The following is a 144,179-nucleotide window of genomic DNA, read 5'->3' as shown; positions in this document are numbered from 1 at the left end:
GGATTCCAGAACTAGCCATGAAAACAATTCGCTAAATTCTTTAAATGGCTCAGGACCTGGGTTTTGCATTTCATGAGAAATACCGTGATCATGCAACATAGCCCTAATGCGATCTGAGAACACTAAGCATGGAAAATTGCTGTCTTTCTGAGTCTCCAGGACAATAATGTCTGAGTGATTCTTCACAAAACACTGATCCAACCCATTACCCCTTTGTCAGAGTCTGTAGGGACTCATAAGCAGGTTGCACGGCAAGCCTGTTTCAAGTCTACTGCTGAAACGTGCAAAACCCATTACAAGGTATCAGCCCTCTGAGTCCTCCGAGGAGGCAAATGAGTATGTCCAATAATGATTTGATTGTCGATTGAGTACTTTGAGAGATGGGCATAGAGTTTTCTAGGTCACCACACATTCTCCGTGCCAATCTCAAATACGCAGCTGTCTCTGCCTCCTTCACATGCATCCACATTTCTCTAGTGCTTCAGACTAATGTGTGTCTATTTTCGTCAACTTCCCCGAGGAATTTGTGAAACGTCAGAGGTATCCTGTCTATCCTATTGAGTTATATGGAGCTCGTTATTTGGTCATGAAAGTACTCTGCATTCTTTAATACATGTGTATTCACGATCTCCTTGTGTAGTAGGGCAGTGCTCTTGCCTCTATTTCACAGCTGAGGAGCTAAGAGGAGGTCGAAGAGGTGGGATTACATTCCGACCCCAAATCAGAGACAGATGGAGGGCAAAAAAGAACTGGGGTCTTTCATAGAGACTAAATATCTGGAGATACAGCATGAGAGAGAGGCCTCTCTTATGAGAATTATTCAGAGATACGACCAGAGAGAGGTCTGGCTTCGGGGCCTGACCCCACTACAGCCCCACGTGGAGGGAGAGCTCTCCCTGCTGCCTGGATCCTGGTCTCTCAGAGGCTGGGACGTAAGCAATGTCAGCCCCGTCCCTCTCCTTTTCATTTCCAACTGTTCAGCTCCGGCGGATGCAGTTCCTAGGCGCCGAGCTCTCTTCATGCCCTGCACAGGGATCCTGGGAGCCTAGCACTGGGATCTGAGTTCAGCTGGGCAGCAGGACTGCATTATGGGTTCGGCACGAATGCTCCCAGCATCGCAACCCCTTGGCCTTCTCAGTGAATTGAGCATCAAATTGACATGAAAAGTTGGTGGTGGAGCAGAGGGCCGAATGTAGCTCTTCGGGGTCCAAGGCTTTATTCTCTGGTTAAGGATCCCATCTTGCTGTCCACATCGAGCAAAGGAGAATTAAAATTGCTGTTTAGGACAGGCACTGTCCAGCACAGGCCAGTGGAGGAGGTGATGTACTTGTCAGTCCCTCCAACTCTCCAAGAAACCTCATAAATCACAGGGAAGATGGTTGTGAATGCAAAGGAAACTTCCTAAATACATCACCTCCTTGCAGCTTTCTTAACGGCCCCGTGACAGAGATGAAGAGAGGTTTGAGGGCAGAGGTGACCTCCCGTGAACTAGCCCGATCTGTGGAGCTCAGCTGGCGACCCCTGCTCTTAACTTAGATCACCGGCTGTGAAGAAGCATCCCTTCTTTCCCCAGACACATCAATACCGCCTGTCCCCATGTGATCGCTCGATTTCTTTTTATAAGTCTTCCTTTCAAAGGCCTATGCTGTTTAATGACATTTTTTTTTGGATATAGTAGTAGCAGGAAGGAAGTGTCTTCACTTAACAGGTTTAATCTCTTAAGCAGTTCAGTTGCCTTTTGCATTTGACCTTCTGCTCTTTGAGGTGTTTAGATATTTTGTACCACGATCAGATCTTCATTGCTTAAGGACGCATCTGAAGTGCCACAGATTTAATCTATTTTCCATCTGCCAGATTAAGAAAAAAAAAAAAGTACCCTGTCAACCAACTTATCTGCTTAACCCTTAGGTTAGCTGTCATCAAAGATTTATCGATGACCCCAAAGTGTTTTTAAAAGGAGAGTCTCTCTATCATCTCCATCTTGGTGAGGGGAACAAGGAGGTATTGAAAAGTTAAAATGACTTGGCTGAAGCCACCAAAGGAAAGAAATAGTGGAGCTGGGAGGACTCCGGCTTCCTGATGCTGAATCCAGGCATGGTTCTTTGGGTAGATGTGATATCTTGTATTAGACCAGCTAAATAGTTGGAAAAAATGGTGCTTTGCAAGCTTTCCGGCACAAACACCTGATGCCGAATCTGTCTGCGGGCTTGTAGTCCCATTAGCTGTGCTGTGAAAAGGCTGTTCCCTACCTCCTTATGGAAATAATGACATTGGACCCTACATCATGCTTGCTTGACCTTGCCAAGTAGCACTCTATGTTGTGAGTGCTTGGAAGAGAGCGAAGCAAGCACTGGTGCTCTCAGGCTGAGCTCTGCCAGGCAGCTACCCAGGGGCCAGGCACCTAGGAGCAAAGGGACCTGTGCCCTCCTTGAGAGGTGTCCATCTGCTTGTGTGAAAACCCCCTTCAGCTCTCACACTAAGCTGCCAGGGGCCTGGAGGGAATATCTGAGCCCAGTAAATAGCACCAGGGCAGAGGCATAAAGAAGCATAAATGAGCTATTCATGAATCAGGGGGGAATAGGAAATGTAAGGGAGGTAATTTCTGGTTAAATCTACAGTGCTGTTCTGTTCCTTTCTCTGCTTTTCTTCTTATGACTATATCCGTTCCTTTATTATTATTCCCTTTCCTCTCCATGACCTAGGACCCTATGGGGGCAACATCATTTTTTAAGCTGAGTCTAAGTTTAGACTAAAACAGCAGCTAGTGTACAATAGTCTTCCTCCGTACCGTAGAGGTGCCCATCGCTATTGCTTTGGGAACGACCCTGTCGTAAGGGTCGATAGCTAATTTATGCAGTGCCGCTGTGATGACTCCATCACGAGATCTCAAAGCATCCCAAGTAATGAATGTTGTGCTGATACTTTTAATATCCCAGTAGGTCTTCATTTCTTCTATACTTTCCTCGCACGCTCAATTAAACATTCTCGTCCAATGGAAAAATGCATCACGGAGGACTGTGTTTTCTTTGTTTACAAATGCATACTCTGACCTGCTTTTCCAGCATACAGTTTGTGAACAGTAAGGGCTGAAAAAACACTTACAATTTGCTACCTTCTAAAGTTTTCCTAAAAGATGCTCTTTTTTCTCCCATCTGTTTCTGCCTATATATCTCCTGTTGTCTGCCTCATGACTTACTCTTGATAGGAGTATATTCTTCATTTGCTTCAGGAACTTCATCCAAGCTCCAGTCAGTCTGTCTTCTTTCTCTCAATAATTTGCTATCATTAAACCCTTGTGTTCCAAGATATCCTCAATTGCTCTCAACCCTTTTCCTGCCTCTTTCTGTGAAAGCCTGCCCACACCTGAGTTCATGTCCACTGCATTATACAGTGCTGGCTTCCTCCTAGCTGTTCTCTCCCACTCCCTTAAATATATAGTTTTATTTATTCATCCAGGAATATGGTACTCTGCTACACCAATGAACAGGACAGAGATCTCAGTGTACAGATATATTCTTCCCCTCTATTCAGCAGTGGGGAGGCCACATCTGGAGTCCTGTGTCCAGCTGTGCGGCCCCCACTACAGAAAGGATGTGGACACATTGGAGAGAGTCCAGCGGAGAGCAACAAAAATGGTTGGGGGTCTGAGGGACAGGACTGGTGAAAAGAGGCTGAGGGAACTGGGCTGATTTAGCCTAGAGAAGAGAAGACCGAGGGGGATTGAATAGCAGCCTTCACCTCCCTGCAGGGGGTTGCAAAGAGGATGGAGCTGGACTGTTCTCAGTGGGGGCAGATGACAGGACAAGGAGCAATGGGCTCAAGGTGTAGCAAGCAAAGCTTAGGTTAGATATTAGGAAAAAACTCTCTCACGAGGAGGGTAGTAAAGCACTGGAACAGAGAGGTGGTGGACTGTCCATCCTTGGAGGTTTTGAAGACTTGGGTAGACAAAGCCCTGGGTGGATGATCTAGTTGGGACTGGTCCTGCTTTGAGCAGGAGTTTGGACTAGAGGAGACCGCCTAAGGTCTCTTCCAGCCTTAGTTTTCTATGATGTTAGAGTATGTGTGTGTGTGTGTGAATTTATTTATTGCTTTACCTGTCTTTTGCAGAGTGTTATTAAGCTCCAAAAGTAATCTTTCTTCAGTTCTTTTCCTTCCTTTCTTTATCACAGACCTTTTTCTTCTGTAGATTTAACGTCCAATACTATTGATATGTTCTTTTATCACATATCTTTTTCTATCCCCTGGAACATTTGTTCAAGTCCTTTTCAGTATCTGAAGAGATGCACACTTGTTTAACTCAAATGCCATTCTTATATCCTTTGGAAAATAATTTACAGTTTTAACCAGTGGATTGATTAATCTCAGTCTTATTCTGACCACATAGTTTCAGGTTGTTCTTGTAAAACAAATGTAAAAGAAGACTCCTTTCTTTAACCCTTAAGCAGCCATTCTTTGCATATCTCTGCACTGCAAATAATGAACAATGGTTACAAGGAGTCACCTGGGAAGATCACAGCCTCTACTTTTCTCTTGTCTAATATTTTACAGCTGCATCTGAGATATAGCTTTGAGTTCAGAAGATAATAGCACTGCTTGTCTGAGTCACCACGCCCAAGATGAACGAGGAAAAAACAGCATACACTCACATTGCTGAGAGCATCTTATGCAGCTGGGTTTCCTATGCAATGCAGAGAGAGCCAAGTCTTCACTGGCTGACTGTGGAAAAATCAAGAGAAGATATAGGGAAAAGGAACAAGGGATGGCAGAACAAGGAGCAATGGGCTCAAGTTGCAGCAAGGGAAGTTGAGGTTAGATATTAGGAATAATTTTCTCAGTAGGAGGGTAGTGAAATGCTGGAGCAAGTTACCCAGAGAGGTGGTGGAAGCTCCATCCCTGGAGGTTTTTAAAGCCTTGCCTGGGATGATGTAGTTGGGGCTGGTCCAGCTTGGAGCAGGGGGTTGAACTAGATGTGACCTCCTGAATGCCCTTCCACACCTCACGTTCTATGATTCTATGATGATTGCATCAAACTGGGCACTTCTACATGTTTTATATGAGGTTAGAGCTAATTACTGTGCAGCAAGTCTCCTTGTCTACACGTGCAGATGCTTACCATGCAGTGATTTGCTCAAATCCTGAGTAAATTTGCTACTTGTTAATACAAGGAGCAAATATACTAGGGAGTAATTACTGCACAGTATGGCACATGTAGACAGCTGACTGGGAGCAAATGTGCTCCTGGTCAGCCAGGCAGCAGGCAGTGAGAGATTGCTCCCTGCCCAAGGGAGCTGTCTCCTGCTGGGGCAGGGAGCAATGTTCCCTTGCCCTGGCAGCAGGGAGCATCCAGGCCTTGCTCCATAGTTGTGGAGTAGGGGCTGGAAGATTCTTATCTCCCAGCCCCAGATCCGCAGCCTCAGTGCAGGCTGGGAGATTTTTATCTCCCAGCCTTGGCTCTACAGATGTGAGCACAGAGCAGGGCCTGGGAGCTTCCTGCTGCTGGAGCTGCCCCTTGCTGCTGCAGGGCACCCTTGCAGGGGTGGCAGGTGTGGGAGCAAACTGCTGCTATGAGCAGCAAATCTGCTCCTCTTTCCCCATATGTATAGATGCCTCTCCCGGGGTGGGTTTACTCTAGAGTAAATTACTCTGGAGCATTTGCACATGTAGACACACCCACTGATCACATACTATTTCTTATCTAGAAGAGGTGCTGAGTGTACATAAAGAGAGTTCATGAGTTGGCCAAGGAAAGTGAATTGTTGCAAATTTTTTCTGGGCATCAGCTGACTGAACAAGTTAAGCTCTTAGTAAAGATGGGATATCTCTCACACATATAATGTGATCATTTTGAAAGAATGATGTAATGAGAGGGGATGGCTGAAGAGATCATGCAGGTGCACAGCCCTGGCAGTATCAGGAGATAATGGTTTCCTCCTAAAAGCATCTTTGGCTCACCTGGCCTCTTAAACAACAGGAGCAAAGGAATGAAAGCAATAGAGGTGAAACAAGAAAGAAAATGTAGGTGTGTTCTCATCAAATTAGCATTCTGCGCCAGTGTGGTATATGGATAAGAAACAGTTCACCCAAGTCACTGACTATTAATAAATTCTTGGGAGTAATCAAAGTCAACACAAGTTTACAGAGTTGTAGCAAGATGCAACATTGGTAGAAATGGGAATCGGTGGGAGAGAGGGAAATAAACCTTTGCCACAGACAAGGCATCGCTTGGAAACCTGAAGGAGTCTGGGAGTCCAGTGGTTAAGATAAAGGGTGAGCTTGATGGATGAGATGAAGAAGGTGAAATGGAGAAGCAGATCAATAACAATGGAATTGCAGGATATATTCTGAAGCTCCTATCATAACCCTGAAGAAGTTAGAAAGGAATTGAAGCAGGAGTTGTCAGTACAGTCAGAAAAATTAACGAAATATAGAGAGAAGCAAAACTATTACCAGCAAAGCAAGCGGTATGAAAATGACCAGAGGAAATGTTTCAGAGATGTGGAGCAGAGGGATGAGAAGAAGATGATGATAAATGAATAAAATATGATTGATTTTTAAGGGGAAAAAAACTATGGAAAAGGAAGGCATCATATAATTCTCCAGTAAAGTGGATTGAAAAGATAAAGTATGAATGGAGTGGTGCAATTTATCAAATGCAGAGCAGATTACAGATGAGGGTATACAAGAAGACGGAGACATTTATCTAATTGGCAAGCACTAGGCATGATGGACTCCTCTGAACAGTTTAACAAATGCACATCTTCAGCATCAACTTCACCTACAAGGAGCAGAGGGAAAAGGTGTGCCGTCCTGGGTGGTAGAGGGAAAGACTGTGGTCATTAAGCGGAAGATAGAAATGGAAACGGCTGATGCTACAGGCTTAACCTATTGCTTGCTTGCCTACCGTCTGGGATCACTGGTGAAAAATCATTTGAGCGAGTTTGAAACCAATGCGACGTTTTCCAAGAACAGAAAGGATTTGGGCGTGCAATAGAGGCCAGCCGTCTTCTGACTGTAGAAAAGTCTCTAGGAATCAGTGCCAGAAGAAAGCACAGGAATCTTTTGCTTGGGTAGATTATGTGAATGCATATGCTAGTGTGTGGCGTGAGATTAATTATTGACTGTATTTTTCTTATTAGCACTATTAATAACAAGGACCCTCATTGAGAGATTGTTGGATCAGAGTTTTATGGCCAAAATATCTCCCATGGACAGTTTAATATCACAAATGGACATGAGTAGCACCAGACAATGCTGAGACCATTACACTTTGCACAATAAGCAGTGGTTACAGCCCAACTCGGTGCCTAACCACGTACATTTGGGGTAGGCATCATGGCAAAGGGGAGTATTAAGAGTAATTTGGTGCAAAAAAAATGCAGGCTTTTGGAAGGTTTTCTCCCAGGGATGAAGGGCACTATAGGAGACAAAGCCAAGGGGCTTGCGGTGTTATAGGCAACTCAGGCTAACATCTCTGGGGGACAGGTGAGTGATGGCTCAATAATATGTGATAGATAAGACCTGTGACTTGCATTATTGATCAGGGCAAAGATTGGAGGGGAAAAAAGTCTGACTGGATTTGGCTTACTGCTTTAATAATAGTGGAGAAATAGAAAGATAAATCAAGAAAAGAGAGTGTCAGGAGCTGTGTCTGAGCAGATACCACACAGGTCGCAGCCAAAGCCGCAAAGGGCTCAAAAGGCTTAGTGGGCAGAGAAAGAGCCTGAACGGCACTTCTTCGTTCATTTTATTGCAACAGCAGAGTGAGAGGTTTTTTATTGTCATATCAGATTTACATGGTAAAATTTAATGTACTGCTTGTCAGCTTTAAATACTGGAAGCATCAATAAAATGTCAAATTATACTTGACTTCAAACCTAAGCAGTTATAAAAATGCAATACAAATTTACAATCATTTAGTTTTCCTTTTTTTCCACACTATAATCCCATTATATATTTTATGGGGGGAGCTAAACTTCCTCCAACCCCCCTGACTTTTCTCTTTCCTTAGAATCCAGTGATTTATTAACATTTACATCATAATTGAAATGCGTTTCCCTGAGAAATCAATAGCGCAGGACTAGACCTGGGAACAAACTTTTTAATTATGGCTCTGAAGTAAGGTAATTGTGGTTTTTAATGGCTCATACATCTGCTTGAAAGATCATCTGAGTTTGTTCAAAGTTTTGAGAGCAATAAAATCAATTTTTTGGACAGTCAGCTAGCACAAAGGGATGGCATTGATGCTAATTGGAGTGTAGGGCATAATATCTCCTGATGCATTTGTGAACCATTTTACGCGTTGAGGTTTCAGGTCGGGAATCAGTCAGGGGTGCATCAAAGGAGATGTCTATGGAGCCTTCCATTCAATTGTAATGGTAAAATATATAAAATTTCAAAGGTGCTTGAATGAGAGCGTGGGTGGTCCTTCTGGGGCATTGCATGAACCTTTTCCTGTCTGGAAATTTGATTTCTGATGCCTACTCCACTTCTTACAGACTTCCCCCTCTGCAACATCTGGACGTCAAAACACGGTTACTGTGAATGAAGCAGACTGTTTCTGAGCAGAATCGGTTTTCTCTCTGAAAACATGACATTTCCAAGTGCTCCGGAAAATGATCGATTTGCCAAAAAATGAGAAATTTCAAGATACACCAAAGCTAGTGGGATGCAATTGTGAAAGAATGTCACAAATACACTCCTCGGAGAAAAAGAAAACCTTGCAGCTCCAACTAGAACTGTCAGGGGAAATTCAGCTATACTGTGATAGCACAGGTGGAGGGAGAAAAAAGTATTGGGGGGGGGGTTGAGCACGCGTACATGCATGCACACATGCACCTGCCCCCTCAAGCAGGTAAGTCTGTGGGGGAAGGGATGGGAGGAGAGAGAAGGCCCATAGTGGGGCAGATCGAGGCCCCTGCAGTAAGGGAGGGAGTGGGGCAGGGCAGGGGCTGGGGTGAATGAGGCCCCAGGGATGGGGTGAGTTGTGGGAGGGTCAGAACCTGGATGGCTTGTCCAGGGGCGTGGGGGGCCTCCCGCTGCTGTGTGCACCCCAGGGAAGGCCTGGGGGGCATGTGCCTCCCCCAATCTGTGCACAGGGTGGGGGCAGGCTGCCACTGGGCTCTGTGTCCTGCTGCCGCTGCCACTGCCACTGCCTCCAGAGCCGTGCAATGCCATGCGCGTTCCACAGCTGGGCAGGCAGGGGACATGGCACAGCCGAGCAGCAACAGGCACACGGTGTTGTGCAGATCTGGAGGCAGCAGCAGCAGGGCGTAGAACCCAATGCACAGCGGCAACCCACCTCCATCCTGCACACAGTTTGGAGGCATGTGCCCACAAGGCCTCTCTGGGGTGCGCACAGTAGTAGGAGCACCCCTGTACCCCTGGATGAGCCTCCTGGGCTCTGAGTGTCCTATGACCTGGCCTGGCGGGGGCCCCATTCACCCCAGCTGCTGCCTCTTCTTCTGCCCCAGTCCCTCCCTCACTGTGGGGGCCTCAATCTGCCTCCGCCAAAGTCTCTTCCCCTTCTCAGAGTAGACTGATACTTGCCTGCCAGTGCTGGGCAGTGATCCACATGCAGGGTTGTGATCCTGGCTGCATGTGTGTCCCTCCCCACTTCTGCTGCAGCCACCCACAGCCCACAGCCAGGCTGCCCTGTGGCCCTAGTCACTGCCCAGTGTTTGGGTGGGTTAAGCCCCACTAGCCTCAGCCTTCACCACCTATGTGTGATACCTAGCACTTTTGGAAGCTTCTAATGTTACTTGTTCACTGATTATTAATCAAAGGCATCCAGTGTTTAAATTTATGCTTCAGTGGGCATGTCTACACAAGATGCTAACTGTGCAGTAGCTGAATTCTACTGTGCATTAGTGTGCAGGGCAAAAACCATGCTAATACGCTAATGTGCAGTAATATTAGGCTATTGCACAGTTGGTGTCACTGAAGAGCCATGCACTGGCACTACTGCGCAGTAGCACCAGTTACTGCACATTGATTTAGTACGTGGTTTTACAAGTGCTCGGTAACTGCGGTGCATTCATGAACATGTAGATGTGCCCAGTAGCTTTGAATGGCTCCAACATCAAGATGCCATTGTGCCAAACACATGGTAGGAGGCAATGCCTGCCCTTATGGGCTGACTGTCTAAAATACGGATGCTAGGAAGTCATACGGCTTGCTTATGGCCACACAAAACACACACCAGTGATAGAGAAGGGCACAGAACTTGACTCTCTTGAACCTTATCTCCTGGACTTCCCTGCCTCACCGAGCTGTGCTTTGCTGTCTCCTTGTTCTCTCTGGACATGAGAATTATTTATGATGAAACTACACTCCTCAGCTTGCACAACCCACATGAGCCAGCGGCACTTTATAACCCTGATCCCGTATTAGTGGCCTGGGGATCTCAGATGAATGCTGAGAGAATAATTTTGAGTGAGAGCTTAACTGGGGCAACTCTCCAGTATCCCTGTTTTACCAGCAGATCTACCACCTTAAAAGGATTAAATAATGTTTACCATAGGCAATTCCAACTTTCCTTTAGAGCTACTTCTTATGCAAGGAATTTCTTACAGCAGAAATTGCATGAAACCTTAAAAAAATACTCTTGCTCCTCAAGCATTTATCTCTTAATATTTATGGAGTCTTGTATATATCCCAGTTGGAAAATTGGCTTTAGTTGTGCCAAAGAAATCCCCTTGTAGGTTCAGCTGGATAAGGATCTTAACTGTCTGGTCTTATGTTCTTAGCCATAGCCTGGCTGTGAATTGCTTAAATGCTGACCCCAAGGGCCATGTTTCAGCCGTGCTGCAACAATTAGATGTATATAATCACTCCACCCAGCACCGCATGTACACATGCATCGGTATATATGTCACTGTCTGAGCAATATCTTCATATAACCCATATCAGGAAGGCCTTTGTTTCCATGAATGACTGGTCCACACAAGAAATGGATGAGTCCTTATTCTTCTGATTCTTCGACTCAGGCAGTGTTTCAGTGTTTCAGGCTTTCAGTGTGGAAGGTTTCAAATGCCAACCCTGTTGTCAGTGCAAGTGCCTTCAGAGACGGAAAGGATAATGTGATGATGGCTAGCCGCAGTTTATCTTCCATCAGCACAGGCATTTGTACTTCAGGTGCCCATCATTCCTGGGTAAATCCTTTCCACCATATGGACAGAGTGGATTATGAGGTTGATTGGCAGCTAATATCCACTTGTGGAGAGGATATACAAAGCCACCAGGAAGGGAGCACAATATAAAAGGCTCTTTATCTCCAAGAGCTGGCTTGGTCAAATAGATCCCTGCCTGAGACAAACCCCATGATGGATTTTTGGGGGGATAAAAGAACAGGAAAACTATTACATTTTACTTTTTTCCTTAATATGATACGGCATGAGCGGCTTTTTATTTTCCATTTCACTGGCGTTTGTAGAGTCTTTTCTTCCACAACCACCACCCTGACAAACCTGTCACCAGAATTTGCAAAGTGACAACTATTGGTACAAGTTGCAGAAGCAACTAAAGCAGAAGCAAGTAAAGCCCAGTGGGTTAGGAGCACCTTCAGAGACTGAGGAACGATTTCTACCAGCCCAGTGCAATCAGTCTTAGTTCCTGGCAATAGTCTATTGGGAGAAAATAAAACCCCAAACTCTGCAATAAGTGGCCACTTCATCACTTAAATCCAGATAGCTGCCCCCAAAGTTCCTTCGCCCTTTGGGAACATTTTGGATGCTGCTCTGCTGTGTCATCTAACTTGAATCTCAAGAAGAGCATCCCCTGAGACAAGTGATATATACTGTTACAAAATGAGGTCCCTAACCTGACAACCCAGTGAAAGCTGCTCCTGACAGTAAATGCTTCAGAAAGACATGAGGGAATACCCTTTGCCTCTGAGAACTACTGTCTGGGGAGAAACAGCTAATCTTAAAACAGAAGAATGGTCACAACCCTGTTGGATAGTCAAACAGTTTGAGCTTCTCCAGAGAAAGCAACTTGAAAAGGCCTCTCACGCATATCAAGATGGAGCAGCGGTTTGAAGAGTTGGAGTTGGTCTCCTGGGTTCTGTGTTAGTTTTCTCCTGGACATATTGATGGTATGGGTGATCTTGGACAAGTCACTCAGGCTAAGACTTTCCAAAGTTCCCATTCATTTTTGGTGCCCAGTGTGAAATTACACCCAACTCCATCTACAAACAGCAGGGAGCTCGGGGTCTCCAAAGTGATTTGCTCACTTTGTGCTGAAGTATGAATTATTTTGGAGTTGCAGCTTGGCCACATTTGGGGTCAAGTGAGCTACAGCTCCTGGATACAGGATAAATAGTCTGGGAATCAAGAGGTGGGTCGTTGCATTTGAATTGGAGACCTATGTCATTGCAAATGAGATTTTCATGCCACGTGGCTAGAAACAGAATGGAGGTCATGGTATCTATCTTACTCATTTAACCCCTGACTGGAATACATATGGCAAAGTTCCTTATATCTTGCATTACCTGGGCATACACTGAATGCAAGATGGATTTGTACTTCTGCAAGGGCAGCATTACTGTTTATGGGTGCATCTATATGTGTGCTTGCTTAACTGCGGAGTTGACTCATTAGCTCTGCAATAAATCATCAGAGTCTACATGTGCACCATTTTAATTTGCAGTAAACTAATTAAATCTGCTGTAGGATAGTACTATCTGGGACAAGTACTATCCTACAACAGCAGAGTAATTATGAATGATCAAATGCATGTGTAGACTATGACTGGGGCTGGCAGGGGCCTAAAGGTGCTACAGTGTGGGGGCTGCCCTTCACTTAGCCCTAACCTAGCACCCGTGTGACCCAGCCAGCTACTCCGCCACCCTCCACCACCACCCAGAGCCCAGGGCTGACCTCCAAGCCCTCTCTGTAACATGAACTGAACTAATGTAGCTGATGTTAACATAGAGTATAATAATAGTGACATGTAACCATGTTAGTCTTGTCCTGTAAGCAACTTGAAAACTCCATTTTGTATCCTTCTGCTTGACATAAGTGAATGAACTTTGCATAGCCTTTATGTATGAGTGTGTGTAAAAGGCCGAACAGCGAGAGAATGGCATAGAAACAGGAGAAGAAGATTTAACTGTTTAGTCGGTATACTAATTAATGAATGGCTGAAGAATCCCTTTTAGGCCTAGGGCACAAAGGAGATAACAAGAAGAAAGAATGCACCCATCCTGCCAGATGGGCAGCAAGAACACTCCAAGGCTGAGATAAGCTGAAGACAAAAGAAGAACGACTGTAAAAACAGAAGTTGGGTATGGAAAAACCCCAAAGCACTGAAACAAAGGATGCCAAGCCCTATAAAAGAACACTTTAAAAGTGCCAAGTTGGGTGAGTCTCTTTTATCAGAGCACAGATGCATCAGTTCACCCTGCTCCAGCTGTTATTTTCAAATCTGCTATCTTTACATCAACATCATCTACTCAATAAGCCCGGGTTGGCCACCCTGAGCAACTATTGCTGGTAACTATATCTGGTGTACGTGTGGATGAAAGTGTTGTTTTGTGTATGTGTATGCCTGTGTGTAATGTTGTGTATGATGATTTGTGTGTGTGTCTATGAATAGTGTGTCCGAACCTCTATGTCTAACTCATGTAATCAATTAACGCGGCACCTTGCCTTATCCTCCTTTATAAAGTCTCGCTCATGATTTGAGCAATTGGCAATTTGAGTAACACCTGCGCTCCACCCCAGCTCAAATTGCTGCAGCCCCAGGTGCGTGTGGAGACACTAAGCCCGGGAAGCAGCTGAATCTGGCACTAACTGCTGCAGAATTTATTCCGGCTCATTAGTAGCACGTGTAAATGCACCTATAGTGTCCGATTCCACAGGACAGCTTGAAAACCTCAGGAGAGGGGCAGATTTTCTCTCTCCCTCAGCCTGAGCAGTGGTTTGAGAAAGCAGCTGGGCATAATTGTGGAGGTAGGCAAAAATGATAAAGGAGCTGGGATGCAAGAGGTACAAAGAAAAGCTTAAGGAACGGGGTGTGTTTCGTATGGAGAAAAGAAGATGATTAAGGCAGGGGGGAGGCACGATAGCAATTTTCCAATAGTTGAAAGGCTGCCATAAAGAAGATGGAGGGCAAGACAGAGGGCAGGACAGGAGGCGATGGGCTTGAAATACACACATCTGGTCATATAGTCTAGTAAATTATAGTTTCTTGCCTTTATCTTGTATTCAAGAATACAGAGCCTAGCATTAAGTAGCAGCAAGCTGCTCTTGCACTGCTGTAAGGGGAAGCATGAGAGAGATTCTGGGAAGGAGATGGCATCACGTTGTAACGGGAATCGCAGAGTTAATGTTTATTGCAGCTCCTGAGCATGCTTGCGGGAGTGACATGGTTGCAGAAGCCTGAGCAGCCCCCGGTTGAGCTGAGTGCCTGTGTAGTTAAGGCTAAATTGCTGTGCTTCCTTTCCTGGAAATTGTGACTCCTGATTGCTTACTAAACACTATGCCTGTTACCCCCCTCAGTCCAACAGCAGAAGATGGATTAGACAAAAGAACGACAGGAAGATTCATTTATCGCACCCAGTATTAATTAGGAGGGACTAAGGAGGTTCTTCACAAAGAAACAACCAACTCTCCCTGTGCCTGGAGAAGGGTGTTTGTACCGGAAAGCTTGCAAAGAACAATTTCCCCAACTATTTAGTTGATCTAATAAAAGATAGCACATTTACCAAACAAACCTTGTCTGCCTAGGGTGTAAGGAGTGATTCAGAGGTGGGTGCTGGGGTAGCAATAGCAAGTAGTCTATCGCTGCAGCTGAGCTATGGTGCTGTAGGTAGGTAAGCTGCCCAACCAGATCCACAAAGCCCCTGAAAAATCCTTCTTAATGGATTAAATGTTTCCTATCACAGGGTCTGTCACTATAGCTGTGGAGAACCATCTTGAAAGGTTTCAAAATCCTTCCAAAAGCTTATTAGCCCTGATATCAAAGCAGAAAGTTCAAGGTTGTTGAGCTTGAATGCAGTGTCAGTTTAGAAGAGCATCTTTTCAAAAAGCATAGTAGTAGTAGTAATAATAATAATAGTATGTATAATTGTAATAGAGAAGTAGGGCTAGAAAGGACAGCTAGAGGTCATGTAGTTTGACCCCCCATACAAATCAGGACCATCCTATACAAATTCATTGTCTACTGCTAGACAAACTACACAGTCAATCCAGACACAAAACAAGATATAACACCCTAATCTGTCACAGGTAAAGCAGGGGGGCCATAGCAGCCAACATCCTGTAAAGGTTGTTAAAATGCATTTGAGAGATCCCAGGAAGAGCGAGGCAAAACCCCTCACAGTCACACCCATTGGACCATGGAGTAACATTTTTTCCTGACCCCAAATGTCAGGTGATTGGTCTGACACTGAAAAAGAGGGGCAAGGTTTAGCCAGGGACCTCCAGGTTTAAGTCCCGTAAGGAGCATTGGCACCTGCAAGTCAAAATGCCCAACCTTGGTTGCAGCCAAAACCCTATGATTGTAGAGAAATCAGCCGGGGGGGGAGGGGGGAATCTCCTATGCATCCATCTGTAAAGCCCACAAGCATGGGAAATACCAGAATTAGGATATAGGCATAGCTATGCCTAGGTCCGACCAACCTCTTCTTGAGCACCTCCACTGATGGAGGTTCAATAGCTTCCCGAGGCATCTAGCCCGCTGCCTCGCTGTTCTAACCATGAGTTTTTTTCCCTGATATCCAATCTATACCTACTTCGATGCAAATTTAAGCCATTGGCCCATGTCCTTCTTTTTGCAGCAAGAGAAAAAAGGTGTTGTCCCTCTTCTTTATGACAGCCCTTCAGGTATTTGAAGGCTGCTATCATGTCCCTTCTTAAGTGCCTTTTCCTCACACTGAACATGCCTATTTTCTTCAACTTCTTGTATGACTTGCCTCCTAAGTCCTCCTCAGCCTGCTTCTGGGCCTGCTTTAATTTCTCCATGTCCTTTTGAAAAATGTGGAGCCGCAAACTGTACGCAATACACTAGATAAAGCCTAACCAGAGCCACAATCACCTCCCGTGCCTTGCATATAATGCTTTTATTGATGCATCCCAAAACTGCATTTGCCTCTTGTACTCCTGCTTCAGCCTGCAGACTCATATATAGCCTGTGATCTACCAAGACTCCCAGATTCTTCTCCAGAGTGCTGCCATCTGGCCAGCTGTCACCTCTTTTGTATTTGTGTTTTGGATTATTCCTCCCAACATGTAGTGTGTGTCAGCATTGAACTCCATTTTGGTAGCTCCATGCAACTTTCCATTCTGTCAAGCCTTTTCTGAACGGCACTCCCATCCCTCAGCATGTGTATAGTCCTTTCTAGTTTTGTGTCATCTGCAAACTTGTTCAAGAAGTTTTCTACGCCAGCGTCCAAATCATGAATAAACACATTGAACAGCAATGCATCCAGGACACATCCCCGTGGGACTCCGTTTGAGACGTCCTGCCATCCTGACATGGATCCATTTATAATTACCCTTTGCCTGTGGCTTTGGAGCCAGTTGTCAAGCCACCTTCTAGCAGTTTTGTCTAGCCCCAGTTTCTCCAACTTGTTTATGAGATGATCATATATTGGATCTTGTCAAAAGCCTTGCTGAAGTCCAGATACACTATATCCACAGCATTTTCTCCATCCACCTAAGTAGTTACTTTGTCAAAGGAGGAGATCAAAGTTTGTTTGGCACGATCTGTTCTTAGTAAATCCATGCTGGCTGCTCGTGATCAGTACTTCCTCCTCCAGATGTTTGCAAATGGACTTCCTTAGGATATGCTCCAGTGGTTTCCCAGGCATTGAGGTAAGACTAAAAAAAGCAAATAGGAGGACCCGTGGAACTACAAACCCGTTAAAGAGGGGCATTATGTTGGCCCCTTTCTAGTCCTGTGGTACATTGCCCATCTCCAACAACTTCATACATATTATTGCCAAGGGCTCTGAGATCTGCTCTGCCAATTCCTTCAGCACCTTGGGATGAAGTTCCTCTGGCCCTGCACACTTGAATTCAGACCCACCAAAAGCTCACCACCTCTTTTGTTATCTTATTCCCCAGCTTTCCCCCTTTCTTATCCAAATACTCTTTATTAAGTGTCTGCAGCTTAATTTTAGGAAATATAATGAATAGCAATAATAATCGAACAATGAAAACAGGTCACAACATAAATGTCAGGAGGAAGAAAGAGGAACCCTCTGAAATTTAATTCCTCTGAGGGGTAAAGGTGAATTGACACCGATGAGCCTGTATCTAATTGCTCCTTGTAGTTAGCATTTTTATCTGACAGCCAAACTCCTTTTTCCTTTTTTTTCCAAGACCAATTAAGTAGAAACACTTCTTCTTTGGCAAACTAAAACATCACCCAGCAATTCTCGTAAGAGAGAGATTTACCAGATGGAATATGTTATATTTGTCCAAGGGCTTTTAAAAATCAATGACTCCAGCCACAAGTGTGGGAAAGAGTGCTGCCAGACTGGCAGGCACTCAATATATTATAATGTAAAGTAAAGCTGTGCATGCATTGCCATTAGCAGATTCAACAGAAAATAACTTTAGATTTGCGCATGCACATTCATGTATTTGTGCATGCACATTCACGTATTCATCCAAATGCAGCAGACCTGACCATGAACTTTAGTCAAATACCTGTCTGTAAGCAGGACTCCAACTTTCCTCATACTGATAACAGAGCAGGGTAAATTTGAGCCTTTGAAAGTAGACTCTTGATGCTGACAGGCCAAGCCAAATTTCCAAGAAGATGTGTGTGAGATATGTGTATACCCGCTGCACGTGCAGTGACACGTAGAAGCAAGATGGCCATTGACTCCATGCAGCTTTCCAAGGGTCAGCAATATTTTTTCTAACAGAGGGCCAAATTAAAATAGGTCAGCCCTGCCACCACGGGCTGCAGATTTCCCCTGCCGCTGAATGCCTCTGCAGGCTCGATGGATTTGTGGTGGGTTGGATTGAATCTCTTCACAGTCTGGATCCAGCCTGCAGGGTTGGACTGAACCTGGATTCAGCCTGCAGGGTGTTGGTTGCCAATATCTGATCTATGCATCCAAATGCTTTTTGAATGCAAGCAAAGGTTTTCTGGTTGGGTTTTTTCTGAAAATGTCCTGGACTGAGAGTCAGTTGGAGGCATAACAAGGCAGTTGGGTGTCTAGGGGAGCATAATGCACAGAGCGGCTGGTGAATTTTGGATGCCGTGGCACCACTAGCATGGCTGTTATTTTTCTTTCCCTCTCCAAGTTGGCACATGGGGCCAATTTACATTAGCTCAGGGTTACGCTCAGGGTGATGTTACTGGTCAGAATTCCTGGTCTTTACCGAGCAATTATGTGTTCTTGGCCAAGTCATTTCATGTCTCTGTTTATCTTCTGAACTATTTTCTGTTTGCAGTGTAAGTTTGATAGGGACTTTGTCTTATGATGTGTTGTTATAATTAGGGACTTAATTTATGGTTTTGTGGATTTTGTGAAAAATGCAAAATCTGGAATTGTTTGCAAAATCCATGAAATCAGGAAAAAAAACCCACCTTAATAAAAGTAAAACGTTGGCTCCACAGTTGGAGCCACTAGTCCTCACTGCCAGGAGGGGAAGGTGTTAGGCCTGTGCAAAGCGGCTAGTATTTGCTTCAGATTTGGATTTGACTAATTCAGGGGATAGTGATTTGATTTGGTAATTCGAATCACTGTCCCAAATCGATTCGGCTGAATCTGATACGGAGATTTGGCTGCTGCTATGAAATGTCCATGAAATTGGTTCATTGTGCCACAAGCAGGCTGTAAAAACCTTTTGTCTTGTCATGATTTAGGTAGGTTCCTACTTATAACACTTAGCCAAAGGGCAGGTATTGTATTCCTACCCTTGACTGCAGCCCCCAAGTGCTATTGTAATACAGACAACCATGATAACAGGGAAGCATGCTTTTGCAGGTGCATGGCGCAACTTCTATTGAGCTACTTTTCTCCAAACTATCGATCTTTCAGTACGAGAGCTAACAGATTAGCAATACCTTCCACACACTCCTATTGCAAGATGTAGCAATTAAATTCCATTCAGCTAGTGCGTTCAAATAACCTTCTAATGGAAAACATACTGGGCTGCTTTGTACAGGAAAGCTTCCTGACATGGGGGAAAGAAGCAGGCTTCAGTTGTATCATCCCAGAACTACATAATGGGTATTGTTACATAAAATGATTCAGGTAAGGCCCAGAAAATTATATACTGATTAGAGGGCAGGCATTGTACTGTGTTATTGTAGTTTAGGTGTAAAGCAAAAATATCTGAATATGGCATTCAGCAGTTTGGATGAAGGAGTGTAGCAAGAGTGCTTATTAGCTGGAAGAATGGGAGATGCAGATATTTTATCTCTACAGCTACATTGCTGTACCATATTCAAAGAGCCAGCCCCTGAAATGCATACAGGGGGATGAGAAAAAAAAGAGGACAAATGTATTGTAAGGAAATGTAGCAGGAAGTCATCCAGGAATGTGCTTCATGGGCAAAGATGTTCCTCTCTTTGTCACTGTACTGCATGCAACGAGCCGTATATAATATGGAAAAGCATGAACCTATGTGGGAATGTATCAGGCACTGCTAAATACCACATGCCTATTTTATGACACTATTTTCTTGAATACCACATGCCTTATTTGTGGGCAGGTAGGATGAAGAAAAAAAAAGTTTTTTTCCAGGTATTAGTGCATACAGTATGGACAGAGCCTTATCTTTAGCTCCCTCACCTTCCTTTTCCTACTCAGGCTAAAGCTACAGTTTGAACCCTTTCACAGCTGAATTGTCAGCAGCCACTACTCTGCCAAAAGCTGAAGCTGTTATTGCTGTTGAAGTCTGGAATCTGTGGGCAGATCCAGGATTTTGAGAAAAGCTTAACACAGGCTGCAAGGCTATGAAATAGGAGAAAAGAGGCTAGAGATGATAACAGAGAGCAACATTTCTAAACAAAAGATGGAATTATTAGTGAAACATCACGATCGTTGAAAAGGGCATAGGGTAATTAATACCTATGGAGTGTACATCAATTAGCAGGAAGCAGGTAGATTATAATGAACCATGCCTATGAAACAGAGGAGAGAGACCAGGAATAGTTAAACTGTAAATTCTGCAGCAAAATTGCCAAAGAAAGGATTGCATAATTAGTGGAACATCAAGACCATTAAAAATGATAGTGGGTAGTTAACACCTGTTGAGTAAAGAGCAATTAGCTGGTATCAAATAGATTCTAATGAGCCATTAAGTCAATTAACTTCCTTGAGTCCAGGGTTCAAAATATGGGGGGGGGGGGAGCAGGGCTCATGGAGGCTGAGCCCCCCTATAAGAGACAAGAACCATCAATTAGTGGAACAACAAGACCATTAAAAGTGATAGCGGGTAGTTAACACCTGTTGAGTGAAGAGTAATTAGCTGGCATCAAATAGATTCTAATGAGCCATTAAGTCAATTAACTTCTCAAGTCCATGGTTTGAAATACGGGGAGGAGGGCTTGGGGGGGCTGAGCCCCCGCATAAGAGACAAGAGCCGCCCCATAAACCCCCCAGAAGAGACGAGAGCTCCTCCATAAGAGACAAGAGCCCCTGGCTCGCCCCATGCCTTTTTAAGCAGTTCAAGCAGCAGAGGCGGCAGTGGTGGCTCCGTCCGGCTGCCGCTGCCACAGACCTCACCCAAGAGTCAGAGTGTAATTTGAACCCTGCTCAAGTCTGAGTGAATAGAAATGCCACTACTGCTATTCTGGGCAGAAAAAAAATCAGCTTCCCTACTTAAGACACATACTCCAATTTTGGAATGCTAATTTTTTTGGGGGAAAGGCGCATGTGGTATGTGAATAAATATGGAAATTAATAAAATGCTTGGGAACAGGGGTGGAGGGACAGATCGGTGGAATGCATTCCTATGTTCATGAGAGAAGGGGTGCAGCTGAATGGATAGAGCATTAGGGTAAGATTTTGGGAGACCTGGGTCCTTCTTTCTAGCTCTGCAGCTCAAGGGAGGGAGTGGCTCAAACTACAAACTTGTGTGTAATCCTTGCCTTTTCTGCAGAGGCTCCTAACACATTGCTGATGAGTGCCAATGAAGTTGGCACATGGAAAGCTCAGTGATAAGCAATTCATAACATTAATAGGCAGATAGATTTAAGAACGGTTTTGTGATAAAGACGAGGAACCAACAACTCATCCCTCATACAGACAATTAATGAAGAGGCATTAAAATGTAGGCCTTAAGTCAGGAAAGCTGTTAAGCAAGATTCAGAGTGCTTTATTGAATTGAGAACATCATCATTTTTGGTCAGCTAGAGGCAAATCTGAATTCTTTGCATAGATGTGAGACTCTGCCAGTAATAGAAAAGCATTTATATCCTAGCTGAATTTGGCTCTCAGTTCTATATGGAGCCTGAGACAGCTGTAGTTCTTGAACAAATTTGCTAGGGGGTTGTCGAGCATGTGTGGGTGAACTGCTGGGGTTGGACACTGAACTGGAACAAACCAACCAAATTTGAGTCTTGTACAACCAAATCATTCCAAGTCCAGCTTGGCAGCTGGCTTTTTTGCTGTTTCTGACACCCTGAGGTGATGGAAAGAGTCCATGTTCTCATCTAGAATTGTTCCATTTCAGGAATATGGCTGATGTTTTCATGAAAACCAGCATTCCTGTTTTTATTCTTATTCTAAGAGCCATGTAGGCTTTTGACTGAGATCAAATACATTTTGTCAAGTCTATTTGCTTTTGTCAAGTCTATTCCAATACAAATTACTAAAAGAGCCTCACCCTCATCCTCTTGAAGCAAAATCATGAAGATAGTGGCCCAAATACTCTACTGTTAGATGGGTAACTGGCCCTGTAGAGCGCATCCAGAACAGTGCGGAGCATGATATAGCACACAGTCCAGTGTTCTCCATGCTGCAAGGGCACACTGCCCGAGAATGTATTGCACCTTTTTTTTCCCATGGATTTTTTGACCCCTGGATAACCAGGGGTTAAAAAAAACTGTGGAAAAGAAAACTGGCGCAGTGCACACTCAGGCAGCGCACGTTGCTGAAAAGTGGAGCCAGGTCACTTGGAGCCACGCTCTGCTGCCAGCCAGGCTCCACATGGCAAAGTTGCCATGGATGCAGCCCTGGGAGGCCCACAGGACCCCAGGTGAGGCTGCCGGGGCCAGCCCAATGCTGGCTCCAGTGTCCCCTACCCCACCTGGGGCAACTTGCCATGTGCCAAAGTGCCTGTGGCACAGGCGTTCCCTAGGGACAAGTAGCTGCAGTGCAAAGTGCACCACTGCTAGTTGTCCCCAGGGAACCAAATGTCCATGCATGTCTGGACGCACCCATAAAGGGCATTTCAGGCCACTCACATAGATTGTGGATCTCGCTCTCTGCTGAGGAAACTGTAATTGTGAAAGCCACAAGAAACAGAGGAGAAGAGACCTCTCCTTCTCCATTCATTTTGTTGAAGCTGGTCCTTTGGGCAGCCAAGAGGGAAAGATATATGAGGCCAGGAGAGAAAGGTCAAAGGAGGGTCACTCCAAGAGAAGTCATTGGCATGGGTTCCGGTCCCTGCTCTCACTTGCAATAGTGTTTTTGCCTTTTGCATATAAGAGTCTGTGGATAGAAAGCTGTGGGATGGTTTGTCTTCCAATGGACTTGGGGGCTAGGACCCAAGCTTCTCTTTCTTCCAGGACAGTGTCCATCTCACAGAGCCATACTCCTCTGCCTTGCTTTCTTGGCTCCAGATACCTACTTTTCTTGGCCACCAGTTTCAACAAAAGGGTGGAGGATGTTTATGCATCTACGTAGCATATGGCCTTGCCCAGAGCAAATTTGAACCTATATCTCTACTTCCCAGAAGAGCTGAGAAACTGGGTCTTCTATTCCTTAGACTAGTGCCCTAACCACTAGGCTTTTGGGCTAAAAGGAGGAAAGACCCATCTCCCCTTCCTTCTCCTCTAGAAAAAAAATCAGTAGTAGCATTTTTCTGGTGACTATCATTTTTGGAGCCTACACAAGCTTACGTGTCTTCCCATGAAGGATAGAATCACAACGGAGCAAATCTCACTGGAGTAGTATTGTTTTAGATTATTTTGCAAAGTCAGGTGAGGTAAACAGGAGAGAGTAGGATGTAGCATCAGTGGAAGTGGTTTGAAATGGAGCTAAAGCTATCCATATGTGATGCTTATGCACCTAAAGGACAGTTGGATTTGGGTCAATGCCTTGCTTTAGAAATCCTTCCAAATGTTCTCTTTCCACTCTTTGACCTCAAAAGTCTAAAAATGCTAAAGTCAAAGCAAACTAAATGCAGCTAAAAATTGCTTGACTGCCTATTTACATACCATTTTTTAACTAACCACATGTGCTTTCCATGGGCATTTCAAGTATGCAGCTGTACCTCTGGCCCACTCATACTCATCCATCTCTTTTTAGTGCTTAAAACAGCCTTTGGACAGAGTGGCTTCCAGGCCAAGGCTGAGTGTGGCTCAGTGCACTTGTATTAAAAATCGTCATGGTCCACCAGGCTAGCCAGCCTAGTGGGTAGAGCTAAGCACGGAGCTGGGGGGGGGGGCGTTGAAGGTAAGGATCAGAAGCCACAAGTCAGGAACCAAAATACCAAACCAGGATCAGGAGCCAGGATTCAGAAACCTAGTCACCAAATCCGAAGGATAATCCATAGAGCAAAGTCCAAGAGTGAACCAGGCCAGGGTCAGGAAACAGGTCTGCAGGGAGAATCCAAAGGCCAAAATCCAGGAGCAAACCAAAGGTGGGTCAGGAACCAGGGAAGCCAGGAATATTGCTAGGACAGGAGCCCCTCAGAGACTGAAGACCAGTGGGTTGTGCAACAAGGCTCAGGTCCTGGAGGCGTTCCTTAAATGCAGCTCCAGAACCAACCAGAGGAAAGGGGGTGGGATCAGCTGGCCTTGATTGGTAGCAATGGGGTCAGTGCACTTAACACGGGCTGTAGGGCAGGAACGTGCCTGAACCAGACAGAGCTGACCCAGGCTGCAGTGCAGGACCCTTGCAAAGATTAACTAAGAGCCAGTGACCTGGATCTGGCGTACATTTAGGCTAGGGTTCAGTTTCAAGACCAAACCTTGGGTTGGGTTTCAGCCACCTAACTCATTTCACAACCTGTTGCTACATTAATCTGGCCCAAATGAGCACTCTTAAATAATAAATGTCTGGCATAATCACCATCCCCCTGAGATTTTAGTCCTCTTCCAGCTGTGGGTTCAGCCATAGAAACAAAACAGAGACTAATATTAAGAATCTGCAATGGGCATGTAATTTTTTCTCCTCCTCACCCTAACCTCCGCTACACACAATTTTGAGTTGACTTTAGTTTTAAGCCTCTAGCATAGATTCCTCTCTAATATGTAGAGTTATAATGCTCTCCAAGGGCATGTAAGACCAACTCCTCAAATGTTATGTTATTATTTCCTTCTAGTTCTCCGACTTCCTGCCATCTGTCCCCAGGAGCACTACCTTTATGAAAATCCATGATGAAAAATAGTGGCAAGGACTACAATGAGCTTGATAGATAGATAGATATAGAGATATGTATTTTAATTAAAACCTTTAAACAAATCCCCCAGTGCTCTGAGCCATTCCTGTGTTTTCGACTAACATTTCTAATAAAGAATTTTATCCTTCAGTAAAGGGTGATTCACACTGGAGTTTATATTATCCTGTCAATCATTCTTCTGAGACAAAGCATAATGGCTAGCTTATTACATGATGTTTGGAAATGGGGAATAGACCACCATCAATTGTAGCAGAGCCAGCCTAAAAATCCACGGAGGCCTGTCTCACTGTAACATATTTATATCCAAATCCAGTACAAAAGAATTCATTACGAATAATGCTGCAATGAAAAGATCTAGCCGAAAATGGGCCCTTGTCCTGAGGCATCTGTTAAAGGTAAAAACAAGAAAACAAAAAACCCACCTCAAAAAAACAAAAAAAACCCGAAAAGGATGTTTTCTTCAAATTGAACTTCCTCAGATGCCATGGAATAAACCAATCTGATATTATTACCTAAAACAATAGAGAATTTATGTTCTTATCTAGGCAGGCAGTAGGCATTTGACTTGTTCAAGGAGCAACTAAACATACAAAGTGCTTCTAGCAAAAAAGCCATTAAGACATGTCAACCCTGACAGCTGTACAGATGCCTACGGGGCATTGCTGCATAACCAAACTTTAACAGAGCTGCTCACAATGTTACTGGAACGTTTGTTGGCAGGGGAGAAGAAAGGGAAATCTAGATTTCTAAAACCCCAAGGGTCTACACTGATGATCCTGGAGTTATAATCTGGGGAAAAAAACTTGCATATATCTCAGTTTAATGACCCTGACAGGTTAATAATGTAACAATCTTGGGTGAATTGGCAAACTTTTAACGAGGGAGAACAGAAACAAATGCACCCACGCTTGTGAATTGTTGGTATCACCTTCTTTCTACCGTGCCAGCACACATATAAAAAGCATCTGGTACCAGCACATACTTCTGGTTTTCTAGTGGTGAAGGAATCCCAAACCCAAACAGAATCATCAACGCTGTTTGCGTTGGGCCTTTATTTAAGGACCAAGGGCCATATTTGATGTCTGAGTGGACTTAAGTGCCAAACTATGATATTATTCCACCCTGCTCAAGTCCCCATATGTCCGTTAGTGCATCTACATATGTAACACCCCCATCTGACCCTTAAGACTGAGTGACAAAGAGGGAGTGAGGAGGAGGGTGACCCACTCACCTTTTGGGCTGCCTGGTTTTTAGGGACTAGAATAGGGTGGAAGCGGATTGCTTATAGGTGCCTAAATTCACTTGCGCATATAGCAGGTGAAAGAGCATCTGGTCTCAGGTGTCACTGTCTAATCATAGGTGGTCGTCTTCTTGTCTCCCTTGAGTTTGGTGTCACCCTCATTCACTTGTGAAGAGAATGCCACTATTTTCATTTTGGCCTACATTTTCCAAGGGTAATAGATGATCTTAAGTTCCCTCCATGTGTGGTTGCCCAGCATAAGACACCATTAGGAGGCCTGATTCTCAAAGAGGGAATCTTTTCCATTCATATTTCCAGATACATGCTAACGAATTCCTCTTGTAAACACAGCAGTCAGAGGTGTGATTGCAGCACATATATATGTACCTGAACAAGCTTTAATTTACTCAAGAAGGTAGCTAGGTAACCAATAAGTGTAACCATGGCAGCTCAGATGTCAGTGCTGGCTGGCCATTGGAATATATAACCAAGGCTTGTATCATCTCTGCTGAATCCTAAGATGTTAGTATGCAGTGGTCGTGTCTACATGTGCTTTTACACTCCCCTAAACTTCTTGTGCATTTGCCTAATGCTCATTAAGGTGATTTAGGTATGTGTCTACACATGCACGCATAAAGCAGGCATAACATTTATGCTTGAATAGCTAAATCATATTAGTGAACATGTAGATGCACTAATGCGCATTAACACAGCTATGCGGACTGGCTTGGGACTAAAGTTAGTCCCTAGCCAATGGATACATACCATGTTAATGTGCATTAATGCGTCTACATATTCGCTAATGTGATTTAGCTATTTGAGCGTAAGTTTGATACCTGCTTAATGAAGGTACCAAATTTAGGCTCCAATAGCCTTAAATCACCATTTTTAAGGTGCATTAAGGGTGCACACATGTAGACGTCTGCCCTTAATGCATCTTAAATCAGGCTAATGTGCATTAAATGCTCACGTGTATTCACACCCAGCTATTCAGAACCAAGCTAATGAGAGTCAAGCTAGGGTAGGTGTACATGCAAAATAACCTGATTTCATTGTAGATGGGGTTTCATTTATATTTTTAAATGTGAAGTTCTTAATGATTTTGGGAGTCATTTCAGCATTTTGGGAGCTGTAATGAAAGCTAGGCACTTTTGACTGGTTTGCTAGCTTTTCAGCCACACCTCCCATCCCGCTATCCTCCCTGCCACCCCTTTACATGCTTGGTGGATATCCATACTCTCTTTAAGACTCTGGCTATATATGATGAGACTCAATCTCCTTGTATTTTACTACTTGTCTAAATAGACCTAGCACTTTTTTTTCTTATCCATGGGTAATTTGAAGAAAAACTGCATTAAGGCAGCTGAAGACCAAACTCAGGAGTTATAGGCAAAGGTGGTATTTACTTGTGCTTCCATCAGCCCCAAAGGCGGAAATGTGTTCTCTGTATCTCTTTTGAATGAATCTTATCTCTTGCTGTCCATCCGTCTTGATTTTTACTTCCTTGAGAATGGCCGTTGTTTATCAAATTCTTGGCTGTGTCTCACTGTTCTAATTAAATCTGAGGTTTCTCTTCTTAGGAAACTAGAAGAGAATAGTTAAATGGGTCTTATATAGTGGCTGATGTAAAACAGCTGTATTCATAATGGGACACAATTAAAAATTCAATATATCTTATCTACTCCAGCCAGTGACTCTGTTGGAACAAGTCAATCTCAGTGGTTTTGTGTGTCCTTGTAAACAGGTATTCAGAAAAGTGCTTGTCTCTATTCATGGTTTCTGTTGCTCTTCTGGAGGAGAATTAAAAAAAAGTTGATTTTGTGCCCAAAACTTATATGGGTAGATCTTCCACCTGTGTGCAACCGCACAGCCACTTTGAAATCAATGGAAACAAGCTGATTTATAGTAGCAGAATCTCTGTTCTGTAGAAAGCTGGAGTTGTAATCAAACATTTATTTCCACATCAGGCAAAGGCTGTTGAGATATGCTAACTCATATGCAGTACAAGCTGAATTTAGAAGAAAAAAAATCAACACAAATCAAAACAGCTAAAAAAAAACCCCCTCACACCATGCTTTTCAATACTGCATGATATAACCCACCCCTTTCAGTGAACAAAAGGAAAGCCGTTGATTACAGAGGAAGAATTCATTGTAGCCATGAGAGCATATCTTTTTCTGTCTATAGTACCTGACAGTGACAAAATAGATTTCTAAGTCTTTACCAAAAAAGAACAAAAGTGTGAACAGCAATTCCTGAAAGGAACCAAAGAACAATGTAGGAAATGAATAAAATATGTTCCATTCCCCACTGAATTAATCCATTCACTTTCTCCCCATTTGTCTCCAGTTTGTTATTGGCTACCTTGAGGGAACTTTTGTTCTGGTGATTTGAACATAACAAAGGAAGTCTCTGTAAAATGAGGTGCTGGGTCCCTTTGTATAGATGTGCTGATGGGGGGGAGGAGGGGGTGGCAACAAATGTATAGAATGACTATAGTGCTCCCTTTAGGAAACAGCATACGGGAAGCCAAATAGATTGCCTTGAAGGCAATGTAGAAAAATTCCCTTTGCATGCCCACCACTCACAGCTCCTAAATGCTTGCTATTCCTTACTCATGACATGACATCACAAATCCAAAGTGAGATGGGCTAAGTGAAATTCAGATTTGAAACATTTCATATCTGTCGGTAGATATGGCTGCTCTAAAAGCGTTTGCTTGCATTCGTTTCCATTTGGATTTATTTTTTTTTAACGATGTCTATTGACAGTGCATTTTCACCAACAATTTGGCTTTTTTCACCAAAAAGGGGAAGAGAAAACATTTTGAGCCAAATCTTTTTTTGGATCTTACTTGATATCGTTGTTAGTTTTCCCAAGTTTTCAGTTATTTTTAATAGAAGATGAAATATGAACCAACAGTGTACTCTTGTTGCAAAGATGTCGAACAGCATACTGGGCTGCATTAGTAGGAGAGTTACCACCAGATTCTTCCCCTCTATTCAGCGCTCGTGAAGCCACATCTGGAGTACTGTGTCCAGTTTTGGGCCCCCCACTACAGAAAGGATGTAGACAAAATGGTTTTTGTAGTGGTATATAGTAGCTCACGTATGGGATGTTAGATAATTCTTCACACAAATGCCCCTGACTGTGCATTTGGTGAATTTAATTTGTGCTTTAGTAAGTACTAAATTACTTACTACTATGAGTACCTGCTGGTACTGTGCAGTCCCACTGGCACAGTTATTTTTAGATGCTATGGCAATGTAGTGTTGGCATGATGGTTTGTGCCTATCAACACTACATCGCTAGAGCATCTCATGTACATGCACACACAGTGTATTTTCTTCTATACATACAATTAGCCAACAGACCTAAGGACCTCTATTGAAAATTGACTTAGCATAAGCACCCCCAAACTTGCATGTAGCTCACTATAAGGAATACTGTGACCAGCTTTGGGTCTTCCACTATGGAAAGGATGTGGACAAATTGGAGAGAGTCCAGCGGAGGCCAACAAAAATGGTTCAGGAGCTGGGTCACATGACTTCTGAGGAGAAGCTGAGGGAACTGGGCTTATTTAGTCAAGAAAAGAGAAGACTGAGCAGGGAGGTTTTTAAGACGTGGGTAGCCAAAGCCTTGGCTGGGATGATATAGCTGGTCCTGCTTTGAGCAAGGGGTTGGACTAGATGTGACCTCCTGACATCCTTTCCAACCCTCATTTTCTATTATTCTATGATTCTATAAATGATGACAGTCAAATAACCTGAAAATATGTGGGATGAATATAGGCATACCAAAGAGGCTGACAAGTATGGGCCAATAACCACACTATGATTTGTGGATATTTTAGATCATCAGAAGCATATGTCTAATTGGACAGTGCAAAACAACAAAATGACCTAACTGCTAATGATTATTAAGCAAGATGGATAGCAATCCTATTAGAATGGAAGAACCTGGGGGAAGTGAGATGATGAAGTCTAAATGAGGCAAAGGTGGAAGTGCTCTTAATATAAATGTGCATAAATCAAAGGTGTCTTAGCAGAAATTATAAGACAAATTGTCCCTCCTGTGGTGTAAGTGGATGAGATATCACCAAGATGGTGATCATCTTGCTTATCTGCAAAGGACTTCATCTACTTCACTTGTCCCACAAAGAGATTGTGCAAGAAAAATGAGTATTAGTCGTTCTATGGGTTTTTTTCAGCCTGAAAAACCTACTCTCTTCCATAAAGGGAATAAAAAAGGGCTCTTGCTCTCAAGTTCTGACGTCCTGGTATAGATTCCATTATGTGGCAGAATGCTATTTTGGAATAGCCTAAAACTGTGGGAATTTGGTAGATAAGACTTTTCCCTCAGATGTTTCAAGAAAAACCCTGCTTTTGGGTCATATACGTGCGTAGGAAACTTGCAGCCTCCAAACAAACTCCCTTATGCTTTAGGGGCAATGAAGATAATGAACGGTTTTTCATCCATGTACTGAACATTGGTAGGAGCTTGGGCTTCTGTGCCTTCATGTAACCTGCTGGGATTAACAAGTGTGGCTCTAGGCTGATTTCAGTGGGAGTTGGATGCCTACCTGCTTTTGAAAATCCAGACCTAAAAATCCTGATGTATATGCTAGAGGGTAGCAAAGTGAACAGTGCATTGTGGTGCAGTATAAACTTGCAGACTTTTCCTAGCCAGCACATGTGGATACGTATGTTAATACATGTTGTAAAGTAGGGCATCATTCAGTCTTTCCTTTAGCTCATAATTCTGACCCTGATAAGAGGAACTGAATGGGTCATAGTCATCCATGGTGTCTTACCATTGCAATCAACAGACTTAAGGCAAGATGAAGAAGGGTTTTCTGTCCCCAGCACTGAGTCTAATTGTTATTTTTCCACCGAAACTGTGCATACAGACAGATTTGTGTGAGTTGGAGGGGTGGGAGTGGCATTTTGTATTTTCATAAGTATTTCCTTGAGAGAAACAGAGGGATAATTAGAAGGGGAGTGGGAGAGTGGAACGGATTGAAGGACAGTGGAGCGGGCGCCATCAGTAAGACTTGACAGGATGGACCTACTCTTGGATTCACCCGAATGTCTGCTTGGGATCACTCACAAGGGTAACACCTTGTCTCTTGCTATTATATTTAAGCAAAATTGCAGTTGGTGTCTGTTCTCGTTAACATTTCACCTAGCGTGAACCCAAAGAAGACTCCTGTGCAGCTCATTCTGGTCGCTGTTACATCTCTTTCCTTTAAATATGAATAATCCCAGGCCCTGAAAAATTACCAGATGCTCGGCCCACAGCTGGCAGCACCCTCCTTGTTCTGTGTTTCTATTACCACATCCCATCAACGGGGATTATAGCTCAGCCATAACATTTATTTGAATAGGCTTCCATTTGTTAATGTAGATCTCAGGTAAAGAGCACATACCATTAGCTATTTGCCTTGACAGACAGAAGCACCAGATCCAACCCTACATAAGTCTGATTGTGATTTGTCCACTAAACCCATTTACAGAGACAGACAGACAGACCTGAGTACACGGAGAGCACACTGATTGTAATGGTATTACATAAAGGATGAACCTGGATCATTCATTCAAAAAAATTGCTTTCGTTGCCTTGGAGATTTCCTCTTTTACCTTAAATCCTAATGTGTGACATTATACAACAAAAAATCTTCCTTTCTCCAGAGAATGTTCACGGTTTTGAAAAAATATGACAAGTTGAATGATACCACAAGACAGAGGGGTTACTGGGATAGTAAGGATATTTAATGAATTAAGTACAGGTGACGTTTTAGGTTATTCCATAGTATGAGAACAGCAATAGCCCTGCAAGGGTTTTTTGTATGCACTATCACCCAATTACAAATGTTGAATTTTAATTGAAGGGATATTTTCTAGGAGTGAAAGGTGCTTTGTTTTACATGATCCATTTGGTCATTGACCTTTCTGATCCTTGACCGGAAATGGTTTTCCCATCCTAAGAGATAAGGGGGAAATGGTTGGCTCTTTTTCTCCCACATAGGTTCCCTGCATTGTGGGTAGCAGCATGGGGCAGAGAACATCCCCCAGGGTTTTTTTTTAATACTTTTCCTGACAGTTGTATAAAGCATTGTCTCTTTGCTCTGCCACTCCACTGTATTCATCGACGTAAGTGAACCAGCATGAAAGAATTTGCAAACTGCAAGCAGGTAAACGAGCAGAGCAAATACTTTCCTTTTCCACATGTTGGAGCAAAAGATGAAGCCAGGATCTAGGCTGTGTTGCCCTGGATTGCCGTGTAGCCCCCCTCTGCTCTTTGGCATTGCAGTGATAGCTCAGGGCCACACCAAAATACTAACCAGCAAGAGTGAATGTGAGCGACCACAGCTTATTCTCTCAGCAAGCACAGTTGGTTACTGTGGGTGCGTCTACACGTTCATTAACATGCAGTCGTTACTGCACATTTAGTTTAGTACTTGCTTAATGAAGTACTAACTGTGTGTGCAGTAACTACTGCCAGCACATGGTTTTTTACTGCACAATAGCCTAATACTTTTGCGCAGTCGCATATTAGCATGGTTTTTGCCCAGCACGCTACTGCGCAGTGTTATTAGGCTACTTCACATTACCCATCTTTTGTAGACATGCCCTAGATCAACTACTCTCCACTGCTTTGATATCGATAGTGAATTATGACTTACTGCTAAAAGGGCAGAAGGTCTTCAAATGGCTGGAGTACTCTGTGGATACATTCAATGACTTTGCTGGCCACGTGGCATTGCCTATACCTGCAAAGGTACTAGATGATAGACTAGAGTTTGAAGCAAGCTTTTAAAAGTGTTCTTCATAAGATAATAAGTAACAAGAGTTCAAAAGAGCTCTCACTGTGGATAACAAGCTGGCGCTAAATTTGCTAATCTCTTTCTCAGCTATGCTTCACAGAACTTGATTCAGTTTATATCACCTCAGGGGCTTCAGGGGAGGCATTGATTGTTACAGAAGGTGATTGTAAGACCGAAGTCACAGAAAGCCACTGAGTTGTCTGTTTTGCCTAAGAAGGACCATAAACCAATGTGATGTGGTGCATACAGGCCCCCAAACACTAGGGATGACTGCATCCTTATAAGCTCCAAGGGTTAATATGGATAAGTCCTAAAATGTTTGGATGTGTTTTTAGATCCTCTTACAGTGGTTCTCAAGACACCTTCAGGAAAATGCCAGCTCATAGTTTTCATTTGTTTTTTTTTTAAGCTATGGAAAAAGAGCCGTTCTTCTATTGCAAAGTACCCAGAAAGACCACAACAGGTTGGAATGGCTTCCTCTTTGAAATCTCTTGGGTTATCTTTTGAATCATATGTAGGTGTTTGCACACCTAAGAGTGCTAATATTGGTTCTTTGGGTAAATCAGTTTGAGTTGGTCTAATAAAAGATATCGGATTTACCCAACAAACCTGGTCTGCCTATGTCCTTAGACCAACATGACTACAACCTACACTCCTAATACTGCATGCCACCCTTATCATGGCATCTTAGTTGAGAACCTTTTTCCTATTAGAACTATCCAAGCCTATAACCTGTTAAGAAGAGGAGCTTTCAAGAGATATCTAATACATCTTGGTTTTGGTCTGATTTGTTATACTATGGGAACAATCTGTTGTGCAAGATTTAGGTGCTTCCATTTCCAAATAAAGTGATTCTGAGGGATGAGTAGAGTTTAAAAAAAAAAGAGGAATGGTGTTTCCTTCAGGTTTCATAAGAGATTTTAGCAACAGATGTAGGCCTAGACAAGGATTTAGAACTTGAAACCCTCTCCTTACTCCGTCGTCACTTTGGGAGAACATTTAGATTTGAAGACGTATCTGAACTCTGGTTCAGGTATAAGCCAACTGAACCTGATATGTAGTAAGCCTGTGCGAGTAGGCAGCTATTTAATCCAGCTTTGGATCCAGCCACTTCAGATGACAGCAATCTGATCCAGAGCTTCAGACTGGGTTCCCGCTTCGATCCAGTCGAAGTGGCTCCAAAGCTTTAGAGCCACCTCAGAGATCCAGCCATAAGGCATAATGAGGAATCAATGAAATATCTATAACTTAGTTGTTTTTTCTCTGATTTAGATAAAACTTTCAGGGGTGGTAGTCTCTGCTGAGAGCATGAAGTCTGTCAAGTTTCAAGATTGGTGCAGGGGTTCAGGGGGAACTGCACTCCAAATTCTTGAAAGCAAAACTCATGTCACATATATGTTATACCCCGGGGGTGGGGGGGTGAAAACTGCAGGGGTGGTGGCCCTTGGTGAGGCCACAAAGCCTGATAAGGTTCAAGAAGATCGGTGCAGGGGTTTGGGGGGAACTGCACCTCAAGCTGTGGATAGGCAAAACTTGTGACATAGACGACCCTGTGTGTGTTAAGGCGCAGTAGGGTGAAAGCTGCAGGGATGGTGGCCCCTGCTGCGGCCACGATGCCTGCCAGCTGTCGAGGAGATCGGTGTAGGGGTTCTGGGTTCTGTGGCCCTGCACCTCTGGCTGCTGACAGATAAAATTCATGACATTCATGACACGGGTACAACTATGTCTGTCTTGGGGCATGGGGAGGGTTGGGGGGGGGGAACTACTGCAGGACTGGCTGCTAAGCTACTGTGTTACCAATCAATTATGATTCACTCAGGGACTGGCTCAATACACAGTAGCTAGCTACTAGTAGCTATTAGATAATTAGTTAATTAGCAATGATTAACCCCTACAAAACCACTGACAGACTAAGGAGAGGAAATAATCAATACAGACAATCAACTGTATTGTGGGTGGATGGGATATCCAACTGAGGAGGGGTGGATGTCGTATACTTAGACTTCAGGAAGGCCTTCAATACGGTATCCCACCCCATACTGGTGAACAAGTTAAGAGGCTGTGACTTGGATGACTACACAGTCCGGTGGGTGGCGAATTGGCTGGAGGGTCGCACCTAGAAAGTCGTGGTGGATGGGTTGGCTTCGACCTGGAAGGGTGTGGGCAGTGGGGCCCCGCAGGGCTCGGTCCTCGGACTGATACTCTTTAATGTCTTCATGAGGACTTGGACGAGGGAGTCAAATGTACTCTGTCCAAGTTTGCAGATGACACAAAGCTATGGGGAGAAGTGGACACGCCGGAGGGCAGGGAACAGCTGCAGGCAGACCTGGACAGGTTGGACAAGTGGGCAGAAAACAACAGAATACAATTCAACAAAGAGAAATGCAAAGTGCTGCACCTAGGGAGGAAAAATGTCCAGCACACCTACAGCCTAGGGAATGACCTGCTGGGTGGCACAGAGGTGGAAAGGGATCTTGGAGTCCTAGTGGACTCCAAGATGAACATGAGCCGGCAGTGTGACGAAGCCATCAGAAAAGCCAATGGCACTTTATCGTGCATCAGCAGATGCATGACGAATAGGTCCAAGGAGGTGATACTTCCCCTCTATCGGGCGCTGGTCAGACCGCAGTTGGAGTACTGCGTGCAATTCTGGGCGCCGCACTTCAAGAGGGATGCGGATAACCTGGAGAGGGTCCAAAGAAGGGCAACTCGTATGGTCAAGGGCCTGCAGGCCAAGCCCTATGAGGAAAGACTAGAGAAACTGGACCTTTTCAGCCTCCGCAAGAGAAGGTTGAGAGGTGACCTTGTGGCTGCCTATAAGTTCATCACGGGGGCGCAGAAGGGAATTGGTGAGGATTTATTCACCAAGGCGCCCCCAGAGGTTACAAGAAACAATGGCCACAAGCTAGCAGAGAGCAGATTTAGATTGGACATTAGGAAGAACTTCTTCACAGTTCGAGTGGCCAAAGTCTGGAACGGGCTCCCAAGGGAGGTGGTGCTCTCCCCTACCCTGGGGGTCTTCAAGAGGAGGTTAGATAGACATCTAGCTGGGGTCATCTGAACTCAGCACTCTTTCCTGCTTATGCAGGGGGTCGGACTTGATGATCTATTGAGGTCCCTTCTGACCCTAACATCTATGAACCTATGAATCTATGAACTGCCTCAAGACAGACAGAGTCAGTTGCACAAGCACCCATGGCACAAGTTCTGCCTGTCAGCAGCTAGGGGTGCAGGGCCCCAGAACCCCCCTGCACCCATCTCCTTGACAGCTGGCAGGCGTTGTGGCTGCAGCAGGGGCCACCATCCCTGCAGCTTTCACCCTGCTGCGCCTTAACATGTGCAGTGTCACCCATGTCACTAGTTTTGCTTGTCTGCAGCTTCAGGTGCAGTTTCCCCCAACCCCTTGCACCGATCTTGAAACTTGGCAGGCTTTGTGGCCTCACCAGGGGCCATCACTCCTGCAGTTTTGACTCCACTGTGGCTTAACACATACATATGACATGAGTTTTGCTTTCAAGGAATTGGGGTGCAGTTCTCTCCAAATGCCTGCATCAATCTTCTTAGAACTTGGCAGGCTTCATGCTCTCAGCAGAGGCTACCACTTCTGCAAGTTTCATCCAAATTGGAGAAAAAACAACAAAGTTGTAGATATTTCATTGATTCCCCATTATACCCTAGGGCTGGATCTCCAAGGCGGCTCCGAAGCTTTTCCGAAGTGCTTTGGAAGCTCTGAACCACTTCAGAAAGCCTAACAAAGCCAGTGCTTTGATCTGGACATGCTGCTTTGGATGCTGAAGCATCTGAAGCTTCTCCAGATCTGAAGCGTGGTCCAAAGCCTTGCACAACCCTCATATGTAGGTCTCCCCATGTGCACTTTAGCAAAGTTAGGAATTAGATCTGGGTGCAAATGTTCTGACTCCTTCATACCCCAACTGTATAGGTAATAAATGTGAGGTCATTTGGCTTATGCATTAAAGGAGGTGGTCACAGTTCATTTTACTGCTAGACAATGGAGAAAGTAATGCTAGTCCAATAATGGTATAGATCCACTTCACAGACAATTAAATAATACCATTGTACAGGTGGGGTTACTGGGATAGAAAGGAAATTTAATGGACTCAGCAGGGACAAAGTTGCAAGCATGTGCCTTATGAGGACAGATTTGGCACAGCAGAAAAAGACATTGAAGAGATTATATGCATTTTTGGCTAGGACAACAACTTAGGAACATGAGAACAGCAGGGCCATTGAACCAGGACCCTTCCTTCATAGTAAGGGTAACCCAAGGAATCCCAAAACTCATAACCCAAGAATTGCCCAAATCATCACTTTGGTGTTTTGGGTATTGTTCTTTATACCTGAGGTTGAAGGTTCAATGACATGCCCAAATGCTACAGGTAAAAGATGGAAACGAGGGCCTTGCCAATGTCCTGCCACTCCAACAACTTGTTATATGAACCTGGGAATCTACTTCTGCCCACTTGCATATTGTGTCCACATAGGGGGGAGGCACCATCTCTTACTAGTTGTTTGTACAGGAGCTGGCACTACAAGGCAATGATCTTGGTTGGTGCCTCTTGAAGCTAATAAATAACAATGCCTGGAAAGGCCAAACTCCACTCCAAAGTGAACCCTAATCTTCCTAGTTTATATCTGAACTTTCAATTTGATGGTTTGTGCAGCTCACAGACTTACATAAGTTAAATTCATTCTTTAACATTTTATTCAGGGAGGCTTTCGTGAATTCGAGCAGAAAAAAATGCAAATAAATGTAGATTTTTGTTATTATCGGCTTCATCGAAACCAACAAAAAGCATCCAGGGCATTATTAGAGTTTGGTAAAAGTGCATTTTGAATGATTTCCCAAAGGGACTGTGTAAAACTCATCTCATTCCATTTCCTTTTGTATAATAATATCAGTCGTTTTATACAGAAATACCTTCATGCACTGTTTCTCTGACCTCTTTATTTTTTATTTTCTTTAAGGTTGAAAAATACAGGATCTGTTCTCTTTCACTTCTATGTTGTAATTTCAAAATGTGGGAAAGAGACTTGAAATAAGGTATTCAGAAAGAAGATGGGGAAAGGACTGTGGCACCAACATAATAGTACATTAATAAAATAATGGCTCAGGAAAGGGAACATATTTTAGTGCCGGCGATAAAGAGAACACTGAAAAGGAAGAGACGCAAGCAAAAGAGAGGGCCTAAACTATGAATTCCTTTCTTGCGAGTCAATAAAATGAGGAAATTTGCTATGAAGAAATCACCTCCAGTACCCATATTATGCCAGCAGTGTTTGGCAACTAATCAAAGTTGATTCTCTTTTCACTCAGAGTCATCATCAGAATTGCTTAATATATGGGTATGTATATAAAAGTGCAGACATGTTTATAACCCTATTCCTCCGCTGAAATACTTGCCTTGAATAATATTGCACAAGGACACCTGTGTTTTTAAAAATATATATCCTTCCTGGCAATATTCATATCCCTTGACTGCCTGTAAAGGGCGTTGTGTGTGCTTAATGAGGAAACATTGTGTTTAGCAGGATGTCTGGAAATTGTCCTACTCAGATTCTGCCCTCAGACTGAGGAGTGTTTCAGTCTGTCCAATGGGCTTCTTAGGTAGCATGTAGCATGAGGGAGGCTGAAAGAATCTAGCCCTGTATCCTCCGACTCTTACCTAACCACTTATAGATGGTGGCCCATTTGGTTAGTGAACATGGTGATCAATCATGACCATTCCTGATGACTATTGCTCTTACATCCGTCTCCAATGGCACCTATAGTAGGCAGCATAGAGGTATTCCAGGTATTCTCCTCCTATAACTGCAGGACTGGGGCATTGAAATGATGCACATTTAAGTGTGTGGGGGACATCTCCCTTGGAGAGCATCTCTATGTATAATTAAGAGCCAGTTGACTCACAGATCATCATTTTACTGGTCTCCTTTTGTTCCTATTTTTTGACCCTATTTTGCACGGATGTATATTTATGAATGAGAAAAAGTAGTATAGGACTTAAGACCTAAACACAACTACAGTCATTTAATGCTGCAATTAGTTACTGCCTAACTATTGACCGTATTTCTCTAATGCATGTATCATCCTGAAAACTAACCAGTACTCAGCCAGAAAAGAATAAGAAACAAGTCACTTTTAATAAAGTAAACTAATGACCTTCTCTTACTATATTTTATGGGTCTTTCCTTGAAAATAATAAATTTACTTTTTTAAAGCACCCTCCCCTCCCACCAATTACCCTGTGACATTTTGTTTTAATGGTGAGTTAGGTTACCCTCTGGTTTTAATGACCTTCAGGAAGTAATTACAATGGGATTCAGTCTCACTGTTCTATCCATTTACAATAATTGTATTTAGGGACAGAGGAAGGGATTTTCTGGGTCACTGCGCACAGTCTTCTGATATAGCAGATAACCCTATCACACAGTCCACTTCATAAACTGATCATGCTCCATCTGAAAAGTAGTTAGGATTCTTTTCATCCCCACGGCTCCTATTAGAAGGCTGTTCCAGAACCTCTCTACTTTGATGGTTAAAACTTTTAATTTCCAGCCTAAATTTATTCATGGCCAGTTTATACCCATTTGTTCCTGTGCCAACACTGTCCTTTAGTTTAAGTAGCTCTTCTCTCTTTCTCCCTGAAGTATTTATAGAGAGCAATCATATCCTCCACTCAGCTTTCATTTTGCAAGGCTAGAGAAGCCAAGCTCACTTAGCCACCTCTTGTAAGACAGGCTCCACATTCCCCTGATCATCCTAATAACCCTTTCCAGCACCTACTCCCATTGAATATGGGCTGTGCCAGAATGGACAGGGTGATCCAGGACAGGGGAGGTCTCCCCATCTCCCCAGTGCCTCGTTTCATGGATGGCATTAATACTTTTCTATCGGTACTTCAAAGGCCTCACTTGATATATTCTTGAACGGCATTTTTCTTGTGCATAGCCACTTCCTGTGATTGATTAAAGCACCCAAATCTTTTCAGCTGATGAGCCACCCGCTTACATCAGAACATGTTACTCATCTCTATGTGCCAGGACCTTGCACTTGGTAATCTTAGAGTGCCCCCTTTCTTTATTTCAAGTCCTCAAGGTCACCTGTTTCTGTATATACATGCTCTAGTGTCTGGGAGGATTTGTGTCCATCTGTCCCCGTAATGATTTCTGATGCAAGCCAGGACACATTGCAAGTCCTAGAGGCCTGGCAGTAGGTGTGGGCAGTCACCAACCCACATGTCTGCAGTGGAGTTGGCCATGGCTGTGGCTTGGAGGGGGCTGGCTTGGGGTCTTGCTGCAGCAGCTGCCTTCAGTTGCATGGGAGAGGAGGTGGATGTGCCGGATCCTGAGCCCTTGCTCCATAGTCCTGTGCCTGCTCCAGGTGAGCTCAGAGCTGTAGGAAGAGCTGGGGATGCCTCTGGTGCATGCCTCCTGGGATGCACCGCCCACCTGTTTCTGGGTCAACTGCCCACCTTCCATCCTGCCATGCCTTGTTGTTAATTAATTAATGATCTTAATTAGGCAGGAGGCTGCCCATTTTCGTGCCCTGATGCCAGGGGGTTCTATCTGTGGCTCTGTACCTCCCCTACACCACATCCCATGCCTCACAGATGGCATCCATACTTCTTACAATCACCAGCCCCATGCTGGGCCCCAGACTTCTCTGATCAGGACCCCGCTAAGATCCCTCCATTCTGGCGGCCTACCCCACCTTCATTCAGGCTATCTAGTTCCCTGAAACTATTTTCCCCTCTCGGGTGTGGTCCCCCAGAACCTTTGGCCATACAGGCCCTTGCCTCACCTCCAAGGCCAGTTGGAAACCCCAGGCCCTTCTAGCTCTGGGCATTGCTCACAGTGGGCCCTTGGCCCTTTTGACCAGTCTGGTCCTGGCCCCAGCATTGACCAGTTGAGGGTACTTTCTCTACCAGGTCTCTGAGTCTCTAGCCCTACTCTACCACCTGGGGTCTGCCCTCTGGGCCCTACTAGCAGGTGACCCACCCGGTTGTAAGAGCTGGGGTTAAGGTGCCCTGACCCACCTTTCATCTGGGTGGTCACTGGTATGGCATTTCCTGGGGGTTCCTGTGCCACTGAGAGCCCTACCAGGCCACCCACTCCTGGCAGGATGCAGTTTTAGCTCATTCCCAGGATTAGGAGCCTCCTAGCCATCCCCTACAGCTCTTCCCTTACCTCCAAGCTGATACTAGCAGCCTTGTAGCCAGGTGATGTTGCTGCCTGCCCTGCCAGCAGGGAACCTATCTATTTATATAGGCAGACAGGGATCTAAAATGGCTGCCGCAATCAAACACCTGCTGGCTGCTTGGCTCTGATCTTAAAGTGGCAGGCACCAACAGTGCCATGCCACAGGCTGCCAGTTGGGTGATCTTGATTGAAGAGTACTGGGTCCATGATGCCTGCAGTCTCCATTTTGAGAGGCCCAGGCCCTTCCAGGACAAATATGCTGAGCATCAGCTCTGCATCTAGCTTGTGTGCCCTGGGGTAGGGCCCTGGCAACATGCTTCCTGCCATTTTTGGCTACAAAGGGATGCAATCCACTCTGCCTCAATGGCCTGCCATGACTGTCTCCTTCCAGCAATGGAAGATGGGGGGCTGCTCATGTCACTGCCACCTGGAATCTCCAGGATAAATCAGAGGTTTCATGCATTTAAAAGATTCTCCTTCAAATACGCTGTAATGAAGTGAGGTTAAATCCCGTGTGGAAAAAGAAAAATCTAAAGAGATATTGGGTCCCCAGGCTGAATCTCATGCAGCTTTACCAGTAACCCATTTCCAGCTGCGAGTTCCCCCATTAGACAACCAACTGTTGTTTCTGCTTCAGATAATTCTTTACCCACCTTACCCAGTTTGTACTGATCCCCATCTTCTACAGCTTCTTTTTTGGCTCTGTATTTAGTGCTTTTATGAAGTCCAACTAGATTAGATCTACCATGTTTCCTTTGTCTAAAGAAGAATGTAGCATGATTGAAATTGTTGTTGCTTGTTCCTGTGTTGGTCAAAGAACATCGGCAGACAAGTTCTTTGGGTAAATCTGATATCTTTTATTAGACCAAATAAAATAGTTGGAAAAATTCTTCCTTGCAAGCTTTCATGTACAAAAACCCTTCTTCAGGCAGAGGGAGTGTCTGAAGTTGTTTAATGCACAAAAGACTAGGAAATGTTTCTAACATTCCTCCGGTAGAAAATGACCTACAGCTGACTGATGTTAGTAGGATTTTTTTTTTCCTCATTGACTTCAGTGGACTTTTGAATGGGCTTTTAATTAGGCAAAGGGACCCTTGGCATATCCCATGCGATTTTTAGTCAGACAGCTATCAATTAAGAACTAGAGAGAAACAAAATTACTCATCACTGACCAGCAAATTGGATAGGGAGTCAGTAACATTTGCTTTCAGCAGAGCCTGAGTTGCTCCAAATTGGCTAGGGTTGAAGAGAGATCACGGTGAGCAGTGGAAGGCCAGGGTCAGTGCTGGGATGTGGTGACCAGACTGGGGATCAGGGTCAACAGATTGGAGGGCTGTAATATCAAACCCAAGCTGGAGCAGGTGAGCAGAGTCCAGGATCAGGCCAGGTCAAGAAGAACTTTGTTACCCAGAAACCTCCTGTGCTTCTCTCTGATCTTAAATAGGGGAAGTGGCTGGTGAGAGATTTTGAACCAGCCAACTAGGCCTCAGGGAGTGGGTGGAGTCTTGGACATTGATGAACCTTAGGTATCTACATCTAGGCTCTGGGAGCAAAGATAAAGGCAGGTTGGTGTAAGCTGCTGTGTTGGTCATACCCAAGGCACTGGGTTCAAGGCTGCAGGCCTAGGAAAAGGATAAGGGACCTTATGCCAAGCCAGGCATCCCTTACATACTCGTTCTTCTGAGATATCCCCTGCCACAGCAGTGTCTTCCCCATGCTTTATGATGCCAGAGGGTAGGTTACCTTCTACGACTCCCCTTCCACTTGCCAAAACATGCACAGGAACCTGCTACTGGAGCAGGTACTTGATTGAAAGATGCATTCAACTCATGGGGATGGAAAGTGGGGCTGGGGTTCCCTATACATCACATTACTGCTGCACGTGGTCACCTGTGATATACTAAAGCAGGGCTATATCCAGCAGCTGCTTTGCAATGCATGTTGGGAAGGGAATGAATAGGGGCTTCTATGAATGGCCGTGTATCATTTATAGTGCAGGAGCACATGGAGACTGAAATCAGGGTTGAGAGCACAATTGTGAAGTGAGCCCTCAGACAAATAAGAAAGAGACTTGCTCCCTGCCTCCAAGAGCTCTCATTCCAGAGTTGCTTAGACAAGTTATTTTAATCTCTCTGCCACTTAGTGGGAACTTTCTAAAATAACCCTGACCCTTTGGGCACCACTCACTAATAGTAGATGTGCCTTGTTTAGGGTTTTGCCCAGTTGAATTATAAATGATTCAATTGGCAGCTTCTACAATCAAGTGGATTTAATAATGAGATGAATTCTGAGTATACTGAGACTGTTCAGTGTCACCCCATTCATACCAGACACCAGAAAATCCTTGGCTTAGGTTCTATGGCAAGAGATACTGGAGAGAACCAGTATAAAACAAGTGATATGAAACCCTTGGACAACAGTAGAATTATCCCTTGGTGACACAACATATCACTGATTGTCAAAGCTTGTCAAGTGACTTGTGAGGAATTTATGGGAAGGGAAATTACAATGTTAGCTTATAACAGAACATGGTTTTACAGCATTTTCCTGATAATTCACTGAATGCTTCCACCCACACACAGATTACCTATATATCTCAGTGAGAGCTAAGTAAATGAGACCTTTTATTTATGCAATATTCTGAGAAACAGCCTTAAAAAGCAAATAATAAAACCCAATCCAACTGTTATAGGTGATTAACTAACTAATGGTGGTAGGACATTCTTTGTGGGCAAGTTATTTTGCATCTATGTACTGCAGAGTTTCTTGTCTTTGAATCTGGCTATATCTGCCCAATGTTGATAATAAGACACTTGGTCTTTAGGGCTGTGCGAAGCTTTGGTTCATGATTTGATTTGGAGAAGGTTCGGCCTGGTTCAGAGGCTGAATCTCTGAATCTGAATCGAATCGCTAGAAGCATAAAACTTTCCAAATCAATTTGGAAGCAATTCAGTGATTCAGAAGGCAGTCTTTGAGGGGAAACAGAAACTTAGAAGAGGGAGGGAGAATGGGGGGCGGGGGGGAGCGGGGGGAAAGGAGTGACATCTCTAGCTGGTCAGTGAATTTTATTTCTCCCTGATTGCCCTTCCAATCACAGTGTCTGAGGGAGGAACATAGAAACAGCATAAAAGCCTCTGTCTGCATATCTCCTTGATAGCTGGCAGGCTTCGTGGCCACAGCAGGGCCTAGGAGGCCTTCAGTTTTCACCCTCCTGTGCCTTAACACACAGACAGTGTCACCCATGTCAAGAGTTTTGCTTGTCAGTAGTTTGAGGTGCAGTTTCCCAGAAACCCCTGCCTTGTGACCAGACTCTGGAGTAGACTCCCCAAGGAGGTGGTACAGTCCCCAACCTTGGATGTTTTCAAGAGGAGACTGAACAGACGCCTCACTGGGATCATTTGATTTCAGCAATATTCCTGCCCAGAGCAGGGAGGTTGGACTTGATGATCTTTTGAGGTCGGTTACAGCCCTTAATTTCTATGATTTTATACTGTAATTTTATCCCATCACCATCCCTCTGTAAGGCAAGGAAATGCAATTATCCTTATTTTAGAGGCACAGAGAGTTGGGATGATTTTTCCAAAGTCAGGCCAGAAGCATGTGACAGGCCTGGGAATAGAAACCTAGTTTCCTAGATGGCTGGCTAGCATCCTAGTCACAGGGCCTGTGGTGGGCCAGTAGGGGGTGCTCCTATATTGAGCCATGCACCTCATTGTGCCCAACCACCTTCCAGGCTCCGAGTGCTTCCCTGGGGGTGCCTCACATCCAGATGACCCCCTTCCTGGAGCACACCCACAAGCCTGGGGGTAACACTGCCACAACTTAGGGTCTGGACTGATCTTGGCACTGTACCACCTGGGAAAAATAGACCTAGTAGTCCTTGAGGGTACTTGACCCCTCTGCAAGAACTTGGGGTGCTTCCCTCAGTCTGAAGCACAAATAGTGGTCTTCCTTAGTCAGCCGGACCAAGGGGAGCCCAAGGCATAATCTACACCCTCTCCTAATAAGTCTCCCATGCGAAGTACAAAGGAGAACTTTATTGGTTACAAAGAGCAGATGATCACAAGGACTAGGTTTGGAATAGGGTACAGGATAGAGCAATATCAGAGAAATCCCTTAGAGCAAACAGTGGCATGGTAGCCTTTGATTATGCATCTCTATTACTGGAAGCTATATAGCTAGTTAGATCTCAAGTAGCTTACTCACAAGTATCATCCAGAGGCAGGTGGAGATTTCCTCTAGAGGCAAGCAGTTCATTGACCACGAGTTTCAAGAGAGAGAGAGTGAGTTTTAGATGGTCCAGCTTCTCTGAGAGTTCTCATCATGGCTGCTGCACCTTCTCCTGGGCAACCTTTAACTTATTTAGATCTTATGACCTCATTTACCTGATCCAATGAAGGCCAGCAGTTGTTGGCTGCCAGCCAACCAATTTGAAATGCATTTCTGGTTGCTGGGTAGATTGCCAGGGTCTCTAGACCCCTCCCAGTCATGATTCCATTGCTTAGAACAGTAGAGAGTATAAGCCCCTGCCCCAGATGTGTGAAGCCAGTCACATAGGCAGAGGAAGCAGGTTTCCTCCTCCCTCAGGAATGTATCCAGCTCAGGTTACAACTCAGGGTTACCTGAAGCCGATGCCGCCAGGGGTGTCTGCTCTCTGCAGTGACCGTGGTAACCAAAATGTCAGGTTGGAGTTTGGGGAGAGACAGAGATGGCATTCTGCTACGGTGCCTTCCTTGCTGCCTTGATCGGTCCTTAATCAGACAATGGTAGACTTCATACCCTTGTGAGGTGGACTTCCTCTGATCAGAGAGAGAGAAAGGCAGCTGTTGTAAAGAGGAGGCTCCCAACTTGCAAGACTTCCTTACTGAGATGACTCCTACATGGGAAGGTTACACCCGTGATTCTCGACCAAGGTGCCACAGCACCCTGTGGTGCCTTGAGATCCTTTCAAGGGTACCGTGGGGGCGGGGGGCACACAATATTACCAGTGTTAGGTTTGCAAGCATGATTCATAAGATAATCCCAGATATTTCAACTAGGACTCCATAGTGTTACTGGGTTACACAGACCGCTACAGTGCAAACGAGCCACTTCAATACTCTCCCATGAAGATCAGCTTTTGTGACATTGCTAATGAAGCAGCACATTTAAGGACCGAGTGCTGGGTGAAGATACTCATTAACATCGGCAGCCAGAGCAGCCAGCCATAGATGTAGGTAGTTTGTTGGATTACTCATAGCTTGGGACAGGTGTGGCATAGAGGCCAATTAACTATATTAGATGATACGTATCTCTCAGGGATGTGAGATATCCTCGGAGGTGGGCACAGTGCCATACCTAGACTTCTGGCGGCCCCGGGCAAACTTTTACTATCAGGCCTCCCTGAACAAGAGATAATTACTTTTTTGTTGCAAAAGTCTTTATCACATCTGTGGTATTGATGTCATTAAATAGTTTGTTCTCAACTGATAACTTCGCCAGTCCCATATACGTGCAATATTAAAACTTTTTTTTGCAATTGTAATTTTTTTTGGGGGGGGATCCCTTTCTTCCCAGATCTCAGGCGGCCACCCAGTTCACCCATGCCTGTGTCTAGGTCTGGGTGGGGATGAAATAACTGCCTCTCCATCAGATAGACCAGCAGAAGTTTCCGATCTTAAAGACACACAAGTGAGACGAACACTTTTTATGCAAGTTCTCAAGGCTTTGTGGAACAAATTGCCTAAAAATATTCCCAGCAGCCTCCAAGGAGTTAGGCCTCAATAATTATTTATAAGGATCCCCCACAAACTGTTGTAACTAACAGTGTTTTAATTTAAAGCAGTTTGAGTTTTCATATTTATTGCTCTCAGCGAGGTTTTTATGGCCAAGGAGAAGGCGTGCTGGATCTATCTCGCTGATATTTAGCATGTTGGAAACTGGATGCTAGCCTCTCGAGGCTGGCCCCGCTGAGCACAAATACAAAATAAATACAAGTAAATTAAAGGCTTTGATAGCCCTCCAGAGTCGCCCAGCTGAGACATTAAAAACAACCCCCTTCCTCTGCATTCAAACAATACTTTAAACTGACTAGAGACAAATCTTCCTGCAAAATTGAGTTCCCTAGTTGCATTGTCTTCATCTAGTGTCAGACAAAGCAATGTCACCTGGCATGGAGGGGGAAGGTGACTCAACCTTACCTGTACTCCAAAGTACGTGCCTTGGAAGTATCTCTTTGCTTTAAGACATTCACAACAGTGCTTTTCTACCAGTGCTTAGGCAACCACGAGCTACTGGTTTAAGTGCAAGAGTAACTGGATGAAATTCCATGGAGAGTGTTATCCAGTCTAGATAATATAATGGCCCCTTCTGGCTGTAAAACCAGTGGTGACCAGATAATGTCTTCCAGAAATTGTTCTGGTCTGGAATGCAAAACGTCTTTATCCAATTTGCCTATCATTAGCTAATTTATTTGTTTCTCAAGCTTTCAATTAGTGATGGATCAAAACCAGAATCCCAAACGCCTTCAGATTTTTTTAGGCTAGGCTCAGATCCAAGATTTCTACAACAGCTGCAGTTCAGGGTTGGATCTAAAATGGAAAGAGGCTCCTTTTTTGGTTTGACGCTGTTAAAATCTCCCAAGTGTGGCTGATAGTGAAAGAGGCGCATCACCGAAAATGGCTAAAAGATGGAGAGGGATTTTACCTCCCTTTCTGAAGAGTTTGGGAGATGATAGAAGTGTGGATTTGAAACTTTAACCTATATGTGGCTTTAAGCCCTAGCTGGACAGGTTACTTGATGTGCCTTTGGATCTAGAATCAATGCTCCTGAGTCTGGGTTCTCCCCAGACCAGCATATGCTAGTGAGATCACTTGAAGCAAACAGCCCTTCTTTGGGAGGCGGCAAGATTTGCAAAAGTCCTTGATACCTAACAGCTCCCATGGTTCCTCATTACCGAGCACTTTGGAAAACTTTTTCTTAATGCATCTAATTACAAAAGTATGGTTTCTTGCAGCTGAAATGTGAAGCTCACCAGCAGTGCTTTTCCAGTTCACTTTCCCGTCCTGAACTCTCTGGTGGGAGGGACATCTGCTGCTAGCAATCAGCCAAAATGTTCCCCTCTTAGGGGCTGGGGAAGCGGCTTAAGCTGTATTAGCTGTATCTAGCGTCTCTCAAGAAACATTGCCTCAAGTGTCCCACGTCTGGGTTTGGGGGTTTAGATTGTAGCTGTGTAGATCTAAGTTTGTATTTGATGGAAAGTAACTTAACCCCAGACTGGATTTGCTGTTCACAAATTAAATATTTGATGAAAATGATACTGGATATAGACAGATGAAACTTTTATGCCAGTGCAATCGCTATTACAACAGCCAGATGACACAACTGGACTAACTTTGTCCAATCCAGGGGGGCACTACTCCTGAAAGATTCAAACGTAAAACTGTATCAGTGTTACACTGTTTTACCTCCTTCGTGGCATGACCATTTGCTCAAGCCAGGGAGGCTATGACCTATTCCCTGTCAAGGCATAGCATTAGGTGCTTGCTGTGTGAGCTACCCTGGGATAGATGAACATCTGTCCATTCTTGATCCCAGGGTCATTTATATCAGCATACTATGTACCCCAGGGTTAAGTGCTCATCTGTTCCTCCCGACCAGTTAGCAGCCAGAGACAATTTAGTTCTGCAAACAGTGGCTTGTTTCAAGAGAAGATCCATCAGGCAGTTATCACTTTTTTGTAGCAAGAAAGGCACTGAGCTCCTGCACCCTGGACAACCTTATAAAAACGGTGTCACTGTTTGTAACCACGAGCTTCAAGAAAGAGCGGAGAACTGCTGGACAGCAACTGTCTTCCTGAGAAAGGGATTTCTATGGAGCCATGATAGAGATATACTGCAAACTTCAGCAATGTAATTGGGCACTTGTTCAATGCAAGGCAAATGAAAAGGTCACCGCAAGTCCCAAGCAAGCTTCTGTGCCTATTGTCATCACCGGTGACAGATATTTAAATATAAGCAATTGCTCCTCTGGCAGACATTGTCAGCGGGTGCCAGACAACTGACAAATAACAGTGCATTTGTACCATAGCCCCCAGTACACTCAAGCTGTTAACAATTAGAAATTTGGCCAAATATAACATGGTCTTTGTGGTGCCTCCAGGTAGGTCTTGACAGCTTATTTTTGACAGTTTCGATGGGAAAAAAAAAGAAAGTGCTGAAAAGGTGCAGGAAGGAGGTGGCCATTTTGCAGAAGAGAGTTTGGCCTTTTAAAAGAAGCTTTTGTTTCTGCTTGGGACACAGCACAGAGCATAAAGGAAGGCAGGGACCCAGAGCCAGACATCCACATTTGATTGTTGCTACCTTTGTGGACCTGGGGCTGACTCCTCTGGATTTCAGTAGGAAACCCAATACCATTCAGCATTCATACCCATGTCTCTCTCTGCCTTAGTTACCCATCTGTAAAATGGGGATCGGAGGGTATCCTTTCTCTTGCCCGTTTTTGGTTCAGTGCCCCCCACATCCCTCTCAAGACCCTAGTCATGGGGTTGATCCAGATTGATGTTGCACAATGTTAGCTAGAACTAAAGTATGTAGAGGCACAAAAGCGAGTCTCATTGGCCCGTGTCTTCCCCCCTGACCATTGGCCAAAGAAGGAAGGATGGGCTTTGGCTTTCCCCCTGCCTCCCCTACCACCTATCCCCTCTAGCCCTTCTGTGCTCTCCGTTTGGAAATGTAGCCTCCTGGCCAGGTCACATTTGGTCCCTTAATTCACTCCAGTGGATCATTTACCTAAAAGAGCTTTAAGGAAGAGAAATGAAGTCTTATCCAATACTATGCTACACAACACTAAAAATGCCTCTAGGTATTTCTTCAGCAATTTTCTTTATTCAGAGTAATGAAGCTCAGGGCTTTTCCTGAGGCCCTATAATAGCAGTCTCTTAAAAAAAAAAAGACTCTGAAAAAACTCAGGTCTAAGTATCTTCTGCCCACCCATTTTTAATCCCTCCAGGAAGCATCTTCCAGTTTCTGGTTTCTTTGCAGGATGGCAACCGCGTAGTTCTGACTTTCTGCCCCCAAGATTTAGCTCGCCTTTATAACTAAGCTGCTGCTTCCTCATTCAAGCTGTTTCCCTTCCTGAGTTTGCCCTAACCCTTTTCAAAGGAAATCCAGCTCCTCTGCAGGTGTGCCTCATGATAAGCACCTCTAGATGTAGCTAGGAGAGCTAATTAAGCACACTAGCTCCCATTAACTCTTTCTTTGCTGGTGTGAGAGGTGTATGCCTCATCATGATAGGGCAGATTGCAGATTATAGAATCATTTTAGGCAGTTCCTGGAGCTCTTAATCCCTGGATTGTCCGTACATTAACACATGAACCTAGTTTTAACTGCACTTTAGGCATCTTAAAGTTATGCCACTCCAGGTCAGGTTTCTTTCTGCTCCATGTTACTAGCTCATGGTACATTAAAGTGTGGCCACTCCCCACAGATGAGTGGCACCAATTACAATCCTCCAGCATCCCAGGATGCTGTGTCCCATTCTCTCACCCACCCTCCTGTTCTGTGTGGACAAACTTTACACCCTGGACTCTACTGCCCACGAGGTTGTTCTAGCCCAGGGGTGGGCAATTATTTCGGGCGGAGGGCTGCTTGCTGAGTTTTGGCAAGCCATCAAGGGCTGCATGACAGGCAGCCAGGGGCAGACAAATATTAATTTTCTAAATTTTTTAGGGACCCCGTGGGCCAGATAGAATGGCCTGGTGGGCCACATCCGGCCTGCGGGCTGCATTTTGCCCACACCTGTTCTAGCACCAAGCTAATTTCCCCCACCGCCCACCCTGCCAAGGCACCCTGCAGAGTGCATGCCAGCTAGCCACATCACAGATAGGTCCAGAAGTAGGGTTTAAAGCAGGGGAAGGTAATTATTTTGGCCAGAGGGCTGCTTACTGAGTTTTGGCAAGCCATCAAGGGCCAAATGACAGGCAGCCCAGAGCAGATAAATATTAATTTTCTAAATTTTTTAGGGATCCCATGGGCTGGATAGAATGGCCTGGCAGGCCACATCCAGCCCCCAGGCCACATTTTGCCCACCCCTGGTTTAAAGGGTTGGGGGGGAAATAAGGTAGGGGACCAGATCAGCTCCCCATGATCTGGGGCTTTCTTCCCAGGGCAGGGGCAGTAGTTCCCCCAAAAGCACCTTCCCTCGCTGCATCCATCTCCAAGCCACCCTAAGAAACACAACCAGCACTTCCCACATCCCAATGTCAAATCCCAATTTATTAAAACATGATACCTTTTTATAATTTACTTCTTTCTTTCTTTTTTTTTAAACTTTTTTTATCTTATCCTTCAGTGCTGATTTCGTCCGTGTCTCCACCCTTCCCCCAACCCCATTTCCTTTCCACCTCCTATTTCATTATCCACTTCCATCCCATTTACTGTCTGCCTCCCAAATTCACATTCCTGCCTCCCCCCCCAACCGATCTGTCCCACCTCCCCAACAAGAGCAGGGATAGAAGCCTGTCCTGGCTCACCAGCCCTGTAGTGGCAACTCACATCTATGCAGGTTGGGGGCAGTCGGAGAAGGTTTTCAGCCTTAAGGAGTGACTGCTCCAAACTCATGCTAGTACTAACAGTGATTAACATTTGAGCAGCTCAAAGTGCCACGTGTACATAAGACCCGTAATTACACGCTGGCTTTCAGAGGTTCTAGATTTGAATCTGTCAGACTACATACAGTGTTGGCTTCATCACTGGAATTAATTTTCTCACCTTAGCAGGGGCTCAAATGTTGACCAAAACATGAATTCATGGCAGCCACCCTACGTTCCAGTATGGGGGCTACACACACTACCTGCTAGTTTGGCCACATGACTTTTCTGACATGGATAGACCACCTCTACCCGAAACGTGCTATTGCCATTTATGCAATGTGTTGCCTATGAGAACAAAATCAAGAGACCATATTGGGTCAATTTATATGCTACTACTGTTGAAGTGGCTTCTGTGGACAGAGCTTGGTCAATAATGGGCACATTTACTTTTAATGCTCAGTAACGGAAATTACTGTGCAGTAGGGGTACACATCTACACATGCACACCTGTACTGCACAGTAAATATGGTGTCTGAGGCTGATTTAAGCATCACGCAGGTATCACATTTATGCCTTATTATTTTCTGTGCAGTAATGCATGGGTAGACACCTTACGGGAAGGTAACACTCTGTGTGTTTGTACTAACTTGGGACTAACTTTAACGCTAATGTGCTTTAACGCCTGCGCATGTAGATGCTGTCCTATTCCTGTTTTATGTGCAGTAACTTGCTGCTTAGTAAATTTAAACTGGTGTAAATGCACGTGTAGACATGCCAAACGATCCTTTCAAAAATCCAACTTCTGATGTGCCTCTCACATCAGAAGAGCTCTGTGCAACCTATGTCATTTCCTGCAGCTATAGGATCCTCCAAGTTACACACCTGCCCACCAACCAGAGCCCTCAAAGTGTCCGTTCCAGAGGGGCTCTGGAAAGGTGACAGAGAGGAAGTTACAATTACAGGGAAGTAACTGCATGTTTAACGTTGCATAGGGGCCTTACCTAGCGCAGGACTAATTCTTGCAAAGTTTGGAATACTTGTGTCTCAGGCTTTGCGCGCCGCATGTGGCAGGAAAGATCTCCTTTAGTTACAACGCTGCCCAGTGGGAATTATGAAGTCAGTGTGGCTGGGTGTGTATGCTTGGGCTGAGATACCTCCTTTTCCTTATTTGCAAACTGATTGAAGCAGGATGCATATCCCATGTTCCTTGGGGAATACTTATCATAGAGTGCACTAATGGCAGGAGAGTGTTGGAATCACAGCTGCATACCGTGACAGCTGCTTTTATATGCTTAAGCGGCTTAACCTCCGCGTGATCTCTTAAGAAGCCAAACTAGTGGATTACTTTATGCCAAGTCTTACATCACTTCAGCATGCAAACATGCAAAGTAGACATGAGGAAGGTTTTTTGCTGCTGCAAATATTACCCGGGTCACCTTTATTTGTCAGACAAATGAATGTTCCCTTTTTCCTCCCAGTTCTCTGACTCGCACAAGTAATGGCCCTTCATTTATGATTTCAGATCCCTCTTTCCTTGTATCTGTATCACGGGATTAGATGTTGGAGTGTAAATGAACACTTGCGCGTGTGTTCTTCTGGGTAAATTTGGGGAGTAGACTGACCTGACATGATTTGTCTTTTTATGCTAATGAAAAAGTGAGAACCTAATTCACATTGACAGAAGTCTTGGTGTATGTCTGCATTGGTAAGCAGGGCTGATACAGAGGGCTGCCCTCAACCAGACCCCGTTATGGAAGCTGCTCCTCCCCTTACATGTCTTGCTTAGTGGCCCCTCCTAAAGCTGTTCACACTGTGCTTCCTTTTCCTGGCTATCCTTCTGGGATTGGCTCTAGTTACAGGGAGCTGAGATGCATAGAAGAGCCAGAAGTGCATAGAAGAGCCCTGAAACTATGAAAACGATGACAAGTCAGGAGCAGGAAATGGTGGGGTTGGGGCTAGGGGAATGTCCTATGCTGGCAGCTTGCAACCTCCAGGGAGTTCAAAACACACTGCAGGGAAAGGCAGGGCAGGTGCAATTTTAACCCCTGAAGTTCAGCAGAGCTGCAGGGGTCAGGACTGCTGCCAACAGCCGAGTTTTCAGTGTAGATCAGTGGTCACCAACCAGTGGATCTTGATCTACTGGTACATCTTGGAGCCTCTTGGAGTCGATCAGAGGCTGGGGTGCCCGGGTGCTTGCATTCGTGTGCCTCACCCCCAGCCCAGCAGGTCAGTCCATGGAGAAGGGAAGGGACGCAGGCGAGATCAAAGCCCCCACGGTGAGCCAAGAAGAGGGGCTAGGGCTGGGGCCTCAATCTGCTCTGCCCCTTCCCCTACAGACTAACCTGCTGTGGAGGTGCATCCCCAAATAATTTTTTCTCCCTCTGCCTCAATCTGGACCCCCACTTCCCTCCCCATAGACTTACCTGCCAGCGGGGCTGGGGAGGGGAGGGGTGGCAGCACACAGTAGATCTTGAGTTGCTTTTAAATGCCAGAGGTGATCTCCTACTTAAAAAGGTTGGAGACCACTGCTGTAGATTGTCATCAGGCAGGAGCTGAAAAGCAAATGTAAGGTTGACCTGACTTAGCTTTGATGTGCCTTTATTGTACTGTGTCTCTGACTAAAGCAAAATAAGATCCATAAAGTAAAATTAGGAGCTGCAAAGAATTTTCCCCTTGGTAAGTGCAGGGGACAGATAGAGGCAGAGGGAATTCATAGCCCTTAGGTATGTTTGGGAAGCGGGGAATGAGTTCATTTGGACTCATGATATTCTTTCAGGTGCAGTTTTAAGCGATTGTAAGCATGCACAACGAGTTTCAGTCCCTGAAGGATTTTGGCGCCTGGAAAGGCTATTCATCCATGTTGTACATACACTTCACAGGTGAACTGCTGGAAATGTTCCTACTTTAGGGAGGAATTGATCTTAATAGGAAATACAGCATTTCAGAAATAAGGTTTTTTTTCCTCCTCCCCGATCAAAGCCCAGCTACCGAGAGTCTTTGTAACTTGGTTCTGATCTTTAGCTTAGAGTCATTATTATCTAACATATTTTACTTCTAAGTTTCTGCAGAACACTGCATCTTTTTGCTCTTCTAATTGCTATGTATAGCCAGTGTCTGTGTCCTTGTCTTGTTATTGATATATTTGCCCATCCATTAAGATAGGCAGGACCATGTCTGGGAGGGGGTGAAGTGGGATGACTGCCCCAGGCCCCACGGAGCGGGGCAGAGCAGGGGCGGTGTGGAGCTGGACAGAGCGGTGGCTCCGCATCCAGCCACTTGTCACCCTTCCTCCACCGCCGGTGCCACTTCTTTGGGTTCAGAGCCTGTGGGATCAGAGCAGGGTAGGGCCCTGCATGGGCTGATTTGCCCCAGGCCCCGCACCCTGCTCAGGTCAGCTCTGAAGATAAGTATAGAAAGAGATCCCTATGCCTAGGAATATTAAGTGAGAAGAAATCATGCATACTCTGTCTTATAGGACATTGCAAGAAGAAAGGTTCTTTGGAGATAGGAACATCAGAGTAGCCATAGCAGATCTGGCAGTGGACCATCCAGACAGTGGCCAGGACAAGCTGGAAGGTATACTACTTCCCATGGGGAGCATTCATGGAAGGGGCTCAAAGGGCTGTGAAACTCATTCATATTTAACAATTAGAACATAACACCTTCTGCCCTTTTAAAATGTCCCCTCCTTTTGAAAAGGCTTGAAGTGTACATACGGCCATACCTTCATATGAACAGTATGCCAGGGACAAGTATGCTGGAAACGGCTGGGACTTCAAGCAAGTAAACCTCTGGGTTTGAAGAAAAAAAAAAAAGAGTGGTTTCCTTGGAGTCAGGTGTTTCGTGTGTTCCACACCCTGAGTTTGCAAAGACTGGGCGCTTCAGATCTTAGAGCCCAAAGCCCAAATAAAAATATGCTACATTGAGCTCATTAAAGACGGTGATAGAGGAAGGCACCAGGTGGTGCTGTTACTAGTTTTACAATTCCTTTTATCGGTTTTTTTAAATCATGCCAGCACTGTTCAATCTCGGAGAAACGCTGGTGCTTGTTTTTGTCAGGCCATTTTCTTTTTGGAGCGAGCTGTTATGAGCAACAAGGGGATTTTCTCTTTATATTCAGCTCTCTAAGTATTTTAAATTTGTGATGCAGAACTGCTAACTGGGAACCAGTTTTTCCTTTCCTTTCCTTTCCTTTTCTTTCCTTTCCTTTCTTTTTAATTTTTTTTTTTCAATCCAAGACTCCTGCAAGAAGCGATTGTCTGTATGCCATTTACAATGACTTCTGTTCAAGGACTGGTGCTATTAGTATATAAAAAAAGTCACACTAAGAGCACACCTAAAATCTGCATCTTGAATATTTCTTCTCCAACGGTCTGCTTATACATATGGTCCTACTCTTTGCCATTACTTCATGGGGCAACAAGATCCATCAAAGAATCCCAGAAGGGTTTGCAAATGATGAGATCATTGTTTCTCTGTGAAGCGGGCATTATTAGAATAGTTGCTTTGTCTATGGGCCCCTTTACACATGCAGCAGGTAAAGGTGCGAGTGGATCTAATGTGTGATCCACACCATCCTGCCTCCTGCCATGCCACACGTGCACGTTAGATCCCGTCACACTTTATTTCCCAGATTGGGCTCCCCTTGCACCTACAAGAAGCAAGTTCCCATGGCTTGGAGCCCCCTCAGATAATGGGACTCCCAGCTGCGGAGGCGCTCCACACCCCCCGACAGCTGGAAGGCCACGGCTACTATGATCTACCAGCCATGAGGAGGCGCACACGTTTCTGGGGCTAGGGGATTGTAGCCGTGCTCTTAGGTTGCTGGGACCCAGAGTCCTTAGCTGCCAGGTTTGAGAGTCCCCTCAGCTGCGGGCCTCCTAGCCCCACCTGGGCACGGTGCCCGCCTGCAGCTGGGAGCCTGGTCTGCTGCCAGGACTCTTATTCCACAGGGCCATACCCTGCAAATTAAAGCTGAATAGCCATCAGTGATGAAGTTAGTACACATTTTCTAGCAATAACTTTATAGCTGGTTATACCTTTATTATGGGACACCTGTGAATTTGCACGTGTAGCTGGTCTACAGTCACTGTGCAATTAACTCATTAATGGCATGATGCATGTCACATGTAGGGCATGGGGCAATGAGGTTTAACTATTAGAGGATTTACTGAAACGTACTTTGAGTCTGCAGGAAACCAAAAATAAAACCCAAGAGTTTGAGTTATCTGCTTTATCGCAAGACTTTGCTTCTTCTAAATTGGCTAATAATCAGCTAGGCTAGTCTCTTTTTATTAAAGTTTGTACAAGTATAGGAAAAAATAGTAAAATCGAAAGAGCGCATGCTCTCTAACTAACCGTTCTTGGAGATAATTTGTTATTCTATGTGCTTTAAACGTGATATCAAGTCCCAGAGATCAGTCTATTTATGAATTTGTGTCTTGTATTTTTTTTCTTTATTAAAACTATATATAACCTGTATCTTGGTGATTAAAAGAATGCAGCTCTGGCTTTCATTAGCTCCTTCTTTAAAAAAAAAAAACAACCCCAAAATCCCTCATCAAGAAATTATCAGTAATTAGTATTTCAGATGGTACAGCAATTTGAATGCATGTTTGTTAATCTCCAATATGCAAAAAAGGAGAAAGATAACGTGAAACAAGGTTGTCTTTAATTGGTTGTGAGAATTGCATTGCTTAGGAAGAACAGTACAATTACATGCTTTGATGGCAGCCTGTTAAGTTGGTGTGTTAACTAAAGAGCATGCCCCAAAATGCTTGTTGGAGCAATAATTATGGTGCTCGTTTTAGAGCAAACAGGATTAAGTTAAATATAGTCAGATTCACAGGATCAGGGTTGGCACATACAAGATTCAGAGAATATAGATTAATCTTTTAGATGTGGGAGGAAGGAAAATGAAGATGCTTTGGTCCTGCTTCTGCCCATAGCTACATCGAAGGAACGTAAAGCTGCTGACTTTAATGGACAGAGTTAAAACGAGTGGACTCTGAGGCAGATGTTGAATAAGCAGCAAAACTTTCACTGGCACAAATGCCAGAGTTCAAACTGTAGGTGTAAAGACGAGCTGTTATTCAGCTCATAACAACGGACATAATCATTATCATTCCTGGAGGCAGAAGAAACAAGTCATTCCTTTCAATTTGATCTTCATACATCAGAAAAAAGATTTAGTTCCCATGGCCATTGTTAGTGGTTTAAAGGAGAAAGCAGATGTTATGATGAGAAGGATAAATTTGATGATTAGTTGCTATTGGAGAAGGAGCACCAACATTAGCTTTTCACTAAATAGATTCACACATTCGTTGTCCCTAGCTGTTAACAACAAACTTTCTAAGAGGGTTGCTTTCCTTTGTGTGGGCACAAGTAAAAGCTGTGTCAATAATTGACTATTTCAGTTTTATGGACGCTCTAAAAAACTGGGAAAAAAGAATTTCCAGTTCATCTGAAACAACTATTTTTTTTAAATTTTGAGATGAAGCAAATACATCCCAAATTAACATTTTGGATTGAGCCAGAGTAGTTGGAGTGATAAAGAAATATTGCACTTAAATTTCAAAACAAAATGATGCTTCAAATTATTGCCTGGGGTTTGTTTTTTTTTAATTTTTTGAAGTCCGAAAAGTTATTTAAACCCACCCCCCCTTGTTTAGAAAATGTTGAAAAAATGTTTTGACTTTTTCAAAACTTTATTTTGGAGGGGACCTGACCTCTCCTCCCCCAAATAAAAAACTTTCGTCAAATTAACACAGTTTTGTGCAGGTTTTTTTTGCGTAGTCTTAACCCACAGTTTTTGGTGGACAATTTTCAGGAGGTGTGTGGGGGGAGGGTGGGGGGAATCACCCATTCTAATTCAGACCCAGGTCCTAAAATCAGGCCACATCTACACGTGTGCTTTAATGCATGTTAGTCTATTTTATTGCACAATAAAGCACCACAAAACATCTGTGTGCTTTCACTAATGTGCATTAAAATAGGCAAATGAGCCTGTTTCTAGTACTTCACTACGGAGGTACTAAATTTAATGCACATTAGCAAAAGCACATTGATGAACGTGTAGATGCACCCTCAGTCACTCAGCCTTTCCCATACCAGGACCGTGTGGTGATTCCTTTGTCTCTTAGTTTAACTGGAGATGGAGCAAGGAAAGGGTGACAGCTGGTGTAGGTGCCAAGGTCCAGGTGCAGAGCCATGCAGCTGGCCTTCACAGTGCTTGACACTAACTGTGAGTCTGGATAGGGGCATGCACGCACAGCACAAATGCAACAGCAGGTTTGACGGACACATGAAAAAAAAATGGTCACATAAAATCCTATTTTCCTGTTTGAGTAGCTTTATCTATCCAAATTCTATGCAGCACATATCCCTGTGGTCCTTTAAGTGCATTTATTTCTCTTCTGTGCTTTCACTGATCAATGAATGTCAAAATATATTCATAAGCCTGTAAAAATGATCCCCAGACTTGCCGTATAATGCATCATCCCCCTCCCTTTTTATGGGACTGGAGCTTTATCATCATTCTCACCCAGCTTCTTCCTCTAATGGAGAAAAACCCAAATCATTCTGCAGCCAAAACAGATGAAAGCTTTGCTCTGCATGCTATCGTCAGCAAAATGCACGCACAGACTTTTGGAGCGACGCGCTATTCCAGTAACCATTTTCCGCCTACAGTCGACAGTGCAAATTGCATTTTCCTGGGTTACGGCACTGAGCTGTCGTGGAGGCCAGAGGAGGAGATGGTAGAACAGATCTAGGATATCCTGTTCTCCAATGACATGGAACATAACCAACATCTTGTTACAGATGTGCCAAACCCTGCAGTTCGTATTGGAGCCTGGGCTAAGCAGGGATAATGTGACTGGGCCTCTGCATTGCTGCTTGACTAGACACTGCAGGCCAGATTTTGAGAGGTATTTAGGTGCCTAATGATGCAGATAGTTGCCTAGTGGGATTTTCAAAAGACTCTAAGCAGATTAGCTGCCTAAATCCCATTGACTACAGTAGGGCCAGGATCTCACTCAACATCCTCTAGGTCTAACCGTGCCAAATCGAGGACAGAGGTGGTGATATAAAGCACATTGAAAGGGGATAGATGTTTTAATCCTGCCAATGTTCCTTGAAGGTCATTACCAAGGTATTTTCTCTTTCCTGGATCTTGGAAATTCTCAAATGAAAGCGGTTTCTTTCTGTGTTTTCTTGCTGGAGGCATACCGATGGCAACTTTTTTGGTTTTCTGTTAATGAAAAATGGCAGAAGCTGACACAGATCTAATGAGCAGGTCACATCTTAACAAGAGCTGTCTGAATACCTGGGGTGGGGGTTCACTTGGACTTCTAAAAATATACGTAGAAAAAACCCCTGGGTTGAGCAGAAATGCATCTGTTTTTGTGTAAAGCAAAGAGACAAAGCAAGCAAAATATTTTGTTCAACTCTATTGGAGCATTTTCTTCTCTTATTTTGAAATAAAAAAATAGAATAGAAGGCTATTTAAGATACAGTATCAGTTTGAACTGAAACATTAAAAGGTTTCCTACTGAAAATGTCAAAAAAAATACTTTGACTTTTGCTGGAAAGTGGCAACAGAATTTTTTTTTGTTCAGTTCTTTCCAGCAAATAAACAATTTAGCAAAATTAAAATGAATGTATTCAATAGTTCCGTTGACCTTAATCTGCATTTTTCAATGATAAACGTTTATTCCCAAATTATTCACTCAGCTCTAACTTTAGGAACAGCAACCAGGTAGGGAAAACATAACTTGGAATAAAAACACATCTTATATTGAAAACATCATTATTATTAATATTTCTTTTCAATATCTTTTTGATAATAACATGCTACATTGGCATAAAAATACAGAATTTGCATTGCATGTTGTAATATACTTCCATTTATAAGGGTCTTTGACTTGAAATTATATAAAAGATTCTCATTCATCTTCATGGCAAATAGCTGCTGTACTCAATGGGCCAGGTTATATTCTACATTGTATGGGACATCTAAATGGACTTAGGTCCATCTTGCTTCTGTGGTAAGGTATACCTAACTCCAAGAAATATATGCTTCTGTGTTTGAATGTCCAATGGGAAAGTCGATCCAAGATGTACAGAATTTTCAGCAGTCAGCAATCTGCTTTTTCAAGAGAGATTTTTTTCCCCTTCTCTCTCTTTTTCTGTGCACTAAATACAACAAAAGCTAAACTTCATAGATTTGCAATGGCAAATGTACAAATGAAACTAGGAGATCCATATCGATGGGTGCGTTTACACATCGCCGTATGCTGATGTTGCTATGGCAATGTACCTTTTGGAAATAGTAAAGCACAGTGCCATATGGGATGGGCGATTACTGCACCGCGTGGGTTGTGCATGCTTAGATTTCCCCGCTGTAGTGGCATGCTATACCCAGGGAGTGCGCTGCTACAGCAATGTAGCTGGTGATCACATGTAGATCCGTGTGATCTCTGTGTTGCTGTAGCACAGTGTACTGTGATGTAGCGCATCACTATATCACTGTAGGGCGACGTGTAGATGCGCCCAGTGAGAATGAGACTGTATAAGTGGAGGCCTGGTATGTTTGAATGTTACTTTTGTTTTTTGCTCTCCTTAGTGTGGTATGCAAGATGCACTAATTGCATGCCTGCACTTGCTGCTTATATATTTCATGGATCACCCTGGCTACAACATCACTCTAAGATTTATTCTCAAATTCTGCGTCTTGTGGGGTGCATCTACACATGCATATTAATGCACTTGAAAAAACTCCAGAGCTTACTGCTCTGGAGTTTATTGCTCCCAGGCATGCCTCTTCACATACACCCAGGATCACTGCATGTTGAGCTGGGGTGGTACAGTCCTGGCTGGCAGCAGACCCCAGGGGTCAGCCTGCCAGCCTGAGGCTGCTCCCCACCCAGCTCAGCTTGCTGCAAAGGGGCTGATTGGGGCATGGGGGTGCTTCAGTGTAGGGCAGCCACACTAAAGCACCCTTGGGCCCCAGTCATCCCCGGTCACTATCTACACATGCACTGCTGTGGAGCAAAAAAACTCCATATTTACAAGTGCATTTACAAGCTGCAGAGTTAATTAGTTTACTCTGCCCCAATAGAGGTGCATGCATAGACACACAACATTTACTGTTCAGATAATTAGTCTACTGCAGATTAAATGTTTCGTATAGACATGGCTGGGGAGGTCCCTGTGCCTCCCAAGACCTTATTCTCAGGATCCAGCCTTCAGCTGGTATATCCAGCATTAAAGGTGATGGGAAAATAAAAATCTCTCTTCTAAAGATCTTGTGTGGCTTTGGGAAAGGTCATAGAAAACAGGACTTGTCTTTGAACATCCCTGTTCATGATGGCTCTGTCAGGTGGAATGGGCAAAGGACTGAAGAAATCTTCAGTGAGATGTGACTGTGTTCAAATCACTATAGTGTCTGTTGGATGCTTTTCAGGATACAAAGCCATGATCAGTTTATATTTAAATCCAAGTTTCTCTCCCTATCTCTCAGGCAAACACACACATGAAGCAGCCTGGGGAATGCCCTCCACAGCAGAGTGGCAGACGGTCACAGCCAGGACCGGAGCAGCTCGCAGCGAACTGGTACCAGCTTCTCCAGTCCGACTGGTGAACAGGTACGAGGCCCTGGCGACCCTGCAGGAGATGGAAGGGGAGAAGGAAACCCTTGGGCAAGAAGAAACACCACGTTCTTCACACTCCAAACAGATCAAGAGATCCACGAGGACCCAGAGGAGGAGGTGACGAGTGCTCGTCATAGGCGACTCCATCCTGAGAGGTACGGAAGGACCCATCTGTTGCCAGGACCCCTCGGCACGAGAGGTATACTGCCTGCCCGGAGCAAAGATTCGGGATGTGACGGAGGTAATCCAGGCCAGGATCAAGCCCACCGATTACTACCCCATGGTCCTAGTCCATGTGGGTACTAATGATGCGGCCAGGAGAACCCCCGATCACCTGATGGCGGACTACAGTGCTCTGGGCGGCGTGCTGAAGGAGTTCGGTGCACAGGTGGTTTTCTCTTCCATCCTACCAGTGACCGGACGAGGAAGACGGCAGGAGAACTGCATCCGAGAGACAAACTGGCGGCTTCGGCAGTGGTGTCTCGAGGCAGGCTTCGGCTTCCTGGACAATGACCCGCACATCACAACAGCTGGGATGGGCTTCACCTGTCCCCCAAAGGTAAGCGTGTGTTTTCTACTAGGTTGGCGGATCTCCTCTGGCGGGCTTTAAACTAGGCTCGTCGGGGGGAGGGGAGTACGAGGGCAGGGGAAGCTGTGGACCACCAAACCACGTGGCACCCACAAGGACAGACCAGCCTGAAGAAGGAGAACATTGAAATCCTGAAAGCCATGGGGAGACCAGCACTACAGAATAGGTAAGAAACAAGAAGGTAAGAAACATTGGGCCCCTTGGGACTGGGAGCGGGGGGGGGCAGCAAAGGCACCAGTCGCAGGGCTCAAGTGCCTATATACTAATGCTAGGAGCATGGCTAAGCCCTATGAGGCGAGACTGGGGCACCTGGACCTTTTCAGCCTCCGCAAGAGAAGGTTGAGAGGCGACCTTGTGGCTGCCTATAAGTTCATCACGGGGGCACAGAAGGGAATTGGTGAGTATTTATTCACCAAGGTGCCCCCGGGGGTTACAAGAAACAATGGCCACAAGCTAGCAGAGAGCAGATTTAGACTGGACATTAGGAAGAACTTCTTCCCAGTTCGAGTGGCCAAGGTCTGGAACGGGCTCCCAAGGGAGGTGGTGCTCTCCCCTACCCTGGGGGTCTTCAAGAGGAGGTTAGATGAGTATCTAGCTGGGGTCATCTAGACCCAGCACTCTTTCCTGCTTGTGCAGGGGGTCGGACTCGATGATCTATTGAGGTCCCTTCCGACCCTAACATCTATGAATCTATGAACATATCACAGCTTACAAAAAATCCTGAACATGGAATAAGCTCCAAAAGAAAAAAAAATTACTTGTTCATCTAGCCAAAAAAAAAAGAAGTTATTCTAGGTAACTGCTTTTAAATATGTATGATGGTTTCCCATATAAAGGGAGAGAAGAAAGGAAAGAAGGATAGATGAAGGATGGATGTGGGTGAATGTGTTAAGATATGATCACAGACCAGCTGAATGTTCTCCTCTTATTTCCAAGTGAAATTTTTCCAAGTTTCAGTATACTTCAATATACTGAAAAATTCAGTATACTTTTCTAAATGGTCAGGTGTCATGTGAGTCTTAGTTTTAACTAGGAACACTGAAAGAAAGCAAAAGAAAAGCTACAGCTGGGGATCTTGGAGAAGAAAGATGGCTTAGCGATTAGCCTGGGATTCAGGAGACCCCGTTATAACCTCCACCCCATTTTACCACATACTTCACATGTGACTTTGGGAAAGTTACTAAAGATAGTAGGTGGGTCTTAGTCTCTCAGAGCCTCAGTTCTGGCCTGTAAAATGGGAGAAATGGCATGAGTCTATTTGAATGGGGTACTGGAAGGATAACTACATTAAGACTGTGAGATCCTCTAGTGATGGGTCAAAGATATATAGGTATAACCAATGATATGTACCTTAGAGCCATAGAAATAACCAGATAGGTAGATACAATCAGGAAACACTGAGATCTCTTAAGGAAGCCCTTTTGTTTAAGACGGTGAACCCCAAGGCAACCGTGTGATTTTATTATTTTTTATCTAACTTTCTAAATGCACCTAAATATTATTTGCTGGTCTAATATTCATTTGCTTTTCTAATATTAATTTGCTTATCTAAATATTATTGCTGATCTAAACTGAAAAAAAATCTCAAGAGTCATCTTCTGTTAGTTACTACAGACCAGTCAAACCAGTGACCCAGCCATGATGGGTCACCATACCTCAGTACCAACGCCTCTGAGCTGCAAAACTAGTCAACACTTTTTTTTGCCAACCTTGTCTATCCAACCACTCCTGTTTCCAGTAGACTCTGAATCAAGACTTGTGGGAAGGGAAAAGACAGTTTTATGAACTATCCCCTGGAAAAAGTCATAGCTGAGTCACAAACTCTGAAGTTTTCATTTGCCTAAAAAAAATAAATAACAAAAAAGTTAGAATTATCGGCTGCGGTCATAAATGCACGCGATGTCTAAGTTCAGCAAGGGAGATGGTCACAGCCATCCGTCTGTTCATTTGCTGATAATGAGATCTGCAGCCAACAGACCTTGCAACACAGATGTGATGCTCAGTAGATAGAAGCCCTCTAGTACAATCATACTTTTTTATCAATAAATAATAAAAAATGTCCATTAGCTCTCAAGGAACCAGCCATGATAGTGTGATGAACTGAAGCAGAGTTTGTTTCTCTGCACTGAGGCGGATAAATGAAATGCTGGAGACCACTGGAGGAAAACTGAAGAGTCTCTCATGGGTATCTGCAACCACTATTTATTTAATGAAGGGCCTCATGAGTGCTTCTGGGTTTGACAGTGATTGGTCATGGGGGCTGGTAAGGAGATAGGCTTGCAGAAGGTATGATTCTGGATGACAGCCATGGTTTCATCGCAGGCAGGTCTTGCTTTACAAACCTTATCTCCTTCAGGTAACTCGCCACCTGGACACAAGAGAGCAGGTTGACATTGTATACCTTGACTTCCAAAAGGCCTTTGTCTCAGAGTTAAGCCCATAATCCTCCAATTTTCTTGTGAAGACATTGTGGGATACTAGATCAGTCAGGTGGGTGGGAAACTGGCTGTAGATTCATAGATTCATAGATGTTAGGGTCGGAAGGGACCTCAATAGATCATCAAGTCCGACCCCCTGCATAAGCAGGAAAGAGTGCTGGGTCTAGATGACCCCAGCTAGATACTCGTCTAACCTCCTCTTGAAGACCCCCAGGGTAGGGTAGGACCCAGAGAGTCGTAGTGAATGGATCCGTCTCATCCTGGTGAGAAGTGGTCAGCAGTGTCCTGCAGAGGTCAGTGGTTGGTACAGTACTTTTCAACATCTTTATTAATGATTTGAATGTGGGGGTGAAGAGCTCACTGGCCAAGTTCACAGATGACACCAAAGTTATGGAGGAGTGTGGTCACGCTTGAAGATAAGCTACAGATACAGGTGGACCTAGGCAGGCTGGCAAGATGGGTGGATCAGAATCTGATGAAGTTCAATGTCAAGAAATATAAAGTGCTCCACCTCAGGATGAGCAGCCCCCAACACACCTACAGGCTTGGCGGCACCAAACTGACCAACACCATGAATGAAAGGGACCTGGGGGTAATAACAGACCACAGGATGAATATGAGCCAGCAGTACGATGCTGTAGCCAGCAGGGCAAATAATATCCTGGCATGCATCAATTGATGCATCCCCAGCAAAACCAAGGAGGTGATTCTTCTGCTTTACTCAGCACTGGTGAGACCACAGCTGGATACTGCGTCCAGTTCTGGGCACCTCACTTTAACAAGGATGTGGACAAACGTGAGAGAGTCCAAAGAAGAGCCACCCGTATGATCAGAGTCTTACACGACAAGCCATACGAGGACAGGCTGAGGGATCTGGGACTCTTCAGCCAGAAGTAAAGAAGGCTGAGAAGGGATCTGGTAGCAGCTTACCACTACATCAGGGGAGTACATCAAGGGCTCAGTGAGCAACTGTTCACCAGGGCACCCGAGGTGAAAACTAGGAGTAATGTTCACAAACTCCTGGAAGACCAATTCAGGCTCAACATTAGGAAAACTTTTTCACAGGCAGGGTGTCCAGACTGTGGAATAAGCTCCCTCCAGAGGTGGTGCAATTGCCTACCCTGGAAATCTTCAAGAGAAGACTAGACAGTCACCTTGCTGGGGTCACCTGACCCCCAGTTATCTTTCTTGCTTGGTGCAGGCAGCTGCACCCGATGATCTTCTGAGGTCCCTTCCAGCCCCTGACAATCTATGAATCTATGAGAAGGCCTTATTCCTACCCTAGGGAAGAAGTTGGTATTCAGGAGTTGGTAGGTGGAAGATCCATTTTTGGGAGGAATATTTGACTGCGTGCATGTCTACATGTTCATTAATGCACTTTAGTTATTGCACATTTAGTTTAGTACCTGTAGCAAGAGGTACTACATGAATGTGCAGTAACTAGAGTTACTGCACTGTAGCACTGGTGCACAGTTCTTAGTGACGCTTACTGCACATTAGCCTAATAACACTGCGCAATAGGCTATTAGCACAGTTAACAACCACTACACTACTGCACAGTGTTATTATCCATAGATGCATAGATTCCTAGAAGTTAGGGGCTGGAAGGGACCTCACGAGATCATCAGGTCATTAGATCATCAGATCATTAGGGTAATGAGCAGCAAGTGTCTCATGGAGATGCACCCTATGGCAAACAAACTCAGCTGTCCTGTTCCCTGTCTCTCTGTCCATTTGTGCCAGCTCTTGTGCTCCTATTTTCCATGCTTTCTTTTCTCACAGTTTGGGAGTCTCAGACCAGTCAAGTGGAGACAAGCATAGAGATCAGCACTGAACTGGGAACAAAGCATCGTTCTTCTGCCTTCTCCTTGCCTGAAAGGACAAATTTAGTTTTACTACATGTACCAATGGTGAGATCTTCTGGGTAGCTCAGAGCTTACAATGCCGCCTCCTCTCAACGACGTAATGTGCTGTGGTTCTTTTACTTACCAGCTGGCTGTGTCTACATGAGATGCTTACTGCGCAGTAGCTCGTTACTACTGCGCAATAGCATTGCATGGCGTGAACCATGACATGACGCTACCGCTCAGTAGTAACGAGCTACTGCACAGTCAGCATCACAACGAAGCTGGATGGGGAAGCTACTGAGCAGTAACACCAGTTACTGTGCAGTTATTTAGTACTTGGGTATGCAGGTACTAAATGACCGTGCAGTAACAACTGCACAGTCAGCGCCTTGTGTAGAGGCGGCTACTGTCAGACGGATGCAAAGTGAGCGAGTGTCCATAACCCACTGCCTCCAGACTCATCTTAGGTGTGTGCAGTCATCAAGATAGCTGCTTTGACTTACGGGACTCTATCAACTCAGACCCAAATGTCCCGTCCAGGCAAAGTAATTAACAGCTTCAGCTCCCACTGAATTCCACGGGAAGTCAAATGAAGTCAACCCCCCGCAGAACTGAGCCCACCACCAAGATCTTCTTGAGAAATGCCATGAATAGAACACCTTTGGGTTTCTTGAGAAAGTCACTGGAAAAGTCTGCGGAAGGTCTCCCCTTGCCAAACTGCAGCAAGGAGCTGCAGACAGACGCAACAGGGCACCTGCACAAATACATTTGCTCTGACAACAAAATTCAGCAGCTATTTAATGACCGAAACAGTTAACGCATTTCTGGATTTCAGCCCAAGGCTGCCTGGCTGCAGATGGCTTCTGTCTATGAAAAATATAGAGGCTGTTGTCATATGTGTGCATTTTTTTTTATGCTACAGTCTCCATAAAGCAGTTTCAAAAGGTTTCAGCAATAATAGATACGAGCCATAACCAAAACAAACATTTTTTTGTTTTATTGAGGAAGGCCTTAATAGAAAGATGATGCTTCTTAGTGCTTTGAAATAAAGTGCACAAGAGAACAAAACCAAGAAAGCATTTGCCCTCTCTTGCTGTAGCTTAATAGCCACAGCAATAAGTGACTTAATCACGACGAGCTGTTGTTCTCCTTTTTATTTTCCTCGTAGGAAGCCGTTTCCCTTGTGTGGCTGCATCACACGTGGAATTAGCAACCCATTTCTCCTGTGCTCTGTGGGAATTAATGGATGACCTTGTACTGTTTGGCACCTCTTGTTGCCCCGCGTTTCGAAGAAAAAGAGGCCCGATTGCCAGCTCTCTGTGACAATGTCATCCTTTATTGGCTTATATAATGGCTTTTGCATGACTGTGAAAGTGCACACAGTTGTACGTTAGCTGGGCAGATTTTACATACCAGTAGGAAAGGGCTGGTAATGGGAGATGCAACTATTTTATTCAAAGGGACAATTTTTGTTCTCACGTTTACCAGTGTAATTCTGGTGTAAGTCCACTAAATCCTAGTCACAGCTTTGACTGAAAGTTGCTAATGAGCCACTGATGACTTCAGGAGAAAATGCAGTGGTACCTGTATGGCGTGTAGGCATTAATACTAGAGATAGTTGGGAAATTTCCATTGGAGGGTCTATGAAGCTGACATTTTCCACTGGAAAATAAGAAGGAAATAGCTGGGGCTTAATCCTAAATCCAAAGTTTAGGTTTGTTAAACCAAGATGAACTGTTCTTTGTAGTCAGTTAAGCATTTTTAGGTGTCTACCTGAGTTGTCACGGTGCCTTAGGGGACCCATAGTTCAGATGTGCCTTCATTGTCCTCTCCGGGCTGGGGTCCTTTGGTGGGGCTCCCACAATACACCTCACTCTCTCCTTGGCTTGATGCCTTCGTGGAAAATGTAATCAAGCCCAGATCACAGAGGCGGAAGAGGCCACGGGGCACCTGAGTGGCAACTCCCATGAGACACCGCAGGTGCTCAGGCAGATGCAGCTCAGTGTCAAATGCAGATGAAGTGTTGTGAAAATAATTTGATTTGGAAATGTCAGCCTTTTCTATGTCTGCGGAGGGAAAGAAAAGCGATAGTTTGACTTTTTTGTCATGAATTGGGAAGAAAGCAAATGTCAAAATACCAGAATTTCTCACAGGGCAGATAGTCCACTTGATCAGCTGTAACAAATACAGCGCACGCCTCCATAGCGGCTTTTAATCTGTGAGGATGGGGTTCTCTCTCTTTTTTGGCAAAAATGACTTTATGTAAATATAAGGCATTAATGCAGCACCTTGACTGGCAGGAAGCACTGTTCTATTTTCACACGGTCTCCCTTTCCTTCTGTCGCCGAGACAAAGCCCCCTTTGAGCATGTTGCCAGAGGATTCAATTCAAGTTATTGATTTGTTGTATCTGCATGTCTTATGATTGCCTTCGCCGTGGCATGAGCAGCACAGCACTCCAACACAATTGGTTTGACTTGGACTTGAAGGAGCCAATACTATGGGAGGAAGGGCTGATACTCTCCCTTTCAATCTTTGGCCCAGATGGTGGCTAAGAAGCAAAGCAGTTAGTGCCATTTCTACAGTAGACATATGTGAAATGGCTAGAGGCTGGCCTAGGATTTGGGAGATGCACATTCAGTTCTCATGGTCACTAACTTCTGATATGAACTTTGGCCAGTCACAGCCCATGAGCCTCAGTTCCCCATCTGTGGCAGGAGGTAATAATGCATCCTCACTTCACATGGGTAAATGCATAGTATGCTTCAGGAATAGGGGCCATTATATAGCATGCACAGATAGATGCGTAGAAATGGGTTATTTCATCAGCTGAGCAAAATGACTAACTAGTCAACACTGATCTTGGAAAAGAAAAATAAATTGTGTTTAAATTGAAATCTTTGCAAAAGTTCCTTGTGTGAACTATGAACCACTAGCGGGGGGGGGGGGGGGAATCATCTGCTCTTAATCTATAACTACCCTAAAACACAGTTCCATTATTGATGTCAATGTAGAAATTGGATGATGTGGCAATAAATAGGAAAACAGCTCTAATTTGTAACCGTTGCTTCTGTAATGGGGAGCAGTGAGGGGTCTTTTGCCCTGGAGATTAACATATCCTAAGCACAATTAAACATATCCCAAGCACAATTAAGAATAGGGTCCAAAGATTAGGTCATGGGATAAGGAGTAAGGATGCCAGCATGCTGATTTGCATTAACAGTCCACTGGGAGACCTTGGTCATATCACTGAACCTTTTTAGTGCCTTAATATTTTCATTTTGGAAATGAATACATCCATATAGGCCAACCAGAGGATATTGGTTCATAGAAACATAGCATGCAAAGCTGGAAGGGACCACCCGAGTCACTTGAGCCTAATCCCCTTGCTATCACAGTCAAGAGAGTTTCTTTTTCAGGAGTGAATCAAGCTGCTACTTGAATAAGTTAACACTGTCTTTGTCCCCATGATGCCTTTTGGAAGGCTGTTCCAGAATCTCAGTGCTCTGATGGTTAGAAACCTTCTAGTTTGTATCCTAAATATATTCCTGGATCGTTTGCATCCAGTTGTTTTTTGTGTCACCCTTGCAGAAAGGCCACGTTGCACTTGATAGACTAACTGCATCATCGTTGTTCATTAGCTTAAATGACTCTTTTCTCTCCCTTGTGTTTATTTCCCAGGGGGATTTGTAGAGAGCAGTCACATCTGCCCTCGCCCCCTGTTCTGCATGCCTAAACGAGTCGAGCTTTTCTAGCATTTCCCTGTAAGGCAGGCCCTCCCTTCACCTGATCATCCCAGCTGCCCTTGTTTCCAGTGGGAATTCATCTTTCTTGAAAACAGGAGACCTGAACTGTACTCAGGGGGTGCATCTACAAGAGGTGCTTACTGCGCAGTAGCCTAGTAATGCTGTGCAGTAGTGTCCTGGTCAAAAACCATGCTAATAAACTACTGCACGGTGTTATTCAGCTATTACACAATAAGCATAAATAAAACCCTGCGCACCGGCACTACTGTGCAGTAGTGCAAGTTACTGCACGTTGAATTGGTACTTGGTTAACCAAGTACTAAACTGAATGCACAATAACTAGGGTGCATTAGTGAATATGTAGATGTGCCCAGTGTTCACCATATGAAGTCCTACCACTGACTTCTGCAGTTACACAAATACTTTTCTACCTCTGCCAGTAATACTTTACCTGATACATCCTAATGACATTAATGGGAGTTCTGCATCTATTTTCACTATATGGTGTAAGCCAACATCTTCCTAGTAGGAGTTCAGAGGAATTTCTTGCTCCCTCATAGATTTCCTGGGTCCTGAGGACTATGTTTTGTGTTCTCTAGTGTCTGTCTCCCTAGAGCCTTTGTAGGGAGTAATCGTAGCTTTGTGTCAGCCTTTGTTTTTACTAGGATAAGCAGGACAAGTTGTTTTAGTCTTGGAAAGGACACTAAAGATTTCCTCCCATTCAAGTCCCTGCTTCGATTCATAGTCTGTGTTTAAACCTCAATTTCCCATCTGAGGCAAGTACTCTAGCCAACTCGCCTGGGTAGTCTCAAACTGTATGTCCATCTTGGACTTGAGAAGGGATTTCACTGAATATTTATCAGTGGTGTTGGATCCTCAGAGGAAGAGCACAAGATACCACTTAGTATATGAAATGCTTTAAGAAGAGAGAGATGGAGAAATTCTCTACAAGGCCCAATAATCATATGGTAGAGAACTGGGAGAAGCTTTTTTACTCAGGAACTCCTTACCATAGTTTGCAACCCTCCCTGAGGATCTGCTAATGAAGTGTTAGAGGTGAAAAGGACCTTTGATAGGCTTGAGACGGTGTTTGTTGGATGTCATGGAGGACCAAGCTTTCACTGGGTAATGGGAGCAAAGTCTAAGTGCACCGTGGTTTGGATGTTATGTACATGGCAGAGGAGGTGTTGAGATGGGGAAAAGGAGCTGATAGAAATGAAATAGGCCATAAGATTGCATTACTGGTGGAGTGAAGAGGGTCAGAGGAAGCCCAATAGGGAGTGAGATCGCAGCTACAAGCGAGGGGCTGAGTTGGGCGATGCTGCAAATGTGAGGACGGCAAACTGAATGTCTCAGACAGCTCAAGAGAAAATACCCTACTGTGGGCCCAGATGTCAAGCCCATAAATAATGTCTTCCTTGCTTCAGTAGGAATGCACTTGGCTGTTGACTGAAATGGGGGGAAAAAAAAATGGGCTGTATTCCAAGACAGGTGTGGGGTTTTATGGAACATAAAACAAAGATTATAAAGCCCGGAGGAAACTGGGATGGGTGATAAACTCTCTTGTGCGCTGCACCCCCAACCATTCTAGTTCAGCTAATAAACCCAGAGTTTAATTGGCATTAGAGCAAAATTCACTGCTGCCTGAGAGATTTCACGACGTTCAGAAGGTTTGCTTGCCTGTGTGGACTTTATAGCACTGATCTAATCCACTACTTCTTATCCCATTGGCTTTTAAAGATGAGCTGGAACTGCGTGACGTATACAAGGAAGCTGCAAAATATATCACCATCGGAAAATTAACCCCTGAACGCCTTATTGGTGGGATGGCCAGATGCATCCCAGGCCCAGGTTATTGCATGGGATGGAGGTTTTCTACACATTTTCTTCTTCATGATACGATGCCAAGGGAAGACACACAAGAATAAAAAATGCAGCCAAACAGAACCGTGACGCACCCCGTCCTCCAGCCCCATCCGGTTGCAATGATTCACGTGTGAAGCCTGGGACTGTATCCAAGCGGAGCAGACTTGATCTTTTTTTATGGCAGAATGTGGTTTTGGCTTTCAGGGGCAGGTATGATTTAGTGTTAAGAGTCCCTGCGCTATCACCTGCTGCTAACAAGGAAAAATGAAATCACCACCGCAGGACGCTCAAAAGGAAAAACAGCTTTCAAATGTAGATGTTTTCTTAGAAGTATTGAAATGCCAGAGGAACAAATGTGAAGGGTAGAGCTGAACTAGCTACTGTTAATGCATACTTGCATGCACATCTAGCACCTTGAGGGTGAGAGTTGCCAGGGCAAATGAAATGTATACTACAGCTAAAATGAAGAGGGTAATCTCTTTGCTATGATTGCTTTTCTTACCAGGTGTTACTGTTTGCTTCTGCATATCTGCCAATAAGCCAAGATGTAATGATACTCAAGGGGAGGTTTAACTTAACAGCAAATGAGCAGAAGGATGGGATCCCAGAGACTTATTTTTGATGGCATCCATTACAACCCCTCCTAACGGAGAACGGGGATCCAGTTGCTAACACATTGTGTCTGTCTATATTGCAGCACCAGGCTCATCAATAAGTCCCACCACCTACTCCCATTCTGCATGTGTCAACCTTGGAAGAGAGGTAGTGAAGAGGCCCCTTGGCACATCACTGACACCGTGCTCGAGACCTGGATTTCCTATATCCTCCGGAGCATAAATTTAAAGAGCCTCAGCTACCTCCTCACTACCTCCTGTTAGTGACATGTGATAGTTCCCATGATGGACACATGGCAGCTTGTCCATGTTCATGCCATAAGCAGAGCCTACAGAACCAAGATCTCCTGTATTCACCACCAGCCTACCCTTCCACTGCCACGTGGTGGGAGAACGGCACATGGGAGGTTAAAGTCCAGCAACCCTTCAAGATTTCCCAGTCCCAATCTTCAGCATCAGTGCCAATCTCCTACAACACAAACCAAACGTCTTGGTCATAATACACTAAAAATTCCAATTTAAGCTAAGTCTTCTCCTGATGTACTGCAAAAATCCTAATCCTGCAGTACCTCAAAGAAGTTACCCCTGGAACTGAACAGAAAGCTTTTTCCAATGCAAAGCAATTTTTTTTTTTTAAGTCTGATGTCTTTTAACAGACACTGTCTCAAATTAATGTATACAACAGTAAATTAATTTATGTGAAGTTGTCTAGTTTATGCCCGTGTCAATCCAGTATGTTTAAGGTATTTATAATTAGGGTAAAATTATGTCTACATCTATATTCACATAAATAGGAGATGTGAATTCACTCACACAGGGACATCTATACATCTTGACTAATTAGATCTGCAGTAAAGCATCACCATCTACATGTGCAGCACTATTAGACCAGCATAAACTAATTAAGTCTGCTATAGGACAGTACTGCCTAACACAAGTACTATAATACAACAAAGTTATTAGGTGCATTGCAATGCATGTGTAGACCGTGACCGGAGTTGGCTGGGGCACAAGGGTACTAGTGCAGGGGCTACCTGCTGGCCAGCCCAACACCACCACGCTTGTGCTCTAGCCAGCCCCCTCCACAGCATGGTGAGTCAGGGGGGAGCAGCCCCTGGCTGGCAGGCTCACCCCCAGACCCCCTGCCAGCTAGGGCTATGCTACCCCAGCTCAATGTGCTGCGATCCCAGGCACACATGTAAATGTTGTACCTAGGAGCAATAAAATCCAGCGCAAACTGTGCCAGAATGTATTCAGGAGCACTAATTGCACAGGTAGATGCACCCACAAGTCTTTTGCCACCCCCATCAGGCTCTGATCACTCCTGTGAAGCTCTGAGCTCCCTTAACTCCCACTGACTTCTGCAGCAGTAGAGGATATTCAGCACCTTACCCCCCAAAAGGCCAAAAATCAGTTCTGAAATCACTGTTCAGACTATAAGGAAACTCCAGACCCCAACAGCTTGCTGAAATCAAGCAGAATTGGTGATGTCAGCAGTCCACTTAACAGGACCCTCGATCCTAATTTGCAGGCAATTATCACTCCAGGCAATGAGGCAATGCAGTATTTGACCAACATAGCATAGGCTCTAATGAGGAAGGGTGGCTCAGTGGTTATGGTGCTCACTGGGATTCTGGAGTTCAGTGTCCTGATGAGAAAATTATTCTGTTTCTGACCTTGGCTAAGTCACTTAAACCCAGTTAAAAGAAGGATATTACACTTTCCTACGTCACAGTAATATATGAATGATCATGAGATACTTCAGATACTGCAGAAAAGGGAGCTATCTGAACATCTCACTGAGCTAGATCGTGGTCATGCTGAAGTCAGTGGGGATTTTCCCATACTGCCAATGGAGAGGCATATTGGGTCTTCCCTTGTTTCAGCATTTATTTTGAGCCCTTTTAATGAAGAGTTGAATATGCAAATCACTAATGGGCCTTTGCTGGACAGTAACATCTTGGCAGTTCCATGGGTCCATGGGGTCATGACCTTTCTATATGGAAATTAAGATTTTATTTCATGATATTGAAATGTCTTTTATGAACACTACTCCAAAACCCATACACTCCAAAATGCCACACGCCTGGTAACTATGAACTTACAACTCACTTTGAAAACTTACAGGTTGTAAGTTCAAATCTTAATCATTTTTTTAAACCTTCAATGGAAAGGAACCTCCCCAACAGATTATGTGTTTCCAGAATCAAAGTCTTAATGTATGTTGTTACGTATTCTGAATACCAGTTGCGGGGACCTGAAATTTCACAGGGCTTCCTGTAAGATATCTAAGAGTGTGTTTGGAAAGTCTGTAAGCACTATAGTCATGGGTAAAATATATCCTGCAATAGGACTCTAACTAAATGGTATATAATTACTACAAATTTAATCTGCCTACATTATTTACAAAGAGTATTTTTTAGTTAAATACTTGAAGAGTTGACAGGGTAATGTTCAACAGCTACTTGGAACAGAAATGATGGAGAGGCTATAAAATGAATCATCTGAATTTTAAGTGGCATTTTTGTGTTAGCTTTCATGCTCGTTTTTAAGTCAAAGACACAGGTCGAGGTCTTTTTAAAGTTTTCTGTCAGTGTTTCTGCATGAAAGTGTATGTGTGCCTGTCTGTGTGCATACACAACATATAGTCATGGTGCTCCTGATTTGTGGCACCTGAACCAACCCTGCCTTTCTGCCCTACAATTATGTGAGCCCGCATGCTTTTTAGCTGAAAGTGTATACTTCTAGGACACTTATAATGATTTTTTTCAGAAGTGCAAAATTGCATTTAGAAGGCAGCGGCCTGAACACACACACACACATACAGACTTATATATATGTACATATACATATTGCACAGGTCCACTTGTCAAACAGCTGCAGGTCCCATTGACTTCAGTAAGATTTGATGTGTTGGTATGTGTGTGAGATTAAGTGTGAACATGTGTATTCACACACATGCAAAGCAAAATGAATGCTGCCAATTGGAATGGCTGAAAGATCTCTTTTCCCCATGCCTTGATGTTTTTCAGCTAATAAACCCTGAGATTAACTGGCATTAGTACAAATTCCCATTCCCACTTCCATATGGGCTTTCTTCTCATGCATAAAATCCACCTTCTTTGCCTGCATATGCTTACTAGACAGCACGTATCCAACTGACTCTTTCTTTATAACCCTGTGAGATATGATGTGTAAAAGCAGCAAGCTTAGAGTCAAATTTGTGCCTTTTGTTATAAATTGATTGTGAAGTCACCATGGGAAGTCAGGCATGTTGAACCCAGGATTTATTACCTGTGGTCTGCAGTAGCAGGGAGCCTGACCTTGGAGACACTTTCACTAGCTGGAGATGAGCTCGGTCATTTGTGAGGCAGGAAAGGAGGTTGGAGACTGCCCTGACCACATGAAGCAGCATTCTGGTCACCCACTGCTGCCATAGGATTAACAGCAGATAACTATGAGGTGGGGGTTGCTGATCGTGGGGCTTGACTTTATTTTCAGATTCTTACTTTTCATGGTTCTTTTAGCAGCTTCAAGCCTGGATTCAGAAAAGCCCTTAAGCACAAGCTGAAGTCCTACTGAAGTGAGAAGAGTTCATTTGGAGACTAAGGGATTTCACAGCTGATTTGTATTAAGACATAGGCACTATAACCCTAGGTCTTGGAGTCAAGGGGGTCTACCAGAATCTCAGCTTACTGAATCGAGCAGTGGTCTCACTTTTGGGAGTCCTATTTCTAGGGGATGTGTTTTACAGGTCTTCTGATTGATCTTGGATGAGTCACTTCCTCTTTAAGCTGAAATCAAATCAATAGTTCTCAAGGGGTTGTAAAAAAAAAGCTTGAAAATCAGACCTAAATGTAAATAACTCAGTGACCTCTGCTAGAGTCTGCAGAGAGCCTGAAACAATATTTGCCTTATCTATCTCAATGAGACATCAATGCCAAGATCCAGTGCTATAGATGCTAATGGTTAGAAAATGATATTTAGAGATTCGCTTTTAGCAATTGGCTTGTAGGTAGAGTAGACATTGCATTAGAACAATAATCCAGGGGAATGGCAAGGGTTAATTGGTTTCTAAAAGCCTGTTTGTGACAAAGTTTCTTTTAAGGCCTGCAGCCTCTGAAGCCAGCAGACAAACAGACTGGGAAATTGAAGACATGTAATACATTGTTCCCTGAAAACCCGTAACAGAGATAAGGCATTGGCACCAGGTCACAGTGCCCTCCTGCAAAACCCCTGGGATTTCCAGTTTTGGTTAAATGACCAAATTAGGAGGCTGGGCATGCCCAAATTTAGACACTGGTAAATGATCAGACTAAGAAACAAAGGAGAGAATAGACAGAATAGAATGTGGACAGCATAACGACCACAGGGAAACCAATCAATGGTACCTGGAAATGAAGTCATGAGAGGAGAAAGAATACAAAAGGAAGGATTTCAGAGCAGCAAAAGGTCCCCAAGGGGGGAACCCGAGACCATGATGGATAGAGGGTGCACAACCAGTCCATCCCCCCTACTCTGTCCAGGGGTTGGGCCTTGGCCCTCGACCTCCAAGACTGCTGATATTCAAGAAAGAAGCACAGGTAAAGCCCATGCCCTGACCAAGCATACCTTTCTGCTGTGAACCCTAGGTTTGGTAGACAATAAGTAAAATGGAGGGGTGTCAACAGATGCCTCTACCAAACCCACTGTGCCAGTAGACTCCATGTGTAGCAGGAGAAGAAGATCACAGAAGGGGCAACCCCCCACTGAAGTGAATTTAACCCAGCCCTTTGGGGGAATGCACTGATAGGGCCATGCTAGATGGAGAAGCAGCCTCTGTGTGGTTAGTTCTTCTCCTACAAGGTACCCAGTTGTCACTTATGAGAGAAAAGAAACAAGCCCTATGTCAGTGCCCCATTTTTCCTTAGGGGGAGGTAGGGGATTCAGTTACTATTGGAGGAATAAAGCAGGTCTGGTGATGAGAGAAGCTCCATCCCTCCTAAATAGGAGTGACAGCAGGACGGCCCCCTAACTCATGCCTGCAACCCAAAGCTGGGAACAGGGCCACAGGAGAGATTGTGATATGTAGTTTGAGACCTGGGAGTGTGCCAGGAGTGCTGTCTGACTCCCCATCTCCAGCAAGCAGTCAAGTTGCACTTGAATGGTTTATTTATGTCTTGCCTAATCACAGTGGTGTAGCACTACTTGAGAGCACTACATGACTACAGAGAGAATTGGTCTGCAGTCTGAACAAGTCTGTGGACCAATCTCAGTTTTGAGAGGTATGGATTCTGACATGGAAATACATGTAAAATAAGCCAAATCCTGGGGCAAAGTCTTTTGTCTTAAAAGTGGCCTGACTGGAATGTCCAACACCCCCAACTTGCACAAAATCATGTTAACCCCAACATGAAACAACAGACATGTCCATTGCTGCAGTTGCTTTGAAGATCAAATGTAGCTTGCTAATATTGTTTCTGACTGCAATGTAGCGTAGGGATGTCTAGTTTAGTGGTAGCTAGTGATAGCTCAGGTACTGGTAGCAGGAAGGTAACAGTGGGCCTGTCTACATGTGCATTCATGCCAGCTTACAGCTACTGTGCTGTAAGTCACTGTGCAGCAGGATTACACTGGCATCTACACATGCTGGAGACCTGGAACTAAATTTCATCCCAGGTCAGAGCAGCCTGCCATGTGGCCTTGTGATCACTGGGGGGAGCTCCAGCCTCTGGCCACATGGCTGCCAGTACTTGGGACTAACTTCAGTCCCAAGCTGAAGTCAGGAGGGGCAGCCAGCCAGGAGCCCTGGGGCTGGGCTCAGGTTAGTCCCCTTCTGGCTAGGCAGACCCAGCAGAGAGGCCTCTTGGGTTACTGCACATTAAGGTGTCTACACGTGCGTTACTGCACAGTAACTAATTGGGTGTAAATTTGATACCTGTATGATACAGGTATCAAATTTACCCTCAAGTTGGTGTAAGTCCCCATATTTAGTGCGCAGTACAGGTGTGAATGTGTAGATGCATGCCCATACTGCACAGTAATTTTGGTTACTACACAGGGAATGTGCATGTGTAGATATGTCCACTGGGATCTAACTTTCTGAGTATGTACCCATCATTTTGGGTGGGTTTTCTAGGGTGCACTGAATGCTGTGTTGCTATTGAATGACTCGGAAAGTATCTGATCTGGATGCTTTAAATGTAGCTTGGGTATCTCTATGCTAAACCACTGTCAGAACTGATGGCAGGGGAAACATAGGCAAGATTAGTGGGTTGCATTTGATTTTTGCTCATGCAATAGGCAAACATATTGTTAGCAGAGTGGGCTTGTTTTTTTCTGGCCATGACAGCTCATTTTTCCCTGTTCCTGTAGCAGACAGGTTGCTTCCTGGCTCAATGCAATGCTCTTAGATGCAGCTGCTCCTGGTTTCCTGTGCTAAGGGGAGCTGAATAGTCCTCTTGTCTGATGAGAATTGCCTCTTTTCTCGAGTGTATATTTTTCTTGAGAAATTATGTGAGTCTACTACCTCTTTCAGTCAATGTGCTTGAAGGGAAGCCATATGCTACCAAGAGTATGATGAGAAGCCGAGCTCAAATCTGGGTTCAGAGTCCTAGGATTATGACCCATTTATTTTTCTTTTGGTATTAAGGTTAAGCAGAATATAAAGAAGCCAAGGACTCCTGACCAGGAAATCACCCTCTTGGCCACTTGAAATCTCCAGGAAGTTTTATAAATACTGGGGAAAAGTGGTTTCCAGCAGAGCCTGCACCTCCCCATTTCAGTTTAGGACTGGACTACAAAAAGGATGACATTTGAAGACATAATGAAACAATGGGGAAGAGGAGCTTGATGGGGAATACCAAAACAGCTGTGGAGAGAATATTTTCTGTCCTGACCATCTCAGCGAAGAGCATGCACAGCTTCCCACGTTAAAGATGTTATAATGATTAAATCTTCAGACTAGGAACAAAACAAACAGAGTTCAAATCCTGTCTTGACTACTACCACACTTAGTGGCCTTGAGTTGGCTTCTTATTTCATCTTGTGCCTCAATCCACCATCTATAAAAAGGGGAATAATCCTTTCCCATCTGACAGGCAGGTTATGAGCATAAATACATTAGTGACATAATGCATGAATGTGACGAAGGACGTATTGTACATCTACCTGCACAGGTCTTGTCAGAAAAGCAAAAGCGCCAAACCCTCAATACCATAAATCTGAGAAACTCTACTAACTCAGTAGTACATGAGAGCTGCTCAGCAAATGAAATTCCCATCCCCTGGGAGATTCTGCTATTTCAGCATTTGTCCTTGTATGGGAACAAAAAGCTGCAATGTTTAGAAAGTTCCTGTGGAACAAGCATTCTGACTATTTTTTTTAAAATTTGGAACAATGACTATATTACCTTTCAATAGGGCTGTGCAAAGCTTTGGTCCCTGATTCAGTTTGGTGGAGATTTGGCCAGATTCAGTGGCCGAATCTCCAAATCTGAATCAAATCAGAGGACCCTTTAATCTGTCCAAATCAAACCGGAACCCTCTGAATCGATTTGGAGAGATTCGGAGATTTGGACATAGAGACAGCTTTAAATGTTGTTTCTACATATCTCACGGTAGCAGGGGCTTGGGAGTGCTGCGATGCCGGTGCTCATGGAGTGTCCCAAAGAAGCATGGGGGCTCCCCAGTGTGCTTGACAGCAGACCCAGAAGTGGACCAGAAGCACTGGTCCACTTCCAGGTCTGCCAGGTCCCCCCTGTGCCCCCCAGCTTGGTGACTGGAGCCTCCTGGGTCGGAGGGGGGCACCCAGGGTCCCCCCATGGCTGATCGTGAAGCCTTGGGGGTGCGGAGGGCCCCCTTTCCCATGTGCTCCCTGGCAGATCCAGAAGTAGAAAGGAAGTACTTCCAGTCCACTTCCAGGTTCACTGCCAAGCACATGGAGGACCCTCCCTGCACTGCTGTGGATGCCCCACGTGCCCCAGCATTGCAGAGTTCACAAGCCATGCTGGTGCCTCGAGGTATGTAGAAAAAACATTTAAAGCTGTGTCTGTGTCCGAATCACTGATTCTCCAAATCAGCATCGAATCTTCAGATTTGGATTTGGTCAAATCAAATCAGGGACAGTGATCTGAATCAATGAATCATATCACTGTCCCCGATTGGCTTGACAGTTACCTAGCTGGAGTCATATGAGCCCAGTATTTTCTCCTGCCCAGGGCAGGGGGTCAAACTTGAAGACCTACTTAGGTCCCTTCCGACCCTAACATCTATGAATCTATGAATCAATTTGGGCTGAATCTGAATCAAATAGGGCCTGCTTCACACATCCCTACCTTTCAATAATGTTAAACCAGAATCTAAAACGTAATGGTTTCAATTATAATATTAAACATCTGGGTATGCTAGTATAATTAATATTTGAACGTGATAGAAAAGCCCAAATGAAATCTTACGTTGTTGCTGAAATGGGGTTTTTTTTCAGTGTAATTGAGCAAAAGGAAATTGAAATGATTTGTCTGGACATTTTGCTGTTGCAAATTGGGTTTAAAATCGCTGCAAATTGTCTCTGCTTTGATGAAACTGCCCTTCCCAGCAGAAAACTGGTCTCTGAAATACACCAGCTAAAAATCCAGTCCTATTCCTCTGCAAGGCAGCCAGAAGCAGTGTGCAAAGGATAGGGAAACAGCTTACACCTGTTCCTTGAGCATTCAGAGTTAGCATCCACAGTAACTGCAGACAGTCGGGGATTTGGCAAGATAGCAGGGGATCACACTGCCAACACAGGGCAGGATGCAGCAGTAGTTGTTGCTCTCAGGATCTCAGCAGCCCCACTATGATGGGCTGTCTTTAAAAGCTACAGTAGATTTTTAGTTATCATAATCTGCTACTGTGCACAACTCATAGGTGCAGTCTCCCATGACTAGAATGGGAGTTAAATGTACAAGAGTGAGTACAGATGTAAACTATATGATTTCAGCAGGCACTTTCTGCTTTCTTTTCACTCCCTTTAAAACCCCACATTCATTCCAGATATGAAATAAATATAGATGTATATATCATATCTGGAATGATTGTGGGGTTTTAAAGGGAGTGAAAAGAAAGCAGAAAGTGCTAATATATACTTTATAGATAGATAGATAGATAGATAGATAGATAGATTAGGGCCAGAAGGGACCTTGAAGGTCATTAAGTCCAGCCCCCTGCCCAAGGGGTAGGAAGTCAGCTAGGGTCAAAGGATCCCAGCAAGATAAGCATCCAAGTGTTTCTTGAATGAATCCAGAGTAGGTGCCTGCACCACTTCTGGAGGGCATCTATTCCAGGTCTTGGGGGCTCGGACAGTAAAGAATTTTTTTCTTATGTTCAGCCTAAAATGGGCTTGGAGGAGTTTATGACCACTGGTCCTTGTTTTTCCTTGGGGTGCTCTGGTGAACAGACATTCTCCCAGATCCTGATGAACACCCCTTGTGTACTTATAGGCAGCCACCAGGTCCTCCTTGAGCCTGTGCTTTTCCAGACTGAAGAGTCCCATGGCTCTCAGCCTCTCATCACAAGGCCTGTTCTCTTGCCCTCTGATCATGCATGTGGCTCTCCTCTGGACTCTCTCTCAAGCTTCTCCACATCCTTCTTGAATTGCGAAGCCCAGAACTGGATGCAGTACTCCAGCTGTGGCCTCACCAAGGCCGAGTACAGCGGGAGGATGACACCCTGAGATTTACTTGAGAAGCATCCATGGATGCAAGCCAGAGTTTTGTTTGCTTTCCAGCTGCGACATCGCACTGGTGGCTCATGTTCATCTTGTGGTCAATCATGACTCACAAGTCTCTTTCAGCGGTGTTGCTAGCAAGTGCAGCACTGCCGAGCCTGTAAGTATGCTGTGGGTTTTTTTCCTTGAGGTGGAGTACTTTACACTTATTGGTATTGAACATCATTAGGTTTGTATCCAGCCACTTACTAAGTTTACCCAGGTCAGCTGGATCACTAGCTTGTCCTCAGATGTAGACACTATGCCCCAAAGTTTTGTGTCATCGCCAAACTTGGCCAGTGCACTTCTGACACCAACGTCCACATCATTGATAAAGATGTTAAAGAGAACCGGCCCAAGGACAGAGCCTTGGGGGACACCACTGGTCACGGAGAACCATAACGATTCACTACCATCGACTACTACTCTCTAGGTCTGACCTCGGGGAGATTTGGCCTGATTCGGTGGCTGAATTTCTTAATCTGAATCAAATCAGGGGACCAATTAAAAGGTCTGAATTGATTCAAAGCTCTCCAAATCTTTGGAAAGCACTACCCATATATTTTCCATCACAACCATTCTTTCCCCAAACATAAATGGCTTTTTAACTAAAGGAGAATTTATATGAAAAAAAAAAGTTGTATTCAGGTGTTTATTGAAAACCTGATAAGTGAAAAAAAAAAGAAAAAGATCCAATTCTGGTTGTAAAGATGGGGAAAGATATTTTTAAAGATATTTATATGAAAAGTGTTCCTCTTTCTTGAAATTGTTCACAATAAAAATAATAGTTTTCTAAAGAGTTCAACTTACAGAATTGGTTTTGGACAGACAGTTTATTGTATTATTATTTGTATTATGTAAATTAATATTGTGGAAGCTCTTTCACAACTGGATAACATTCTTGTTGCTTATATAGAGTTTTATTTGTTAATCTTTCTTCTTTTTTAAATTCATTTCCAACTTTTCCAGCTAGTTAATGGGAACCATAGTAAGATTTATTGAAAAGGTTAATGATTATTTTGACAGTCTTCCTGTATGACTATTTTTTCTCTATGTGCTAACTTAAATGTGTAAAATAACCTGCTGAGCTAAGAAAAGAACAGGGCCATATCTCACAGAACAGCTCAGCATCATAGAAAATATCAGAAAATAGCCCGCAATTACAGCAAATCAAACATAAGTGAGCATAAAGAACAAAATCCATTCCTGCATCTCCTTTAAGTACACAGTCAGTGGTGAAGGGAATCATCAGAAGCTATAGAAATGTCCGGATTCTGCAAAGCTTAATTTTAAGCAGACACTTTACCCCTTTTCTGGAAGTCTAAAGAAATCTGTAACTTCTTTCCTATCTCCAATGGCATAACTACAGGAAAAGTATGAAAACTCAACCTCTACACATGCATTGATTGTATTAGGACTCTCTTGAAGAAGGACTAGTAAAAATGGACTACACTGTAGGTCTGTCTACACATGCGCTTTAATGCACATTAGCCTATTTTAATGCGTATTAAAGCACCACTTAGAAAACTGTATGCTTTTGCTAATGTGCATTAAAATAGGCTAATGTGCATTAAGCATCACTTTAAAAACATATGCCCTTTAGTTAATGAGCATTAAGGTAAGCTAAGGCACTTCCTCACAGTACCTCACAATGGAGGTACTATATTTAATTCACATTAACCAAAGTGCCTTAATGCACATTCACAATATAAATACACACATACACACACATATACACAACCCTTACTTAAATGAATTAATTCTCCATTCTAAAGGAGCTCTAGCCCTGTTCTAACGAAATAGTCTCCAAAATCTGGATTTGTTTTTGAACATTTCTAATTTCCCATTATTCCCCAAAGAGTTTGAACGCACTATTTGAATGACCCCCAGGTTAAGAACTATTCGCTTTGATCATTATTACTTAATTAGCATGTAGGATGGTCACACATATAAATATTAAACACACTACTTGATATATTCATATCATAAATAACCAGTAATGTTCACAAATATTTTCACAAATGCCTTTAAATGAACATTTGTGAATAATCAGTAGCACCCTCAGTGAAGCAGAAACTTGGCACTTTTTATTTTTGAAAACGTTCATTAATGCATTCCTCTTTAATATTCAGTGTTGAGAATCACAGCTGCTTATTTCTTTTAAATGCACATGCATATTCATCTGCATATACCGATGCATATGCATTATCTCTGGTGGAGCTGGGGAGTAAAAAGTGCCGTGGAAGATTAAATTGGATCTTACCTCATGCATTGTTGGATGAATTGTCAACTTTGCTCCCATTGCTGGATTTCATTCAGCCCTTTCTTGAAAACCAGGGGGTTTAACAAGTTTAATTGATGGCAGAATGTGAAGACAGACTTAGCCGAATTCACCTGGAAGGATCCTCCTTCCCAATGGCATAACCCAGAAAGGACCCAGCTCATTTCTGTGATCCCAGGTGCAGTTTTCAGGGTTACCCATCAGGAAAACTGTCTTTTCACTTATAAACTGAGCGCAGTTCTTCAGAAACCTATCGAGAGTCCCCATACATGCAATCCCGCGGTGGTACTTTTCAGAGAGCAACCATGCTTTAACACAAGGAATCCTAGACATGGTTTTTGGCTTATTAAAATTGGACTATTGGATTTATCCATCCTGTAAAAGAAGCCGGAGCTTTCTATTCCTCCTACTGTAAAACTACCTGTATCCTTCCACCAGTCTGTTGTGTGCCCTCACGGCCTGTCAGTCCTCCTCAAAGCGATTATGCCCAGCTATCTGCTTGCATGAGCATTCCCCATTGACTGTGTTTGATCCAGTTGCAAAAACTTTCCAACTCTGGCAGCAGATGCAGAATAACAAGCACGTGCCTGTTTGGCCTGCTCTCTCCAGGTGAGATGCTGGTGAACATGTTGATTATATACCTCTAGCTCATTAGGACCACCTTTGGGATGGGTTACTTGACTAGTTTTCCTCCAAATCCAGGACATAGGCAACCTCGCGCACAGATGCAGCAATAGGGATGGCTCTGCAATTATGCACCATGTAAGTCTTACCATCCAACCTGCTGAGGCCGAAGTTATCGTCTCCTCGGCAGTAGATTGGCTTCAAAAAGATGTGAAAGGGGGAAGCTGAATGAGGAGGGGGAGGAAGCCCGGACAGTCATGTTGACAGGAATGGACGGCTGTTGCTGAATGTAAAATCTGCTTCCTTGCTTTGTTTGCTTTCCATGAAGGGCTAACGGCCTCTGGCACTGTTTTAATGGCCCTTCTGGTTGAAGAGAAACAGCAAACTTTCTGCAGAGTGTCTAAGCCGGCTCATCCTTTATCAAGGCTTCTTGTCTCATTGCTACCAACCGTCCTTCCACAGAGTCTTTCTAGTTTACTGACAGCTAATGATATGTGAGGTCCCTTTGCTAGGCAGGAGCCTCTTTCCAGCCCTGCCATCTGCGTGAAGCAGCCATGCATTAGTGAGACACCTCAGCAAATAAGAAATATTCATTATAAGCAGGGCAGACACAGTCCCACCAGCAAGGGCCGAATGGCTCGGGTTGTCAGTCCTCCTTGTTAAGGACCAATAAACTGACCGCCAGGAATAATAAGAAATTTCTCCTCCAGGTTATCACAGAACAATGCAGGAGGACTGCATCCCTTTCCCTTAGGCTAGGACAGCCTTCTGCTCAGCAGCCCTCCAGATTTAGATAGAAACCATGGAGTTTCCAAGAAAGATAATTGATCTCCTGTTACAGGCCATATTGATACGGGAAGCTGGTATGCAGTGTGCAAGGGTGCAGTGTTAGAGCAGCACAGGCGACCCTGAATCAGCTCCCTACACAGATATTGCTTAATGAGCACTGCATTCAAGAGCACACAAGGTTGATTAGGTAAATCCAATATATTTTATCAGACCAACTCGAACAATTGGAAAAATTCTTCTTTGCAGGCTTAAATACCCGTCATCGGGCCGAGGAAGCATCTGCAGTTGGTGTGTGCTCCTCCTGGATGGAATGAATAGTAAAGAAGCCAGAGGCTGGTGTGTATGCAATATATAGATACAGGCTTCGCAGGAGGCATCTTCTGCACCCTCAGGTCCCATTTTAACTAAGCATTTCATGAAAGCGTTGAAACTTGTGCTTAATAGGGATGCTTACATGTATAGGGCCTGAAGTGATGCACAAAGTGGGGATGGACTTAAGTGGTAGGCTGGATAGATATGTTACATGGAGCGTGTAAGATCAGAGCGCAGCAGAGTCTGTAAGGGCAATGTATTGGCAGGCCTCTGAATTTTGACACGGATACTGGAGCCCAGTGGCCTCCTACCCCCAGCATCAGTAGGGCTTGCTTAGACACGATTTGCTTTGTTTGTGACATGTCAAATCGCACCTTCATGCAGGCAACAAAGGAAACAAATGTTTGGAGCACGGGCTTGAGAATTGAGAGCCCCTGTCTCAGCCATTAGCTTCCTGATGGCCGTGGTGAATTACTTCTGTGTCTGAAAAGGGGAGATAAAACTCATCTGTCTCAGAAAATTCATTAAGCATTGCTTGTAAAGTGCTTGGCAAACCTTGGATGGAATACCTGCAAAGGTGTGTGTGTGTGTGTAAAATAATATAAAACAACAATAATAACAGTAATATCTAAATAACAATAATAGATATAATAATCTAATGGTATATTTATAGTATATAACAGTGAAAATATACACTTACTATTGCACACACACACAAATATACACTTACTATTGCGTGCGCGCAATAGTAAGTGTATATATATACACACACACACACATTATATAAAGTTTATGCACTATGATATATAATTTAATAATATAATATACCACTATACTACATGTACATATATATGTATATACAGTGCATATATACATTTATTATTGCATATATATACATTATATAAAGTTTATACACTATTATATATAATTTAATAATTTAATAGACAATATACACACATATCTATACATGTATGGTTATATCTATCTATATGTATAGATATATGTGTATATATAGTCTATTATATTATATGCTATATATTATATTTAATATGGGGTGTTTACTATTACCCTCATTATTTTATCAAGTGGTTTCCACTTGGCAAGTTGTTGACTATAGCTGTCTCTTATCCAGGTTGTTAGCTGTATTGGTCTAGAGGCAAAGGGAATCAAAACTCATGGTAGAGATGATATCTTTTATTAGACCAACTAGATTTTTGCAAAAAAAATAAAAAATTCTTTAATTGGGAGAACTTTTACATGCTTTCCTTCTATGGCTAAAGAAGGGTGTCTGTACCTGAAAGCTTACAATTAAATTTTTTTTTTTTTTTTGCAAAAATCCAGTTTTTAATAAAAAATATCACCTCTACCACAAGTTCTGATTCCTTATAGCTCTCTGTGGTGGTCAAGTTGTCAAGACATTACATTGCATCTGCCCTTTGTATAACAACCAAGACAAAACACCTTTCTTTCCACATAGCAGCATCAATATTTGTGGTATGTGCAATCAGGAAAGGGAGGCAGGCATTGACATGAATGTCACTCCCGTTGTTTCTGATTATAACTTGTCCCGATACTCCTGTTTGATGCCGTGGGTGTAGATTGCATCCATTTTGCCACTGCGTCTCTTCTGAAGCACTCAGCCCTTTGCTCATTTCTTCACTGCTTTTCATCCCATCCTGCCATCCTGCTGTGTAGCTGGCAGACAGAGAGAGAGGATGGGGAAAGAACAAAGATGGAATAAATCCGTTAAACATTTGCATTTTGATGATCTATACAAACTACTGCACAGAGCTCATAAACCAGACTCAGAGATAAATCAAAGGGCAGCACGGAAACCATCAGGAGCTCACAGCTGTACCGATGCTGGAGAGCCAGGGTCAGAGGCTGGAAATTCTGTTGCAGCATCTTTACGTTAAGGGAGATATTTTCTTTACCATGATCTCTGCAGGGTTCATTACTAGAGATTTATCTTCCTTGAACTGCATTTGCCCTTCTATTAATCCCAGGTAATTAAACCATCTAAACAGTTTTGTGTGACACTGCATTTCTCCTTCCACTCCTCCCACCTTCTTCCCACTGGTGATCTGAACAGCTGCTGTCAATTGGTGGTGGTGGGGGAGGAAATACTGAGTATTTGGAAGGGGTCTGAGTTGAAGGGAAGGCAACCGGCTGTTCAGTCCAGGGACTTTCTTGTCTCCTGTATTGCCCAGGCTCTGGCCCAAGGGTTGCTTATCCCGAGTGAAGCATCTCTTAACATGTTCAGTGGTACCTCATTGTGCAGTCAATAGGGATTCAAAAGGATGCTCTTTAATCAATGGCTGAAGCCACTTCATTGCTTTCTGAGCCCCTGATTTCAGGGGCAAACCAGGAAAGCACTCCTTTTAACTTCTAAGCATGTTCTTGACATACATGTTTCTGTGTCTTGCTGAACACAGGAGATAAGCGTGGGCCTGCCTGGCAGTGTAGGAGTTAGTTTCTCCCCCCCACAACCTCCTTCCATCTGTGGCCCCATTGGATGTAATACAATAAAGATAGGTTTGTGTCTAAGTGCATTGCTGTATCCATATGTTAGCTAGCAAACCAGTTAAATAAAGAAATCATGGCTACAGATAGAGCATAGCACTTAGGGAGAAAACTCCTGGTTTCACTTCTCAGCTCTGTCCACTAACTCCCTTGAGAGTCGTGTCCACTTCCTTTCTTCAGTGCAATATGTTTTAAGCTTCTCTGCTGTACACGCCAAAAATAATCCAAAACCAAATTTCTAATGATAATCCAATAGGCAGAATTGTGCTTCCAGGGATTAGCAATTATGAGGCTTAATTCATTAACTTTTCAAAATATGTTGCGGCCTTTGGATGACGTGGTTCGTAAAGGTATCACTATAGGCAGGAACGCATTGTGTAAACACGGAGCATCGTTAATAAAAAGCTGTCAACTTTTAAGTAAAGCATCATTATAAAAAACTCAACAAAAACCGGGCAGAAATTAGGAGAGGAAAAATCACATCCTTATAAAAATACGGATTTAAAAAGAATCCCTGTCAACTTTACTCACCTCCGGTATTCAACGTGTTTGATTTCTGCATCATATGAGTGCTTGCTTTTTGTCAAAGGAGGAATGTGAACTTACTTTGGATCCAAATGTATATATTGGATACAGCTGTGGGGGGATTAATAATAAAACAAAAGGGTTTTCAAGCTCCCTTTGCATTCGTGCCCATTAAAAACATTTGGGGGAGATGTAAAATAGTGGAGTGATTCAACAGAAATATAGCCAGTCAACAAAGGCTCTGCCTCAAGGGGGGATGTTTATAGCAAGAGATAAATGAACATAGCAGGGCTGAAACTAGTTAAAAAGGCAGGCACTTCATAGTGCAAGCTGGGTGAAGTAATCAAATAAACACAAAGAGTGAAAATCCAGCTCAAATCCTACAATTCTTTCAACTTTCCACCATCTAGGCCCCTGGTGCTATGAAATGCTTGTGTATAGGAATAGTCTCAGTGAGTTCATCAATTTGCCAATTTTAAGATCAGGCGAGAGCGTTATGATCATCTCATCTGACCTCCCATGTAACACAGGTCAGTGAATTTCAGGCAGTAATTTCTGGAGGTCAATAAATTAGTGAGTATTGGCTTGAAGCTACAAAACCCCGAGCACTTTGGCCATCGTTCAGCAAAACGTTGGACACCATGCACAACTAAACGCAGCCCAAGTTGACTTCATTAGATCTCCTCAGGGGTGTACATTGTACCCATGTTGGTCTAAGGACATAGACAAGTTTCTTGGGGTAAATCTGATATCTTTTCGTTGGTCTAAAAAAACAAAGAGGTGAGATTTATCCAAAGAACCTTGTCTGTTTTAAGTCTCCTCAGGGGCTTGAAGTTAAATGCAGGCTTCAATGCCTTGCCGGTCCTGACTCTAAAAAGTAATTCAGTAACAAAGATCCCAATTCTGCACGTGGCTATTCGTCAGTAAGTGGTTGCAAGATTGGACTTATAGACAAGGAACATGCATGTGTACCCAAGCTGTGTGATTTTGGGATGCCCCAGTCTGTGAAGCTCCCAGGCAATCTCCTCTAGGCTGGGCAGGGGACCAACTAGGCAGGGGACCCTGGTTGGCCCCTGACAGCATCCAAGCTGAGTATACAATGGATCTATAAAGGGAGCCCAGGGGCAGATCCAGGGGGTGCAGTTGCACCCCCACTTTGATTCTTGCTCCACCCAAACTTTAAGACCAGCTGGGTTAGAAGGACAGCATCATTTCTATTCAGGTAGTGCTGAAAGAGTCCATAGACTTCATGGCTCATCCCATCTCCCTGATTCCTGCTAATCTCTCTCCACTCCAGAGGTGTTAGCAACCCTCTACCCTTTTTAATATTCTTGACGTTCCACTATTCCAACTATCCTTTCTTCTGCAATTTTGTTGCATTTCTGGTAGTGTTTCTCTTCTATTTCATGGCCTTGCAGGCCGTTTTTAGCTCTAGCTAAAAACCTTAATCCAGCTGTGATCATATTAATTATTAATTCAGGTGTAGAAATGACTGGCAGTGAAGTATTAGAGGCACTTTGCAGACACTCAAGAGGACTAGATTTTGATTTATAAATCTGAATAAGAGTCAAACCTTGAACTATGACTGCAGGACCAATGACAGTATCTTTTGACTATTTTGTCTGTATGTTGTCTAGTTAGCTAGGTTCTTAAAAAAAAAAACTTTACATATACTGTAGCAAATGAATGCACATTTCAATAGCTATATCTGATCTTAAATTGAACAATATAGAGCTAGCCCCCTAGCATATTAGGAAAGTTTCTAGTTTCTCTTTAACTGGGGGAAATATGTTTTGTGTTTTATGTGAAGTGATGTGATGTGCTGCACCATCTGCACCCATAGGTCTACCTACCCATAGAGAAGCCCACTTCTTTTTGCTAGTCTCTCTTTCACACACACACACACACACACACACACACACACACACACACACTCTGAGACTTATTTATAGAGCTGCTAGAACAATTCTGACTATACAGTTTTAATAAAAAATGCCTTCTTCTTGAATGTGAAACACTTGGCAGCATTACACTGATTGAACCCACTTTTGATGGACAGGTCTCTAAGGTCCAGAGAGGAACCTCTGGTCACTTCAGAGGAGCTGAATGCAAACCCTTCTCTTTTCAATCTGGGAAAGGACATTTTGATACAAACTGCATTTCATGAAAACTATTGACACGGAGGATTTTGGTTCTCTTAAAAAAAAAAAAAAAGACAGATTATGAAACCTCCAAACTCAGCAAAATGCAGTTGTCAGTCTGCAGCCAGTTCTGCATATCTATTTTCTTTTCTGTGTCCCCACAAAGAGATCATTATTCTCTCTTTAAGTTCTCTGAGACCGAGTTCTGTATAATGATTGTCATTTGGAAGGAGTTTACAAAAAAAAAACCAGGAAAGGAAAAATGAGTGTTGCACTTTAATCCTTCAGTTTTACACACAATCTGGTTTTCCAGTCAAGGCAGAGTGTCAAGCTGCTCTCGTCCACAATACCTAGAATTTAATCTTCAAACCTTAAATCTATTTATTTGTCTGGGTAAAGAATTGTCTCCATACGTGTCATATTCATAGTTAAAACCCTTTGGTGGAGGAACTTTGTCTATCCTTTTTCTACCTCAAAGCAGCCCTATTTAAGGATAAGATTCAAGGGAAGTGCTTCAAAGCCCTCTGTTTGCCAGTGCTCCATTGGTTACTCTCTCTCTCTCTGTATATATATCTATCCATTGGGGCTGTGTGAAGCTTTGGGTGGTGATTCAATTTGGAGGCGATTTGGCACGCTTCAGTGGCCAAATCTCTGAATCTCAATAGAATCAGGGGACCAATTTAAAGGTCTGAATCCATTCAAAGCTCTCCAAATCTTCAGAAAAGATTTGGAGAGGTTTGATGATTCGGGCAGTCCCCAGTGACTGCACTCCCCCAGCCCTGCAGCTGCCACCTGCTCCCCCAGCACCCCACCATGGTTTCCCCCCACCACCTGCCCCAGCTCAGGACTTTAAAGAAAAGCCCCAGTGCTCACCGGGTGCTGCCAGGCGGCGGTGGGGAGGGCAATCCCTGCTGCCCCCCACTGCATGGGGTTCAGGGAGCTCATGGCAGAGCACCTGGTGAGCACTGGGGCTTTTTCTTTTTTTTTTTTAAGTACCTGGCTGGGAGAGGGGTGGGGGATGGGCCTGGACTGGCTGATTTGGGGTTTTGGAGATTTGGCAGCAGCCAAATCTCTGAATCAGATTTGGCCAAGTCGAATTGGGACAGTGACGGTGATTCAACTCGGTGATTCGAATCACCGTCCCCTGAATCAGCCGAATCCAAAGTGAATACTAGCTACTTCGCACAGGCCTATGAACTACTCATCTTGGCTTATAATTCCCTTAATGTATAAATAAAACAGAATCAATCAACAGAGATGCTGTCTCACTTTAAACCAAAATGTAGATAGAGGTCTCCTGGTTATGATGTTTCATATTTCACAGATTGTTTTAGGACAGAATTTCATGTAAAACTTATCCCTATTGTTCAGGGCTGTCCAACTACTGATTGGCCAGGGGCCACAGGTCCCCGCTTTCTGCCTGCCTCCCCCAGCCATGCTCCGCATGGGTTACATGTCTCCTGGGTCACACACCATACAGCATGGGTGCCCCCACTGCAGTGTACCAGCACCTCACTGCCATGCCCCCACCACATTGCTCAGTGCCAGGGCATGTGGGGCACCCTCACATTACACAAGGTCCCCAGATCCCCCAAAACTCTCTGTTGACAAGCTCCCTCTGCCCTGTGGACCTGGCCACACTGGTCTGGCCCAGCCATAGTGTTGGGAGTAAGTAGCAGAAGTTGAAGTATGGAGGGGGAGCCCTGAGACCCAGGTAGCAGCAACAGGAGCAATGGGGGAGAGCAGCATGCAGATAGACAGCCCAGGGGCTGCCACTGAACTCTGTGTATGGACCACAGGCCACCTGGTGGACAGCCCTGCTCTGGTTGTTCACCCTGCATTGGTTCTTTGCTATAGAAAGGGATCTTGATACAGGGCACTTGTGTGCAACCACAGTACTAATAATTATAATTAGTAACAAACAACAACAACAAGAACAACTTGGTGCTGCCAGGGCATGATCATGAAAGATGCTGAGCACATTGGCCTTATCCCAGCAGAGCACTTAAACCCATCCTTGGCGGTAAGTACCTGAGAGCCCCAAATAACATGAAGAGAACATCAGCAGGCCTATTGACATGACTGAGGCAAAGCACAGGTTTATGGGCTTTGCTGTAATGAGTCCAGAGTGGTAAGGAGGAAGCTTGGCTGATAAACAAGAAACCCATTAAAAAAGAAAAGAAGTTGCAAAATGTTCAGCATCTGCATGAAAACCAGACTGAAGATGCCTTACTCCCTGCTGAAAACACAAGGAAACCACCCCAGAGAATTCACTTGGGCTGTGGGAATGTCAGGATTAACAGCCTGACACTGAATGAATTAGCTTAATTCATGGCAGGGACTTGAATCTGGGCCTTCTCCATTCTAGGCCTCCATTCTTGCTCTGTGTGGTCCAATGGGTATTTAATTATTTATGTCAAGCAGCGTAGCTCCAACCAGCAAAGCAGAAAGAGGCTGGCTGGTGTTGGAGGCCCATGTGGTGATGACCTACCTACCAAGCAATCAGGTAGTTTGGGGTGTCTCTCACTCTCACCGCCTCTACCCTTCCAAATTTCATCCTGGACTTGAAGGAGGTTTTGTCAATGCAACTATGTTTCAGTAAAAGGTTTTGGTTTCAATAAATCAGAATTTTCTTATTAAAAAGCATGTCAGTAAAAGAAATCCCGGCCACCCTGACTCAGAAGTCTGCAGGTACAACCTTTTTCATCTGAGGAACTCAAAGCACTTTGTAAAGAAGGGCAGGAATTTTTATTCCCACTGGTTGCGTCTAGACGAGACGCTTACTGCACAGTAGCTCAATACCACTGCATAGTACCATCGCCAGGCACAAACCACGATGTAACACTACTGTGAAGTAGTAACGATCCTCTGCATAGTAAATGTCACCAGGCAACCATGCCAGGATGCTATTGGCAGTACTGCTGGTTACTGTACTGTCATTTAATACTTGGTTATGCAAGTACTAAATGATTGTGCCGTAACAACTGTGGAGTGGGTATCTCATGTAGATGTGCCCATTGTGTCATAAATAGAACTAAGCATAGAAGTGTTTTACCCAGAGTAAGACAGTAAGAAATGAATCAAGGGGTGTGTCTACACATGTGCTTTAATGCATATTAGCTTACTTTAAGGCACATTAAAGCATCAGAAAAAAATGTGCATTAGCCTATTTTAATGTGCATTAGCTAAAGCGCATTTTTTCTAGTACCTCTCAATGGAGGTACTAGACTTAATATGCATTACCCAAAGTGCATGAATGAATGTGTAGACATGCCCTGAGGTACTAGATTTAATACGCATTAACTAAAGTGTGTTAAAGCACATGTAGACGGGCCCGAGGAGTCCTAAATCCTAGATCAGTGTCTTAGCAGTGCGGCACAAAAATCCATGAACTAGCTGATGTCCCCTTTTGATTCTAACAATGGAGAAATGGACAATTTGTGAGATATTAACATATTCTTCCTTTCTGGAGAATTTGATGTAGTTTTTCGCCGTGTATAGTGGAGTCTCTGGGTGAATTTTCACTGTCATATATACCTTGGCCTTATTCTAATCCTATATAAATAAATAAATGCACCTCGGTTTTGCTGCCTTTGAAAAGTAGTCCTATTGCCATTCATTTTAAATTCTATAAAACTTAAAAAAGGATTTAACCAACCTTTTCATTTTCCACAGATTAGAAGCAGAAGGTGGGAGTGTTTGATGTTGCTTGAGTTCTTTCCTTGGTCTCTAATGAAATCCCCAATGCCCTGACATCTTATATTAGCGCACCCATTCATTAGCTCGGCTTTGCGCAGTAGAACTTATCTGGTATCAAAAGGAAATCCAGGTAAAGTGCCTCCCAATTAAATATCATCAGGACATAAATAAAAGAGGCTGGTTAAGAGTATTGATTCAGTTAATTTGAACTGAGATTGTAAAAGGCTCGTTCTAGGCAACTTTACTGATCTAGAGCTAGATCCTGAGCAGTTGATCTTCAGCCCTACTTTACAATAGTAGGTTTCAGTCACACAAAATATATTCAAGGGGTTGGATTTTCTGCACAGGGGAAAGAAACCATTGCATGATCACTATGAACTTCCCAAAACAAATGGAAAGCCACATGTGCAAACACACACTGCATCTAAGGAGGTGGCACCAAAACACTCCAGTCCGTTGTTCCTCCCACATCCTTCACAACAAATGCTTCTATTGAATACTGGAAAATGATTAGGTCTTTAAGGCCTATACATTATATTTGTCAGCAGTGGAAGAAACAAATGGAGTTTCTTGTTCTGCTGTGGCAATGATAAATGAGAACGCTGGAATTTTGCTAGAAGAAGTTTGTGTTGACTTGGGAACTTATTTATTGACTCGTAATGAAAAACTATCAATCCAAACCTATCACGAGCCCAAGTGGTGAAACTATGTAAGGTGATCGAAGGGCTGCTTATAGGAGAGGTGTTCCTCCTTCACACCCCTTCACATTTCTCCATTGGCTTTTTACAGTTGACAGAGGAAAGTGCTGATGGTGGCTTCAGTTTATGGCACAGTATAGGGGGAAGAAACAAGAATTAGAAAACCTATTAACTAAGATTTATATGACGTTAACAAGCATCAATCGAACGGACAGGCTCAATATAGGGGCATCAATTTTTGGCTTCCGATCGTGTGTCATCCCCTAAAGCTTCTCACTCCAGTCTTAGCAGTAAATTCCAAAGTTCAATTTGAAATACAATCGATTAAAAAAAATAATCCTGAAGCTACAGTGATAGCCAGAGTAAAAGAGCAAATGCCTCCATGCAATGAATAATTGACTAAGTGATAGTAAAACAAATATATGCTGTAGTTGCAACTCTCAGTTGCATACTGTATTGTTGGGACCTCTGCCAGAGATGCAAATTGTCATGTGGACAACCTGCACATTATGAACCGAACCTGGAATAAAACAATCAACTCATTTCACTGAACAACTGCGATAAAGGCTTTAGTTCATTAGGAAGCCTGGCTGGATTTAAACAAACGCAGCTGTGGGCAGGGTTGTGTTGCACAGCCAGTCTGCAGTCACCGTTTCTTCTCTCTTCCGACTGTGAGAATGCTATCCTTGGCAGAATTCCTTTGAAAGCAACAGATTTACTTCCAGGAAAAATGTGGTCCCTTGGATTCAAAGCCAAAGTGATCGGTGTCAGAGAAGGAGACTACGTTCCTTATAGTCACAGCCTTGTTGGGACGACAGAAAGCCTGGCTGGTATACTGCAAATCAGGCCCGTGTGAAGTAATGAGAGGAAGCTCATCAAGAACCCATGATTAGTTACATGAGTGCTTTATTGCCCTGTCTGCGAGAGAGATGTCTGTGTGATGAATTGGCCAAGATGTTGTTGGGTAAACACATCCCCCACGACACACTATCACACAGATGAGTGGTTGACTGTTTTAATTATCAGTTTGATTTAGAAGTGGAGTTGCTGTTCTGACAGTTAGATAGTCACTTAGTGGCATATTGGCATCACTGCTAATTTGTTAGCATTTCCCCTTGTAAATTTATAATTGGTTGAACGGAAAAGGGGTGTGTGTGGGGGGGGGGAGGGCAGTAAAAAGGAGGATGAATTTTAATCAGCCATGCGTGGTACAGAAGGGGCCATGATAAGGTGTTCTTCAGAAAGCTGCTCTCTGCAGGTGAAATCCTATTTCCAAGGTCGATAGACCGACACCGAAACAAAAAGAAATCCTCCCAAGTGTGTATGACCCATTGCACGTTATGTAGAGTTGGCCTAGGCCAGTACTGCTCTCAGAAACTTCTAAGAGAAAAAATGTGGTGCAGATTTCATTTTACCACTGTGACACCTAAATCCCTTCCTGGAACATTGCTGCAGAGGTTTTGAAAATTGCACGAGACCTTAGTAGATCCCATCCTTCACCTAGTTTTAGATGAGGCCTGGGTGCTCGGTCTTCCATCTTCCAGAGGCAAATCCAAATATCCTGGGATTATGAAAGATCCTGTGTTCTCCTGTTGGCCTGAATGGATATGAAAATAGATACTTTATCTTTTAAAAAAAAAATAGCCCCCGCTGCTTCTAATTTAATCCCTGCTGCACTAGACTCTACTGGAGATCATTAGGTTCCTACGGTCCCTAAGATATATTTGCAGTAAAGATGAGACAGTGCTATCCACACAGTACAATATGTGTGGCCCTGTCAGAAAATGTGAGCTGTCTTTCACAGAACCAACAATATGGCAAAGCCCAGCTTCTGATCCCACTGAGGTTGGTGCAAAATTTGGAGTAACCCCATTGGTTTCATTAAAATGATTCCAGATGTAAGGCCCTTTAAAAGAGATCAGAAGCACATCCAAGGGATATTCCCAACGTATCAGTTTATAGATGACCTCTAGCAATAACATGATATCACATAGAAGAATGACATACATGGAAACATTGAAACAACCTGAAGTGATGAGACAACACACGAACCCAAACACCCATATCTCTCTAGGTAAAATTACCTACTTCCTACTTACCTACTTCCTATTTGTAGTCTGTGAGCACATCTACATGAGACACATAATGTGCAGTAGCCTAATAATACTGCACACAGCACAAGCCGTGCTAATACAGTACTGCGCAGTACCATCAGGCTACTGCACGATAGCATTAATTCAAAGGCATTCACCGGTGCTACTGGGCAGTAACTCTAATTACTACACACTTATTTAGTACTTGATTATACAAATACTAAATAAATGCACAGTAACTATTGTACATTAATGAATGTGTAGATGCACCCTACTGGTTATTCCTCCTCTCCTCCCCTATCTGAGGCACATGTGGGGGGAAGAGGAGGAATATTGGCCCTCTCTACCCACAGCTTATCAGTGTCTCAGGACATGAGTAACTCGGAACTATGAACATGCTGCATTTGTGAAAGGATGCTTCACAGGTGATAATAAAAACGTGGCATTTGGGTAGCCTATTAAAGCTGGTCTTGTCTGTTTGGTAGGGAAGTACTATAAAAGATTCGGAGCCCTTTGTTTCTATTCTGTCCAATGTTCCATCTTCTTCTCTGTCTTTTTCTATTGCCTCTGCTTTACCCGGTTGAGAAAAGAAGAAACACTGAGTCCCTGCTTAGCAAGTGCTATGCAGACCACTCAATGTCAAGGTCACCTTGCCACCATTCTCTGATCCAGTGACATTACCTTGTTGCTGACAGCAAATAAGTCAGACCAAAGGCTACATCAAAGACACTTGGCTTTTCCTAGGAAGCCCTGTGTTTCTACTCTGCTGCTCCCAGTTTCCTGGCTTACCTTGATGCAACTCATTGTTTCATGCTACTGTTCTGCCACTATCTCAATCAAAAAGAATAGAAGTCTACTGTTGTGCCAGAGACCATTTTCTCCCCCTCTTTAGATAGTGACTGCTGAGCCAGTCAGGACACCCTCCGTCTTTCATGCTGTCTGTAAAGGCCTTCACTAGTTCCTCCACCTGTTGGCTCCTCCTTTTGATGATGCTGTCACTCAGACACTCACCATCTAGAACGATGGAAGGAAAAAAGGGGCTACAAATGGTCTTTCTATCTGGGGGTAGGCATCGGGACATCTTATAACAAGGAGTTGAATTTCTGCAGTACTTTTCATCCAATGATCTCCCAAGGACTTCCAAATCCATTAGGCTTCATAACACGTCAGTGGGGCAGGTTTGCATTGTTATTCCCTCTGAGATGAGTCATGGATCAAGAATGCTTGATAACCTGCCCATACCAGTGGTGGAGCTGGAATGTGAACACAAGTGTCCTGGCTCCCATGATCCTGTTCTAATCAATAGCCATGACTTTTGCAGAACTGGAACAACAGAGGTTTTTAATGATCATTCCTATTAAATAAAATGACAGCCTGCTCCATGCCTTTTTAGACACAGCAGAGTAGTGATTTTCAACTATTTGGGTCTCAAGAAACCCCTCGATAGACTCAAGGCACCCCTCCATAACTTTTGTAAACTGATAAAGCAGTTCATTTCAACAACTAATTTACTTATTATAGTGATTACTGTAGTAGGCCTGACATGATGACATCAGCAGGAAGTTGTCAGCCATCTTTGGGTGTGCGCTGATAGTTGCATAAAAGTTCTTTTGGCCAGGTACAGACGTGACACTTTGACCAGTATAAGTGATCAGAATCTGGTCTAGACCTGCAACAGAACAGAAGTTGGGCACACATAGACTGGTTTAAAAATGGTGGAACCTGGTCTAAGAGTTGCACCCAGCTGGTCCCCCATGAAAGGGCGAATAGGTATTATGTCTGCTGCCGATTGAAACTATGCCATGTACAGAAAACCGCATAACTTGAATCGATCCCACCTCAGGCTTTTTGAATGTCTGTACCAAGCTGCTGAGAGCAAGAAGTCTCCTTGCCTTTTCTGGATCTATAAGTTTACCAGGCAGTGAGGGTGGGGAAATAGCCAAGCAGGAACTGAGCCTGAGCTTGCATTTATCTGCATATCAACTTACATCTCACAGAGCCTTTCAAAAGATATTGTGGTACCCCTGGGTGCTCTCACACCCTGGTTCAGAGTCACTGCAGTCGAGGACTAAGGAAGGCTGAACTGGTTAAATTGATGGAAAATCAAAAGTATACGAACAATTTCTACTGATATTTACACATAGCAGTTGGACCCCAGAAATTAAATGCGTGTATAAATAGCCACCTTGTCTTTGTGCCAAATCCCACATTTTTTTTTCCACATAGCAAAATGTTTGAAGAGAAGGAAAGGTCTCAGTTCCACACTTTTTTCGAGAGAACTATCGTGCTCATGTGAGAATTACCCAAACAAGCTCAGACAGACTGCGATGCTGTCTGAAACGGATAACTATTCTGAGAGCTGCATCCCAGGAGAGACTTCAACACAACAGATTGGACTACACAGGGTTGTGACTTTCATATTACACAAACCACATGTTCAGTGGAACATAAAAAAGAGTGCTAGTGATAGTCTGGGTAAGTGTATGAGGTTACTAGGAGTCAAGAAGAGCTGATTGCTATTTCTGGCTCTGCAACTAATTTACTACTTGACTTTGGACATGTCAGTGTTTCACCTCTGTTTCCTCTTTTATACTTTGCTTGTCTTAATTGCTCAGATGAGAAAGTGGATGAGGAAGCTCTTTGGGGGGCAACAGATGTTTCTCATTGTGTATGTGGACACTGCTTCTCCCATGAGAGGCTCAGTTGAGGCCTCCAAGGAATAACATAATATAAAAATAATATATTGTCTATGGTGAGACACTGAACAAGGAGAAATGTCTTTTCAGATATTCTGCAAGGCAGAGGCTTATGGATAGATCCAAAGGCCATTCACCAGGAAAATGTCTACTAATTTTGTTCAGAGAGTGGGTTAGCACCTTACAGCCTTGTCCAACACTAATGACCATGCATCTTCTGTGCATATTGTGACCAACCATGGACCAGCTCTTTAGCAAATGCTTTTTTAAGTGTAACAACGCTGCATTTTTCCTTATTCTTGTGGAATAAATATGAGCTGCTTTGAAAGCCTGAAATGGCAGTTGGCTCAACTCAAAGAGATTTGCAGAGAAAGAGTTTATAGCCAACATTGATCATTAAAGCCAGAGGTGCTTTACATGTTGGCAAAACTTCTCATCCTACCCTTTACGAACTACATAAGTTACTGCAGTGATTATACAGTTGGCTGATGGAATAAATGTTCTGATTATACAGTAGGACAATGGACTACATGTTTCTGATTCAGCTGGTGATTATTTGTCATAATCAATGGGATGTTTATTGTAGCACAATAAGTTTTGACATTTTTTTTCCCCAGAGCTCACAGTTTGATACCTTTCCAATCTATCTTTTTGGGTATTTCATTCTGGTATTTTCAGGCTGTGGAGTAATTAATTTTGTGAGTCTGTAATGGATGTTGTTTTTTCATTGTTTATTCCGTAATATTCCATCCCTCTTATTTTTTCCGTACAAGTGGAGCTGAAACTCTTAACTCATTGCTATGAAAAAAACAAAAAAGCTAACTAAAAAATACAAGGCAATGAAATCAAAGCTTCATCTTCCCAAGTCACTCATATGACAGTAGGTCCTAAAAGCATACATGCAATGATCATGCTTCTGCTTCTTTTCTGGCAATTGTTATTCATTTTTGTAATTGCCTTGCTCACATTTTCCCCCTTGAATATCATCCTGTGATTCATGACCAGACATGTTGGTACCCCCTGAAATAATTTTTTATTCATGGTTTAAAAGAACACCTACCAGATGATTTATAAATGTTCATCATATGCTCTCTTTAGTTGACCATCCATATCATCCTTAATGGTTTTGGGTCTTGTACTTTCCTGAACTTCCTTTCTACTGGCAAATACTCAAGACCCAGAAATATTCCAGATTCAGTCTCAGAGGGGCCATGCAGAAAAGGATAATTACGTCCCAGCCCTATGGCATGATGACTCTGAATATACAGCCAAACCATGCTAAGTATTTTTGTTCCCCTAACTCATCCTAGGTGTCTGCCTCCCTATGGTGGCTGCTCTAAGATGTTTAAGCAGCTGCTATACTCGCTGCAGATGGGTTTATTCCTTTAACTCCAGGGATTCGTATCTAGATTTTCTTGCATATCTCTATAGACCTTTGCACGCTCATCTCTCAGTTGTTTCCCATTATCACTTCTGAACTTATTGCACTGTTACTGCTACACAGGTTTCTCTTCATTGGTTGTCTGCTTTGTAAAATTATCTGTGATATATCAACTTGCTTTTTCCCCCTACTGGAGTCTTTTTTTGCCTTTTGCCCTGTATTTCTAAGATCTTCATATCATGAGCATTGTTTCTCTGTCTAGATTTTAAAGTCTAATATTGTATTCTATTCAGGGACCCTGGAAAGACAGAATAGTATTGACTCAGGCTTCTGTGACTAGAAACGAAAGAGAAGGATTATTCCTCTCCTCTGTTGGGAGTGTAAGGGAAACAACTAGTGGAAGTGGCTCAAGGAGTCACATCCTAACGATGCTGGGCCAAAGACTGTGCTCTTTGGCCAATGAAACCACACAGGTAGTAAGGGCTTGAGTGTTGGGTTTAGAAAATATACCCCTTCCTTCCTTCTTTAAGCAGTTACTAAGAAGTAAAAATCAGAGCTCTAAAGAGTCACTTTGTCTGCCAGACTCCCACTTGGTTCTGGCAGGAAAGAGTGAGAATTAGAGAAATGCTAAGTGGAGAAATCATTAATTAATTAGGAAAGTATGGGAGAGCAGTAAGCTGCTTACATTTCCACAGTAAAAAGTCACTGTCTAATTTCTCACCCTAGGACTTCTTACAGGGAAATCTAGTTGGATTGGGAAAAAGGAAAGCTTAGTCACGGCTGTGTGCAATAACCCCATGCCCCAGCCCAAGTTATTATTTCAACTGTAGAGCTACAGTGATCCTTTCCCAGCATTCATTCCTCTTTTTCTCCAGAGTACAAATTAGAGAAGAGCCTAGGATACAGGGAATAATAATCACTATGGATTCATTCTGGCTTGAGTTTGGTTTCAGGGGGCCAAATTCACCTGGGAGTGATAATAGGAGTGATATGAGCAACATAAAGTCTTCCCAAGTGAGATGAAGTCTAAGCAGCTTAACATGAGTTGGAGAGAGTATAAGGGAGTATGGGGTCCCGTGAAGATGGATTTCCTTACAACTTGGGTTGTATCTAGTGTCTTAGCCCCCCCAGTCTCCATGTTACGATTCTTTGACAGTAGGTGTGGAATCTGTTCAGGGTTGGGAGAGGGGGAAGGCTGATATCATGGCCCATATGCAATGGCCTCCCTACTCAGCACATGCTATTTTGGCTGGTGTATGTGGTAGTGCCCCTGGAGCATATGGGAAACCCCTGGCAGGGGGGAGCAACAGGACCTCAGGGGTGAGCCTCCCTATACAGCACATGCTGCTTAGCTGATGCAGCTGGTAGGGCCCCCAGACAGCAGCCCTGGGTAAGACTCTCTTTCCAACTGACTGGGCTAGGTGGTAGCTCCCTGGGCTGGTTTGCCGCCGACTAATGGGCACATCTACATGTTCATTAATGAGCTTTTCCTAATGCACATTAAATTTAGCACTTCCATTGTGAGGTACTACAAAAAGGTGCATTAGTCTATTTTAATTCATACTAGCAAAAGTGCATTTTTTTGTGATGTTTTAATGGGCATTAAAATAGGCTAATGCACATTAAGGCGCATGTGTAGATGCACCCAACTGTGGCTATGATCTGGTTTGAGTTACAGTTAAGGGTTAATGGATATTCTTCTCCTTAAGGTGTTTGCTTGCTTCCATTTTCCTTTGTAATAAGCCCTGTTTTCATTTAATGTTTGCTTTTGAGCGGGGAAGTATGTTCACGCTGGTATATGCACTCCACAGTTATTTTCCCAGGTTTCTGGCTGGAGACTTGAGCTAAATTTGAGAAGTGGTGTAAAAGGTCTGAAGTTGAATCTGGTCCTTGTCATCCGGTGTCTGACAGAAGCATTACACACAGATTAGAAGTCTAAATTCAGCTTACAAAACAGGATGCTGATAATGGCAAAGATGGCGGCAGCCAATGGGTATTGAGGAAGGTGTAGAAAAGTTTCTCCTCCACCTCATCCTTACAGAAGCACATCTAGATAGATGGATACTTTCTGAAACACTTTAAATGTGCCTATCATTAGTGTTTCCCCCCCTATTCTTTAAGGTATTTTATGGGGAAAAATGACATCTCAAGGTGATACCACTTGTCTGAAGCTTTTATACATATTTACACATAATATCTGACGAAAGATGGAAGGTTTACCCCAGAGCTTCCTGAGCTAGAAGAAGAGAGCGAGGAAGATACTGAAATGCTCAGTAGAGTCAAAAGTTGGGGAAGAATTACGTCGTGATCAGATGACTGCAGAAAACATCGGTGCTTGGCTGCCAGCTCTGTAGCAAACTTTGTGTATCCTTGCCAAAGTCACAATCAACTTGAATATTTGGTGTTGTGAAGTTTCTTTTATCAGAAAGAAGGCCTTACAGCATTAAAAGTAAATGTAAAATTCTATTTTATTTCTAAAGGCTTATGCCCTTGTTTTAAACTGGTTACATTTCTCTTTGATGAGTTCATGAAAGTCAATGAAATCAGCTTCTTTTCGGATGATAATCCGTTTCACTTTTATGATTGTAATGCTGTCATGTTTGGATTTCAAATGATCCAAGATGATGTGGATTTATTTTTTTATGTTTTCTTTGGACTGGTTTTCAAGTTGTGAGGTGTTGTTACTGTTGTATAAAACTTCTTTTGGGTAAAGCTTAAATTCGGATCCAAACTTAAAGTTGAATTTGTCCGTTTAACTTTGTAAATATTATTGGTTTTACAGTACTCAAGGGTAATTTGACATTTCTCCCTGAAGACATAAACGGAAATTATCCATGTCTTAAATATCTTACTAATCTATTTTTTTTTTACATGACACAGGGAGAGATGGAAAAAAATCACCCCCCTCCTCTCTCTTTCTCCCTTTCTCTTTTCTCCCTCTCTTTTTCTTTCCCGTTTCTTTTCTCTCTTCTCCCCCCCACCCCACTGCTGGACGCAGTCATCTTTGCTCATGAAGGATGAACTTATTGTGAGTATAACGTTTTGCTGGAGTGTGTCATTTCTTTCTCCACTGGTGGATTCACTAGAAGATAGCATACTACTTCTGCACCTAATCCATAGGTTAATAGGTTTAAGGCCATAGGAGACCATTAGATCATCTGCTTTGACCTCCTGTATATCTCAGTCTATTAAAGTAGAGATTGGTGGTGGAAGGGTGAAGTTTGGTGGTTTTTTTGATGGCCCATTACATCCTGGATTGAAGCAGGCCACTGCGCAGCCATCAGATGTAATTTCATTTGGGACCCGCGCTTTATTGGTTAGAGGTGAAATGGTAAGTTATCAAGTTGCCAACTGTGTCTGGCAATACCACTTTCCATCAACAGTTTTCGCTTCTGGACAGTCTTCCTTCAAGCACAGAAGGCTGGTGGCCCACCTTTTCCCATTTTACCTTGCTTTTCACACAAGTTTGGGAAAATTGCTATGACTCTCTATAACATCCAAATGGTCAATTTACACGCCACACACGAAGGTATCTCCAGTCTTGACATGTGACTAAGAGGGAGCAATCTGGGCTTTCAGGACAGTAGGATCGATTCATAATGCAGGGTTTGTAATGTGCTTACAGCCAGGCCAATACAAACTTGACAGAATAGCCATTTTTCTTGGGAGTGGACAGTGCTTGCTTTGAAACCCTGGCTCCCTGACCTCTGCTGTGACCTTCTTTGAAGGCCAGGAGATCAATTGCTTGTTCAGCAAAACTGATCATGAGAACAACTCCAGCTATCTCACTTGACCTTCCTTCCTGTGTCTTTCTTGATTTTTTTTTAGCAGGGCGAAATCCCCAGTTGCTTTCTGATAAAGACTGTGGTCTAGCTGTTCCCAATGATAGGCCTTGTATGTTGGTACTCAGCAAGGCAGAAAAACAACTTTTCTTATTGGCTTCCCTCCTACTGCTATTGATTCTTATGTGTGCAGTGCTTAGAGAGTTCATTGCAAAGGACAGTGTATGATCTACTGGGTTTTCATCCTCTAGGAGGAATTTGAATTTTACTGTCAGTAATAGGAGGACACATAGACTGTTTTAAAGATGGCAGAACCCAGTCCAAAATAGACCTGGATCAATGTGGTATCACATTTAATCGATTTAAGTTAGACCAGTCTACTGAACTTCTGTACCAAATCCTAGAGCTGTTTGCTTTGTTACTAAGAATTAGCTAGGATTGCTGGGAGAGACGGACATGAGCTGTAGCTGTTGTAAAGAGTTGTTTGCAAAACATTTCTAGAGTCTTTTTTTTTTAAATAATAACCAATATTTGCTTTTATTAAGAAGGTGTCCTTCTTAACAGTGCTCATCATGACATGGTACAAAGAGTGGGGTGCAAAGAAAATGAAGGGGAAGATAAGAAACTGCTGAAGAGATGGAGTATCTGAAAACCCCCAAGGAGCTAAAACTCTCAGGTAAAGCTGTGAAATCATGGAAAAAGTTTAAACAAAGTTTTGACATATGCATGCAAGCAACGGGGTATGCAGAGTTCACTGGGCTTTGGGTCAGGTCCTCTTTGCAGTTTCCCTGGGTCTTTCTGGCATGAGTTATATTTTTTTTCAAAGGAGTATTGCCTTGAGGTCTGCTGTCCAGAAAGGCCTGAATGAAGAATGAAGGTTATGAAAGACTCAGGCTCTGCTCCTGTTTTGACTTGTTGCATTTGCATTGCCAGACATCAGCTTACCATGTTATTGCCCCTGAAACCAGGAGTGTTTTCAGAGTTGACATCTCAGTTTTTAATCATCTTTCCTTGTCTTATTATCTTACTGCTTTGAAGGCACCATTATCTTATGACGGTTTTTATCTAACAGGGAAGGACACTGTGGCCCCTTGGTCTCGTAATCCGATATTCAGCTGGTTCCTCTCATGTCTCTTCCACTATTGCAAGATGCAATTTTAATTACTTTACCAACTTCTGTGCATTATTCAGGTGGGGAAAACATGTCATTTTGCATTCTTTGAGCCTACACCACTTGGCTAAAGTAAATAAAATGATGCTGGGAATGGGGCCATCCTGAGGCCAGGCCGATTCAATCGTCTGCCAATACAAGAAACCTTACATTCGTTAATGCACTGCAGACAGAACAGATTAATACTCTCAGGGACTTCTGAAGCAGGAAGCACCGTACCTAGACTCCTGGTGGTAATTAGTATTGGGGTCCCCTTTGCCAGAGATAATGATAATAATAATGATAATCAGACAAACTTATCATTTTTGGGCCCTCTTTCCATCTGGGCCCTGTGTGGGTGGCCGCCCGATTCGCCCATGCCTGTGTCCAGCCCTGGAAGCAGGTGCCTTTCCCAATCTGTTCCCCGACAAACTCTATCTCATGTGTAGAGTCCATGAGTCACCTTTTTTTTTCCTTGAAAGATGGCTTGCTCAGTCCATACCCTAAAACATCTTCAACTAGGGAGTCACACCTACCTCCTTTAATCTTCAGGTGACAACATCTCTCTGCCTCAGTAATTCAGCAAACCCCATATAAACCCCTCCCACCAGGGACAATGCCTGCAAAGGATGTAGGATCCCATTCGAACACTACTAGCCACATAGATATCTTTGGGCAAATAACTTCTTTTCCTTTTGTCCTCAACTCTGCCACGTAAATATAACCTCAATCCTCTTGTCCTTTGACCAAAAGCATCATTTCTCTAAACTGAAGTTCAGAGAAGCTAAAAGAAATCTATTAACTCTGGGAGCAGGAAAGACTTAAAACTGACACTGATGGAGTAAAGGGTTGTACAATAACCCCAGTAAGAGATTGATCTGAATGATATATTTTGAGCACAATAAGATCAGGCAATGTTACAGGCTGAAATTGATGGAGCTAAACCACAGTTTTCATTTAATTTTGGATTGGGTAGCCTCAGTCTAGTTCATAAGAGACACCATTTATCTATTCCACAGGCTGAAATATGAAGGGTAAGTTGCTCCTATGATTGGGGTAAGAGAGGTCAGAAAGCATGAATGTTTCGATGATGGGAATAAGCAGTTTATATACGATTCATGTTTACAATGCGTATGCAAAAGCACTCAGAACAATGACAATTGTATTATTTATACAGGAACCTCACATATGATTGTGCTAGATTCTAACGAGAGACAATGCCTTCCCTGAATAAAGCTTAACATATCAATAGAAACGGGGAAATGGGAGAAAAAGGGAGCATTCATCTCCCCATGACACAGGTCTTGGGGAATTGATAGAGGTTTTGCATGTGTAGTGCTTAAAACCCCGTGTTCCACTCCCCACCCAGACAATTGCAATGTCTGTATTCAATGCCACAATTTATTCCACCACCTCTCAATCCATATCTAAGCCTGGAATAACCGTGGGTTGTTCATACATCTGTAAACCTCTCATCCGTCAGTATTGCACAAGGTTTCAGTGAAGCAAGCACAGCAGCTGTGGTTGATAATCACTCTTTGTTCTGCATGTTCAGCTCGTGCCCTCACATGGACTAAGTGGCCTGCCTCTTGGTATTTCAACTACCTCCAGAACAAGTCACTCCTTGGATGACAACGAACTGTGTGCTTATCTGTCTGTTTACACTTTTAGAAGGCAGGTCCCTTGGCTGGCCCTGGAGCTATATATCCCAGCCTAGCAGATTTCTCTTCCTTCTCTGGTTTCTATACCATGACCCTGTGTCATAGCAGAAAAGGTCCCTCTATCTGCCATTCCCTAAAAAAAAGAGGGGATGCTTTTGATTCTTCCTGAAACCCGTGAATGATCCTCCAGTTGAGAGTCCATCTGCAACAGGGAACCCTGACCTTGCTAACTGCAATCAGAGGGGGAGCAGGATTTTTGTAGCCCACAGGGATCATCAGCTACAGCAGTCAGCCCCAACCTTGAGGCTGGGGTCTGTTAAGGACCTTGGGAGGGTGCAGGGCAAGAACAGCCTAATCTTGTTAGATCAAGTGAAAGCAGCTAAGCTACAATGCAGTAGATAGGGGTGGGCAGGATGATTATCAAGCAAAGCTGAAATCCCTGTGTGTGTCTGAAGAGCCAGCTGACAGGAAGGGGTGGAGCTCTGGGGCACAAAAAACCAGGGCCTGAGAGCTAGCCAAAGAGTCTGACCCTGCAGGAGGAGAGGGCTGCAGGAGATGGACTGGCCAACACCTAAGTGGTCCTTTAGGGCTGCAAGGAGAAATCCAAAGGGAGCTTAGGCCATGTGGTGAGGGAAGAAGTCAAAGTGGAGCAACTTGTAGTTGGAAAGCAGTTTGCTTGTGTTTATTTTTGACTGGAGGACTGGATTGTGGCTGCAGGGGTGGAGAGGCCATGGGCAGGGTGTCTGAGAGGCACTTGCTAATATTGGGGATGCAACCAAGATGGTGGACCTGGGCTGAAGGCTCTTAGCCAGATAAAGAGGGCTGAAGTCTGGCAGGTGGAAGCCCAGATAAAGGTTTTGGGGCCCAAGGGGCCCCATGTTGACTCTCAGTGGTCCCTTCAATGCAGACCTCTATGTCCAAATCATCTGCAAGGCATAGGCATGACTAAGGGGGCTAGATGGAGGTCACAATTCTAGCCCCTAAGGCCCCTTTAAAGAGGGAGTACACCTATGGGGTGAGGAACAGAGGTAAAGACACCTAGGAGTAGGTCACCCCAGCTTTTGTAGGCAGCCTCCCCTTTGTATTTGACAGCAAGTCATGGCAGGCAAGAGATACGAGGCAGAGGGGGTTGGAGAACACAGACAAGCCAGTCTGGTTATTAGGGGTGCCAAATTCTGGGGAGGGAGAATATATTGGCCTGTCACACAATCTGGAGCCCAGTGTGTCTCTGACTGGTTTTAGATTCTAGGCACTACTCAGAAAATGCCAGCTCTTGGTTTTCACTCTATTATTTTTCTGTAGTAAAAAAAAAAAAGAGCAATTTTTTGTTGCAAACAACTCAAATTCTACAACAGGTCAGAATGTCTTTGAGACAAACCCAGAGATTTCCAACAGGAATCCTTCTTAATCTTGTGCTTATCTTATGTGGTACCCTGTAAGGCTAGGGACAGAAGTTACACAAACCAGTATAAGTGATCAGAAATCAGTTCATACTTATAACACAACAGAAATTCAGTGTACATAAATCACTTTCAAAACGACCAAAACTGGTTCAAGACAAACCTGGATGGATGTAGCATCAGGCTACAGTTTATTGAACTTCTAAGATCTCATGACACCCTGATTGAGAATCACTGTCTTAGCTAATCAGAGGTGGGTCCCAAACATACACGAAATGCAGCATCTAATATTTCTTCTTCCAAATGACAAGACCACGATGAAAATACCCATAGACTATTTCAATAGCATAGGTACTTTCAAGATATGAAACACCCTGAAGGAAGCAGGTCCTGGGGTAGATTAGAAAATGTACCAGGGAAGTCTAAAGCAATATCATGTACATAAACCAGAATGATTTCTTTTCCTTTGTCTATCTGCATGGGCTCCTCTATTGTCCTTCCTGTCTCCCGGGCTGCTTGTGCTTTGTGTGTCTACACAGGGACTTTGAGAATACCCACAAAAAGTGATGGTATGGCATGACAGCTCATGTTTGCACAGCACAGCTCTCAGCTGGACTAAGTAGCCTGCTTTTTAGCAGATAAGTTCCCTCTAACAGCTAAACAAGTAAGCTATTCCTTGCTCCAGGGCTAAGAGGGGAATACTTGCAGAAGTGTGCATCTGGGTGCCATGGTAACAAGAATAAAGACCCCCAAATGTTGTACTAGGATGGCAGTCTATATTTTTAAAAGGAAATGATTGGTTTTCCTAGCTCAGGAGCCAATCACTGACTAACTGGCCTTTACATCCTGTGCCGGGGAACATCGAAATAATGCAAAATCTGAATTTCCCATGGTATTGCCATGATATTTCATTTTATTGGGTAGTCGATGGTGCAGCTCTATTAGTGGTCCCTTTTACTGCCTGATTCACAGAGGTTGAGACTCTGATACAGACCCAGCCTGGCAGTACCAATTCTAGCAGGTCCTGCTCATCGCTCCGTAGGTCTCTCTTCAGGCCTGGAGACGTTGTAAAACTGGACCCCGGGGAGGATTATTGAACTGCATGACAACAGCCATTTTCATGGAATAGCAGCATGCAGTGGAATATGGAAAGGATAATGGTGCATGAGATTAGCCCTCCTTTTGTTCAATTAATCCTACAATGGAAAGGATAATGGCACATGAAATGTGACCATCAATGGCCATCATTGTTTCTTTAAATTCAGCTTTTAGTCTTGCATTTTGTTTAACGAAGCGTTCTTTGGAGTGAATAATTTTGATGGTGAGGGACACCATTCTTGCTTTTAGCTCAGCACCTCAACCTTGTTATTAAAAAAAAAAAAAAAAAAAAAGCATATGTGTTTTTGCAGTGTATTCCCTCCTGTGAGTGTGAAATAACAAATGCAGATGCTGAGGAAAGGTGTTAAATTGTATTTGTATTGCATTTTTTTTAAATATACGGTATGCCACTTTGGTTCCCAAAGGCATTAAACAAAAAGCCCACAAACAGCATCAACAAATACAAACACCAATGCAACACCTCTAAGTAACGAGGTTCCTGCTCCCAAGTGAAGATTGTGCTTAGGGAAGCTTCTCTTTAAAAATGAATCTGCAGCCTCTTTAAAGTTCTCCATTTCAGTGTACACCATCTCAGGATTTTTGTTATTTTGACAATCAAAAGAAGACTCACATAATTATTTGTTGTTAGATATTGAACGGAAAAGGAGAATGTGGAAAAAATGTTAAAACCGTGACAGGCAATGCTTATGGGTAAATGATGAGAAGCTGACTCTAGTGACACTTGGCGATCACAGTAATAACAGGCCTTACTGCTGTTCATATTACAGGCTGATTGCTGTTTATTTGGTGCTTGAAATTTGTGACAGGTTACCTGCCTTTCTCATTCGGGTATCAGTTTGGTGGGCAAGCATCAGACATACTTGAGGAACAGAAACAAAGCGAACAAGGTATTTACAACTGGGCTTTTCTAAGGAAATAAAAAAGGTCTAATCACCTGCCACTGAAGTCAAAAGAATCCTTCCATTCTCCACAGGGAAGAAGAAGCAGGCATTAAGTGATGAAGGGGTCCCTGTTGTACTGGAAGTCACTAAGATTTTGGTGCCTACGTTCCCCAAAATCCCAGTCTTCTGGTCTGTGCTTATCCACAGGTCTTTAACTGTTTGGTTTTAAAGTCAGCCATAGGCAGTAGGGCTGTGTGAAGCTTCTGCCCAGATTCAATTTGACTGAGAGATTCAGAAAGATTTGGAGATTAGGACATAGACACAGCTTTAAATGTTTTTTTCTACATACCTCTAGGCAGCAGGGGCTCATGAGTGCTGCGATACTGGGGTGCATGGAGCATCCCACAGGAGCGTGGAGGGCTCCCCAGCATGCTCAGCAGTGGACCCAGAAGAGGATCAGAAGCACTTCTGGTCCGTGTCTTGGTCCACTGGGGAGGGCACTGGGGAATCCCTTGGGGCCCCTGGGCTTGGGAGATGGTGCCTCCTAGGTTTGGGGGTGCACCTGGGGTCCCTCTTTGGTTGATCACCGAGCTGGGGAGGTGCTGGAGGGAGGTGGGGCACCAGCGCACTCCCCGGCAGACCCAGAAGTGAACTGGAACTACTGGTCCACCTCCAGGTTCACCATTGAGCATGTGCCCCCCCCCCCCCCGACTCCTGTGGGACACTCCATGCACCCCAGTATCATAGCAATCATGAGCTGTGCTGGTACCTCGAGGTATGTAGAAAAAACTTTTAAGCTGTGTCTATGTCCGAATCGCTGATTCCCCAAATCAGCATTGAATCTTCAGATTCAGCTGAATCGAATCAGGGACAGTGATCCAAATCAACGTATCGAATCACTGTCCCTGATTCAGGCCAAATCCAAATCAAATACAGCCCACTTCACACACCCCTAATAGGGTTTAATGCCTTACAAGATGAGCAGAATGGCAAAATCTAATTTCCAGAGTATAGTCCCGCTGTTGGATTCCTATTCATTTTTAGCTCAAGCAGTTTAGGAAAATCAAATACTCATTAGTAGACACTTATGTAGAAAATTTTATAGTGAATTTTGAAGGAAAGACTAATTAAAGATATGGAGGCATGGGGAGATTGGGATACAATACACCGAAGGTGGCTTGTGTCAAACTATGCTGGTACTTGTTCTTTTAGGTGAGGTATTTGGGGTCTATATAAGCCATCTGGACTTCAGTAAAGCATTTGATACAACATTATATGGAGATTCTTAGTGAATCCAGAAATCATGGTGACTAGCACAAGCATTGGAAGGTGGGTAAGGAAGTGGCTAATGGTGAGAGGTAACATATTGGTTCATGAGGGAACAATTAGAACATTTTCAAGGATCAGTGTTGCAATGAGTTCTAATGAATATATCCGTTATTGTCCTAGCTACAAAAAAGGTGCTATGTTTTAATGAATTTTTCTGGTGGCACAAAGTTGGGAGGTATTATCCATATTGAAGGGGGCTGGAACTTAATACAACAGGATTTGGATGCCAGAGAGGACTGAGAACTAGAAAATAAATGATGTTTAATAGTATACAAGATGAGTTCATACACTAGTATGATTAGAGGGCTGAAGAAAAAGGCATGCGAGGAAAGGCTGACAGGTATGGGATTGTTCAGCTTTGGGGGATTTGGTGGTGGCTTACAAATGTTCACCTAGCCCCTGATGCTCTCCCCAGGTACAACTATTCACCAAAGCACCCCAGGGCAATACCAGGAGCAATGGTGATAACCCCCTAGAAGAAGGTTTCAGACTAGATATGGGGAAAAACTTAATGTGACCAGACTCTGGAATAGACTCCCATGGGGGTGGTGCAGGCACCTACCTGGAGATCTTCAAAAGGAGCCTGGACCCACACCTTGCTGGGGTTTTTTGACCCCCACAGTCTTTCCTGCCCAGAGCAGGGGGGCTGGACCCAGTGATTTCATGAGGCCCCTTCCAGCCCTAAACTTCTTTGAATCTGTATTGTAGCAAACCCCAAGTTGTTCTTTTATTTATTTATTTTTAAATACATTCCCTCCCCTTCCCCTAACCATTTCTGATTTTTCCTCTCCTTCTCTATTCCCTATAGATAAGTATTAGTGAGCTAAGACATAGGATAAACTTCAGCATTTTATTTTGGTAGCAAGTTGTTTTTGTTTTATTACTTTTTTCCTCCTTCTTTTCAAATAAGTGCCTTCTTATGGATATCCTCTGGTTCATATTGTATAATTATTATGTTTATATTGATTTTTACTATTCTATATTATGGTTTTACTGATACTATATGATTTAGGCCTACATATGTAAGTTAGCATAAGTCATGTCAAGTTTCTATTTTGTTTGTCAAGTCACCATCTTGTGTCCCCTGCCCGGGCATACCCTATTGTAACTCTGTTGTAACTGTGTGACTCATACCTACCCCTCCTATGTAAATTGGTTCCTGAATGAATGGGGATGAATGAGGGTGCTTGAGAGACAATGTCAGTAGGTCTAAAAGTAGCTCCCTCTGAATGACTGAACCATCAACTCAGCGACCCAACCATCACACCTTGCATTGCCCCTCCCTGGCTTAAGATTTGGAAGACAAAGACAGCTGCAGAAATCAGTCAGCCCACCATCACAGACACCTGAAACTGCATTTTCTTACCTAGGAGTGCACATACTCAGTACACCAGGGGCTGACTCTTGCCTGGGCATGCCCCTGCCACTAGGGTCATAGGTAGTCTGCCCCATAAAAAGGGGTACTGAGGACAGACCCAGTGGGATACCCTCTCCATGTGGACCAGCACCATGCCACACCATCTATCCACCCAGAGGCCCTGCTGGTGACCCCCCTCTGGACAACACCTTGCTGGAGAAGACCTTGACTAGCCATCAAAGATCAACTCACAGCCCAGGATAGGTAGCTATCGCCCACCTTCCTTCCCCAAGCAAAGGATTTGGACTCTTTCTCTTTCCCACCTGGACTCCAACCCTTCCACTGAGTCTCTTTCTCCTGCTACCATTGTGAGTGCTTGTGTGTGTGTGTGTGTGTGTGTGAACCAATAACTTCATGGGGCTGTGTGGTGTGTTGTCTGTTTAATAAATCTGTTATTGTGAAACCCCGAGTTGGGTTTTTGTCTGTTTCCTGACTGTTTCCTCCTTGTCACCACTTATCTGCCCTCTGATCTCCCAGCTTTCAGCCTCAGTTTCCCAGCCCCAATCTACCAGCCTTCTGCCTCTCTCTTTCCTGGCTGTTTCTTCCTTGCCACCGGGCTATTTTCCTTGCTTCCACCCCAGTACCAGTGACCTTGAGTAACCCCAGGGTCACTTGACCTTATGTAACCCCAAGCCTCAGTTCCTCAGTCCAGCTTCTCTCTAGTCTACTGTTCTAATCCTGGTCCCAGCAACTTTCACTCCCTACACTTTCTCTCTTTCACCTTAACCTTCCCCCCCAGGTATCCCAAGTACCCCAAGCACACACATACACCCACTGTACCATCCAAGTTAGGAACGCACCTGTGTGTATGTGTAGGTGGGTGGTATGTGAGTGAACTGGTGAATATATAACTTCATCGTGTGTGTGACATATGAATTAGTGATCCGTGTATGTGTACTGAGTGTGTGGGTATTGACAACTGATTGTTGTCTAATTTTTAGTGTATGTAGTGTGTATGTACTTGAATTGGTGATAGGTATGTATGTGCCTAGGCTGGTTTAGATGTGTATGTGCCTGAGTTGGTAGTGTGTGTGCGCGTGTGTATGCACCTAATTGATTTGTGTGTTTACATATGTGCAATTGTGTCACCCTCCCATCTAACAGCACAATATTGAGATCCTGAGAGTTGGCCTGGCCCCATAGACCCCACAGTATTAGGGACTAATTGCAAGAATTTTGACCATAAACTGGGGTCCCTGAGCTAGAAATGACTGAAGAAGAAAAGACTTGGGTGAACTGATTGATCCTAGGATGACTATAGGCCTCTAGCAGGAAGTGTCGATGCCATGAAACAAGGCCCTGGTGAGAGTTCATTTGGATTATTCTGGTCACCTACTTGAAAAGCAAGATGAATTCAAAGTGGAGATGGTGTAAAAGAGGACTACTAGGATGATCAGAGGGAATACGAAGCCTGTCTTACAAGTGGTGAGTAAGCAAGCATTGCGCATCCAGCTGAGCAAAACGAAAGCTGAGTGGAGAATATGATTGCACTCTAAATGCATCAAGGGGAAAGAAGAGCTACTTAAGCTAAAGGACAATGTTGGCATCAGAACAAATGCATATAAACTGGCCATGAATAAATTTAGGCTGGAAATTAGATGGTTTTTAACTATCAAAGCCGTGATTTTAACTATCAGAACAGCCTACTAACAAGAGCACTTTGGGCAAACAGCCTAACTGTTTTTAAGATAGAGATGGATAAGAACATGTTGTAATGGCTTCACATTTAGCGTTAATTGTAATCATAGAATCGCAGGGCTGGAAAGGATCTCAGGAGGTCATCTAGTCTAACCTCTTGCTCGAGGCAGAATCATCCCCGTCTAAATCATCCTTGGAAAATATTTGTCTAGCCTGAGCTTAAAAACTTCCGGGATGGAGATTCCACAACCTATTAGGTAATCTGTCCCAGTACTTCACCAGTCCCATAGTTACAAAGTTCTTTTTAGCATCCAACCTCAGTCACCCTGGTTCTAATTTAAGGGCGCCTATACATGTGCATCGAGGCTGCTCCAATGTGCAGTAATTACAGTGTGTCGGAGCAGCCTCAATTAATCAAGTCTTCTGGAGCATGGTAATTACCATGCTGCAGTGGGCTGCAGCATCACATGTATCAGCGTCCCCACACTGAAAAATGGCAGCAGGGGTGCTTTAACTAAAGCTTGTTCGATGAGCTTTAGATAAAACACTTCTGCCACCATTTTTCAATGAATAGATGCTGATACACCTGATGCTTCGGGCACTCAAAGCACCTCCCCCTCCACCTCTTAGAGCACTTGTATACATGCCTTAAGTGCATAATAATTATTAACCAGGTCTCTCAGAGTATTGCCTGCAGGCCCCAGCCAGACCAGGACCCCCTTGTACAAAGGTTGTGCAAAAACACTGGTAAAATGATCAAAAGCACCTACATGATTTAGAAAGCTGTCTTGTTTTTGAAAGCAAAATTTTATTCAGAATAAAAAGTCTTAAATGAAGCTAGAGTCTTAAATGATGCTAGCATGCAAGGCGCCCTTAATAATTGGTAGGTTAACCAGTTATTATAAAACATGTCTTGGCAGGAGAGTGTGACAAACAAGTGGTTAAGAGAGAGGGAGGGGTGTTGCACTCACAAGTAACAATGAGCACCTCATACGAGTGTAGATTATTGTTTTGGGAGATGGGTATTTGTTTTAGACGGAGCTGGGTGTTTTCACTTTCCTATCTCCTTAAGTAGGAAGCTCTCCCCAGCAGCACAGCAGACCACAGCTGCAGCAACCAGGACTGTGTTTGTCAAAGGTGTATCCTGAGCTTTTTGCAAGCTCTGCTTTTCAGAAGCAAGGCTTTGTGGACTACACGATCCTGCCTGTTTACAAATGTGTTGATAACACGTTCCCCTTCCCCACGCTGTGCTCAACCACAGGGGATCTGAGTTGGTTACAGCTCAGCGGAAGTCCCTGGTTCTGTCCATGATATGTTGTCCAACATGATGGCTGAGATGAGCACATTTTATCATAGATTTGTTGTGCTCACTCTTTCTAGGTGTAACCAGTCACAGAAATGCGGTGCTCTCTTGAGAAATTCCCCTCACAGGTAGGAAAATTGATAGCTCCCTACAGAACTGATGTTTTCTTCTTTCAGTGAAAATTCAACAGAAAAAAAAGGAAGTATTTATTTTACTGCTCATAAACCAGGAACACACTGATGTTTCTCATTCTCCGTTACTGGGTCAGGGTATGAACGCCCCCTCCCTAATTCCAATGGAAGAAATGGTAATATTGGTAATTCTTGGCATGTAAAAGAAGTATTAATTCTAATGGTTGAAGTGGTATTAATTCTGGGTGCATCTACACATGTGCCCGACTGTGCAGTTGCTACAGTGCAATCATTCAGTACTTGCTAAAGCAAGTACTAATTAGCACCAGGGCTTGTTTGACCCGTAAGTGCATTAAAGCATGTGTATTAAGTACCCATACGATGCGTCTACATGAGATGCTCCGTCTCGCCAGAGCAAGCACTGTACTAAATGACTGCGCAGTAACCACCATTTTAAGTCCCAGCTGTGCATGGGTCATTTCTGACCCTACTATGCATTAGCAATGAGCCATGTCACGGTTGGCGTCACTGTTCATGCTCGCCAATGCTATGTCGCTGTAGAGATGAGCTATGGTGACATGTAGATGCACCCTATGGGTACTTAATACATATGCTATAATGCACTTAAAGACCAAACAGGATTGGACCTCTTATCTGGGTATGGTACAACCAGCCATATGGCAGAGAGATTTCATTTCATATCTCAAGATGAAGGATGTTTGAGTAGTTTTCTTGCTGGTCTGCGACCTGTCATAGGCTACCTATGTGACTAACCTTTGTAATCATGTAATACAGAGACTGGCAGCCTATGGCCCTTTGGCCAGATCTGGCCTGCAAAGGTCTCATCCAGTCTATCTAGTGGAGGGCATGGGGGAAATTGGCTTCAGGTATACCAACCTCCTAAAGTGTCTTCAATCTAAAGCATTCTTAGCCATCTCTGCTCTGTGCTGAGGGCTGGTCTCTCATGTTCCCCTGCAGCTCTGCTCCCTCTTGCTGCTATTTTGGCATTGGCCACACTTTTTGGCATTCCTCTGTAAGCAATGGCTGCTTTACAGTGGCATGGGAAACCTGCTCTTGGCACAGAGCAGGATGGACTGAGGCACTTGGGAGGGATAGATGGCTTGAGACAGTGGCCAGCTTGCAAGCACTGGCTTGCCGTTCTAAAACGTTGCCAAACTCTGTTGTTGTGCATCTGTACCAGCTAAATGGGGACCTAACAGGACTTGCTGTGAGGATAAATACATGAAAGATTGTGAAACAGTTCGATTCTATTATAAAGGGAGGCCACTTGCGTGTCATTTCTCTCAAAACTGTCATTGAAATAAATGGGAATCTCTGCCAATTTCCAGGGAAAGATTTTGCAGTTATAAAATTTATGTACTGAACACTTGACCAGCTTGTACATGATTTGCTGCCAGTTAGGTTACGGGAAAGGCAGATTTCTTTCTTTCTTTTTTTTTTTTGTTTGAAGCTTCAGGTATTTTATTGTTTGTACACCTTTCAACTTAAAATGGAGCTACTGGGCTTGCACTAATGTTCCAGTACCTGAAGGATATTCCATTCAAACAGCAGACAAAATAATAGTCTACCCAGTGCCTACGTGAATCCAGGTACATATCACTAAATTATGTTAACACCCAAAGATGAATATCTGCATAAGGTTAAAATGTGAGGCTGTAATTGTTTCCTACCTCACAATGTCAAGTGGCGACAAACTCGCACGGATCTTTGCAAAATTTCAAATACTCAAAGTCGCACTGAGGCTGACGAGCTGCCAGAGGTAACCAACCTGCTCCCAGCTTTAATATTTAAAAATAACTACAGGGAAGCAGTTGACAGACTGCAAGCAGTGAGTGGGAATGGGAAAAAAATGTGTGAAATCCCCGTTTCATTTACTGTGGAGCCTACTGGGAAAATATTGAAATCAATTATCCATCCATCACAGTTTAAAACCTGGTCGGCAACATGGGATGGGAAGTAACTGCTAAGTGTTTAGTTCATAAGGGTGGTCTCGGTGTATGCAGTGCCCAGAACTCTTGAACAGTAAAATGCAGCATCACCTGGGAAGGCTGAAAAGCAAAATGGTAGAGTAAGTGATGTCTCATTAGGACAAGTGCACTTGGCTAATAGCTACCTGGACCTCTGGCACCTTTGTACTCAGCCTCAGAAAGAAACTCACTATTGAGGGTTAGTATTGAAGGAAGCAACTTTGTAGCCCAGGAAAGAAAAGGAGTAGATAAGAGCAACTTCCCAATGACACCAGCAAAAATGTGAATGCCAAGAACCAGCAAGTTGCGTGCTTCAAGGCAAAACTTGATCACCAGCTTGGGTCAGGAGCTATTTCTCTATTCCCATACTCTAGCATGCAACAATAGCATCGTGCATTGTAGGAACATTTTTCTGAAAAGTCCCAAGGGACCACTCTGAAATGCAGCTTGAAGGAGAGATGAGGCACCATGGACCAGCTTTGCATTGGCAAATACATATGGCCAATATTTTAAAAAGTGCCTGGTCATTCTGGATGGCCTGACTTGTGGATGATTATCTGGGCACACAACATAGGAGCCCAATTTTCAGTTTCAAATGGGTACTCAGCAACTTCGAAAGATAAGTCCCTTTATGTAGTATCCTGTTGGACACCTAAAACCTTGAACATTCTTGCCTGTTGGATTTGGGTGACTTGACAAAACTTGGTATTACTTCACCAGTCAATATTAGATATACTGCCATGTGTGATTGCTCCAAGAGGAACTGCCTTTCCTAGTGCCAGAGAAGACACGACAGCTGGGTTGTAGTATTGGCTCATGTAATCTGTGGCAAGCTGTGTAACTTCCCTGTGCCTTGGTATTTCCTTCTTTAAATCAGGGACGACTACTATCACTATGGGGATATAGTGTGACTTAATTAATTGGCCATAGGGGCCTTTGAGACCCTTACATGGAAAGAGCCACATAGTAAAAGGATCATTATAGTAAGCATTATAACAACCTGCCAGATGAAATATGTATAGTTTTCCCTCTACCCAAGGGTTAATCAGATTGCCACGACTCATGAATATTACACCTGAAAGTGCCCTACTTCTGCCCCAGGGGGCTTTGCCATTTGAGCTGAAGGTGAACATCCATTAGCTGGTTATAAGCTAAGGTTTATGACATAATAGGGTCCGTCTGCATGAGATGCTTTACTGAGCATTAGACTTATGTAATGCGCAGTAAAGTATCACTCATTACATGTGTGCTGAACTTACTGCGCACTAAATTAGTCAAATGTGTCGTTTGCTAGTACTAACAAATACAGGTACTAGTTCAGGGGCAGGCAAAGTCCGGCCTGTGGGCTGGTTTGGGCCTGCAGTGGACTCCATTTCCCAGCAGCACCTGCCTGCATTGCTGGGGAAGTTTCCATCAAGATCCCAGGAGCAGCGGCACCGTGACAGCGTGTGGCCAGGGTTTCCATGGAGACCAGCCCCAGCAGTGCTGGCAGGATGTGTGTCTGGGTGGGGAGCTGCTCCGGGGCTGGGAACTTGTGGCAGTAACAGTGTGATCTGGATCCGGGGCAGAGCCGTGATCTGCTCCCTGCCGACCCATGCACCCTGCCAGTGCTGTGGGGGCCAGTCTCCATGGAAACCCTAGCCCTGTGCTATCATGGTGCTGCTGCTCCTTGGGTCTCCTTGGAAACTGCCCCAGTGACATGGGCAGCGGCTGCTGGGTAATGGTGTCTGACCACCGGTTGGGTCCATCTTTTTCCCGCCCCTGTGCTGGATAAATGGCACATTAGGTAATGAGCAGTAGAGCACGTGTAGATGCTGACCAGAAGCAATTTTGCTCCCAGTCTGCCCAGGCAACAGGGGACCACTGGTGCCTGGCTAAGCCCCCATGTGTGGGGAGCTGTGTCAGCTGCATGTGCAGCTGGCTTCTGTTCCCATCCCCATGGCATGCCAGTGCAGCCGGTACAGCTCTTCCAGCCCCATGCATATGTGGACCAGTCCTGATGCGCACAGGGTGGGAAACAGCTGCCCCTGCAGTTGGCATAGCTCTCCCAGTCCCATGCAGAGGGGGACTGGCCCCTGTGCCTGCTGCCAGTCCCTGAGCTGACACCTGGGTGAGCCTGGAGTGCACCCCGGCTGGTGCAGGGGGGCAGAGCAGGGCAGGAACAACCGTAGACCAAGAACGTTTTTGGACCAGGCTGCTCCTGTTGGCAACAAATCTGCGTCCAACAGGGTGCACATGTATACATGTTCCCAGGCTCAATGTGCTGCACCTTATTTTACTGCACAGTAACCTTACTGTGGATTAATGCACGTGTAGACACACCCATGGTTGAGCAATTTTGAGCGCAGTACTGACACGGCCTTCCTGCTTATATTATTCCTTGTTCTTCATCCCCAACAGTTTTGACTGCTTATCATCAACTTTTTTATTGCTCTTTGGGAACACAGGGAAAAGCATCTTCCTTTTTTTCTTTCTTTCTTTTTGTTTTTAAAGAGATGTATTTCATGTACTGGATGATTGATGCTTTTGCAATTTTTGCTTATCCAATATCCAATCCTGTGCTAGCTGCACTTGTCTTTCAGCTTCATTCCCCTCTGCTTTACCGAATGCATCCAAAGGGAAATCATAGCAGCGGCAGCTTCTCCTACTCAGAGACATTCCTCTTGCACGGATGGGGTGCGCATTGGATTTATCATTCCGAGAGGTCAAGGGCATAAACACGTTGATGCGGGGGACGTTATCTCACCAACGTGATGCAGCGCTGTCAGCAGTGCTGAAGATATGTGCTGAAGAGCGGGGTATCTAAGTTATAATCTGGTTTATCTCAGTTAGGACAGGTGATGCATTGTTCTTTTAGCACCAGTGTGACGGGGCTCATCCTTCATGCCTAGCTCTACCTGAGAATCATTTAGATAGGCTAAGCCAAGCTAGAGATGCCAAGTGTAACACCAGCAGTTAAGGCAATGCCCTCCATCCTGCAAAACAGTGTCTGTTTTCAAAAATCCTGTAATGATATGGATCTCCAACAAATATGCCACATAGCACCATGCAGCAAGAAGGACCCTGGAGCATCCTAAGCACTTTACCGAGGGCCAGATCATCCTGTTAAAGCAGGATTCAGGGTGACGCTGCACTGCCCTAATGGAGAGCTCTGGGATCACTTTGCCTTGGCCAGGCAGTTTTAGCTGACACTCCTGTAGTACACTTGGAGCTACCCCTTAGGCTCTTCTGGCTTGTGCCCAGGCATCCCCATGGCATGCCCCTGCATCTGGCACAGCTCACCCAGCCCTTTTCTTATGGGGAAGAGAAATAGCCCTGGGTCTCCTCTTCCATCTATTATTGGGCGGTTGGTGAGGATGTAAACAGGACACACAGCAGATCCCAAAGGCTGTGACTGCTGGTGTCTTGGCTCCAAGTTTGGGTGCTTACACCCCTTCCCCCCAGGTCATTCACCAACCACTACAGCCCCAATGAGCAGAATGCCTCCACAAAGGACAGTTTCCTTTGTAAGGGCCCAGCTGTTTAATGGTGCTTGCTGAAGCTGCACAGTGGCTTGGATGTGAAAAAGGATCTTGTATTCCAGTAGACAGAGCTAGGGAAATACTGGTGTAGGTAAGGTCTAACACAGAGTGGATTGTGACCTGGGAACTGGGGCAGCTTATATTATACCAAATGTCCTGTGGGATTTTTAGAAACACCAGGGGGGCGGCATGACAGTTTCTCCCAGCAGATGGGGAAGCTATCAGGGTAGTGTCCAACTAGTCCATTGCACTGGGAGAAGAGAAGATTTTAATCAAAAAGTCTGGTTCTGATCTCAATCACAGTAGAGTTGGTTGGGATTGACATCATTTTGGTCTAGAGAAGAGGAGCTTGAGATGGGATTGACTAGCAGCCTTCACCTCCCTGCAGGGGGGTTGCGAAGAGGATGGAGCTGGGCTGTTCTCAGTGGGGGCAGATACAGGACAAGGAGCAATAGGCTCAAGTTGCAGCAACAGAAGTTTAGGTTGGATATTAGAAACGTTTTTCTCACTTGGAGGGTAGTAAAACACTGGAACAAGTTACCTAGAGAGGTGGTGGAGTTTCTATTTTTGGAGGTTTTTAAGACCCAGGTGGACAAAGTCTTGTCTGGGATGATGCAGTTGGGGCTGGCCCTGCTGTGAGCAGGGGGTTGGACTAGATGGGACTCCCTGAGCTCCCTTCCAACCCTCATTTTCTATGATACTATGATCAGTGCCTGGCTTCATGGGAACCAGGCACAATATCTGTGCCCCAGTGAAAGAGAGGATTCTCTGAGGAAGAGCATGTATGCCAGCATCACAGACAAATGACTGCTAGGGAAAGAGGTTCTTGTCCCTCCGAGACTGCTCCAAAAGTTCTGCATAGAGGGATGTCATGACATAAGGCAACAGGGGACTATGTCAATATATTAAGATGTTGAAGTCATCCACTTCTGGGTTGGATGAAGTACAAAGAACTCCTTAAATCTTCCTCCCTGGGAAGAGCGCTCAGTTTGCCAGCTTCTCCTGCATAACCAGCAAGTTGGGTTTTCTCAGAAGCTGCCTGCCTCCTGCTCCTGGACCCTAGGACAGAAAGAAAAGCAAATGTTGTATTCTCACATTTTCCTGCAGTTCCCTCAGGCACAGAATGATGTAAAGGATTTATTGAGCTTGATTAAATTTATGAGGTGCCTGATAGGGGTACAGCTGCCACTCCAGACAATGACACATGAATGTTCTCCACCGTCTGATGCCAGATGGTCATAAAGGATGATGTTATGGCCCTTGTGCCAAAGGCAAGGAGGTAGGCTGAAGACAGGCAATGTCACGCACACCTGACAGGGAAGGAAGTCATCTTCTTTTGCATCCACAATGCAGAGGCACCGTGACGAACATGCTGCAAGGGACTGGACTCTTGGCAACGAGATGGGACTGGTGGTTAGAGATCATCCCCTTAGGGAACACTCCTGATTCTTCCTTCATTATGACAAATTATACATGGTAATGTATTATGCTACATGATTGAATAGGCCCACACAGACAAAGGGTTTAGATGACAGCGAATGAACTGTCCACCTTTTGGGTTCTTTGTTTCCTTCTTGTGTTGGCCCTAGGTTTACCAACCTACCATTTCCATATTAATGCTATCACTATTATTCTTGGTTGTACATCTACAAAGAACAAAGGCTTGGTTGTATTATCTACAAAGCATCGAGGCTACAAAAGGACAGTTACTGCAATGTAACTAGAAAGGGCAGATCCTGGCAGGCACAGCAGAAATACTGGTTCTTGGGTGGGGAAAGAAGAGGTATTAAGTGACCCATCCAAGGTTGCACAAGATGACTTTGGCAGAGTAAGGAACTGAATACAGGTCTCTTGAGTCTCTGGTTTTAACTCTAAGAAAATCCTTCCTTATGTGACCAGTGACAGACTGATCCAGGCGACAGGTCTAAAACCTGAGTGGATCAGGCACTAGAAATTGGAAGAAAATTGCAAGTTTAATTACTTTTTGGGCTGGTCCAACTCAGCTTCAGGTGCAACGTACTTCTTCCCCATTTCTGCAGTGTGTAAAGGGATTCCCCTTTAGCTTCGATGGATGGGTGCTGGTGGGTGGGCAGTGAAGGCACTTAAAGGGTGATTCTTCTCTCCCTCATACCACAAGGAGTCTCACAGCTCTACTGACCCCAGCGTAGCTGATTGACGGTAGCGTGCCAGGACATGAGAGGTGAATTAGGATCTACGATGCCTTTGAGACCAATGGCCAATTTTTTTTTTCCCAGAAGTCCATTGACAAAATCAGAAGATGGAAAAGTTCTAGTTAACAGTTCAAATTTTGCTTTCACTGGGGGAAAATACTCCTCTCAACTTCACAAGGGATTAGTGCACCACTTCATCTATGTTTCCAGCAGTATAAAGATTGTGAACTCCCTTCACTTAAATCCATGATGACGTTCATGGAGTGACTCCAGATTTATACCAGTTCTGACTGTGATTAAAATCAGGCCCAGCTGGCTCAGCATTTGTAGAGTTAATGGTCTCTCTCTCTTTCTCTCTCTTTTCTGCATCTGACTCTCACAACCTCCTTTCTTCCATATCTTATAGTTGCTAGGCAACCTTGCACAGAGTAGTGGAGGGAACAAGATCTGTCAAATTTATTATTTTTGTCTTAAAGAGCCAATGTGTAAGTAACGAATCGGCTATCGATTACTATTTAATCTTCACTATGAACCTCTCCCACAATTTTATCCTCTGCATAGTTCAGAAGACCCTAGAGAGGGGCTGGGCTGAATCAAACCTTCACCGCCAACATGGAAAGCAAGGAAGAAAGTTTGAAGCCCACCTTATTTTTTACAGTTGCAGCTGGATCGGAATGAAGGGTACTAGCCAGATTCTTGCATGATATCTGAATTTGGCATCTGACAAGTTGGCAGAAACTGATACTAGTTCTGCCTAGGGGCTGATATTTGCTTGAAGCAGAAGGGAAAAAAAAAAAAATCAGAGATATACCATAGATCTATGATGTGTTTCTTGTAGTGATTGGCACATCCAGTGCATGTGAAATACAGATTTGAAATAAGATTATACACAGGCAGCTGTAGCCCTGTAATAAGACTAAGGTGGCACTTGCATTCAAGACACTTGTGGCAGTCTGTAACTTTCTCTCCTCACTGTGATGGATTCCATGTTGGCCAACACAGAACAAGGGGCTTCTGGTCTCTATAGCTTGAAGGAGGCTCTCGAGATTTGTTCTTCAGTATACCCATATCCTCTCTGGAGTGTGCATAGATGGGGGTCTATGTTAATGCTCTTTGAGTCATAGTGTTACACTAGGATTTCTGATGTTTAGTCTGAGCCCACTAAATAGGAAACATCCTCTTCCACCTTCATTGTGTATAGCTGGTTCTAAGCTATAAGATTCAGAACCAAAAAGAAAGTAATTGGGGCATAGGATCTGCCAGTTGGCCATGCCATGTTGGATGGACCTCCATCCAGCTGGATGGTGTCATGGACCAGTTCTACAGGTTTCTGTTCCCATCTCTTCCATTCACAGCATGGTATTGGAGAAGTCATTTTGGCTTTCTATCTCAGTCAGCAAAGGAAGATAAAAATACTCACTGCCTTCTTTATTGGGTGTTGTAAGGATTAGTCGATGTCTATGTAGTGCTATGAACATATTAAGTGCTGCAAAATATTCAGCAATAACTTTTACAGGAGTGCACATAGATGGGGGTCTATGGGTCTAAACAGGAGCAAAACTGTTTAGGAAGTGTAAATGCAAAAAAAATAAGGGTAGGGGGAGAAAATAAAAAAATCCATGTTGAGGCAACATCTAAGAAAAATGGCTGAATTATCAGCAAACAAATCCACTAACATGTCTGTGCATAAATGGCTCTGACATGTTCTGAAATTGGCTTTGAAATTTGCTTCTGGCTCTGAAATAAATGGCTCTGAAATTTGCTTCTGCTCCTGGGATTGGTCTGTTCATTCTCTGATAATATGCAAAGAACCACAGGAAGTCATGGAAGTGTTCCCATGTTTGCAAACCCTGAGCTTCATGACCGTGAACCATGTTTGCATTCACTGTTTAATACTTGCTCTCCTCTTTAAAAGGTTTTGAGAGCAGACACAGTACCATGGGAGCAACTCTACACTATGAATAGTCAAGACTATGAATCTGCAAACAATGTGCATGTTACCGTGCATGTCAAAATGTGCTATTAATACACAGCGAGGTTGCTGCACATTAATATCAGGTGCAGTAAATTGAGCTCTGGAAAGGGTTTACATGTGTGCCAGCTTTGGAGCAAATTTGCTCCCAACCAGAGCAGTTGAAACCAGGGATGTTTTTCCCCCTGCCCTGCTTGGCCTCACTACAGCAGCCAGGGGCAGCTCCAGGCTCCCTCTGTTGCCAGCCTGGGACTGGCAGAGGACACTGGGCTGGCCCAATACCCACATGGGCAGGAGGAGAAAGAGCTATTCCAGCAGCTGGGACTGCTGCATCCCAACCATGTAGGAATCAGACCCAGTCCCCACATGTTTGGGAGGGACATCCCCCCTCAGCAGGGACGCTGCCTGGAAGCCATATGGGGATTAGGAGGGTCCCTATCTTCACATGGCCAGGAGGGATGTCCCAATCTGACCTGATTCCAACCTGGCTGGGGTGCAACAGTCCCAGCTACCAGGATAGCTCTCCTGGCCATGTAGGCATCAGGATGGTCCCAATCCCCTCATGAGGGGGAGACAGCTGCCCCTGCATCTGGCACAGCTCAGCACCACATTTGGGATCAGCCAGGCATCAGTGAACCCCCTGGGCTGACTGGGAGCAAATTGCTCCTGGTCAGCATCTATACCTGCATTAGTGAGCATTAAATACATGTAAATATGGGTAGTAGATTTACTGCACATTAGCCTATTTTTACTGCGCAATAGCTCAGCACATGGTTACATAGTGACACTTTACTGTGCACTGGATTAGTCAAGCATCTTGTGTAGACACGCCCACTGGGGGTAAGATTCCCAGTGTGGTCACAGCTACATGGAACTTGGTTGGAAATGAATCACAAACTCGAAGAATTGAAACAAAGCTAAAATTAACTGAAATTTCTGGTTTCATTATTATACTTTAATGAGCTGTACTGACTGTGCATCATAATTAGGAGGTATCACATCTTCTGACCATGGGACCTGCCTTTCTGAGGGTGCAAGGTACTCATTAAAAACTCTTCTTCCAAAGAAATAACTATCACCTCCAATATAGACACGTTGCCTAGGTTTTCCACCCTTTCACCTGTACAGTGGGCTATGCAGTTTTCAAGCTGAAGATATAACAAGCTCAAATAGTGATAGAGCAGGTGTGCCCTGGGACGAATAAATTATGAGAGTCAATAAACAATTATGGGATAGCAGCGGGATGATTGAAAGAGGACATTGATACCGCTAATAGTAACAGGAATAAAAGGTCCTGATTCTTTTTCAGCTCCGCGTGTCACGATCCAGAGGCTCCAGATTCAATGTTTGTTAGAATGGAGACTTCCTAAGTAAGGATAATCCTTCAATTCATTTATTTGGATGCCTTCTCAGATACAGTGCAGTATGCCTCAGACTTTTTTGTTTGATGCCTCAGTGCAGTAGGTATTTGATCCAAGCCCCCTAGGAGAAAGCGGGGTTTGGCTAAGGCCATAATTATTCTTACTGCAGATGTTGCTATAACAAACTTCCTTTCATCTCCTCTTATTTGAAAGACCCTGCAGTTTGGAGAGGTTTGGATCTGAACTTTCTAGCTTGACCCTACTGTAGTTTTTTTGTATTGAGTATTAATAAACACTAGAGCAGTCTGAGGACAGCTACTGGCCAGAGGTGGGGAGATTAGTGTGTACCCTGTGGTCTTTAAACGCAATGGAATAATAACTCAGACATAGACTCAGAATCATATGATATGAGGGCTGGAAGGGACCTCAGGAGGTCGCATCTAGTCCAACCCCCTGCTCAAAACAACCCCAACCTCAACTACATCATCCCAGCCAGGATTTTTTTAAGCTGGGCCTTAAAAACCTCCAAGGATGAAGAGTCCACCACCACTCTAGGTAACCTGTTCCAGTGTGTTACTACCCTCCTTATAAGAAAGTTCTTCCTAATATCTAACTTCAACTTCCCTTGCTGCAGCTTAAGCCCATTGCTCCTTGTCCTGTCGTCTGCCCCCATGGAGAACAGCCCAGCTCTAGCCATTTTGCAACCCCCTGTAGGGAGGTGAAGACTGCTATACAATCCCCATGGGTCTTCTCTTCTTCAGATTAAATCAGCCCAGGTCCATCAGCCTTTCCTCACCAGTCCTGTCCCCTAGCCCCCCAACCATTTTCATTGCCCTCCACCGGACTCCTTCCTCACTGGTTGGATCATTGGGCTTAAAGGCTTGATATCTATTTGGAAGCTGTTATCGAGTGGAGTGCTCCAGGAATTGGTCCTAAGGCTGGTTTTGTTCAATATCTTCATCAACTACCGGGAAGAGGGGATGGAGTGCACCCTTACCAAGTTCGTGGATGACACCAAGCTGGGGGAAGTAGTAGGTACGCTGGATGGTAGGGCTAGGATTCAGACTGACCTCGACAAATTGGAGAATTTGGCCAAAAGAAATTCCATGAAGTTCAATGAGGTTAAGTGCAAAGTCCTGCCCTTAGGGCACAATAATTCCATTCACCGGTGCAGGCTGGGGACTGACCAGCTAAGCAACAGCCCTGCAGAAAAGGACTTGGGGGTGACAGTGTTCAATAAGCTGAATAAGAGCCAACAGTGTGCCCTTGGTGCAAAGAAGGCTAATGGCACAGTGGGAGTGTGGCCAGCCAGTGGCGATGCATAGGGGATGCACAGGGGTGCATCTACACCCCCTGAGAGCACTGGTGCACCCCCTGATGCTTATGAGAGGAATGCTGCCTAACGGGCAAGGGGGGGCAGGTGAGAGCACTGGTGCCCCCCTGGGGGGCGTTCCTCTGTGGCCACTCATGCTGACCTGAAAGTGCCAGCAGCATGCGGTGGGATACCCCCCTCCTCAGTTGCTGACTGGCAGCTGGAGGGGCGGGGCACAAGTGCCTTCCCCCCAGCTCAGGAGGCATCAGTTGCCCACGTGGTCAGCAGATGGAGGGCAGTGATTCTTCCCCTCTATTCAGCACTGGTAAAGCCACATCTGGAGTCCTGTGTCAGTTTTGGGCCCCCACTACAAAAACATTGTGAACAAATTGAAGACAGTCCAGCAGAGGATAACAAAACTGCTTAGGAGCGTGGAACTTGGGAGGAGAGGCTGAGGGAACTGGGCTTATTTAGTCTGGAGAAAAATAGACTGAAGGGATTTCATAGCAGCCTTCAAATACCTGAAGGATGGCTGGTTTGAAAGAGGATGGAACTGCACTGTTCTCAGTAGAGGCAGATGACAGGACAAGGAGCAATGGGCTCAAGTTGCAGCAAGGGAAGTTGAGGTTAGATATTAGGAAGAACTTTCTTACTAGGAGGGTAGGAGAGCACTGGAATACGTTACCTAGACAGGTTGTGAAATTTCCATCCTCCAGCTAGACAAAGCCTGGGGTGGATTGATCTAGTTGGGGCTGGTCCTGCTTTGAGTGGGGGATTGGACTAGATGTGACCTCCTGAGGTTCTGTCCAACCCTCACTGTCTGTGATCCTATGATTCCAGATATCCCTCCAGACTGAGTGCCCTCAATATGGATTCTCCTTTTAACTGTAAAGATCCCATTGTTGTGTGATGCGATGAGTCCCACACCATAGCCTTGCTTTAGGAGCAGGTTTGGCAACCCTAGTTGCATCAGGGCATCCATTCTTTCCTACAGGATCCCTTGCAGAGTTGGACACGTGACTAAACTTGAGTAAAGAGAGGAGATACTTGTCCTCAAATCTTCAGGAGTAAAGCAAACCATTTTAAAGCATGGGCTTTGAGAAAACCTATGAATACTCCACAAAACAGGCACCTCCCTGGTTTTCACAGACACACGGTCAGCCTAACATTGGGGTACATTACAAATGGCTCCTTTGAGTTTGACTGGATTACTCTGGGGTAGCTGACATGAGGTCAAGCATCTAATGCAATGTGTTGTGGAGTGTTCTTCAAGACTTCACAGATGACAGCACATTAGGATGGGAGAGAGGGGTGCGAAGGAGGAAAATGCACATAGTGGGAGAAAAAAAAAAGAGACTGAGCTGCCACAGATGTCCTACTGAGTCTCAAGGTTAATTGGTCGTTTAGTTTTAGCTGCTGTCACAATAGATCAGTCATGTCACGCTGTAATCAGAACGAACACCTTCCAGGAGGCTTGTTAACTATTCTAATATAGAAAGCAATTGTTTGAGTAATAACAGCAAGGGTAGGGAATATTCCTTTGTGTATCACCAACTGCTAGTATTGCAGTAGCAGTCACTCTTCTAGGATACCTGGATGACTTGTTTTCAGAAGGAAAGGTCTGAGGTTTGTTTGGTTTTGTTGGGTTTTTTTTGTTTTTTGTGGGGTTTTTTTGCAACAGTGACATAAATACCTTACTAAATAAAATCACCCTGGGCAGGAATGGTCAAGAGGAAATGGGTAAGTGGTTTAAACTATGCTGTAGGACAGGCCATCAGAAGCTTCTGGAGTGATGGGCTGTTTGAACAGAGCTAGGTCTGAAGGTGGGTTGATGCGTCTTCTTCCTCTGCCACCACAGGGCAGCCAGCACTGCTGCTTTGCCCCATAATGCCGACAACACAGAATTGCTGCAGGTGTCCCCCAGTGCCAAATTGCCAGAGATGTCCGTGGGCCATAAGTTGCTGACCCCTGCTCTAGGAGGCTATGCTAAGATGATCAAAGCCTCCAATAATCAGTGGGCATGGGCTGGTTTTTGAAATGAAGCGTGGTGCAATATTTAAATACAATAGAAGGTGGACATGAGCACACCAGCTAAAAGCACCTTTTGAGATGGGGAACAGGGCACCAGGAAACTTCATATTTTTAGTTGCAAAGCACTTGATTGGAACACATCTTTTATAACACAAGCCCATACATTTCCAGCTTTGTCACAACAATATGGTGCCCAAACCCAGCCAACTTAATAAGCATGATGCTTGTGAATGAATGGCCTATGTCACCTAAGTGCTGAATTGGGTGTAATTAGCTGAAAAAGAGCACTATCAGCAATCTTTACTAGCTTTACGTACTGATGGAGAGGCCTTCCATCTCATCAAAGATGTCTTGGTCTGTCCCATTTAGTCAGTGACCCCTCCAAGTCATGCTGTTATCTCCTGGGATGTGGCATACTTGAGAAAACAGACCTGCAGGGTTCCTGAGCTTGGTGCAATCGGATTCCTTATGTGCCCTTTGCCAAGTCACTTATGCCCTGAACAGATAAGTTAACTATGTTGTTTTTAATTATAATAGGGGTGGACTTGGATGAGGGGCAAGGAATGGATAGAAATTGCAAACACATATTTGTGCTTTCCTCTCTGTCCCCCTGCCTCTCCCCTCCTTTTATCAGCTAAGTGATACAGCTTCTAGAATTCAAAGCACACACTCAGATCTCCAACAGCAGTTAGAAAAAATTAGCTATTAGGTGGCACTTTAAATGATATATACTGACACAAATTTTCCGAAGTACAGGCGTGCTAGTCTGTGCATGCCCCTCTGAAAACTGGCACTATTGCTAATGCATCTCCTTTGCTCATGCCTGTGAAAGGAACAACGAGGCCAACCCTGCCAACAGGTTTCATGGGAAGAAGGCTTCATCCCATAGCTCTGACACTAGAATAGAGGAGTTGTCTACTAGGCCTGTGTGAAGCGGCTAGTATTCGCTTCGGATTTGGATTCAGCCTATTCAGGGGACAGTGATTTGATTTGGTGATTCGAATCACTGTCCCAAAACCATGCGGGGGCTGGGAGAGTGGGAGGGGATTGGGGGGCTCATGGCAGAGCCCCTCCACACAGCAAGGGACAGTGTGGGGGGCAGTGAGGATCCCCCCCACCCCTGCCTGGCATTAGCTAGTGAGTAGGGGCTTTTTTTTTTTTTAAAGAACCAGGAACTGGGGCGGGCAGGGAAGCCATGGGAGGGGGTGGTGGTGCTGGTAGAGCAGGCAGGGGTCAGGGGGGTGCTTGGGGAGGCTAGGGGAGCAGGCAGGAGATGGGGCATGGCAGGGGTCCCCCCATGGCCCCCTCCCCTGCCCCTTACTTATTATCATGGAGTTCGGGTCCAGCTCCCTGTGGTGGCAAGTGGGGACTTCCCGAATCGCTAAAGCTCTCCGAATCTTTTACGAACCAATTCAGAGAGCTTTGAATCAATTCACACCTTTTAACTGGTCCTTTGATTTGATGCAGATTTGGAGATTCGGCCACTGAATCGGGCCGAATCTTCTCCAAATCGAATCAGCACCCAAAGCTTCACACAGGCCTATTGTCTACCCATTTATCACTTCCTTCCCTTCCCCACACCCTGCCCCAAATGTTTTTCTGCTTTATATGATGACAGGAGTGAGATTTCCAGGTGAAGCATTATAAACCAGGCTGATTAACATAGAAAGGTTAAAGAGGTATCATTAGCCCATGAAACTCTTCTTTCCTGTTTTTCCACTTCTGTGTAAGAACGGAGAGTAGCTGTAGAGCCCAATGAATTCTTCAACTCCAAAAGGGGGCACCGCTCTATCCAGACTCTTCTAGTGTTACCTCTCTGGAGCTCCTGGACTTTTCAGCATGCCACTTGGACAGCTGAACTAGGTTATCACAGCCTAAATTCCCTATGGCAGCATTTTCCATACTTTGTGGCTTTATGTCCCAGGGTCAAAATCTGGAACTGTTGTGCCCCCTCTATTTTGGGAGCTGCTGCTTCCCTCCCCATTAACTTTCCCCAGTGGAGGGAGTCTGATGTTGAGGGGAATTGGCTGAAGAGAGTGGCAGAAGTTGGGGATGTGCTGCCATTTCCCCCCACCATGGATTCCTTTCACCCTCAACCGTAGATGACCTGCAAAGCAGTGGGGGCAGATGAAATAAGTGGGTGTCACCGACACTGCTACGAGTCACAGGCAGCCCCCTACAAAACTTGTGGGCCCCCCAGGAGAGGGGAAATGCCCCATAATTGGGGAAATTACCCTGGGAGAACATGGACTCACTAGTACTCATAGAGAAGTAGGGCTGGAAGTAGGGCTGCAGTGGTTATTGAGTCCACCCCATGCTACAGCAGAATTGTCCCTGTCTGAACCACCCTATACAAATCCATTGTCTATCCCATTAAGGAAGCTACACAGTCAACCCTGGCACAGCCACAAGGTATAACACCCTAACCTGCCGCAGATAATGGAGGGGGACTACAGTGGCCAATGTCCTGCTACTGAAAGGGTTGTTAAAATATGCTCGAGAGAACCAAAGAAGACAGCTACACTCCCCCCTACAGAGGAAGGCAACCTCTCCCCCCATCCTCATGGTCTGTACCAGTCTGACCATGGAGTAAAACTTCCTTACTAACCCAAAATATAGTGATTGGGCTGATCCTGAGTGGAGGTGCAAGACCCTCTAGCAAGGGAGATCCAGGTTTAAGTGTCAGCAGGAGCATTGGCACAGCCTACTCAAAATCCCCATCCAGCCTTGAGCGCAACCAACTACTGCTTCCAAGGAAAGTGGGGAAAAAATAACAAATCCTGACACAGGTAGCAACAGCAGGGGGGAAAAAAATCTTCCTAGCCCCATGTGGCAACAGCAAAGCCCAGAAGCACAGGAAATACCTACCGTAGGGCATTAGCATAGCTCTTCCTAGAGTATCCTCGACCAACCTCTTCTTGAACACCGCCAGTGATGGAGAGCCTACAACTTCAGTGCCTTGCTCTTCTAACAGCAAAGAATTTTTTCGTGGTATCCAATCTAATCCTACCTTGATGCAACTTCTAGCCACATCCTGCTCTCTGCAGCAAGAGAGAAAAGGTGTTTTCCCCCTTCTTTATGGCAGCACTGCAGATATTTCAAGACTGCTGCCATGTTTTCTCTTAAGCAACTTTTCCACAAGCCGAACACGCCTATTTCCTTCAAGCTCTCCTCACATGGCTTGCCTTTCTAGACCTTTTATCATGATAAAAAAAAACAAACCCTGGATGAAGAATGTAGACTACCTGACCCATGTTTTCTTTTCATTAAGGTAGCAGTGTACTAGTTATACAGACAGGTAGCAACATCTCTAATCTTGGTGGCAGTTCTAGCTCACAATGTTGCCAATGTCCCCACTCCTTCTAATCACAGAATTACAGAGGGAAAAGGACTTGGGTGACATTCTGACTTGTCCCCCTGCCAACTACAGAGTTAATGCAGGATTGCTTCCCAGCTAGCATTGGAAGTGGACTAAGCCCTGAGTTACAATCCTCTGCTGCTGTATTCCAGATGCACTGGTCTTCCAGGCTTTGCCTACACCACAGTGAAGGCAATGGGTGCAGATATATATCAACTAGTTGGCTTAAGTATTGCTAGTGGGATAGCCAGTGTGCCACATACTGCAAGATGGAATAACTGGCAAAGTATTTACCCAGTTTAGCATGCATGCTTTGTAGCTGTCACTCATCTCCATGTTACTGCAACTACACTTGCTATCAGGAGTTGAACTAGCTAGGTTAAATCTCTCTCAGGTATGCCTACATGCACTGCATTCACTGCACCATAGACATATCCCTAGTGTATCCAGTGGGAGGCAAAAGATGTGCTCAATTCCCTTCTGGAGCTTCTGAGAAATGAGGAGACCCTTTCTTCTTAAAAGCAGGCATCAGTCTGTGGAAATAGGATATAACCATAGATTGCCACAACATTAGCCAGGCCCTGTGCTTCCCTTCTTCTCTGCAGGCCAACTTTCTGGTCAACTCGAGTTCCCAGAATGCACTTCAGTCTCCCTTCTCTATGGGGGGCAGGTGACATATCATGCAAAATGAAGTGTGACTGGGAAACCCGGAAAGGAGGAGGGAGACACGAAGCAAATGAGCAACAACCCCCCTGAGGCACTGTCATGGCATAATGGAATTGAAATATGTCTCGGTTTGGGCCGGAGACCTGTGTTTGGTGATGAAATAATGAAATCTTCCACAGAAAGCAACATTTTTCACAGGATATTGTTCTCTTGAAAACCCAGTTTTCTGTTACAGCTTGAGTGGGTGGATGTCTTTTTGACCAGCCCGAGGTAGAACAAGGGCAAGGGGTCCCCAGACCTGAAGTCTGGAGAGGTGAAGGTGAAAGAGCCCAGAGGGAGGGAGTGGGGGGATGGCCAGCAGGTATACCTGGATGAAAAAAACCTAATGGGAAACCATGGAGATGAAGAGTCCAGGAGGGAAGAAGAGAAATGGTGGGGAGAAAATGCAGAACTGGAAAGGCAAAGTGCAAAGCATTCACGAAGCAGCCCCGTTCCCCAGGCCCCTGGAAATGATTCAGGAGCTCTGAGCATTGGGCCACCCTCCTCCTCTCCCCTCTGGCTGTTTTCTTTGGCAGTAGCTCAGCTTTTCCATTAAGATGTGTGCATTATTGCATGGGCTGATAATGGGCTGTTGCAGACATGGCCCTTTCTCCCAGCTATTGCTCCAGCCTGCCAGCAGTTTCCTGGTAGGTGGGAAATAGCTGATTTTTTTTTTCCTGAAGCTGTACATTTATTCCCCCGTACCTCTACTCAGCCTGAAACAATTGCCAGCTGCAGAGAGATTTTGTTTCTCTTCCTTCTGCCCAAAGTTGCATCCTTACTATCCTGCTTCCCTCTGGTCCTACTGGAGGGGTTTCCCCTGATGGTCCCCAGCCCCAGCTTATACTTAGGCTGAGGTCCTTCCCCAACACAGCTCAAGGTAACTCCAGAGGATTCTTCATTACACTTTTAAGGCCTGAAATATCTTTTCACCACTCATCCAGCATCAAGCTGGCACAGCAGTCCTAGCACGGAGGAAGGTATAACAAGTTCACCACCCAAAGGAGACTGCTAGAGTCCCAGGAACAGGCTATGCTGGCTGCACAGGCATTAATTCATATGAGCCTCTGCTGATGCATCATCTGCAGACACACACTATCAGGAGACCTGAAAGCTGCCTTTCACTGGGAGGGAAGTATTATATATGTTCTCCCTCAGAGCCCTGAAGGGTGCAAGCTGCATCTCCTTTGTCAGCTAGAGTGAATCCATCGTATGACTCATCTCTAGCATATTTAGCTGCAAAGAAAATAATCAAGTAGCCTCTCTTAGAGACCCCTTATTTCTTTGTGATCACCAGGTTAGGTTTGGGATTTCTACTCAGACGCCTCCAATGCTCTGAGCATCAAACTCCTTCCCAGACCAGCCTGCAGTGTGTGCCAGTGAAAAGACTCTCATTTTGCAAGGAAGCCTTTCAAGGCAACTGAGAGCAGTCACCCACCAAGGCACAGCTCACGCTAATCAGCAATCAAGCCTCCATCTGAAGCCGTCAATGAGGGTCTGATTAAATGCAGATGTGCATAATCTCAAGAGGAAATACCGCCTGCCATGGGAAGGAAATACTCGATTAGCAGCTCTGCTCTGCTGTATGCCCTCAGACAGGGTTAATATACCTGGACAGCAGGAATGCTAATGCCAGCCCTTCCCATAGCATGGCTGTTTTATGCTTTTTATTGTCACAAGGAATTTTTGTTGCACTGCGGGAGGAGCAGAGGGAATATGTTGAGGCGCCGCTCACATAGGCTGCACAGTGCTAAAACAAAGCCTAATATAGCAGTCACGTCGGGAGTCTTCGGAAGCGCTTTTCTTCATGAAGAATGAGCATGGCTAAATTAGTCTCCGTCCCTTGTAAGGATGGTGGCAAGAAATGCAGGAGGGGCAGGGAGGAAGGAGGATCTGCCAAGCAAGCCCCTTAAAAAATAAACTCGGGACATTTTTGCTGAACCGCTAAAGACAGTTGAGCCCTATTTATCCAACTCCTCAATGGCAAGGTCCAAATCCATGAACCAGGCTGTGTTGGAGCAAGCAGAAAAGTATGGACATGTTTTTTTTCTTTTGCTGAAAATCCCTATCGTTAACATATACAAAAAGAAGTACATTGAAAAAAAAATCAGTAATAACATCAGTCTGTGTGGGAGGGGTCCAGATATGTTCAATGAGGAAAAATGTTTCCTATTTGATACTGTGAAAATTTCCCAACCAAGATTTGGAGACATCTATCCATCACTCGCTAGAGACAGCTACCCATCATCTTCTGAGCCCCTGACAAACATTCACGATCTTATCCTTGACACATCTCTGCAAGGGAAAGAGATTGTCACCTGCAGATTATGGACTGCTTTGTAGGGAAGGAAATCAAGCCATGTGCCCATATTCACAAAGGAAGCCTCTGGCTGTGTAGCGTTGAGCATGGCCGTCTCCCTAGGATCATCTGAATCTATATAAACCCAAGAAATTTCCTGCAAATTGAAGTGGGAAGGCATTTATGGTACCCTTGTCTTCCTTGCTCTTTACCTAAGATACATGGCAATTTTTCTCTCCTCCCTACCATAGGTTGTGTGTCGAGTTTTGGGCCCCCCACTACAGGAAGGAAATGGAAAAAATTGGAAGGAGTCCAGTGGAGGGCAATGAAAATGGTTGGGGGGCTGGGGGACTTGTGAGGAGAGGATGAGGAAACTGGGCCGATTTAGTCTGCAGAAGAGAAGACCAAGGGGGATTTGATAGCAGCCTTCAGCTCCCTGCAGGGGGGCTGCAAAGAGGACAGAGCTAGACTGGTCTCAGTGGGAGCAGATACAGGACAAGGAGCAATGGGCTCAAGTTGCAGCAAGGGAAGTTGAGTTTGGATATTAGGAAAAACTCTCATGAGAAGGGTACTAAAACACTGGAACAGGTCACGCAGAGAAGTGGTGGCAGTTTGATCCTTGGAGGTTTTTAAGACCCAGGTAGACAAAGCCTTGGCTGGGATGATGTAGTTGGGGCCGGTCCTGCTTTGAGCAGGGGGTTGGACTAGATGTGACCTCCTGAGGTCCCTTCAACCCTCATTTTCTATGATCCTATATAATAGTACAATCGGAAGTGAAGGCACTTAATGGGCTCAGACTCGCTACGTTTCATGGGTACCAATACAGAACTAATTTGAGTCACTTTTGTGGACAAATGTCATTCAACTTTGCCTCAGAAGCCAGCTTGAATCTACCCTTTATTTGGATGGGAAGCCAGAGCTTCTGTAAATGTGTTAGTCTTCGAACAACACAAGTTTACAGTAACATTTCCTGAGGAATATGCTGACAAAAAAAGAAAAAAAGAAAAACTTGCACTGGTTGATATGTCTACACCCTATGAGAATAGCCCATTCCCCCACCCACGCACACACACACACACACCCTGTGTTTAATTCTTCCTTGCTGTCGCTGGTGAGGACAAAACAAATGCTCCCAGCAATCCTCTAAAAAGAAATGTGCCACCCTTGCCGAGGCCATTAGAATTCTAAATACTGCAACTCGGCAATAATTTATCATGTAATAGAGTTAATGAATAGTGCCAAATTGGTCTCAAATTCTTAAGAGTGTTTTTGAATTGCTGATAGCTCTGTCTCTTTCTCCCTGCATTTCCTTGAAGTAGATGGGGAGGAAATCATCATAAATCATCCTGCCTTTATAAAAGCATCTTTTCATCTTGAATTAGCTCAATACTCATCAAAAAAATAAAAACCCTTCTCTGTTTATACAGGACTAATTTCACTCACCATTGGAAAGGAACCACCTCTGGGGTGGAACTTGACAGCTGCTTAACAGTGAATGAGGATAAAAAAACCCAGGGGATTGTGGATCCAACTGAAGGTATAAAATGGAATTTGGCCAGGACAGCAAAACTAATATTACTCTGTAAAACAATGCTGGAAGATCTTAAATGGCTATGGCTTGAAAAGTCCTTCATTTTAGGTCAAAGACATGGTGAACAGAAGCAGCAATTCCTACCGCCAAACTAGGTATGTTGATTCATTATCAATCTAGAGACTGAGTCATCTCATTAGACCAAAAGATGCGTCTCTGGGAGATATTCTGGTCATTCTGATTCCTTAAACATTTCTGAGAATTTCCAGGGACTCATTGAATAGGCATCTTCCCAATATGGGTGCTGTATTATTAACCAAGCAGAACCTAACTCATTCCTATAAAGATGAAAATAATTTAATCTACTGAATTGAGAGGAACATCTCTTCCTACAACCAAGGTTTTTCAAGTAGTCTCTCATCTAAAGTGCAATTTTTCTAATTCTATTAGCAGTCATAAAATCACAATCAGGTACAAAGGAAAGGTCTCACCTTTTGAGTATAGCAAAAATAAAATTGTTTGTCACTAGCAAAGTGGGAAAGGAGCTGTGTGTTTTGAGTTATTTGCACTTTGGCTGGAAGGAAGTGATGGCTGAAGGATGTTGATGAGAGTGTGTCAAAAGGTGCTGCAATTTTCAGTAGGAATAAATCACCGCTTGGCAGCTTTAAGGAATGAGCCCCCAAAATAATGAAGGAATTAAACTTACTGGAAGGGAATCTGGCGCACGGTCGATTTTTATATCTCTCCTTCTGCATTTTTCTGCAGAAAATAATGCACAGCAAAGCATTTGCCCTGCAGACATTACAGACCACTTTGTGCACATCCCACCTTGCCTTGGTTTGTCCTTACTTCTCTTGTGTCTGTATCAGGTCTCTACTCTAAAGACCTGGCCCTTTGCTATGGATCTTCTGCTGTAAATCCAATGTATGCAGTTTATCTAATAGGTGCATTACTAGATTGAACATACCACCAGGGGCCAATGACTCCCGTAGAGCTGAGTAATATATAAAATGAATAATAACTTTACTGGAAACAGTGGGTTTCTGAGGGAACCAAACCTACTCGTGAATTTGGATGAAGTGGTTTATATAGGGATAATCTTGCCTCAGGCAGGGTGTTGGACTAGATCAGTGGTGCTCAAATGTTTTGGCTGGTGAGTCTGATGGGCAGTGCCTGATTCCTCCATGGGCCAGGTTTGGTGGTGGTGGGGGGCAGCCTGGCACTGATTTAGCCACATGGTGGAAGTGGGTATGTCTTGGCCCCAACCTGGCTGGGCAAAAGTGGGGGGAGGAGAGAGCATGGCCTGACCCTGAATCAGCTGTGCATGGGGAGGGACCATTGCCCAGATCCAACCTGGCTGGGCAGAGGGAAGGGGACATAGCCTGGCCCTACATGGAGGGGGAATGGGGCATGGCTTGGTCTGATTTTATTCATAGATTCATAGATGTTAGGGTCGGAAGGGACCTCAATAGATCATCGAGTCCGACCCCCATTTGGTGGTTCTGGGGAAGGATCATGGCCCAGCTCCAACCTGCTGCTTGGGGCTTGGGATTTTGGCAGCAGGGAGGGTTGGCGGTATTAACTTCCACTGCTCCCCCACTGCCAAGTTTCCCAAACCATGGGCCACAGGTAGAGCACCCCTGGACTGAATGACCTCTTGAGGTCCCTTCCAGCCTGACTTCTGTGATTCAACAAATTGTTCTGGCCAGAAAAGGGCACAGGTGGAAGTGTTTTGAAAAAGTTGAAACATTTTGTTTTGGAAATCTTTCAGACGATATTTTAGGATTACAACATTCATAGATTAATATCTAAATTTGATAACCATTAAACTGCTTCAGGCATAGCTGTGTGGATTGATTTTAGATTACCATTAAATGCTCTAATTGGACAATCATTCACAATGCGTTGCAGTATCTAAAAAAATCACAGCACAGTTGCAACCCGGACTCTCTTTGATTTTCTGTTTATGGAGTAGGTGTCCACATTTTCCATGAAGTGTCTGCATGTGATTCAGGGAGGATCAAATCTTTCTCAGTAGCTCAAATCTCATGCTGGCGGATTATAGGGTTGTTGATGATATATTTCTGCAGCAGGTTGGTATTTGCCCAGGCTTCCCTCTCTTGTTCTTTGGTGCTCTTGTTATCGTCACAGACCTTCTTGGCATATTTCCAGAAGGGTTTTCTACATTTGAGCCACCACCACATTTGGTGGTGTGGTGATGTCCTTGTTGATCGGGAGGTTTGTGTTACCAATGGCCTTATGCTATTCCCTCACATATGTGGCATCATGGCAGAGTTGTTGGGGAGCAATGTTCATGAGAAAACAAGTGCTGGAGTGGATGCTTGAAGCATGGTTGCATTTGCTCCCCATGTTGTTCTAGCCAGTTAATACATGAGGTTAACTCATTATTTCATTTTTTTAACTATGTTTTTGTAGATGTTCACAAAAGGTAAGGCTCTGATCAAGAGTTACGTTGAGGTATTTTGGGAACCTCTCATGGTTAATCTCTTCTCCACATGGAGTGATGGTGAGTTTCTGGTCGGCGTGGGCATTGTTTAGATGAAATGACGTGACAACTTTTTTCCTTGGATTTGAGTGGAGTCTCCATCACGTCAAATATTCTTCAAGTAACTTGAGGTCTTTGCAAAGATCTGTCTGGACTTGAGCCTGGGTCCTTCTTTGAATAGCAAGTGCCAGGTCAGCATAGCAGAGCTTCTGGCTGGTGGTGACGGAAAGATCATTTATGTCTACATTAAAAAGTGTTGGTGCAAGGACTGATCCTTGTGGGAAACCGGTATTTAGTAGATGGGTTCTGCTGACCGTGTTTCCTAGATGGACACGATATCACTGGTTAGACAGGAGCATTGATAAAAGGTGGAGGGTCCTCTGGCATTTGATGACCCTTGACACCTTCAGCAGGAGGCCATCTCGCCATTCAGTCTCATAAACTGTTGATAAATCAAAGGAGGCAGCTCCTGTGATCCTTTTGCACTGGTACCTGCCTTCAATATATGTAGTGTGCACCATCACTTGGTCACAAGCGCTGTGTCCAGGGTGAAAGCCAGCCTGTTCAAGTGGTTTAACCCTCTCGAAGATGGATGACATGAGGGCCAGTAGCATTTTTTTGAGACATCTATATGTTGTACAAAGCAGGGAAATAAGCCAGAAGTTTTTTGGGTCTATGGTTGATTGTCTGGGTTTTGGAAATGATGACAAGTTTTCTTCTGGTCTCTAAAACTAGAAGTCACCATTTCAGTTGAAGTGGCCATTTCATTCAAAAGAGGGATGTTTCAGGTTAACCCAACAAACAAAACACCAAACCAACCCAAATCGCATTTCAGCTCGACTTATGTTTTTCCAGGATGTTCTGGTAGAGCCATTCAGCCAAAAACTCCATTATTTGCCCAGCTGTACTATTTAGTAGCAGTTCAAGCAACCCAGCCATTGCATTAGCCCAGGGGTGGCCAATCTGTGGCACAAGTGGCATTGGC

Source organism: Alligator mississippiensis, chromosome 6 (genome assembly GCF_030867095.1).
Source record: "Alligator mississippiensis isolate rAllMis1 chromosome 6, rAllMis1, whole genome shotgun sequence".
NCBI classification, from domain to species: Eukaryota; Metazoa; Chordata; order Crocodylia; family Alligatoridae; genus Alligator; species Alligator mississippiensis.
This window is presented reverse-complemented; position numbering follows the sequence as displayed.